At 44.8% G+C, this 144,179-nt stretch overlaps 2 protein-coding genes across 2 annotated transcripts; one reads left to right on the top strand and one right to left on the bottom strand.

The window, feature by feature from the left end:
- Positions 1 to 7,898: 7,898 nt before the first annotated feature.
- LOC144600663 (neurogenin-1-like) lies at positions 7,899 to 8,540 on the top strand. The gene has a single exon (XM_078412519.1). It carries the CDS (start codon positions 7,899 to 7,901, stop codon positions 8,538 to 8,540), a length of 642 nt encoding a protein of 213 aa, XP_078268645.1.
- Positions 8,541 to 53,605: 45,065 nt separating this feature from the next.
- On the bottom strand, positions 53,606 to 128,783 carry alpk1 (alpha-kinase 1). The gene is made up of 13 exons (XM_078412507.1): positions 128,675 to 128,783; positions 118,937 to 119,091; positions 100,114 to 100,312; positions 91,746 to 91,805; positions 90,277 to 90,363; positions 88,964 to 89,040; positions 82,636 to 82,731; positions 78,293 to 78,397; positions 71,914 to 74,113; positions 68,483 to 68,636; positions 64,660 to 64,822; positions 60,490 to 60,676; positions 53,606 to 54,279 (listed from the first exon to the last, which is right to left on the bottom strand). Exons 1-13 carry the CDS (start codon positions 128,781 to 128,783, stop codon positions 54,071 to 54,073), a joined length of 3,801 nt encoding a protein of 1,266 aa, XP_078268633.1. The 3' UTR covers positions 53,606 to 54,070.
- Between the last annotated feature and the right edge of the window lie 15,396 nt (positions 128,784 to 144,179).

The following is a 144,179-nucleotide window of genomic DNA, read 5'->3' as shown; positions in this document are numbered from 1 at the left end:
CCTATGTGTGGGCGTCACAGGTGTAGAGCTTCTGCTCGGGTTTGATCCTGACTACGAGTACTGTCTGTGCAGTTTGTCCGTTCTCCCTGTGACCGCGTGGGTTTTCTCCCGGGGCTTTGGTTTCCTCCTATATTCTAAAGATGTGCAGACAATGTAGGTTAATTGGCTTCTGTAAATTGTTCCTAGTGTGTAGGATGCAAAAATGATATAACATTTTTTCTTATCGAAACATATAAGACTATTAAGGGGTTGGACACGTTAGAGGCAGGAAACATGTTCCCAATGTTGGGGGAGTCCAGAACCAGGGGCCATAGTTTAAAAATAAGGGGTAGGCCATTTAGAACGGAGGTGAGGAAAAACCTTTTCAGTCAGAGAGTTGTAAATCTGTGGAATTCACTGCCTCAGAAGGCAGTGGAGGCTAATTCTCTGAATGCATTCAAGAGAGAGCTAGATAGAGCTCTTAAGGAAAGCGGGGTCAGGGGGTATGGGGAGAAGGCAGGAACGGGGCACTGATTGAGAATGATCAGCCATGATCACATTGAATGGTGGTGCTGGCTCGAAGGGCCGAATGGCCTCCTCCTGCACCTATTGTCTATTGTCTATTGTCTAAATGTATGGGTAATTGATGGTCAGCATAGACTCTTCAATTTTAGATAGCCTCAAACAACCCCCTTCTCCCTCCCGTTTCTTCCCCACACTTCCTTTCTCCCCCCCCCACCTCCCCTCTGTCCCAAATAGATTTGAACCTATTTCTTCCCTCCCTCTCCATCAGCCTAAAGAAGGGTCTCGACCGGAAACGTCACTTATTCCTTCTCTCCAGGGATGACGCCTGTCCCACTGAGTTACTCCAGCATTTTGTGGCTATTTTCGGTTTCAACCGGCATCTTCGGTTCCTTCCTAAACATTTCGAGTGGATACAACTTTCTTATTTTTTTATGTTTCTTGCATTAGTCAGTCTGAATAGATACTTAAGACAACCATTCATTTCTTTTGTGTTATCGATAATCCATCTCTTGAGTTTGTCATTATTACCTCGTTCCTCCTGCTGTTCTTTTCCCCTACACTTCCTTTCCCCCTACTCTTATTGTCAATGTTGTGCCGAGGCGCGAGTGGTAGGTAGCCTTTGGCGATGGGGTTATTTGGACGTGACTTGAGCGCGCACGGCCAACAGCCTCCATCCAGTCAGTCGGTGGTTTCACTGTTTCGTTTGCCGCAGGTGAGCTGTGGCGTGATTCCAGCTTTCTTGACTGTGAAATAGTCAAGGTGATGTTATTGCATGTCCGAAGTATTTCTGCCTGGACGCCGCGGCCTCGAACTCTCCCAGCTCTGCAACAAACTGTGTGTAAATCCTTGCCTCCAGTCGTTGTTCTATAGGAGGACACTTTAAAATTCAGGCAGACCTTTCTCATTGAAGAACTGGTCTCGACCCGAAACGTCACCCATTCCTTCTCCCCATAGATGCTGAGTTACTCCAGCATTTCGTGTCTTCCTTTGCGACGTCAGTTTCACCATTCGGATGATCCTGTCCTGCGATTGTCCCACTCCTCCATTCCTCCATCCGAGTACAAGACCTTCACCATAAAAGAGCAGTGGCATGACTTCTGCAAGGCAACCTGGTCAATATTTAACCCTGAAACAACACCTACAGTTGACAGTTTAGTCATTTGTATCGCTGCTTGTAAGGGATTGTGTTGTGTGAAAACCCTCGGCGTCCGTCCGCCCGCCCCCTCCCTGCTCCCCAAGCCGCCCTCCCCCGACTTAATCAAGCTCACTTGCAAAGTAATGGCCTTTTCCTATCACGGTTTAACCATCTCCCCCCCCCCCCCCCCCCCCCCCACCCGACTTTCTAGTATTAGCATTCCTGACAAGCTATATGCCCACGTCCATAGCATCTGGGGGGGGGGGGTTATCATAGGTCATGCGTTTAGCCAGATCACCACTTAAATAGCCCACCTCCTAATTCCCCCAAACCAGCGAGTCAGAACAGCGAGAAAAATCCTTGCTGGTTGGTGCGTGCAATTCCACCAAAACTCCCAACAGACACCTGAACAAAGCAACCCGATTCGACTGATGGCCCACTCGCTATTGCTAAACATTCACTCCTTCTATGTGGCTGCAGTGTGTACCATCCATGAAGATTCACTCCAGACATCTAAGCCAGCATTCTTCAACAGTACGTCCTCCAAATCCATGGCCTCCGTTACCTAGCTTCTATAGTCTGAAGTCCCCATCTCCCCTCTCCCATCGGACAAAGGGTGCAGAAGTGTGAAAACGCACGCCACCAGATTCAGGGACAGTTTCTTCCTCGCTGTTATCAGGCAACCGAATCATCCTACCACAACCAGAGAGCAGTGCTGAAGCTCTTTGGTGACCCTCGGACTATCCTTGATTGGACTTTACTGGTTTTACCTAGCGTTGATCGTCGTCCATGTCTCTATACATTGTGAATGGCTCGATTGTAATCATGTATTGTCGTTCTGCTGATTGGTTAGCATGCAACAAAAGCTTTTCACTGTACCTCAGTACACGTGACAATAAACTGAAACTAAAACTGAAGCTGATCTGCTTCAAACGGGCATCCATCATACATGTGCCCAAAGAGACCAAGGTGACCTGCATCAATAACTACTGCTCCCTTACCGCCCCCCCCCCCCCCCACACCCCCACACACACACACACCACCACCTTCCACCGTAATGAAATGCTTTGCCAGGTTGGTTATGGTTCACATCAACTCCTGCCTCAAAAATGACCTGGATCCACTTCGAATTGCCTTTTACCACAACAGGGCAACAGCGAATGCTGTCTTCCGGACTCTCCACTCTGCTCTGCATCATCTGGATAACAGGTACACATACAATAGACCACTGTTCATCAACTACAGCTCGGCGTTCAACACTATCATTCCCTCCAAACTCATCATAAGGCTCCAAGACCAGGGCCCTTTGCCTCTCTTTGCACCTGGATCCTTGATTACCACATTAGCAAACCTCAATCAGTGTGAATCAGTAACATCTTCTTGTCACTGATCATCAACACGGGTGCAAGTGAAGGTTGTGGCTAAAGGGATCAGGGGGTATGGAGAGAAGGCAGGTACAGGTTACTGAGCTGAATGATCAGCCATGATCATATTGAATGGCGGTGCAGGTTCGAAGGGCCGAATGGCCTACTCCTGCACCTATTTTCTATGTTTCTATGTTTCTATGTTTCTATGCATAGCCGCCTGCTTTGCGCTCTTTACATTCGTGGGTGTGTGGCTTAACACAGCTCCAAAGCAATCTATAAATTCGCCAACAACACCACAGTTTTAAAGGAGAAGCCAAGAAACCACATGCCAGTTATCATTGGCAAGTTAGTGGTGGAGAGAGTTAGCAGTTTCAAATTCCTGGGCGTTTACAGCTTGGATGACATCTTTTGGGCCCAGCACTTAGATGTAGTCATGAAGAAGGTGTGCCTCAAGATTCTTAGAAGTTTAAAGAGATTCAGCATTTCACCGAATACTTCTGCAGATTCATTACAGAACGAATCCTGACTGGTTGTACCATGGCCCGGTACAGCAATTCCAATGCACAGGAATGGGCCAGGCTGCCGAGAGTGGTGGATTTAGCCTAGCCCATCACTGGCCAGCTCTCCCCACCATCCACAGCATCTGCATGAAGTGCTGCTTCAAGAAGACATTATCAACCATCTCCATCGTCCGGGCTATACCCTCTTTTCGTTGCTATCATTGGACAGAGGGTACAGAAGCCCGAAATCCCACCACACCAGATTAAGGAACAGCTACAACCACCAGGTTCGAGAAACTATCTGCACAATCCCAATTCTACCTCAACAACAGAACACCACGGACTACTTGGACGGTCTGAAGAAAGGTCCCGACCCAAAACGTCACCTATCCATGTTCTCCAGGAATTCTGCCCGAACCGCTGATTTACTACAGCACTCTGTGTTCTTTTTTGTTTTGTAAATCAGCATCTCTAGTTCTTTGTTTCTACTTGTGCAGTAATTTCCTTTCCTTGTTTCCTACAATTTATGTTTTACGTGTGGTCTGAATATATGTACCTGTGAACGTGCTACTAGCAAATTTTCATTGTACCTGTATCTCCCCGTACTTGTGCACATGACAATAAACTCGGCCTGACTCGACTTAAGAAGAATCTTGACCCGAAACGTCAGCCATTCCTTCTTAACAGAGATGCTGCCTGTCCCGCTGAGTTACTCCAGAGTTTTGCGTCTATCTTTGACTTAACTTGACTCGAATGAGAACAGCGATGGACACGTGGAAATACAGCTACCTGTAGATTTTGCAGCAGGTCACACAGCATCGAAACCTCGTCCATTCCTTTATTTTTACAGTGTCGACTTTCTGGTACACTCTACCTAGCAACATTATGGGGACACCTTCGCCACGCAGAATGCAGCATTTCAAAATGTACACTCGCTACCGTCTTCTCAAGACCATTAGAAAGAAACAATAAATATCGGCCTCGTCAGGGACAATAGACCATAGACAATAGACAGGAGGAGGCCATTTGGCCCTTCGAGGCAGCACCACCATTCAATGTGACCATGGCTGATCATTCTCAATCAGTACCCCGTTCCTGCCTTCTCCCCATACCCCCTGACTCCGCTATCCTTAAGAGCTCTATCTAGCTCTCTCTTGAATGCATTCCGAGAATTGGCTTCCACTGCCTTCTGAGGCAGAGAATTCCACAGATTCACAACTCTTTGACTGAAAAAGTTTTTCCTCGTCTCAGTTCTAAATGGCCTACCCCTTATTATGACAGAATCAACTTCAAGCTCCTATTCACGTATAAAGCCCTAAATGGACATCCCCCCCCCCCCCCTACATCAAAAATCTTCTAACCCCCCTCTCTAACTCCAGGTCCCTCAGGTCGGCCGACTTGGGGCTACTCACTATCCCGCGGTCTAGGCTTAAGCTCAGGGGTGACCGCGCTTTTGCGGTTGTAGCTCCTAGACTGTGAAACAGCATCCCTCTCCCCATCAAATCTGCCCCCTCCATCGACTCCTTTAAGTCCAGGCTCAAAACCTATTTCTACTCCCTAGCGTTTGAGGCTCATTGAGGAGGCGCTGTGAACTGTTTGCGTGCTACTGTATGTTTCATTTTATTCCCTTAGTACCTAATCAGATGTACAGCACTTTGGTCAACGTGGGTTGTTTTTAAATGTGCTATACAAATAAAATTGACTTGACTTGACTTATTCTTAAACTGTGGCCCCTTGTTCTGGACTCCCCCAACATTTGGGAACATGTTTCCTGCCTCTAACGTGTCCAACCCCTTAATAATCTTATACGTTTCGATAAGATCTCCTCTCATCCTTCTAAAAAAAAGGCATATCCCATGACTGAATAAATGCGCTTAATTGTTTGTAAATCGCCTTGGGACATCTTGAGATTGTGAAAGGTGCTGCCTAAATGCAAACCTCTCTCGTTTCCGTCTGGCAGTGCTTCATTCCGTCTGAAGGAGGGTACTGACCGAAACATCATCTGTCCATTCTCCCCACTGATTCTGTCAGACCCGCTGGGTTACTCGAGCACTTTGGGGTTTTTTTGCTCAAGATTCCAGCCTCAGCAGTTTCTCGTATTTCTGTCTATTTAGGCGTTTGTCTTGTCTTTGTGCCAGTCTTCCCTTTTGGCACCCATCTGTCTATATTGCGTCTGAAGAAAGGTTTCGATCCGAAACGTCCCCATTCCCTTTTCTCCAGAAATGCTGCCTGTCCCGCTGAGTTACTCCAGCTTTTTGTGTCTATCTTTGGTTTAAACCAGCATCTGCAGTTCCTTCCTACACATATATTCTCCGATTTCCCATTGCCCTGTTTTCATTTTTACTTTAAATGCTTTTCCTTTTTACATCGTTTTAATAACTATTTTCCATTTTCCTGTTATGTTGTCTATGTCCGAATATCCCCTTATATTTTCTATGTGAATTTTGTACTTTTTTACTCGATACTTTTCATCCAAGACTTTATTCTCTTGACTCGCTTGTCGTCGCTGGGCATCCAAAGAACTAGATTTAAATATTCATACTTTGCTGATTCAGATTTTAAATGCAATCATTTGTAGAATTATTTCACGCTCTCTAAGCGCGTTTCTATCACACCTGCTTTCCGATTTTACTGTTCCTTACTCTGCATCAGTCTTTATTTTCTATGACACGTAACTTATTTTGCCTTTTATAAGTTCATATCTACTTTCCTACGAGATGTACGCCGTTCTCACACTGCACGTGAATGTAAGGTTGGGAACATTTTCCATTTTTTAGTTGTCCATCTACTTTGTATTAAAAGTTTAAGTTCTCTTCAACCGCCGGTGCGTGTCTATTTACCTCCTATCTAGTGAAATTCTCTATTATTTCCAACCCGTTTGCTATCTGTATTAATGTATTACTTGCATTATTTTCTCACGTGTTTGCAATTCAGGTACTTCGGTGGTTCCCGGAGTCTTGCAATCAATCCCCTTGCAGGTCGGTGCCAAGCAAGACTCTCGCTTTCTGTGCAACATGCCTCGCTCTGTATCACTATCTCTCCCCCATCCATTCCGTACGTGCGCCAGCCTCTATCGTCTCGTCCCCTCCCCTCCCCTCCCCTCCCCAACCATGTCCCTGCTCTAATGACCCCCTCCCCCCCCCCCCCCCGTGAAAGGGCGAGCGGCTCCCGAGCGCGTGGCTGGGCGCGCCGCGATTGGCCCGGGACCTCGCGCATTAATGAGCGGCACGCTCCGGCCGCCGCCGCCGGGTTCCGAGCGCGAGCCCCGGGACAATGGGCTTCCCCTCCTCCCTCCGCCCCATCACAATCCCAGACAATGGGAGCGACAGCGAGCGCGAGCCCCGGGACAATGTGATCCCCCCCCCCCCCCCTACACACACACACCCATCCATGACAATGGGCGCGAGCTCCGGGACAATGGGACCCCCCCCCCCCACACCCACCCCTGACAATGGGCGCGAGTCCCGGGACAATGGGACCCCCCCCCCCCGACACCCATCCCTGACAATGGGCTCGAGCCCCGGGACAATGGGATTTCCTCCCCTCCCCACCCCATCGCTGACAATGGGCGCGAGTCCCGGGACAATGGGATTCCCCCCACCCCATCCATCCCTGACAATAGGCGCGAGCCCCGGGACAATGGGATTCCCCCCACCCCATCCATCCCTGACAATGGGCGCGAGCCCCGGGACAATGGAACCCCCCCCCCCTTCCCCCGCCCCCGCTCCCATCTCATCCCATCCCAGACAATGGGGGCGTGCGCGAGCCCCGGGACAATGAGCTCCCCCCCCCCCCCATCCCCATCACAATCCCTGATCATGGGGGCGCGCGACGAGTGTCAGCGAGCGCGAGCCGCCCGGCCTCAGCCCCCGGGGCGGCCGCGGTGGCGATTGTCTGGCCGCCCCCCCCCCCCTTGTATATATAATATATAAAGCAGTGAAAGGCCGGCGTGTGCCAAACACACACACACGCCGCCGCTTAAACCGCAAGCTCGCCGCAGCGCTGCTGATACCCGGCACCACCCCCACCCCCCAGCCTCCCAGGTCGCGTGCCACTCAGCTTGGCGCACAACACTCCTGCTTATTGCGACTTAATTGATGCTTTATAGTATATATATTTGCAAAAAAAGGCGAGTTAGACGCGAGGAAAAAAAGGGAGAGAGAAACAATTATACCAGGTACGCGAAATTATCTTGGACAGCTTTTTGTAACAAGTGCTTTAACAGTTTTGAGACTTTAATTCCATATCCATCATTATTGGGAAAGTAAGTTTTGCTTGCTATGTTTGTCAATGCGATGTGTTTATATTGAATACAATGTGCCATAGTTTCACTAGTGTGCGTGCTTGTTTTAACCATCTGTGAACTAATTTTCTTGTTTGGTTTTCAGCAGCATGTCTCCACAGTCTGATCCCTGTCCTTACAAAGAGCAAGCCAGTGGCAAGTACTTCGCCTGCCCGGCTCCGGCTTGTTCTCTCAGCTCAGCCGAGGAAGAGATCGAGGACACGTCCGCGGCCAAAGCCGATTGCAAAAGGCGAGCCCGGGGTCGGGGCAAAGCGCGGAGCCAGAAGTTGGTGCAGAGAATCAAGAAGACCCGGCGCATCAAAGCGAACAACCGGGAGAGGAATAGGATGCACAACCTGAACGGGGCGCTGGACGAGCTGAGGGAGGTGCTGCCCGCGTTTCCCGAGGATGCCAAGCTAACCAAAATCGAGACCCTGCGCTTCGCTCACAATTACATCTGGGCACTAACCGAGGCTCTGCGGCTCGCCGATCCCAGCGGGGACACCAGCGCCGAGGGGGCGGACAGGCAGTACCTGGACACGGGGCTGAGCAGCCCCAGCCCCGGGGCTTCGGCCAGCTCTTGGAACAGCTTCAGCTCGCCTTCCTCTTCCTCCTACACATGCACTTTATCGCCGGGCAGCCCTGGGCAGGCCGAAGACATCTACTTCGGACAACCCGAGAGCCTGTACGCTGCTGCGAAACGGCAGTCTGACTTTTTACAGACCTCTTCTCCATTCCATGAATTTATTTAAAGCTCGGGTATCTTGTATCCGAGACGGGGGGGGGGGGGGGGGGGGGGAAACCCTATCTGTCTATTGCATTGAAAACAATATGCCTATTGGAGAAAAAAGTTGGAGACACACTGTTTACATTTCTTATTAGCGTTTATAGGATTGAGATTTTGTCATGTATTTTTAAAAAAAGAAAATGTATTTTTCACTGCTGATACACGTTAACCGCCGAGATCCAATGGTGCATACTTAGGCATCTGCCTTTCTTCCCAGAGAGAACTCTGTTGAAGGCTGTGGGAATTTGAACTGTCAAACCAAACTTTTCCTCGCTGCACTTTGTCCATTTTCCCAGGTTCTCCACAATGCCTTTTGTTCTCTGGCTCACTCTCTCTCTTCCCCCCCCCCCCCTCCCCAACCACCCCCCTCTCCCTTCTCTTTCTGCTCCCCCCCCCCCCTTTATCATCTCGAGAATAAGAGCGGCTTCACCAGCTGTCTAATGTGATTTACGGAAAAAGATGTTGTGCAACGGGACAAGGTTAGAAGTCATTGCATAATTTGTAGACTTTTTTTTGAATGAAAACGAGCGTGTAAATTTAGGTTGAGCGCTTTATCAAAGGCAGGGAGGGAGAGAAGGGAAACACAAGGAAGGACGGTTCATGCATTATTTATCTCGACCTCCGGGGATGAAGAATTGCCTTTTTTTCACCCCAAGGGAAAAAAAATCAGGCGAATAAAACAAACCGACACGGAGGATTAAGGCGATCATCTACACATGTGTTCACTTTTATTTATTATAAAAGAAAGATTTCATGCACAAAATGTATATTTTGTATATTTCAAAAGTTTATTGTCGCTATGTATTCGCCTGCAAATCAAATGGAAAGCGTTTTCGATTTTTGCCTTTTAAAATAAAATAAAAAGTTTAACTTTCATATAAGTAAGTTGGCAAGTCCGTGGCTCATTGAAACTGTGTGAAAAAGAACAGCTGTACCACGCCGCCTCTACGAGCTTCTCGTTATTAGATTATAAGCAGACAGAAGACGCATTTCACTTATCGAATCTATTCAGGGAAATGTGGGACGCGGAAAACGGCAAAGCGACCGAGATAAAAGTAAATAGCCCAAAATAAAATAAATTCTCATCAGATGTTTTTCGATTACCGTTAGTTGGCAGTGCTGCTGTTAAAAGGGAAACCCCCCAATATTTTATTGCTTTAAATCTAATAAAACCTATTACGGATTCAACTAAAAGCCACGGGGATGACGGGTCTCGACCCAAAACGTCACCCATTCCTGCTCTCCAGAGATGCTGCCTGTCCCGCTGAGTTGCTCCAGCATTTTGTGTCTATCGTCCTGATAAAGTCGTGAAAGATTGGTGTGATCCGTGAACAACACATACAAACTCCCCCACCCAAATTCTGGGGAAGCATATAAACTATCTACGATAAATATTTTCGTTCAAAATTATGTCTTTTTGCACCGAATCTCACACATTCGCAATTTTAAACATCGATTAAGATTAGATGCAGATTTTGTGCCTGAATAGACATACTGGTGGTAAAAATAAAGCAATGGAAAACTGAATTAACGAATCTTAACAGGTTCTACTATTGAAGTAAAACCAGGATACAATATTTTATCTCTGCAATTTATCCGGCCATGCACGTTCCAATTATCAGCATTCTGTTGAATATGGATCATAAGCTCAGTGCATTTCTTCATTCCCCTTGTAAATTGGCACGTTCTCTGTAGATGTAAACCCCCTTCTCTTTTGCGTCCGATCTATGGGACGTTCAAAAGATTATTGATGATCGCCTTGCATTTGCACGTGTCTGCGGATACCCAAGAGGGAAACGTTTCATTATTATCTGGTATCAATCTTCTCTCTGCGGCTGGGGTGAGCTCGACAGCAACAGATCACGAGAGTTCAGCGTATTTAAATACGCCAAAAGCTCGGGAGTTCAAAGGGAGTCGCATCTGCTTCTGTGAAAAAGCCGTTTAAACTGTTTTGAGAATTAGAGTGGGGTTGGACAATTGAACTCGAATTAAGGAGAAGGGTGAATAAATAGTGAAACTCAGTTGAAATTTAAAATTAACTAGAAAATCCAACAGATGGTATCTCTATATCCGAGGTGGGATTTTATTTTCAAGTTACCTAAATGGCCCTTAAACCGAATGATGGATTAAGCAAAACATGGGACTCGAGAAGAATTAATTATAAACACCCCACGCTTTCTAATATCCAGCGATAATTTGATTAACGTAAAGAAATCCATAATATATTTGTGTAGGGTTGGGGGTTGGGGGTATTTCAATATCACAAAACAAAGATTATGAAGCTGACGTAAAACTAATAATTCCAGACGTCTTAAAGAGTGCGATTCCGATATAAACTATTGAAGTGTACGGTCTGAAACGCGTTGTCCTGCAGAATATTAACTGTGCCCTGTTTACCTGAAGCACTACGGCAAGACAAGGATTGAAAACTCTCCAGGAAAGGTTCAACTACGCCTCACTTTTAAAACATCAAGCCTTCCACCTTACATCATTAGATCGAACAAGCATAATTTTTCGTAATGGGCCAATTAGTCGAATGTTGAAACAATGTAAACGTATCAGTAAATAAACACTTTCAGCGGTTTTAACCTCACATTCAATAGGTTAAATGTGCATAATTGTGATCTGCACCACCCTCACATGTAGTTGTTATAAACAGCCACCTACCTCATCAGTTTGACATTGCAAATGTACACATCTATTTAATCGTATCCTACACGAATTAGGGTAAACAGTTGTGGTTTACCGCTGGATAGATTTCCAATATATGGGATATTTATTCATCTTCCAGGAACTACTTAAATAACTAGTTCCCAAAGCTATTCATTTTAGAAATATCTCTCACCAGCTAACGTTGCCAGAGAGCTGATGGGTTTTGAAGTCATACACACCTCAACGCCAGTTTTCTGATTTTTAAATGAATTTATGCCACTTAAACTAAAAATGTACGTAGGTTAAATAACAGGTTAGAGACTCCTTTATTTAATAGTCCGATCAAAGGTCTCCTTTAAAAAAAAAGATCTCGGCCACAAAGCGAACAGGCAAGTTGGGTGTAAGGGGCAGGGTGGTAGGGAATCTGGGCAATAAAGTAAAATGTGTGAAAAAAGAATTAGTGAAATTTGGTTACGGGAATAAAACGTAAGGCTTCCAGCCTTGGGCTAGTACTGCGAGAGAGTCTGATCTATTGTTTTCCAGCTTGGCAGGAGGTTTATTATCTGCTAAATCATTCCCCAAAAGGTATTAGCATAATCACTTCTTTGATGTGACTTGTGTGTCAAAAATCAGCCATTGCCCGGGAGTGTAAAAACCACCAAAGCTTTTACGAAATTGACAGTGTAAGGCAGACGTCATAAATAGATTGAAGCCAGGGCTTGCCCGAGTCCCTTTAATGATTAAGCACAAAGAACGACAAAAGACGAGCCTTTCGGTCTGGGCGTGATTGATCCGATTGTGTCTATTCTGATACTTGGGAGAGCACGTGCGTTTCTCGGAGTAAAAGGATTTCCACAGGCTCAATTAGGAACTGTCAACCCTCCGATCAATGCGCATTTGCTACCATTTCCTTACGTGGTTGCGCGCTCGACAGAGTTGTGTTATCTTTTTATTTATCAAAATCAACCTTTAGTTCAAGAGAATTTTGAAACTCTTCACACTTTGATGCATGATTGCGTTTTCTCAGTCAGGATATATTTTCCCGAATTTGAAACCAAATTGTAGCATGCAGCCAAAGGGGAGATATTTACACCTTACTCTTTATTTTGTTCCAGCGCACCGGTCATATCTGGTCATATCTTCCCTGATCTGCAACTAACAATTGGCTTGAAGAGTGACCAGTAATTGAATCAACAAACGCGTTTTCAACTTAGATGCTAAAAATGTGTATGTACAGACAAGGGTGCTCAAAAGATGCTTGGGTTCGACTGTCATCAGGTACCATCGAATACTGCAAAACTCATACCGACAAAAACCTGAAAAGTAAATAAAAAGTTATTTCTCACATGCTAACAATTCACTCGCGATTTATGTAGAAGACACCCAAAAGCATGTTGGATGGTGGGAAACTTCAAAGAAAAGCAAATGAGAAAAGGAAGAGAGTGGATAATGTTGAGTTGTAGCCATGGTCAAAGAAGGCTTTGTGGAGCTCTTTGAAGGGGAGGAGTTGTCAAGAGGTTTTGAGGGAAGGATTTATAGGGAGTAGAGGGCATATCATTTGTAGCATGAATTATTTCAGGTTTGCTGTCAGGGTTCGGGTTTGAGTTATAAAGGAAAGCATCAGAAGTTGCTAACTTTAAAGACCTTTTATTAATGGATTATTGCTACGTTAATTATTGGGAGTGGAGAGGTCACAGAAATAAATAAGTAGCCCAGATAGTGAAAGTTATATGCTGGAATATTTGCCTCGAGGACATTAGTGAGGTTGATGTTGGGAAAGTCACTGAGGGATTTGGAAATGTAGGTGAAGTTTTTGAAGTTTTAAAATACTGTGCATCCTCACAACTGATCTTGTTGCAGTAAGAAAAGTAAAATATCAAATAACATTAATGTTAAGGAAGGAATAATTCTACTTTGCGTGGCCTTTTACAAATATTTGGCATGTAAAACTATTTTATAAATACTTCTCCAAAGTGCACCCACACAAGAATAATTAGGACCAATGTACAGGAACACTTCAAATCACATTACAGCACAATCCTCCCAACAATGGTCCAAAATATGAAAGAATCGGTACAAATAAATAAAATCCCCCAACATCTTCCAACCTCACTCTCAGCTCTGGGACTGCGGGAGCGGCTGGGACAGTGAGTCTCCTCCAGTCCTCTCCTCACTGTGATGGAAGGCCACAATGTCTTTCCCTTCTCCTGCCGTCTTCTCCCGCAGTCAGGTTGTTGTGGTTGCAGGCCGCGCCGGACGGTCCGCAGCGGGCCGGCCCAAGGCGAGTCCCAGCCGCTCCCGCAGCCTCCGAAGACGGCCGGCTCCGCCGATGATAAGTCCGATCCGGGGGGAGAAACATGTACGATTCTGATGATTGTGCTGATAAATACTGAGAAATTGTTTTTTGTTAGGTGGAGAATGTAGAACATGATGGATAATAATAAGCCATAGGATGAGAAATAAGCCATTGTGGATATAGGTGAAGAAAAAATATTTACTCAAAAGTTTATGAATAATGAGAATTCATAGGCTTGGTGTGTTGTGGATACTCAGTCATTATGTCAATTCAAAACTGCAATTAATACATTTTCAAATTGTTTAAGATAGGCCAATTCCATTGTATCACTGAAACAAAATAAAGTGTAGAGTACAAATATATCCTGTATAAGAAAATAACTGCAGATGCTGGTACAAATCGATTTATTCACAAAATGCTGGAGTAACTCAGCAGGTCAGGCAGCATCTCGGGAGAGAAGGAATGGGTAACGTTTCGGGTCGAGACCCTTCTTCGGACTGATGTCAGGGGGGCGGGACAAAGGAAGGATATAGGTGGAGACAGGAAGATAGAGGGAGATCTGGGAAGGAGGAGGGGAAGGGAGGGACAAAGGAACTATCTAAAGTTGGAGAAGTCGACGTTCATACCACTGGGCTGCAAACTGCCCAGGCGAAATATGAGGTGCTGTTCCTCCAACTTCCGGTGGGCCTCACTATGGCACTGGAGGAGGCCCATGACAGAAAGGTCAGACTGGGAATGGGAGGGGTAGTTAAAGTGCTCGGCCACTGGGAGATCAGTTTTGTTAATGTGGACCGAGCGCAGGTGTTCAGCGAAGCGATCGCCGAGCCTGCGCTTGGTTTCGCCGATGTAAATAAGTTGACATCTAGAGCAGCGGATGCAATAGATGAGGTTGGAGGAGGTGCAGGTGAACCTTTGTCTCACCTGGAAAGACTGTTTGGGTCCTTGGATGGAGTTGTCTTAGCTTGCACTTTTAAAAACATGCAAAATATATCCTTACTAAGTAAACACCATAATTCAATTTTTTTATAACCAAATATAAGAAAGGGTTTTGTCCAAAACATAAGAGAATCTATACAAATAAACAAAATCTCCCAAAATCCTCCAACCCCATTCTCACCTACCCCATCATTCTCTGCACCACCCCATTTAAGAATTTTTGACATTTGTTATTGGATTAACAGGAAAAATCACATTTTAAACACAGGGATTCAAACCTGAATGAAATAATATTTTTTAGTGTTTATTTTGAAACAGTTCTTTATCTGTTCACTCTACAGCTTTTAATTTTGTCATAAATTACAGAAATCGTGGAAATTATAATTGTATTCTTTCATATCATGAAAATGCAGGTGGAACTCTAATTGAAGAATCAGACTTAATTCTACACCTCAAGCTGTTAGTAATACTTAAAATATAGACACAAGGAACTGCAGATGCTGATTTACAGAAAAGCACAAAGTGCTGGAGTAACTCAGCATGTCAGGCTTAAAATGTTCATTCATTACTGTGAGATGAGCTATATTAATTACGTCATTGTCAAATATATGCCTGTTCACTGTTAACTATCTACCAAACCAACCACCTTCTATAAGTAGAGATTACCTCTAATATTCTTGTAATCTATAAAGTATCAGCAGTATTATGTCAAATTGGGAAAAAAACCTGTTTAAAAATGACAAATAAAATTGTTGAAAAGAATTATTTTTTTTAGTATTATACTCTGGGCTCATATAATTATTTTGTTTTTCTGGGAAATAAATTATTCAAAGCTTTGACTATAATAACATTTAAAAGACACTTGGACAGGTATATCGATAAGAAATGTTTAGAGCAGGGGTGTCAAACTCACTTTCGGTCATGGGCCGGAATGGGCAAAATGTGACTTGATGCGGGCCGGATCAGCTTTGCACGCACAAACGCACACTCACGTGCTCCCACAGCTTTCCTTGCCTTCGTTTTTTCAACCTGCTCTCATGTGTCTCAGTCTCTGCTATAACTACAAAGTGATTCACTTTACAAATTTCATTTCTTATGAAGTAGATTGCCCCAGCAAGCATTACTTGTATGATTGCTATCTAGGCCCTAGATAGAGTGGATGTGGAAATAATGTTTCCAGTAATAGGAGAATCTAGGACCAGAGGTCACAGCATCAGAATCAAAGGTCATACATTCAAAATGGAGATGAGGAGGAATGGGTGATGAATCTGTGGAATTCATTGCTACAGACAGCGGTGGAGGCCAAGACATTGGGTGTTTTTGAGGCCGAGATTGATAGGTCTTGATTAGGTTACAGGGAGAAAGAAGAAAGAATAGAATGTGGTTGAGAGAGAAAATTGATCAGCCATGGTTGAATGGCAAAGTAAACTTGATGGGCTAAATGGCTTAATTATGTTCCCCAGTCTTATAGTCTTCCAACAGTGCTTATGTTTTGCCCACAATGGGCTGGTTGGGTGGTGAACAGCCAAACAGCAGCTACCTGGCATGGTGAAAGATGGTCTGTCCATCATCTCACCTGAAGGCCCCACTCCCCATCCTTCTCCTTATGTCTTTCTTCCTTCCCCTCACATCCTCTGGGATGGCAGGACTTTCATATGAAGAAAGACTGGATAGACTGGGCTTATACTCGCTGGAATTTAGAAGACTGAGGGGGGATCTTATTGAAACATATAAAATTCTTAAGGGGTTGGAGAGGCTAGATGCGGGAAGATTGTTCCCAATGTTGCGGAAGTCCAGAACCAGGGGTCACAGCTTAAGGATAAGGGGGAAGTCTTTTAGGACCGAGATGAGAAAACATTTCTTCATACAGAGAGTGGTGAGTCTGTGGAATTCTCTGCCACAGAAGGTAGTTGAGGCCAGTTCATTGGCTATATTTAAGAGGGAGTTAGATGTGGCCTTTGTGGCTAAAGGGATCAGGGGGTATGGAGAGAAGGCAGGTACAGGTTACTGAGCTGGATGATCAGCCATGATCATATGGAATGGCGGTGCAGGCTCGAAGGGCCGAATGGCCTACTCCTGCACCTATTTTCTATGTTTCTATGTTTCTATGTTTCTCTCCCCTCACCTCTCATGTCCTTCTCTACCCTCACTTGCCCTCTCCCTTTCCTCAGCCTATCCCTTCTCTCATCCCCACTTTCTTCCTTCCAACTACTCCCCCACTCCCCTCCCTTACTTCATCCTCCCTTTTTCCATACCTTGTCCCTAAATCCCCTCCCTTCCCACATCCCTGAACACTATTCCTTCTCTCATCTGCTCCCTTCATCACCCCCTCTCTCCCTTTCTTTACCACCTACTCCCCCACTCTCCTCCCTCGACACCCTCTCTTCCCTTCCTCATCCCTAAAAACACTCCCTTCCCTCATCTGCTCTCCCTCCCCTTCCTTTACCACCACCTTCTCCCTTCTCTTCTCTATTCCCCCATAAATGCTCACCAAATCCACCCAAAACTTCATCCTCAACATTGATGGTCTCCCAGTATCCACCTCACCTCACATCCGGAATCTTGGAATCATCCTTGATCAAACCCTCTCCTTCGACAAACACATCAAACACATCACAAAGACAGCCTTCTTCCACCTCAAAAACATTGCCCGTCTCCGTCCATCCCTCTCCTCCACAGCTGCAGAAACCCTCATCCACGCCTTCATCACCTCCCGTCTGGACTACTGCAACAGCCTCCTCTATGGCGCACCCTCAAAAATCATCAATAAACTTCAATACATTCAAAACTCCGCTGCCCGTCTACTCACACACACCTCGATCCGTGACCATATCACCCCCGTCCTTTATAAACTCCACTGGCTCCCCATCCCCCAGAGAATCCAGTACAAAATCCTCCTCATAACCTACAAAGCCCTCCATAACCTGGCCCCATCCTACCTGACCGACCTCCTCCACAGGCACACTCCCACCTGCACCCTCCGCTCTGCCGCTGCCAATCTCCTATCCCCCCACATCCGGACTAAACTCAGATCCTGGGGGGACAGGGCTTTCTCCATCGCTGCTCCCACCCTATGGAACTCACTACCCCAAACCGTTAGAGACTCCCCCACACTCACCACATTCAAAACATCGCTGAAGTCTCACCTGTTCAGTACTGCCTTCAACCACTGAAGGTCACCTCACCTACTGTCTCCTTTCTCTGTTCATTTATTTATTTACTTATTTATCTATTTATTAATTTCCCGATGTTCTCAAAATCTCTGTAAAGCGTCTTTGAGTATATGAAAAGCGCTATATAAATAAAATGTATTATTATTATTATTATTATAACATTGCCCAGAGCATCACGCTGCTTCCACCGGCTTGTCGTCTTCCCATAGTGCATCCTGGTGCCACCACAGCCCTCGCGCTTCGATGAGCCTTGGGTGCCCAACACCCTGTTGCTGGTTTGTGGGTTGTCCCTCCTCGGACCACCGTCGGTAGGTACTCACCCCTGCTGACTGGGAGCACCCCACATGTTATGCTATGTTTAGTAACTTATTAACTTTATTTATATGCTGTAACTGTAATTTTTTTTGTGCACAACCCGCAGGCATTGCCACTTTCATTTCACTGCACATCGAGTATGTGTATGTGACAAATAAATTTGACTTGACTTGACTTGAAGCCTTGCCATTTCAGAGATGCTCTGACCCAGTCGTCAGGCCATAACAATTTGGCCCTTGTCAAAGTCGCTCAGTTCTTTACTCCTGCCCATTTCTCCTGCATCTAACACATCAACTTCAAGAACTAACTGTTCACTTGCTGCCTAATATATCCCACCCCTTGACAGGTGCCATTGTAACAAGATAATCAATGTTATTCACTTCACCTTTCAGTGGTCATAATGTTTTGGCTCATCAGTGTAAATGTCCCGTGCATCCCTAAAAAAAATTTTTTTTAAACCTGGCAAAAATGTGTGAATGGTTACCACTCAGATTCAAAAAATTCATGAGTTTGGTAAGTCTTTTGAGCCTGAAAGTTGGGTTCTCAACCATTGATTAGCACATCTGTTATTTTTATTTTTATTCAGATTAAACAAATTTAGTTGCTAAATATGGATGTAAATTCTGAAAAACAAGAAGCAAAACCACATCTACATAGTAAAAATAGTTTACAATATTGGAATATGTAATATATGCCATATGAGGGCAGCACAGCGGCACAGCGTCAGAGACCCAGGTTCAATCCTGATGACAGGTGCTGTCTGTACAGATTTGTACATTCTCTCTGTAACCACGTAGGTTTTCCCCGGATGATCCGGTTTCTTTCCACACTCCAAAGACGTGCAGGTTTGTAGGTTAATTGGCTTATGCAAATTTTCCCCAGCGAGCAGAACAGAACTAACATACGGGTGATCATTAGTTGATGTGGACTTGGTAGGCCGAAGGGCCTGTCTCCACACAGTATCTCTAAAACTAAAGGAAAACATAATCTCGAGCATCATTACAATTGATGGTCGAGCGTAGATAGTGTTGATGATTTGACCATCAATGTCAATGATAAGGTTTCGTAATTCATCTCGGTTAATATAGCAATTCATACGAATGTAAAATGAATTATTTGTGACAATTGTTTACCCACACACTGCACATAGAATGTTGGGTTGACCTAAAAATCAATAGCTTCTTGATTTCCTTTGCACTATCTTTTCTTTTCCTGGTTTCTAATGTTGCACCATTATTTAAGAAGGGCAGCTTGGAGAAAGAAGCCAGGGATCTACAGAATGGTGAGTATGAGTGTTGGGAACATTATTGGAATGGATTCATCAGGACAGGATCTACCGGCTAGTGAATGTGCACAAACTGATTTATGGTCAGCATGGCTTTGTGGGTAAAAATTCATGTTGCACAGATCTAATAGGGTTTTTTTCAAGAGGTCACCAAGAGGATTGATGAGGGAAGAGTAATAAATGTTGTCTGTGAGGTTTTTAGCAAGACCTTTGACAAAAACTTGCATGATAGACTAGTCTGGATGATTAGATCACATGGAATCCAAGTTGAGCTAACCCATTGGATTCAAATGTGTAGGAAGGAACTGCAGACGCTGGTTTACACTGAAGATAGACACAAAATGCTGGAGTAACTCAGCGAGACAGGCAGCGTCTCTCGATAGAAGGAATGGGTGACATTTCCTTCTTCAGGCTGAGAGTTAGGGGAGAGGGAGACACAGAGTTAAGGAAGGGCAAGGAGTGAAAACGACACATAAAAGAGATGGGGATTGCATTTTATCTCTGTTTGCTTTGTTGACACCTTCTCCTAACTAACAATTTTCCATTTTCTACATTTTCCTTAAACTTTATTTCTTTTGATGTCTCGAGTTTGCATGATCTCTGTATGACCATGTGGGTTTTCTCCGGGTCCTCCGGTTTCCTCCGACATCACAATGATGTGCAGGTTTGTGGGTTAATTGGCTTCTGTAAATTGTCCCCAGTGTATAAGATAGAACTATATGAGCAATCTTTGGCCGGCATGGGCTTGGTGGGTTGAAGGGCATGTGTCCATGCTATATCCTGAAATTAATCTAAACTAATGGCTTTCCTGTACTCCATCCCATTACTGCTGTTGATAGGGCCAACAATAGTGGTGTCACTTAAATATTGAGTTGGCGCTATGCTTAGCCACACAGTCATGGGTATCTAGGGAGTGTAGAGCATGGAAATGAACACACCTGTGTTGAGGGTCAGTATGGAGGCAATGTTGTGACCAATTCTAACTAACTAAGGTCTGCTAGTGTGGAAGTCCAAAAGACGGAAACCCCAAGGTCAAAGTCCACCTGTTTAGAGATGATCTTGTTTGGTATTAAGTTGTTGAACACTGAGCTGTAGTCAATGAATAGCATCCTGACATACTGTAGATGCGTTTATTGTCAAGGTGATCCAGAGCTGAATGTAGAGCAAGGGAGATGGCATTCTCCATGGACCTATATTTATTGTACTCAATTTGCAAGCATTTTAGATTGTCCAGAAGAATGGTAGAGATGTGGACAATTACCATTCTCTGAAAGTACTTCATCAAGGTCTACTGGGCCATGAGTTATTGAGACAGGCCAATGCTTTCTTCAGGACTGGAATGATGTAGGTTTCGTTCAAGCAAAAGGGCACAGCAGACAGTTGACGTGAGAGTTTGAAGATGTTGGTGAAGACGGTGGCCAGTTAATTGGTGCATGATTTTAGAACCCATCCAGGGACTCCATCCAGACTGGCTGCTTTCTGAGAGTTTACCCTCGTGAAAGCAGATCTGACTTCTGCCACCGAAATGGATAAGACAGAACCAGTGGAGGATGGGGTAAGTCCTTGGGTGAAATTTCTGTTGACCTGGAATTGTGAGGGATATCCAATAAAACCTGAAAGTAACATTTGTTTTGGCAAGCAGAAGGGTCTCAACCCGAAATGTCTCCTATTCCTTCTCTCCAGAGATGTTGCCTGTCCCGCCGAGTTACTCCAGCATTTTGTGTTTACCTTCCATTTGTTTTGGCAAGCCGGATGAAATATGCCACAAAGAAAGCAGCTAGCAATGCCAGGGGATTCTATTCCATGGCAGCCATATATAGTTTATAGATTATATAAGTGCATGCTGCAAGCAAGTTCACCAGACTTTACCTCGAGTCCTGATTCCAGAACGTTGTCTGCATCTAAAGACTTCAAGATACTTCGAAAAGTCTTTAGGGCAAGCTGTCGTAAGGAGTTACCGACAAGCTTTTCAAAGAGCTGCTCCAGTTGAAGGGCATGTGAGACTTGGTGTTTATTAGCTGTTGACCTCTGTTTAATTGTAGTTTTGCTGTAGTTTTATTGTTGTTATAAAAATATGTTTTCTTCTCTTAATTTAATATTGTTTGACTGTTCTTCCTCCATCATTGACCCAAATCCTTGAAACTTGCTCATATTTTATTGCCGTGCAATGGAAGGTTTTCTACTCGGTGGCCACTGACTTCAATTGTACCAGAGCTCATTGAGGCCCCACTCTATCAAACGCAGCCTTGAAGCAAAGGAAAATCAGCTCTTCTGTCCTGTTTGGACCAAGGCTGTGATGAGGTCTGGCGCTGAATGGTCCATGCATCAGTGCACAGATTATCTTGCGTGATTATACTTGTATTCACATTTTTGATGAATGAGAGTAAACTAATTGAGTGGTAATTAACTAGGTTGGGATTTACCTTGCTATTTATGAACAGGATGTACTGAGACAATTTTCCACATGGTCAGGTAAATGTCAATGTAGCCGCTACACTACACTGACAGCAGCAAGGCTAAATCTGGAGCACAAATCTTGGACCTAAAGCTACGTTGCACAATAGTTTCATGACTTACACCTTACAGGTGATGGAAAGGCTTTGGGAAATCAGGAGTTGATACACCATGCTAATACACAGCCTTTAATCAGTAATCTGAGGATTTATATGGGTTGGTTTTACCTTGCATTTTGTGCACACATTTTCCTCTTTGTTGGCTTGATGCAAGTTTAATACTTGTTGGTTCAACCTTGCCTTTTTCACTTTTGTGCTCAACCTTTCATCCTTGGGTTTGGGACATTGAATAAATCTCCATTCATTAATAATCAAGTGGGCTACAACCATTCCTAAGAGAATGTGGCAGGGTGGCAGTGGTTTGATCTAATCCATTAGTTGTAGGAATCATTTACTTTCCCTCTCTTTTTTTAATGTGCTACCATTGCCACTTAACAGTCCTGTGCAGCGTCCTCATATGATTTTATCGGTTTACTATTGTCATGCTATCTGAGACATGCTATCCAGGTAAACCATATCATACATGAGTACAATCAAACTATCCTAACCATTTTAATTGCCCTTCAGAGATAGATTTTTGATCAGTACAGGTGTCAGAGGTTATGGGGAGAAGGCAGGAGAATGGGGTTAGGAGAGAGAGAGAGATCAGCCACGATTGAATGGCAGAGTAGACAATGGGCTGAATGGCCTAATTCTACCCCTATCCCTTATGACCTTCCCATTACCATGCTGACCTTTCTGTCCTGGACTTCCTCCATTGCCAGAGTGAGGTCACACATAGATTTGGAGAAACAGCACCTATTTTGCTTGCCGTACGAATGCTGAATTCTCTAATTTTAAGTGACTTCCACTAACACTCCCCATCCTGCCAGCCCCCTTCCCCCACCCTCGTCATTTAAACAGTTCCACAGTTCGCACCAATGTATCCCTCTTGTGATCACACCTTCCCCAGACAACAATTGGCCTACCAGGGAACCTCCATGTCGAAGGTCATCTGTTGCCAGCCCTGATTTGTCCTAGTCTTTTCTTCCCTCTAGTTCTTCACCCCCAACCCCAATTTACTTTCAGTCTGAAGAAGTGTCCCAAACCAGAAACGTCACCCATTCATTTTTTCGAGACATGCTGCCTGACTCACTGGGTTACTCCAGCACTTTGTGTCTATCTTTGGTAGAAACCAGCATACTTGAGTGGAACAGGTAATGCAAATGGAGAAAGGAAGGCATTGCAGGTATATTTGGTGCTGCCCAGGCAAACGTTTCTAATTCCGCATTAAACAAAGAGGATGAATTGATTTTAACAATTTTGAACAGGAGTCACAAGATCTTAAAATAATGTCGTTTTGTGATTATGCAAACTGATCATCACGAGAAATGAAGAATGGTCCAGACCTAAAGAGTAACCCATCCATTCCCTCCACTATGCTGCCTGACCCGCTGAGATATCCCAGCACTTTCTTTAATCGGAAATAAATAGTTCATGCAATTAAAAGGTATAGGAATGTGGTTGAATAAAATAGCAGAATATTTTTAGTCCTATCCAGCCGAGCATATAGTTCACAATGTTGATTGGGAGGACAAGATTTTCTTCATATATCTTATACAAAGGGACAATGACATAATACAGGCTGCATCTATTGACACGAGTTGATTTTTTAAAATTTATTATCCAATATACTTATTAATAGATTGTCCAATGTCTTCTTTTTCTTCTTTTCTGTTTTTACTCCAAAGCCTTCTACATACAGTCGGACTTTTTACATTTGTTCTGGTGGCAATCTAACCTATGCCCGTGCTCACGCCCCGTTAACACGATCGCACCCTCTGTTCTATCTAACCCTCTGGTTAAATGATTAAATTTAAGAAACGAGGGGATGATTGTCTTCGGCAAGTTACCACGGCTATATTAGTTTTTTTTTTAATCTGCCCGATTGACTTCTGCGTGCACCTTCATTAACATTACTCGCTGAATTGCTGCTAATAGCTGCTTTTTGCTTGTTTGAAAGGCGGCATCTGTGCTGTTGAAGAGAGAAAGACTAAAACGTGGGGGAAGCTGTTTACAAATCAAAACCAATTAAAGTGATGGGAACATATTCTGTTCCTTGCTCCATTGAAAGGTCTCTTGACCGGATCCTTTCCACTTTAAAAAAAAAACCTAAATTAATTCTCAACATATTTGGATGAATGAACTGTTATGCGGGCAATGATTTGGGTTAAAAGTTTTGAACTTGTAATGTGAATAGTTTTGTTTTCCACTTGGTGATTTCAACGTCCAGAGACGATAAGTACGTGATGCAAAGCCTCTGGCTTGTGGATGTCAGCTGCCCTGTATTAAGTGGGGTTGGCCAATTGCTTGTGACAGCTGAGTGTAGTGTTGGTGGCCAAGTCTGAACAGGGGCCTCGCTTTGCAGATGGGCAGGAATCGCCAATGGAAGATTTCACCCACCGCAATCTCGCTCTGGAGCCGGCGTCTCTCCACTCATCTGCCCGGCTTCAGATCGCTTGCCCCAAACAGCAGGTCACGTCCTGTAGCATGCCTGGTGTCTTCATTAGGAGGCCGAGGGACGGTGCAGTTATATGAAATATAAATCAATTGATTGCGCGCCGCGCCAGATGATTTGTGAACAATGTGTAGCTGTAAACATGTCTTTGTCCTCCGTGTTCCGCATGTATTCACCATGACCCGACTAGTTGTAGAACGATCGCAGAGATCCGATACATCATATAAACATCATACAAAAACAAAACTCCTTCGCTGTTTAATGTATGCATTTTATTTTTACATGTTTATTATATGACTTCTAGTCCCCCGCAAAAATATTAAAAGGTATGTCGATAATGTATCTGAAACCATTAACATGCCGGATTTAATGCAGTTTTAGTATATAATAGTTCTTTACTACACGTTCTTATATAATGAATCATATAAATACAAAACAAATAATTTGGAAAATACATCTGCCAAACATTTTAGCTTAGGGAAATGGTGTGCTGGATTTAATTAGCAAGTCAAACACTAATAAACACATGTTACAGAAAGTAATACAAATAAATAAAGCAAGTTCAAAACTATATTCCAATATTCTCCATATGTTTGTGTGGTAATAGTTGATTGGTTACTTTAATTCTTTCTCTCAATATAGTTTTTGAAAAACTGGCATAGCTGTGTCTCTTGCCCAGAGTAGGTGAATCGAGGACCAGAGGGCATAAGTTTATGGTGAAGGGGAAACGATTTAATAGGAATCTAAGGGGTAACCTTTTCACACAGAAGGGTGGTGGATGCATGGAACATCCTGCCAGAGGAGGTAGGGAATATCCCAACATTTAAGAAACAGTTGGACAGGTAAATGGATAGGACAGGTTTGGAGGGATAAGGACCAAACACAGGCAGGTGGGACTAGTGTAGCTGGGACATGTTGGCCAGTGTGGGCAAGTTGGGCCGCAGGGCCTGTTTCCACATTATATCACTCTATGACTCTATTTAGAAAATGCATTTTTAAACTTGAGGAGCCTAAAACAAACCTGCTGGCAGTAATTTTGGTCAGTGTTTAAATAAATGGTGCCCCATTAAGAATATTTTATTGCTTATGGGTATCTATATATTAAAACTCTTGTTTGTTTGTTTGTTCCTGAACTACAGCAAAACAGTACACGATAGCGTGACAATTTTAGACCCACCTTACTCACCGTCGTCCCTTTGGTACTAATGGAAGAAGTTTCATTGAAATCGGTGTTATATTTTTAAAGTTATTCACATTTTAAGGTTTAAATCTATCTCCTAGGGAGGGAAGGGGGAGGGAGGGAGGTAGGAGGGTGAAGGGAGGGAGGGGAGGGGGGGAGGAGGGAGGATATGGAGGTTGAGGGGGATGGAATGGGGAGGAGGGGAAGGGGGAGGGGAGGAGGAGGGGGGTTGGAGGGAGGGAGGGGGAGGGAGGGAGGGGGGGCGAGGGTGCTGCACCAATGCAGGAGAGGTTTGGGCCCAACGGGTCCACTTGGTCTAGTATGTATTTAAATTAGAGCAAGGAATTAGCAAAGCTCACCCTTGTTTTTTTTATTAAATTCATGATTGCCGGAAAAGATGCTTGATATCAACATCACAAGCAGAGAGAGACCTGCTGCTGATTATCAGATTGCTGTTTGTGGAACCCTGCAATATGAAGATTGGGGAAAGGTTGCATTTTCTACAACAATGATCATATTTAAAATTGCTTCATGAGCTGTAAAATGCTTTGGGATGTCCTGAGGGTATAGAGAGTACAGAATGAATGCAAGTCTTTCTTTCATTTTGAACACTGAAGAACATTGCCCCGTTTAGATTCATAGAGTCATACAGCGTGGAAACAGGCCCTTTAGCCCAACTTGCCCACACTGACCATCTTGTCCAATCTACACTAGTCCCATCTACCTGCCTTTGGACCATATCCCCCTTAACCAGTCCTATCCATGTACCTGTATAACTGTTTCTTAATCATTGCAATAGTTCCTGCCTTAACTACCTCCTCTGGCAGTTCGTTCCATACACCCACCACACTTTGTGTGGAAACTTACCCCTCAGATTATTATTAAATATTCCCCACTTCACCTTCAACCCATGTTGTCTGGTTCTTGATTCCCCTACTCTGGGCAAACTCTATGTGTCTGCCTGATCTATACTTGTCATGATTTTACACACTTCTATAAGATCATCCTTCATCCTCCTGCACTCCAAGGAATAGAATCCAGGCCTGCTCAACCTCTCCCTATAGCTCAGACCCTCGAGTCCTGGCAACATCCTCATAAATCTTCTCTGTACCCTTTCGAACTTGACAATATCTTTCCCATAAGATGGTGCCCAGAACTGAACACAATACTCAAAATGCAGCCTCACTAACATTTAAAATAACTACAACATGACCTTCCAACTTCTACACTCTGGGAAGAAGAGAGCAAAAATATAGAATGAAGGACAATGTAAAACATTGTAAAACGATGCAAAATAAAATGCTAGTTTCTCATTAAAATACTTTGACTGTCTCCTAGTGTTTAGGAAGAAATTTAATTCTGCTGGTTGTTTAATTATCAATTACTACTTTGATTGAATTGTAGAATTATTTGTTCAAAATGTTTCGATAATCAAGAGTAGTTTTTTAATCTATTAATTCTTTTTTTCAGGCTAGCCTTTATTGCTCTTCAGAAGGTAATGGTGAGCCACCTTGAACCACTGCAGTCCACTTGTATTGCAGGGGAAGGGATACTGAATTTGGATCTAGTGATGAAGATAATACATTTCCAAGCCAGGCAGTGTGTAACATGGAGAATCAGCAAATGGTTGTGGTTCCATTCACCAGTTGCCTCTGTCCTTCTTGGAAGAGGAGGTTGTGGGTTTGAAGGATGCTTTTGGACTAGGGTAGGTGAGAAACTGCAGTGCATTTTGTACATAATAAATGCTTTATTTACCATGTTCCAGTGGAGAAATGAATGCATTTTTAAGGTGATAGACAGATTGCCAGCCAAGCAACTATTGTGATCATCGAGAACTGTTGGAATCACCATTCATCCAGACACATCGAGTCTATTCTCTCATACTCCTGACATGTTTCTGGTGGAGCAGCTAATGGTGGAGTGGTTAATAAGTGTCGCAAGGTGAATCACCCACTGTAGGATACCTGGCCTATTGTAACTCTTGTAACTGCTATTTATATACAACTGACCCAGTTGCATTTCTGGTCACTGATAACCCTCGGAATGTTGATGATGGAGGGCTCATTGATAGTAGCACAATGGGATCTCAAGGGCAAATGGATAGGTTCTCTGTGGTTGGAGATAGCCATTGGCCAACACAGGGTGAATGCTACCTCATTTTTCAGTCCAAACCTGAATGTTGTCTGACCTTGCTCCCTGCAGGTGTGGACTACATCATTTGGTGGGGAGTTACAAATGGAATTAAACCTTGTGGACATTTGCACGATAGATGGAATGTTATTGAGGAACCAGTTGAGGATGTTTGGGTTTAGAATAATGCCCGGAGGAATTTGTGCAATAATGACCTGTAGCTGAGATGATTGACTTCCAAACACAACTATCTTCCTTTTAGAATCACATAGCACGGAAACAGGCCCTTCAGCCCAACTTGCCCATGCATTTTGTGTGAAGTTTCATTTTCCCCTTGCCATCCATTTGCTTTGGGTTCACCAGGATCCCTTGATGTCTCATGCAGCTGAGTGCAGCTTTGATGTCAAACGCAGACTCTTTCACTTCAACTCTGGAGTTCTTCTTGCTTGCCCGTGTTGCACCAAGTCTGGATCTGAACTGATCCTAAAAAAATCTAAACTGGACATCTGTCAGTAGGTGCGTGCTGAGTATCACATGGCAGGTTTATATTTATATTAATTATTGTCACGTGCGCCGAGGTGCAGAGAAAAGCATTGCCATCCAGTCAGATCAAATAACACTAGACATCAATACAACCAAGCCATACTCGAGTACCATAAGTAGACTGAAGGAAAAGATACATAGTGCAGAATATAATTCTGAACATTATAGGGCAATAGTTCCAAAGACAATTCCAAAGTCTGCAATGAAGTACAGGGGAATTGGACAGTACCCTAGCCTGATGGAAGCACCATCAGAAGCCTGACAACAGAGGGGAAAAAGCTGTTCCTGAGCCTGGTGCATGCTTTCAGGTTTTCGATAATTTCTGCCCAATGGAAGCGGGGGAGAAGAAATGACTGAGATGGGAAAGATCTATGATTATGTTGGCTGCAACCCCGATGCAGTGTGAAGTGTGAATGGAGTCAATGGTGTGAATGTCGCGTGCGTGCGTGCTTGCAATGGACTGAACTACATTCACGGATCTGTATTTTTTTGCGGTCTTGGGAAGAACTGTTCCCAAATCAAGCTGTGGTGCAACCCGACAATATGCTTTCTATGGTCTATGTATAGAAGTTTGTAAGAGTCATTGGAGAGATGCCAAATGTCCTCAGTCTCCTGAGGCAGTAGAGGTGATGGTATGCCTGCATCTTGGCTGTCACTTCAATGTGGTCAGTCCATGATGGATCGTTGGTAATATTTATGCAAAGGAATTGAAGTTCTACCTTTCATAACGGCCTCATCTATTTGCTAATTGTGGATGGGTGGATATGCCTGATAAAACAATAATTAATTGCAATAGATTAGTCTTGATTCAGATAGGGCATATTTGGGTCATTGTCTATATTGTGAAGGGGATGTCAATGTTGAAACTCTATGCGCCAGCATGCATTGGCGATGCAGTTGCTTCAGGAGTATTAGGCTTCGTGTTGCAGGACATTGTCCGCTCCCTTTCTCAGCTGAATCTCTCAGTATTTCTGAGATTCTGCTGATCTCAGTAGATCAGTTCAGAAATTGGACAGGACGGTGGCTCGACGGTGGAGTTGCTGCCTTACAGCGCTTGCAGTGCCAGAGACCCGGTTTCGATCCCGACTGCGGGGTGCTGTCCGTACGGAGTTTGTACATTCTCCCCGTGACCTGCATGGGTTTTCTCCGAGATATTCAGTTTGCTTCCACACTCCAAAGACGGTACAGGTATGTAGGTAAATTGGCTTGGTAAATGTAAAAAATGTCCCTCGTGTGTGTAGGATAGTGTTAATGTGCGGGGATCGTTGGTCGGCGGGGACTCGATGGGCCGAAGGGCCTGTTTCCATGCTGTATCTCTAAACTAAACTAAACAATGGTGAATGGAGTTTAATTCAGACAAGTGGTGAAATAATGCCGTTAGGACGGTCAAATAGGGGTTGGTATATAAACAGGTGAACAGAGGGACTTTAGGTTCAAGTCCATCGTTACCCAGAAGTGGTAGTGCAGGTAGATAGGATGCTGATGAAGACAAGGGATGCATACTTTCATCAGCTGTGGCATAGAATAGACCATAGAAAAATAATGCACAGGAACAGGCCCATCAGTCCACAATGCCTGTGTCGAACATAATGCTAAGACCGGCTCATATCTTCCTGCACGTAATCTTTATCCCTCCATTCCTTGCATATCGAAAGCCTCCCAAATGCCACTATTGCATCTGCAGCTACCACCAATCTCGGCAGCACGTTCCAGTACCCACCACCCTCTGTGTGGGGAAAGAAATAGCCCCACACATCTCCTTTAAATGTTGCCCCCCTCACCTTAAAGGCATGTCCTCTAGTATTTGTTATTCCTAAATATCAGAGAAATGGAGGAAAAAATGTCATCAGCAAGACTGAGGGGGGGGGGGGGGGGGGAGGGGGGCTTGACCTTCTATGCCGTCTTCACTTGACCGTCTACCCTATCGATGGCTTCCGTGTGATTTTATCTACTTCAATCCGCTCTTCCTGCAACCTCCATTTTCTCCTTTCCTCTGGTCTACGACTCTTCAACTCTGACTTCACAGAAGTTGACAAGCGTAGGTCAATCATGCCATTCCCTGACATTTTGCAGCACACAGAGGCAATGATGTACAACACAATGGAATGGATTGTTTAATCCGACTTCCACTTTCCTTCCAGTTGTGGCCCGAAACATGCACTGCCCGGGGAACGTCTGTGAGGCTGTGAACTCTCAAGTGAGTTTATCAGGCTGATCTGGGGGTAAACTTGCCCCTGTGGTGTGCAGAGAGGGTCAAGAGACCCCCCCCCCCCCCTCCTCCGTCTTGCTGATAACATTATTTCCTCCATTTCACAGATGATTGATGAAGAAACTTTCTTTGTTTCATGGTTGTGCCAGGGAGTGGGAAATAGCCTCATATTCACAGAAATAGAATAAGGCGAAAAGACAATCTTTGGAAGCAGGAATTTGAGCATTTAAAATTTTTTTTAAAGAGAAATTACGTTCAACTTCTGTGTTTATTTAATTGAATGCACCAAATGTCTAAACCTTTGTTGGGTGGTACTTTGTGCAAACGACTAAATAGATGCTTTAGCAAAAAAACAAAGTGGTGGAGGAACTCGGCAGCATCTGTGGAGGGAATGGCGGACAATGTTTTAGGATGGGACCCTTCTTTAGATGGGTCCCGACCCGAAACATCGTCTGCCCATTCCCTCCACAGATGTTGCTTGAACCACTGAGTCACTCCAGCACTTGGTGTGTTGCTCAAGGTTCCAGCATCTGCAATTCCTTGTGCTCCAAATACAGTAGATGCATTATATGGGCACATTACATCTCAAGAGAAATTCAGTCACACCCACCAACCTCGCTTTGAGTTCCAGACTGAGGCCGAGCTGGGAGTGGCCAGACTCTCACACAGTTCTAGTTTCTAGTGTGTAAGATAGTGTTAGTGTTGGTGTACGGGGTGATATGGGGAAGGTGGTCGGCACGGACTCAGCGGCAGAAGGGCCAGTTTCTGCACTGTACCTCCAAAGACTAAAATCTGAAAAGTGTAAAGTAAGTTTGAATATATAATGATTTAACTCTCTATTACAATGTCCATGTATCTGCTACAAATAACAGGAAAGTTATGATTTGATCACTGTACCTTTTCATTTGTCTGTGTTATATTACTACAGGTGCAAGTTCACACTTAAGCTACAGAAGGCCACAGTGTTTAAAAATTATTATTTGTGCAATAATAAGTATTTGACTTCTTGGGTGCATAAAATGGAAATACCATGTTTAGGTATAGGTGTGCACACTTTTTCCATTTAGTTATACTGTTAATGTCAGCATAGAATGTATCTAGATAGAAAACAGAATGTAGTTCATTGTGGACACATGAATTAAATTTTGATGAAATTATGCCTTCCTCCGCTCACTGATATTTACAGTATAGTGGGATGAAATTGAATTACCTCCGGCTGTGCAGAAACTCCAACCAGGTATTTTAGAAAATCATGAGGAAAATACTTTACTTGTGGTGGAAAGATTACCATAACATTTACTATAACACCATCTTTAGGACTTTAGGACAGATACATGGATATCAAAGGTTTAGAGTGATATGATCCAAACGTGGGTGGGTGGATAGGGCATCTTGATTGGCAAGGGCAAGTTAAGCTGAAGGGCTTGTTTCAATGTTGACAGAACACACTCTCTCTGCCGCTCCACGCTCTCGGGCAAACTTTGCACTTATGCAGGATGTTACAGGGATCAATCTGCTAACAAATGAACGAGTCGCAACAATTGGTGACCTGTCCTGATTATGGTTAAAAGTATCCCATTACTTTCAAGGTAAAACTCTGCTTGCCACAAAGAAGGCTAAATCCAGCTTCCCTTTTGATCTGACACCTAACTTTCACACTGTCCTCCGTGGCTAGTGTACTTTTCCCCCTTCGGCCTTGTGTATGTGTGAGCTGTTGAATGCCATATTTAAGATGTTACCAAGTCATTTCTGAATTGCTTTCTAGCTGATTAAATAGCTTCAGTAGTTACAATTGATTATTTCACATTAATATGAATTAAAATGGGGAATCTGTTTCAGTGGAGTTGCCAATCTATGGAGGATTTGCCAATCCAGGTGCGGAGGTACGTCTAGTTTAGTTTAGTTTAGTTTAGAGATACAGCATGGAAACAGGCCCTTTGGCCCACTGAGTCTGTGCCGACCAGCGATCCCCACACATTAAAACTACCCCACATACATTAGGGACAATTTACATTTATACCGAGCCAATTAATGTGTAAGCTGTTTAATACCACATTTAAGATGTTACCAAGTCATTTCTGAATTGCTTTCTAGCTGATTAAACAGCTTCAGTAGTTACAATTGATTATTTCACATTAATATGAATTAAAATGGGGAATAAGTTTCAGTGGAGTTGCCAATCTACGGTGGATTTGCCAATCCAGGTGCGGAGGTGCAAGTCTAGTTTAGTTTAGTTTAGAGATACAGTGTGGAAATAGGCCCTTTGGCCCACCGAGTCTGCGCCGACCAGCGATCCCCGCACATTAACATTACCCCACATACATTAGGAACAATTTACATTTATACCAAGCCAATTAATGTACAAACCTGTACGTCTTTGGAAAGTGAGGAAACCAAAGATCTTGGAGAAAACCCACGGGGAGAACATACAAACTCCGTAGAGAGAGCACCCGTAGTCGGGATCGAACCCGGGTCTCTGGCGCTGTAAGTGCTGTAAAGGCAGCAACTCTACCGCTGCGTCACCGTGCCGCCCCCGGTGGGACAGTCTCGAAACTTGCCAGCACCTGTTCTTTGTTCAAAGTAAAAAAACTAGAAATGCCAGGTGCAAGTGAACAGGTCCTCCTTGTTCGCATTCTGAAAAGTTTCCGAAAGAAGGAAAAAAGGAAAAAAGGAAAAAGGAAAAGGAACTTTATTTTAAGTCAGAATTGTGAAAATCATTGCATTATGGAAACCATACTTCAGACGAACTTCCTTGTATATTCAATTCAATGCGCATTGAGCAATAATATTCTGTTCGCTTTCCTGAATATTAGCTTTTGCAAATGATGCATGAAAACACCAGATTTCCCAGTATCTGTCTCTCTCTGATCCTCCCATCTAGATTATTTCAGGGCATGGTAGAATACTTTGCATTTGTTTAATGTTTCGTTTTGTTGGTCACCAACTGACTCTGTCATGCAGCGGCCAAACCCTGTTAATATGGGTACAACTAATTACTATTCCAATAAGTATTACTACAAAACTACATTGCATCTTGTGCAATTCCACTTTGAGGTGAACTCTCATGATTTGGGTAGCATTTGATCTGACAACTTCACTCCTGAGTTGTGCTGTGAAACTGTTTGACACTAGAGTAACTGGTCAGTTGTAGAGCTTTCTGTGGAGTGTGGCATTGAGCCAGTCTTAATTAGTGCATTGTTTTTAAAGAACATTAAAATATGATGCAAAACATAACCCCAGAAATTCTATTGCCAATAATAGCAACTGTCTTATTTTAATACTTTACAGCTCTTTTATTGAAAATAGTAGGTAAATGAATGTCATTTGACCATTAGATGTACATCTGCAATTGTGTTGACAACAGTAATTTCTAGTCACTTGTTGCAGTAATGTAATTACGCAATCTTTCTGTCAAAAATCGAACACAAAAGAATTTGTGTTTTCCAGGAGATACTAAACACACAAAGTTTCTAATTTTGCCTTGCATCTGAGGAGCCCGTGAGATACAATTAAAGCCATTTGGCCAGCAGCTGATTTCTGGACATGATCCCCTCAGGATGACCTCTTCAAAAGATTATTAAGCGCTTTCTTTTAATCTTATGGAATCTGGATGTTAATTAGTTGGGCATCTGGACTGGGAGCTGAAGCACATCTACCACTGAATTTAATCAATAGAGACTTTACTTCAAGCAGCTGATCCTTCTTTGGTCAAACTGAATATTTAATCATGAAATGTGCTGCCTTGCCATACATTGAGTGTCCAACTCAATCTGGAGCAGGGTCTCGACTCGAAACGTCACCCATTCCTTCTCTCCAGAAATGCTGCCTGGCCTGCTGAGTTACTCCAGCTTTTTGTGTCTATCTTCGGCTTTAACCAGCATCTGCAGTTCCTTCCTACACACTTAATCTGGGTTGAAGTTTGGTTTTGGTAACCATGTCACAAACAGGAGAGGATCTCAGAGATTCGTGATGATGTCTAAAGATACCTTGATAAATGTGCCCAATGAGGGTGTAGCAGGATTAATTGGAAACCAGGAATACCATGATGGTGGAAATGAATGCATCAACTTTCTGCCAAGGCAGTTGGCATGGTAATTACTTAATCCATCATGACGTCAATTGATGAATGTTGAGTAGGGGTGTATACAAGGGTTTAATTTGACTACTTTTAGAAGGAAATGTTAAACACATCATTTAAGTGCCCAGAATTTATAGTGATTATTATGGGTGGAATGAGTTTGATATTCCCGTTTTCTCCCCTTCACTCTCCCAAATGAATGCTCCTCATGTTTTGAATGTTAGTTTAGTTAATCTCTATCTCTCTTGTTCTCAATCATTTTTGGTTTCATTATTTTCCTCTCTTGGCCAGTATGACTTGATATAGATTGTGATAGTCTCTTTTCTTACCTCCATCGATTGTGGGTCTGTTCATGAATCACACTCGTCTTTAAAAAGAAACTTAGACTGGTACTCTAATGCAGCAGTGAGGAATGCTACAACTTGTACAACTGGGTCCACAATTCTAAAGTATTGCAAAAACACTGAAGTGCATGGCCACTGGGCAAATGATGCTTTATAAATGAGTCTTTCGGTTTCTTAATCTCTGTTAACACTGTGCCAAATATTCTTTCTCGGCATTGGTGGGATGGGAAATTGATTTTTTGCTCTGAGCTTGCCTGATTGTTTTTGGTGGTAATTAAACTATCTATGAAAATGCTGATTACAACAGAGGAGCAAAAATGGATGCCGATCAAAGGCTTATGTGCAGAGGAGGATATAACGACCTGGTTTTCATTTTGGATGGCTGATGCACTGGCCAGATCTCATCTCCATAATAATGGCGAGCTGTGACCTATGAGCACAACCAATGCTGACAGGCAGAAACAAAATGAATGTTCTGGCTTGACAAGGAGGGATTGATTAGGACAGGAGAGGTAATGGGAATCACTATAGGATTAGAGTGCAGGGAAACCAGTAGACAATGGGAATATTTTTGTGTAGGAAGGAACTGCAGATTCTGATTTAAACCAAAGATAGGCACAAAATGCTGGAGTAACTCAGCGGGACAGGCAGCGTCTCTGGGGAGAAGGAATGGGTGACGTTTCAGGTCGAGACTGAAGTCGGAAGAAGGGTTTTGACCCGAAACGTCACCATTCCTTCTCTCCAGAGATGCTGTCTGTGCTGTTGAGTTACTCCAGCATTTTGTGTCTATCTTCAGGAATATTTTTGTGGTCCATCATAGGACAAAAATGAGTACATAGGACCCTTGTTGCGTTCTCAACTATGCTGCAGTGGGCCTTTTAAAGTTACGTGATTAAGTCCTTCATTACAAATACCAAATTGTAACTCATCCACAGGTTCCTTTCTTTTGTCTTCAGAAAAGCAGAATTAAGTTCTATAAATAACGATAGTTATCTAACGGCTGTTACAGAGACCATAAATATCTGCCACAATAATTTGTGTCCCCAAGTTTGGCTTCAGCCAAAACCATCTACTACAGTTATTTAGTCATCGCTTGAAGCTCGCCTTGTGCATGCAAACCACATCTTCCCACATTGAAGATAGACACAAAAAGCTGGAGTAACTCAGCGGGACATGCAGCATCTCTGGAGAGAAGGAATGGATGACATTTCGGGTCGAGACCCTTCTTCAGACTCAACACATTCCCACATTGAGTCCACTCGCCACTAAAGCTGACTTTTTAGATTAGTTTGATGGTTGATGTGTAAATAATTTCCTGCCTTTGGGCATTTGCCAAATCTCTAGCAAAACCACACTTCCATCCTTTAAAATACAGTCAATTCCACAGCTTTGCAATTGCTATGCTCCTTCAACCTTGCGTTCCTTTTCAATATGTTGTGTCTTCTGAACTTGATCCTTTTTTCCCCCCTTTACCTTTTCCATGTTTTAATTTCATCATTAGTGGTTCTGACCCTGCCACGGCACTGAAAATGTTTGGCATAGATTCGTTGGGCTGAAGGGCCTGGTTCTGTGCTGCATCTCTCTGTGGCTAAAAATGAAGCTGACTTAAGTTAGAAGTGGTGCTGTGATCCATTATTCCAACCCTATATTTCATTACACAGCCGTTAAAGTGATCCACAAAACCAGACTTTGCCAAAGCCTCTATCCCTACCTGGACCCAAATGCCACTGAAATACCCAATCAGCAGCAAACCAACTACTCTACTCCACGAACGTTTTTATTCACAAAATGCTGGAGGAACTCAGCAGGTCAGGCAGCATCTCGGGAGAGAAGGAATGGGTGACGTTTCGGGTCGAGAATGGGTGACGTCCTTCAGAAGGAATGGGTGACCATGAATCTCCTCCAGCTCTACAATGCTGCTTCCATTCCACTCTGATGTTTTGTGCAGTCATACCTCCCTTTGATTTATTATCGATGGCCATGGCTTCTGTCTGAAGAAGGGTCTCGATCCGAAACGTCACCCATTCCTTCTCTCCCGAGATGCTGCCTGACCTGCTGAGTTACTCCAGCATTTTGTGAATAAAAACCTTCGATTTGTACCAGCATCTGCAGTTATCTTCTTATACTCTACTCTACGATCCACTTCTGCTCCTATTCTTTTTGCTACACTGCTGCAGAGATGTGTGGAGGGTTAGGGAGGCACTGCCTCCAAGGAGAAAAGCTCTCCTCACTAATCTTTAGCACGTTAAGGACACATGAATACATTTTTGCCTGTTTAATGTGATCCCCAAAACAGATGGAACTGCTGCATTTCGGGGTCTTTGCATCTTTGCAAATAATATCCATTATTTGCCAATTCTTCCATATCCAGTATAAAAATCCTCATTGTTTTGTTTAATTTTTTTCTGACCATGAGAGAAGGGGAGATGCAACGTGACCTGGGTGTCATGGTGCACCAGTCATTGAAAGCAAGCATGCAGGTGCAGCAGGCAGTGAAGAAAGCGAATGGTATGTTGGCATTCATAGCAAGAGGATTTGAGTTTAGGAGCAGGGAGGTTCTGCTGCAGTTGTACAGGGCCTTGGTGAGACCGCACCTGGAGTACTGTGTGCAGTTTTGGTCTCCTAACCTGAGGAAAGACGTTCTTGCCTTAGAGGGAGTACAGAGAAGGTTCACCAGATTGATCCCTGGGATGGCGGGACTTACATATGAGGAAAGACTAGATAGACTGGGCTTGTACTCGCTGGAATTTAGAAGACTGAGGGGGGATCTTATAGAAACATATAAAATTCTTAAGGGGTTGGAGAGGCTAGATGCGGGAATATTGTTCCCGATGTTGGGGGAGTCCAGAACCAGGGGTCACAGCTTAAGGATAAGGGGGAAGTCTTTTAGGACCGAGATGAGAAAACATTTCTTCACACAGAGAGTGGTGAGTCTGTGGAATTCTCTGCCACAGAAGGTAGTTGAGGCCAGTTCATTGGCTATATTTAAGAGGGAGTTAGATGTGGCCCTTTTCGCTAAAGGGATCAGGGGGTATGGAGAGAAGGCAGGTACAGGCTACTGAGCTGGATGATCAGCCATGATCATATTGAATGGCGGTGCAGGCTCGAAGGGCCGAATGGCCTACTCCTGCACCTATTTTCTATATTTCTATGTTTCTATCTCCTCCAGCTCTACAATGCTGCTTCCATTCCACTCTGACGTTTTGTGCAGTCATGCCTCCGTTTGATTTATTATCGATGGCCATGGCTTCAGTTGCCAAGTTCAATGCTCCAGAATTTCCCCTTCTCCTTGGCTCTCCAACTCCCTTTAAAGGCTTCCTTAGAACTTGCCCTCTTTGCCAATCTTTTAGTTATTGTTTCAAACATCATTGATAATTTTTTTTCCAACTAACTTTGTCTGACTAAGTCTCTGGAGTATCCTGATGCTTTTTTTTCCTTTCAAAGTTGCTACCTAAAGTCAAGTCATTGCATTTGGCTTTATCTCCCTTGTGACAATATCAGCATCTTATTCTTGATTTCTCTCTCTCTCTCTCTCTCTCTCTCTCTCTCTCTCTCTCTCTCTCTCTCTCTCTCTCTCTCTCTCTCTCTCTCTCTCTCTCTCTCTCTCTCTCTCTCTCTCTCTCTCTCTCTCTCTCTCTCTCTCTCTCTCTCTCTCTCTCTCTCTCTCTCTCTCTCTCTCTCTCTCTCTCTCTCTCTCTCTCTCTCTCTCTCTCTCTCTCTCTCTCTCTCTCTCTCTCTCTCTCTCCTCTCTCCCTCTCTCTCTCTCTAATTTTGTGAGGATTTGCCTCATGTAGTAAAGTGGTCACAATAACCGCATAGAGCTTTCTTTTCTCTTGCTTTGGATGGAAGCGGATAATTCCAATTGGTGGTCCAGATCAATGCACTCACACTGACCTCCTCAACCATGAAACATGCATACACAGGCTACTTTTAGATTGAACAAAACCCCCTTAAAGTGAATGTTACCTCCACCACTACCATTCTAATATTGGTTTTAGTCCCCTGCGGGTTCTGAAACCTCTAGCCTTTCAACCAAAGTATTTATGACACTCCAATAAATTTAGAAGAACCAGCAAGATCTTTGATAGTTTGAAGAAAGAAGCACATGGCGAAAAAGAGATTATTGTCCTTTTCAATGCAGCTTAAATGATCAGCTTGAATCAGGTAGGCTACTCCTATTGATTGAAGTTTGAAAGCTCATAATGAAATTAAGGGTTTGGGGTTCTGAGGTTAATGATAGGGAAATAAATACAAATGCTTCAGGTTAAAATGCTCCTTGTATTCTGGCTTAGTTAATCATTAATAGTGAAAGAAGGCTCCTTTCTGACAGAATAATGGAAAGTCCCTGCTACAAAGTCCAATCAAGAGCCTACTGAAATCCACATGGCACCTTATTGCAAATGGTGCTTGGTTTAGATTAAGTTGTGCACAAGCATATTTCCTTTGTATCTTTTCAAATTTTTTTTGTCTGGCTTAAATGGAACATGGATGTGTTAATCTAATAAAAAGAATTCCATACTTTATGCCATAGAAATAATATGGTAATGTAAAAGATATGAAAGTGCTGTAAGACTGTTGTCGCTAACTACATTTAGAATCTGTAAAATTTAAATTACTGGAAATAAAACAAAATAAAATTTTGCCATTGTGAACAACAGGAATATTTTAATTTGTTTTTAGTTAACAAATCAGTCTTATCAGTCTGCCATTGCTCAGAACATAAACTACAATCAGTTATTTTGATATGAAAGACTATTTTTAAATGATTTCCAGGTATCACATGGAAACGGAACTTATTTCTACTGTGGATGCGCAGGTTAATAGGTTTAAAGATTAATTTTTTTTTGATCAGCAGTTTTGACCAACTCTGGATAAAATGCTCTTCATCTTACAAACTTGCATAGATAGATAACAATTAGCAAACTCAACAGCTACATTAAAGGTTATACATGTACTGCCAATGAACACACTGAAGTGCCTCTTTTAAAGCCCGGCCAAGTTTAAGTCTATATTGTTCACCATAGAAATCATTTTATCACGATGCATCATAACTTGGTTTGGGAACAGTTCCATCCAAGACTGCAAGAAATTGCTGCGAATTGTGGACGCAGCCCAGACCATCACACAAACCAACCTCTCTTCTATTGACTCTATTTATACCTCACACTGCCTCGGCAAGGCCAGCAGCATAATCAAGGACGAGTTGCACCCTGGCCACTCCCTCTTCTCCCCTCTCCCATCGGGCAAAAGGTATCGAAGTGTGATAACGCACACCACCAGATTCGGGGACAGTTTCTTCCTAGCTGTTATCAGGCAACTGAATAATCTTACCACAACCAGAGAGCAGTGCTGAACTACTATCTACCTCTTTGGTGTCCGGACTTTGCTGGCTTTACCTTACACTAAACATTATTTCCTTATCATGTATGTATACACTGTAAATGGATCGTTTTTAATCATGTATTGTCTTTCTGTTGACTGGTTAGCACGCAACAAAAGCTTTTCACTGCACCTCGGTGCACATGACATTAAACTAAACTAAACTAAACTAAATAGACAAATGCATATCGCTAGGAAATAGTAGCTTTTCCAAGGCACTGAAATCACTCCCAATGCCAGGGGCTATAATTGAGCAGGCTATTCAAAATATAGTCTGTCTGAGTGTTTAGATATAAAATTTAAGTTGATGAAACATACCAACACTGCTCCAAACATTGACCTCTTGATCTCTTTTAATATTGATACCTATCAATAGTGTGTGGTCCTTGGCTCTGTCTGCCTCACGGATCAGCTCATCTCTGATTTTTTGTTTGTGGCTTGAAGTGCAGAAGTCTGGATGAGCTGCAAGTCAGATGTAGCAGGTGTAGCAGAAACAAGCTGGGCCAAATGGTCATCTATTTCCCAACAGCAATGGCTGAAATAAGTAACTGAAACCTATGCATTTAAGTAAGTTACCAAAATATGATATATGTTCTAATCTGTAACATATGATGAACATTTGACAGTACTGGGCCTGTACTCACTGGAGTTTAAAGGGATCGGGGGGGGACGACCTCATTGCAACTTACCGAATGGTGAAAAGCCTTGGCCGCAGGGGGAAAATTCAACCCACCAACTGGATGTGGAGTCGGGGAGGGGATTTCAAGTGTGTTCTCGTAATTTTGGCTGGATTAAAGGAGGTGCCAGTTGCCATAAAAACGGGGTGAACCTGTATTATCCATGTTGTAGCGACCATAGAGAATGGTCCGGGTCGTCGAACCCTCAGATTGGCCAGCAAGGTCACGTGTGAGCGCGACCGTAGGGATTGGTCCAGAGAGCGACATCGCTGATTGGACAGCGTGGTCATGTGCGCTTTTGGCGCCCGAAAAGGTTCAGTTCAGAGGAGTCTTCGAAGAAGACAGTGAGTTTTTGATGGTTGTCCTTTACCTTGTTGTTTAACCTTTGTATTCGAATATTGCTGTCGCAATAAACTTCTTCTACAACCAACAAGTTTCCGGACTCGCCATATTGGTGACCCCGACGTGATCTGGACGATCACCGACTATGCAGGAACACGACGCCCCGTTGTTGGATGCCGCGCCCGGCACACCGGAGTTAAGCGCAGTAAGCGTTCACCTTCCGTCGTTTTGGACACATCAACCGCAATCTTGGTTTGTCCACGCCGAAGCCCAATTTCATTTAAGGAACATATCGGCCGACGCGACGAAGTATTACTATCTCGTCAGCGCTCTATCACCGGAGACGACCACACGCGTGATGCGGTTCATCGTTAATCCGCCTGCGGAAAGCAAGTACGAGGCAATGAAGAAATTGTTACTGCGAACCTTCGGGTTTAATAGGCACGATCGCGCTGAAAAACTTCTGCACCTACCGGACCTCGGAGATCGACGGCCGTCCGTTCTCATGGCCGAGATGATGATGCTAGCCGGTGAGCATACGGATTGCCTCATGTTCGAACAGGCATTCCGAGAGAAGCTTCCCGAGGATGTCCAACTGCTGCTCACGGATTGTTCTTTTAAGGACCCCGAAGCATATGCAGAGAAAGCGGACGCGCTCATAGCGGCTAAATCGAAGGCAAGCGGTTCGATCAACAAGGTCTCGACATCAGTGACCACGCCACAGCGACATCAAGATGGCGCCGTGTCTCCCGCCAGTTCTCCAAAAACCCGCCAAAAAGATCTGCACAAGCGCGGCTAGTGCTATTATCACCTACGATGGGGTAGAGAATCCTGCAACTGCCGCTCACCTTGTACCTTCACGGGAAATGCCTTGGCCGATCGCACATAGGGGCAGTTGCGATTGGCCAGAACCGACGCCTCTACGTCCACGATCGATTCACGGACACAGAATTTTTGGTGGACACGGGAGCCATCGTCAGTATAGTGCCGCCAACCGACCTCGAAACCAGAACGGGTAAGACAGGTCCCACCCTCATCGCGGTTAATGGCAGCCCCATTCGCACTTTCGGTATACGGAAGATGTCCCTTGTGTTAGGCCTCCGCACGTACGAATGGCCATTCATCATAGCAGACGTCAGACAAGCGATCCTAGGCGCAGATTTTCTCTGGGCTTTTTCACTGGTCCCTGATGTCCACGGTAACGACCTCCGACCCTCCGCCAGCGAGGAGCCCGTCGCTCCGACAATCGCCTCCCCGCCCAGCCCTACTGTCCAGGCCGTCGTCGCGGCCCCTGACTCGTATGCTGAGATCCTGGCGGAGTTTCCAGAGCTGCTCATCCAACGTTTTGACACGCCTTCGGCCAAGCACGGCGTGGTCCACCACATCCGCACCGAGGGCCCTCCCATTTTCGCTCGGGCCAGGAGACTACCGCCAGACAAACTGGTGGTGGCACGGGCGGAATTTAGGAAGATGGAGGAAATGGGCATTGTCCGTCAGTCCGACAGCCCATGGGCCTCGCCGTTGCATATGGTCTCCAAGGCATCTGGGGGGTGGAGACCATGTGGCGATTATCGGCGTCTCAATGCTGTCACCACGGCTGATCGCTACCCCATACCGCACCTACAGGACTTTTCGTCTGGGCTGGAAGGGGCGGTGGTGTTCTCCAAAATCGATTTGGTGCGAGGATACCACCAGATTCCGGTGCGGCCGGAGGACATACAGAAAACTGCCACGATTACTCCGTTCGGGTTGTTCGAATGGTTGCGTATGCCTTTCGGTTTAAAGAACGCGGCACAGGCTTTCCAACGACTGATGGACCGTGTGGGTCGGGGTTTACCCTTTTTGTTTATTTATTTAGACGACATCCTGGTCGCCAGCCCCTCAGTGCAGGAACACCAGGTCCACTTGCGGACTGTGTTCCAGCGGCTCCAAGACCACGGGCTCATTATCCAACCCTCCAAGTGTCAATTCGGCCTCCCTTCTCTTGATTTTCTAGGGCACAGAATTACCCCTGCCGGCGCCTCCCCTTTGTCCGAGAAGGTGGAGGGTATCCGGGCATTTCCCAGGCCCACCACAGTAAAAGGACTACAGGAGTTCGTAGGTATGGTTAACTTCTACCATAGGTTCGTTCCGGCAGCTGCGCGAGTCATGCGCCCGCTCTTCCAGTGCCTTGCGGGAAAACCAGTAGAGTTGATATGGTCCCCGGCCGCAGAGTCGGCTTTTACAGCAGCTAAGGCAGCCTTGGCAGACGCCACCATGTTGGTCCACCCGAGCCCCTCCGTCCCCACGGCCCTGATGGTTGACGCCTCTGACGTGGCGGTGGGCGGGGTCTTGGAGCAGCAGGTCGGTGGCCGTTGGCAGCCCTTGGCGTTTTTCAGCCGGCAACTAAATTCGGCTGAGCTGAAGTATAGCGCATTTGACCGAGAGCTTCTGGCCCTCTATTTAGCTGTTCGTCATTTCAGGTACTTCCTTGAGGGCCGCCCATTTGTGGCCTTTACGGACCACAAACCATTAACATTTGCATTTTTCAAATTGTCTGACCCATGGTCGGCTCGCCAGCAGCGGCACCTGACTGCCATCTCCGAATTTACCACCGATGTCCGTCATGTCGCGGGTAAGCTTAATGCCGTTGCTGACGCCCTGTCTAGACCTGCTTTTTCCCCTATTTCGGCGGTGGACTGCGAGGTGGATCCCCAGGAGCTTGCGGAGGCACAGCTTCTAGCGGATACCGCCTCGGCATACCAGTCCACCACTTCGGGATTGAAGTTGGCTCAGGTAGCCTGCGGGTCGGAAGGCACAAAAGTTTGGTGTGATGTTTCCCTTCCCCGTCCCAGGCCGGTAGTACCGCCCTCCCTTCAGCGCCGGGTTTTTGATGCCATTCACGGGCTGGCGCACCCGTCCATCCGCTCCACCTCTGCTTTAGTAGCAGCTCGGTTTGTCTGGCATGGCCTACGGAAACAGGTAGCGGGTTGGGCACGTTCCTGCGTTCCCTGTCAGACCGCTAAAGTCCAGCGCCATGTCCAGCCCCCCGTACAGGAGTTCGAGGTCCCAGCAGTTCGTTTTTTCCACATCCACGTGGATTTAGTCGGGCCTTTGCCTTCCTCCCGGGGCTACACCCACCTCCTCACGGTGGTGGATCGGTTCACCCGGTGGCCAGAGGCTTTCCCATTGTCTGATATCTCGGCAGCCTCTTGTGCCAGGACTTTGGCCCTCCATTGGGTAGCACGTTTCGGGGTCCCGGCAGTTATTACCACTGACAGGGGGCCGCAGTTCACTTCGTCCCTCTGGGCCGCGCTCGCAGAACTGTACGGTTCCAAGTTACAAACCACTACTGCATACCACCCCCAGGCAAATAGACTTGTAGAAAGGTTCCACCGTCAACTTAAGGCGTCCCTCAGTGCAAGGCTTGAAGGCCCGGACTGGGTAGACCAACTCCCCTGGGTTCTTCTGGGCATCCGGACTGCTCCTAACCAAGATCTCGGTGCGTCGTCCGCGGAGCTAGTGTATGGCTCGACACTTCGAGTACCCGGGGATTTGTTTCCGGACCCCTCAGACCAGCTGCCTACAGTCCCATCAGTCTTAGCATCGCTCCGGGCGCGGGTGGGTTCCCTGGCTCCAGTTCCGACTTCACGTCATGGGTGTCCCATGGTACATGAACCGCCTTCCCTGAAGGACTGTGAGTTTGTGTTTCTGCGAAAAGATTCCCATCGTGCCCCGTTGCAGAGGGTCTATCAAGGGCCGTTCCGGGTTTTGCGTAAGGGAACGGCTACCTTCACCTTAGACATGTGCGGCAGGAGTGAGCTCGTCTAGGTGTCCCGGCTCAAACCTGCACACTTGGATCCGGATCAACCAGTCCTGGTCGGCCAAACCCCTAGGAGAGGCCGGCCTCCGTCAGTTCCGCTCAGTCCAGGACCCCCCGTTCCGGCAGTTCCTCCAAGTCCGGAATCCCCTGCTCCTGTGGTTCAGGCTGCCCCTCTCCTTACTCGTTATGGTCGCGAAATCCGGCTCCCTGCTAGGTTCCGTACCTCGGGTTCTGGGGGGGGGTCATCTAGCGACCATAGAGAATGGTCCGGGTCGTCGAACCCTCAGATTGGCCAGCAAGGTCACGTGTGAGCGCGACCGTAGGGATTGGTCCAGAGAGCGACATCGCTGATTGGACAGCGTGGTCATGTGCGCTTTTGGCGCCCGAAAAGGTTCAGTTCAGAGGAGTCTTCGAAGAAGACAGTGAGTTTTTGATGGTTGTCCTTTACCTTGTTGTTTAACCTTTGTATTCGAATATTGCTGTCGCAATAAACTTCTTCTACAACCAACAAGTTTCCGGACTCGCCATAATGTAATGTTGAGACTTTACATTTAAATTCAAATCACTAGGCCTCTAGAGCTATAACATCTCAGGGATAAAATAGGGGAGACTAGTGCTCCAAGAGCCTCTTTCAACCATCAAGAGAGTTAAGGGTTGAGGTTTGTGGTCGACGATAACACATCATTAATAATTAAGCTGTGTTTTTAACTAATTTTATTATTTTTGTACAGTTAAATGGGCTGTCAACAGATGGTCTGGGTAGTCTGGTGAGGGAGCCTCAGGGTACACCACCTGCACATGGATGCTGTCTGTGATCGGCCCCACTTTGCAAGAAAACTCCTCGTTTAGAAGGCAGAGCGCAGGTTAGCCCTGGACAGGTGGGTCAGGTTAGTGAGGCTGGGCAGGTAGTGTGAATGGTGTGTTCCGATAAAGGGACAGAGCCAGTAGGATCCAGCACATTGCCTTTGGGAAAATTCTGGCTAACTTGCCCAGCTCACCTAAATCTTCCTACATGTGAACCTTCTTCTTAATAAATAAGAATGATGTGTTATTGTCGACAACAAACCTCAACCCTTAACTCTCTTGATGGTTGAAAGAGGTTCGGAGCACTAGTCTCTCCTTTTTTTATCCCTGAGATGTTATAGCTCTAGAGGCCTAGTGATTTGAACTTAAATGTAAAGTCTCAACGTTACATGGATAATACAGGTTCACCCCGATTTTATGGCAACCGGTAATGCAGCACCTCCTTTAATCCAGCCAAAATTACGAGAACACACTTGAAATCCCCTCCCTGACTCCACATCCAGTCGGTGGGTTGAATTTTCCCCCTGCGGTCAAGGCTCTGGTACTCTGGCCCAGCTGGGGCTGGCAGATCCGTTCCCATAGCTGACGGTAGCAGCTGGACCTCCGATCGGCCAGTCGAATTTGCCCCCTGCGGCCGGGACTCTGGAACTCAGGCCCGGCCGGAGCCAGTAGATCCGTTCCCATAGATGACCCCAGGCCTAGTTTGCAGACCAGTACCTCTGCCCTTCAGCGGCCTAGGTGGACCGTCTCGGTTATCAATGTGTTTATTGATAGTACATATAGAAGTTACAGCCACTTTCCAATTATGCTGGTTGACAAAACTACACAAACATGGTTTTACTGGTCAAAAGCCGGAAGTGCAGGGCTAAAACCAAATACAGATAAGCCATCATTTGGCTGAGGGGATTTAAGCACCATTTATTCAGTTATTGCTTCTATTTCATAGTTTAGTTTAGTTTATTATTGTCACGTTTACCAAGGTACAGTGAAAAACTATTTTGCGTGCTATCCAGTCACCAAAAGACTATACACGATTACAATCAAACTATCCACGGTGTACAGATGCAGGATAAAGGGTATAACATTTAGGGCAAGAGAAAGTCCACGATGTCATATTCTGTTTCATAATGAAACAAAATATAATTCAGGATAATTCACCAAAATGGTTTCAAACAAAATTTGACAGTGAACCAGCAAGGAGTTGTTATCTCAGATTGTCAAATGCTTGGCCAACAGGTTTTAAGATGCCGATTGAAAAAAAGGAAAGGGCATGAGCTGAAATGGTTAAGGAAGGAATTCCATCCACTGTATGTCTTAAAAGTCAGAATTGGAAGAAGGAAGACATTTTGGAGAGTTGTGCAGATTAAAGGTATAGATAATAGGAATGTGAGGGGTAGCCTTTTTTCACTCAAAGGGTGGTGGGTGTATGGAACAAGCTGCCAGAGGAGGGAGTTGAAGCTGGGACTGTCCCAACGATGAAGAAACAGTTAGACGGGTACATGGATAGGATAAGTTTGGAGGGATATGGACCAAGCATAGGCAGGTGGGACTATTGTAACTGGGACATGTTGGCCGGTGTGGGCATGTTGGGCCGAAAGCCCTGTTTCCACACTATATCACTCTATGACTTTAGGACTATGATAAGAACTTAATTTGCCTCTGAAATGGAGAACACAAGGAACAGTGGGATCTTGAGTAAAATACAAAGTGCTGGAGTAATTCAGTGTATCACAAAGTGCTGGAGTAACTCAGCAGGTCAGGCAGCATCTCAGGAGAGAAGGAATTGGTGACGTTTCGGGTCGAGACCCTTCTTCAGACTGATGTCAGGGGGGTGGGACAAAGGAAGGATATAGGTGGAGACAGGAAGATAGAGGGAGAACTGGGAAGGAGGAGGGGAAGAGAGGGACAGAGGAACTATCTAAAGTTGGAGAAGTAAGTCAGTGGGTCAGTCAACATCCGTAAAGCCCTCCATAGATGCTGCCTGCCCCGCTGACACTTTGTATTTGCCTTTGATTGTTTTTACACTTTTGATTGTTTTTACACTTTTTTCCCCCGTTTTGCGCCAGCGAAACAGCTTTGACCGCATCTTCACATCGTTCCGCTTAAGCACTCTCTAGTGAAACTCGACTTGGCGTTAGCCACTGTTCCTTTGCACTTATCTATTAAAATAACTTCACGGATTAGGCAAACCCTTAAAATGAAAGAGCTGCACGCCAAGAAAGAACAAATATAGCAGAATACACTTAACTAATACATGGAAAGAGTTCGTAAATGATTAGAATTAATGCGGAACCAGTTGATACCGGTGATGAAACCCAGCGATTAATACCCGGTTGGAGACTCCAACTATCAATGACAAAAAAAGACACAGAATGCTGGAGTAACTCAGCGGGTCGGGCAGCATCCCTGGAGAACATGGATAGGTGATGTTTTGGTTCGGGACCCTTCTTCAGAACACTGAGTTCTATGGAAACATAGAAAAATAGGTGTAGGAGTAGGCCATTCGGCCCTTTGAGCCAGCACTGCCATTCAATATGATCATGGCTGATCATCTTAAATCAGTACCCTGTTCCTGCGTTTTCCCCATATCACATGATTCCTTTAGCACTAAGAGCTAAGTCTAAATCTCTCTTGAAAACAACCAGTGAATTGGCCTCCACTGCCCTCTGTGGCAGAGAATTCCACAGATCCACAACTCTCTGGGTGAAAAAGCTTTTCCTCATCTCAGTCCAAAATAGCCTACCTCTAATTCTTAAACTGTGATTCCTGGTTCTGGACTCCCCCAACATTGGGAACATTTTTCCTGCATCTAGCTTGTCCAATCCTTTAAAAATGTTATCGGTTTCTATAAGATCCCTGTTCATCCTTCTAAATTCCAGTGAATACAAGCCCAGTCAACCCATTCTTTCATCATATGTCAGTCCCGCCATCCTGGAAATTAACCTGGTGAATCTACGCTGCACTCCCTCAATAGCAATAACGTCCTTCCTCAATTTAGGAGACCAAAATTGCACACAATACTCCAGGTGCGGTCTCACCAGGGCCCTGTATAAGTGCAGTAGGACCTTCTTACTCCTAAACTCAAATTCTCTCGCAATGAAGGCCAACATGCCATACGTTTCTTCACTGCCTGCTGAACCTGCATGCCTACTTTTGGTGACTGATGTACAAGCACACCCAGGTCTCGTTGCACCTCCCCTTTTCCTTATCTGACACCATTCAGATAATAATCTGCCTTCCTGTTCATGCCACCAAAGTGGATAACCACACATTTATCCACATTATACTGCATCTGCCATGCCTCTGCCCACTCACCCAACCTATCTGAGTCACCCTGCAGCCTCATAGCATCCTCCTCGTAGCTCACACTTGCCACCCAGCTTTGTGTCATCCGCAAACTTGGAGATGATCGCTCCAGCGTTCTGCTTGATACTTCATGTTGGTAGTTGAACCAAATATTAAGTATGCATATAAATAGGCGCATAGCACACAAGAGGGAAAAGAGCCTCTGAGCTGTCAGGTGTAACAAATCTGACTGTGTTCCTGATTAAATTTTTATATTTGTCTGTTTCATTGTCATCTTCCCCAAGCTAACAATGATCTATTCTACATTTTCCTTGAGCCCCGTCCCCTTTGATGACTCGATTTCACACCTTGCCCTTCCATATCTCTGTGTCTCCCTCTCCCCTGACTCTCAGTCTGAAGAAGGGTCTCGATCCGAAACGCCACCCATTCCATCTCTCCAGAGATGCTGCCTGTCCCCCCCTGAGTTACCCCAGCTTTCTGTGTCTATCCTCGGTTCAAACCAGCATCTGCAGTTCCTTCCTACACACAAAAAAAAAGTACCCGCGGCTGCTTTGATTGTAAGACACAGCTGATTTATTTGCAGCTGAGCTGTAGTAAACCATTTCATGCCCTTCTGCAGACTCCAGAGAAACGAGCTGTGCCTAAAGTTGCCCTTTTTTGTTTGCAAAAATCATGTAATAATAAGCTGGCCGCCGTCTAAACGACTTTCCCTGCAGTCCCAGTTAGTGTCGGCGTGAGTGTGACTGACCTGTGTCACTGTGAAATGCTTTGGTGATCTTTAGTGAACAGCAGCGTGCAATATAGGATTTCCCCCCAAGAGCGGTAGCAGCTAACACTGAGCCCAGCTTCACCGGCAGGAGCAAGTAGGGAAACCACACGGTATGAATGTGCATGCCACTAAAAACCCAATTTGTCGGGAAAACGATGGGAATTGTTTGAGGTGGGGCCGCTGTGTGACTTTCTTTAGGCTGGAGGGGGAAAAGAGGGCTGCACAGAATGGCCATTATAGTCTGGATTTGGCCGCTGGCTTTCTTGTCGCCCTCATTCATATGTTATCCGATGAATTACACTTTTTGTTCTTTCTCCCCAAGCCTTTCTTAATGCCCCGTGTGCGTGACAGGTATCATTAGCTCATGCGGCTAAAACGGCTGCAGTGTGGCGGGGAGGGGAGGGGAGGGGAGGGGGGTTCTGAACAGCCCAACAACCGTTAAAAAGACAAATGGGAAATCTTATTACACACTCTGGCTTCTCGATGGAACCATTAATACCATTCAGTTTTCTTATACTAAATCAGCCATAATAAAGGACCTCCCCCACCCATCCCCACCCACATTATATTCGAGTTGTTTTGTACAAAGATATTTCTGCAAATCTCAAGTAAAACCAAGACTGTCCACAGTTGCTGCCACTGCTTGACGAGAGGGCAGACAAACAATTGTAGCAGTGACCAGTGTAAAGTATGCAGTAAAGAATGACCCCCTCAGTTTGGTAGCAGCTGAAATGGCTTTTCCCTTCACAATGGTCAATATGCCAAATGCCTATGGATGATGGACAGTGTGTGCAATGAGATTGAGAGTGTAATCCGAGCCCGCTCCCAGCTCACCTGGCAGCGCCCGACTTTTCATGGAGCTTCCAACAGTCTCTGAAAAGGAGGATTACTCCTCTGGGTAATCCTGCTCGATTGCAGAACACTTTCTCATTATACAGCTGTGTGCCACCCCCAAATCGCACTGTTGAAAATCCATTAAGGATTGATGTGGTGTTGTAGGGTGTGTCTTACAATAACTTGGGAATTTGGTATGGGGTTTAGATATGTCTGATGAGTATTTACACTTGCAATAGTTTGCAGGGTGCTGCATTTGCCCTGTAATCCAAAACATGTTGCAAATGTTGGCCAAATAGGAGAGAAAAGGATTCACGTGACTGACAAATTATTCACTCATATACACAGGCAGATATACTAAACTGGACTAATGCCAAAGCACAATAGGTTTGATTTTGAAAGGCAAATGTTTTGGCTTGCCAGCTGCTGTGGTCTGCTTTTTCCCAGCGAATATGCGACATGTTAATATTTTTGGCCCACCGTGCTCTGATTTCAAAGAAGGGTATATATTACTGGAATACCTCCCAGGCCTCACTTAAACCATGTCATCAAAAACGTAACTAACCTGCACAAACCTAATGTGTAGGAAGGAACTGCAGATGCTCGTTTAAAGCGAAGATAGACACAAAATGATGGAGCAACTCAGCGGGACAGGCAACATCTCTGGAGAGAAAGAATGGGCGATGCTTCGGGTCGAGACTGAAGAAGGGTCTCGACCCAAAACATCACCCATTCCTTCTCTCCAGAGATGCTGCCTGTCCCACTGAGTTACTGCAGGTTTTTGCGTCTATCCTCTGCACAATCCTAATCCTACCTCATCACCGGAACACTACAAGCCACCGACTGCATTACCATGGATTTTTAAAACAATTATGTTTCTTACTAAGTATAAGAAAATAACTGCAGATGCTGGTACAAATCGAAGGTATTTATTCACAAAATGCTGGAGTAACTCAGCAGGTCAGGCAGCATCTCAGGAGAGAAGGAATGGGTGACGTTTCGGGTCGAGATCCTTCTTCAGTCTGAAGAAGGGTCTCGACCCGAAACGTCACCCATTCCTTCTCTCCTGAGATGCTGCCTGACCTGCTGAGTTACTCCAGCATTTTGTGAATAAATGTTTCTTACTAATGTTTAGTTTGGACATTTTATGTGTAATTTCTGTTTATTTCTAATTGTGCGGTGTCTCAGTCCATGTGCCTGTGATGCTGCAAGCGTGATTTATTTTATTTTCATTTTACCTGTTCCCTCACCGTACTTGAACATAAACTCAACTTGAAGGTGAACTTGAAAGCTGCTTGACCCAGGTTCTGCAGTGATACAAAATAGGCTGCAAGATCAGCTTCTGGGGCCACCTTGTGAAGGTGTCACATTCAGGATGGAAGGCTGAGGTGGGAGGTTCCTTGGAGGGCAAACCTAATTTTCCTTTCATATTCTTGAAGGCACACCTTTCCAATCGAATTCTAAAATGAATTGAAACAAGACATGAACTTGTTTGGGCCTTTTATGGTCTGGCTTAGCTTCTCTGAAGCCTCATTCAGCTCCCATTGACGTTGTGCCTTCCTCTTTAAAACAGGTTAAAATAGACTGTTGATGGGTTTTGTGACCAGTAGTAAGCTTGGAGGCTTCTGCTGGGCGAAAGGGGTTTTAGATCACTCCTGCTATTCTAACTGCTGCATAGCCAGACAGTCTGAGGTGCTGCCACATCCAGTTGTGATTCGTGGAAGACACTAGCGGGCTCCAGAATCACTGAAGGTGGACCCGAGTCATCGGATTACAAATGGTTGAAGCATTCATGAGCATCCTGAATCAAAAATATTTAGTGGAAATATCTCAGCCTCTGCATAAGGTCCTCACAGGAGCCAGGAGTCAACCAACAGTGTGTCAGGAAACAGCTGACAACAGTGGACACAACAAAAGCCCCAGGCTGTGCAAATATCCCAAGTGGTGTTCTCCACAACAGCCATACCTTGAGCTGTTCCAGTGTAAAAGCAACAGTAGCATCGAAAAAGACAATGTGGAAAATTGTCCAGATGTGTCTTGTTTACAAATTTAAAAAAACCCCAAATAATAGAAACTCTAACTCGTTTTTAGCTGACCTTTTATTTGAGTTTTCAAAACATGAAGGATTGCTGTAACCCTAAGGAAATTCAGCAGTGATTTACAAAACAAATCTTCAAATTGTAACAACAATGCAAGCTCACGGTTAAAAAAAAATAAAATACAGAACTTGATTGCAAGAAATATGCACCAAAACTTTAATCAATTAATAACTGTTCATTTACTTTTTTACGTATTATACTTAGGTCTGCTGAGTGGAAGGAAATAATTGCAATTAATCTTTGATATGTGAGTGTTTTACTTACATTGTTAAACACTAATACAGCACTAATGTTCAATAGATCGAGCAAATTAAAACATTTGAAGAGTTTAGAACCAGATTAAAAATATGAGGTGGGTCACATAGGATTGAAGGGGTGAAATTTCAACACTTGGTGGGAATTTTCTACGTTGAGTCTCTGTGACTGATTTCATTTGATACAGAGAATGATCAACCTCGGGATATTGGAAAAAAAGGAAGGGATTTTGCAGGAAAAGTGTGATGAAAATCAGCCATGATTTTGTTGAAATCTTGAGAAGACTTGAGGACCAGAATGACTTCCTCCTGCTCCTCTAGTTATGTTTTACAACAGACAGACAGAGAGAGAGAGAGAGAGAGAGAGAGAGAGGAAGGAAGGAAAGGGTCAGAGAGATCGTGACAAGAGAAAAGAAGGGGATGAGTGAAAGAAGCAAGAGATGGAAGCAAAAAATGGAGTGAGAGATAGAAAGAGGACACAAAGAGAAAAAAAAAGTGCAAGATAGCTAGAGAGAGAGAAGAGCGATGAGAAAGAAAAGAGGAGGAAGTGCGAGATAGAGGAAGGGGAAAGAACTGGGAGAAGGAATGAGAAAAAGGAACAAGAAAAGGCCCTTTATGTGGTGACTATTTGCATACCTTCGGTATGCAAGCAAAGAATTTTACTGTGACTGGTCACATGTGACAATAAAGTAAATTATTCGTATTCAGTATTCAAAAAGAGAGAAGTGAAACTCCTCAAATAAAAATATCGCCCTTGCCAAAATCCAGCTAGGTCTGAAAAATATTCAGTGATCTATATTGCTTGTCTTGCTTGTGTTTGGTGCAAACAATGGAAGTTGATCTTCTCGCTGCTGTTATTCTGTGTCTTGCGGCATTGCCTTCACAGATATTTACCAGGTGCACCCTGCATCCGGAGTCGGGGATGGCACCGGCAACTGCAATTAAGAGTAATCCTGATGCATTTGCAGGAAGAGTGGCCTGTGGGTTGTTGGGGCAATGCAAAGATCATCTTCTGCACCATTAAGGAGGATGAGACAAGATTCTGACAAATTCCAACATACCTCTCAAGAAGACAAACCTAGGCTGAAGGTGTTTCTTCCACATTCTCCCTGACAGGGTTCTTCAGAGTGAGGATGTGGCAAATCTCATTGCATTCCTTGTGCTGGCAGTTAAAAAAGTATCCGATGCCTTTGTCTGCAAAGTTTAATCCCCACTGGTGTTTTTTCACTGAGTGAATCTGAGGATCTGTGAGGTAAATGAGGCCTTTGCCATCTCCAGTGATCCAGCCTGTGGAATAATTTGGTGAAAATCTCAGTTAAATTGTTGACTTTCTCTTAAAAGTTCTCTTGAGACAGTTTCAAATACAGAAATTGGCAATTCAATCTGGATCTCATTAATTCAGGTGAAGCGTCAAACTGTTTTTATTCCTGTAGTTTCCTGGGAAATGCCGTTCTCAGAATTTTAACTTATTTAGAATATCATGTGCTACCTTTAACTGCGCAATAGGACGGTACGGTGGCGCAGCGGTCGAGTTGCTGCCTTACAACGCTTGCAGCGCCAGAGACCTGGATTCAATCCCGACTACGGGTGTTGTCTGTACGGAGTTTGTATGTTCTCCGCATGACTGCGTAGGTTTTCTCTGAGATCTTTGGTTTCCTCCCACACTCCAAAGATGTACAGGTTTGTAGGTTAATTGGCTTTGGTTTGTATCCTTGGTATAAGTGTAAATTGTCCCTAGTGTATGCAGGATAGTGTTAATGTGCGGGGATCGCTGGTTGGCGCGCTCGATGGGCCGAAGGGCCTGTTTCCGTCCTGTATCTGTAAACTAAATGACCTTCTGTGGGGCCTGAAGGTTCCCGGGATGCGCTGCGCAGCTGCCGAACCGGCGGAGAGCGTGGACGAACGCGCATCGCCGAGAGCGAGGAGGGCCGCTGAGAGTGAGGAGGGGCCCACACAGCCGAGAGCGAGGAGGGCCGCTGAGAATGAGGAGGGGCCCACACAGCCGAGAGGGAGGAGGGCCGCTGAGAGTGAGGAGGGGCCCACACAGCCGAGAGGGAGGAGGGCCGCTGAGAGTGAGGAAGGAACCACACAGCCGAAAGGGAGGAGGGCCACTGAGAGTGAGGAGGGACCCACACAGCCGAGAGGGAGGAGGGCCACTGAGAGTGAGGAGGGGCGAACACAGCCGAGAGGGAGGAGGGCCGCTGAGAGTGAGGAAGGGGCCCACACAGCCGAGAGGGAGGAGGGCCGCTGAGAATGAGGAGGGGCCCACACAGCCGAGAGCGAGGAGGACCGCTGAGAGTGAGGAAGGAACCACACAGCCGAGAGGGAGGAGGGCCGCTGAGAGTGAGGAGGGGCCCACACAGCCGAGAGGGAGGAGGGCCGCTGAGAGTGAGGAGGGGCCCACACAGCCGAGAGGGAGGAGGGCCACTGAGAGGGATGGAGGGCCGCTGAGAGTGAGGAGGGCCCACATAGCCGAGAGGGAGGAGGGCCGTTGAGAATGAGGAGGGACCCACACAGCCGAGAGGGAGGGAGGGCTGCTTAGAGGGAGGGAGACCGCCGAGCGCTGGTATGGATTTTACTAAGGGTTTTGATAAAGTCCCGCATGGTTAGGCAGATCCAGAATGTTAAGATGTACGGGATGCACAATGACTTGGACAGATGGATTCCGAACGGGCTTAGTCATAGAAGTCAGAGGGTTGCGGGTGGAAGGTAAATATTCTGTCTGGAGGTCTGTGACAGTGGAGTTCCACAGCAATCTGTGCTGGGAACTCTGCTGTTTGTAATATATAAAAAACATAGCACAAAAAGTAAGGAAATTTGTGTTTGGTAGATTATTTCTTTGTTGTAACAATGCTTCTTGGCAATAAATCTTATACCGTTGGAAAGCCTGTTTATTTCCCTTTTAAATGGTGCCACATTTGTAAGGAACATGCATTTGTGGGATGAGCAGCAGAGCTGAGTATATGGGTTGTGCCCATGAAAAATTTGCCAAATCTTCTCTGCCACTGCCAAACAGCTCATTCTGCTGTTGCTATTGACTCTTGTTTTGAGCTTCTGGTACCCCCAGAATCGGCATGCCACGTTTGACTGATCTGGCAGCCCTATGAGACCGGAGATCGGCTGCGTGCAGTCTGTTCCGAATTGTCTGGGCAGAGAGCCGTCGGCCATATCATCCTGCAAACCTTGACTGCAAATCTGTAGAAGACAGCCTACGGTTCCTAAGTGCTGACAGGGTGAGGAAACAGTCTTCTTCGGGTGTCGTCTTCTTGGGACGCCCACTTCGCGGCCTGTCTCTGACATCCCCCGTTATATGGAACTTGGTCTTCACTTTGGAGATGGTACTAGGGCTCACTCCAAATAATGCCGCAACTTGGTTTTGCGGAACACCAGCTTGAAGTTGCCCTATCGCACGGGCCCTATCCAGATCAGTCAAACGTGGCATGCTGATTCTTGGAGCAGACACCTACTGACCACTGTAGCAGGGCCCATGCTCACAGATGCTGCCAATCAGGTGCCAATCAGGCACCTGATTGTCAGCACCTGGGGGTACCAGAAGCTCAAAACAAGAGTCAATAGCAACAGCAGAATAAGCTGTTTGGCATTGGCAGAGAAGATTTGGCAAATTTTTCATGGGCGCAACCCATATACTCAGCTCTGCTGCTCATCCCACAAATGCATGTTCCTTACAAATGTGGCACCATTTAAAAGGGAAATAAACAGGCTTTCCAACGGTATAAGATTTATTGCCAAGAAGCATTGTTACAACAAAGAAATAATCTACCAAACACAAATTTCCTTACTTTTTGTGCTATGTTTATATATATATAAACGACCTAGATATAAATGTCGATGGGCTGCTGAGTATGTTTGCTGATGACACCAACATTGGGGGAGTTGCAGACAGTGAGGATTGGTGTCAGAAGATACAGTGAGATGTAGATCATCTGTAGAAATGGACAGAGAAATGGCAGATGGCGTTCAACACGAGCAAGTGGTGAGATATTGCACTTTAGGAGGTTGAATATCAGGGGAGTATACAGTTAATGACAAGACCCTTAACAGCATTGATGAGCAGTCCAAATTCATAGCTCACTGAAGGTGGCAGCATAAAAAGATAGGGTGATAAAGAAGGCATATGGTATAGACAATAGACCATAAACAATAGGTGCAGGAGTAGGCCATTCGGCCCTTCGAGCCAGCACCGCCATTCAATGTGATCATGGCTGATCATTCTCAATCAGTAACCCGTTCCTGCCTTCTCCCCATACCCCCTGACTCCGCTATCCTTAAAAGCTCCATCTAGCTCTCTCTTGAATGCATTCAGAGAATTGGCCTCCACTGTCTTCTGAGGCAGAGAATTCCACAGATTTACAACTCTCTGACTGAAAAAGTTTGTCCTCATCTCAGTTCTAAATGGCCTACCCCTTATTCTTAAACTGTGGCCCCTTGTTCTGGACTCTCCCAACATTGGGAACATGTTTCCTGCCTCTAACATGTCCAACCCCTTAATAATCTTAAACGTTTCGATAAGATCCCCTCTCATCCTTCTAAATTCCAGTGTATACCAGCCTAGTCGCTCCAGTCTTTCAACATATGACTGTCCCGCCATTCCGGGAATTAACCTAGTAAACCTACGCTGCTCGCCTTCATTGCTCGGGGCATTGAAGATACGACTCAGGAAGTCATGATGCTGCCCCAGGTGACTATGGTTAGGCTGTATTTGGAATATTGCATGCAGTTCCGGTCACCCCATTACAGGAAAGATGTCAAGGCTTTGGAGAGGGTGCAAAGGAGGGTGTCCAGAATGTTGCCTAAATGAGAGTTTCAGCTTCAGGTGGGATAGACTTGGATTGTTTTCTCTGGATCGTCAGAGGTTGATGGGGGAGACTTGATAGAAGTAAATAAAATGATGAGTGGAAAAGATAGTGTAGACAGTCAGAACCTTTTTTTTGCAGAGTGAAAATGTCAATACTCGAGGGCATGGCTATAAGGCGAGAGGGGGATGTCTAATGGGATGGAAGGGCAGGTTCTTCTTCGACAGAGGGTGGTGGGGGCCTGGAGCGCATTGCCAGGGGTGGTGGTGGAAGCAGATACGATAGTAGCATTGAAGAGGCTTTTAGAAAGGCACATTGAAGTGCAGGAAATAGAGGGATATGGATCATGTGCAGGCAGATGAGATCAGTTTAACGGCGTCATGTTCAGCACAAGCATCATGGGCCGAAGGACCCATTCCTGTGCTGTACTGTTCTATGTTCTGTGAAAATTAAAACGAGGAAAATTACTGATTAACAAAGATTGAAATTTTATTCTGGGTCCATCTAAGTTGTTGCTGTGTAATGCATGAATGGTCCCCAGACGTGCTGTGGAATCTAACGAGGTCTCCCTTGGCAACCATTTCTTCTATGGGCCCAACCTCTGACCGCCAACTTCCTTCAACCTCTTGATGCTCTCCCAATCATTCCATCCCATCCCATCACCAGTGATTGCTGAGAAACAAAGCCCACACCTCTACTGCTGATCAGCAACAACAGAGACTCATTTATACCATTGGGCCTCTCTCACTCACAGTTACACCTGCCCCCAGGCCTGGCCTTAAGCAATTTCCTTTGCATACATTGTGCTGATGCAGCCCTGAAGGGTAAGGCCTTACGTCATGCAAGGTCGAGTCAGTTACACCTGATTCCATGGACCTCAGGTGATGATGAATTTCCTAGCAATGGCCCTACAACAAAAGTAATTGGCTACCAGACCACAACCATTCTAGGTGGGGCTGGTGCCACAGGAGAAATTCTAGATTCTAAGGATTTTGACCTAGATTCTAAGGAGATTTTAAAACTTTTCCAAATCCTTCAGTTCAAGCAATGTGGCCTTTTTTTTCACATTCTAAAATCATTCCATGAGAATTTTGATGTGCGAACTGGTAAGAAGTAAATGTTCCAATGGACATTTCAATTCCTGCCTCTGCCTCCTTCATTTCACGATGTTTGTAATTCTCTCACTAGATTTAGATTTAGAGATACAGCACAGAAATAGGCCCTTCGGCCCACCGGGTCCACGCCGCCCAGCGATCCACGCACACTAACACTATCCTACACCCACTAGGGACAATCTTTATTTTTTTTTACATTTGCCCAGCCAATTAACCTACATACCTGTACGCCTTTGGAGTGTGGGAGGAAACCGAAGATCTCGGAGAAAACCAACGCAGCTCACAGGGAGAACGTACAAACTCCGTACAGACAGCGCCCTTAGTCAGGATCGAACCTGAGTCTCCGGCGCTGCATTCGCTGTAAGGCAGCAACTCTACCGCTGCGCCATAGTGTTCATCACTAGTGAGAACATTTATGCTGTAAAGCTCCCTTAGGATCTTTTCTATCAGAATAAGATCACCCTCATACTTTTAAACTACAAGTAACACCGACCTAAATTGCCTACTCTCTCTCAATAGGTCAACCCTCTCATCCCAGGCATTAACCTTGTGAATCTCCTTTGGACTGAAGTCTGAAGAAGGGTATTGACCCGAAAAGTCACCCATTCCTTTTCTGTAGAGATGACGACTGACCCGCTGAGTTACTCCAGCATTTTGTGTCTATCTTTGGTGTAAAACAGCATCTGCAGTTCTTTCCTACACACAACTACATATTTTTTTGGTCAGGGGACCAAATTGTACACAATATTCTAGGAGTGGCTTCTTCAATACCCTGTACAACTATAAGAAATTCTCCTTATTCTTAAACTCCCCTTTGCTATAAAGGGGAATGTCCCATTTGCCTCCGTAACTACTTCTTAGACCGGCTGCCTGTTAACCTGTTGTGATTTGTGCGGTAAATTATCAAGGTCCCTCAGAAGTTCAGAAGTTTGCAGTCTTTTCATTTCTTTTACTGAAGTGCATCACCACTGCTTCCTCAGATTAAACCATTGTTGCCAGGTTTTCACTCAATCTATCTGTATTCCGCTGCAGAAACACAGTGTCCCCATCACAACATGCCTTCCTGCCTTTATCATCAGCAGATTTAGAATCCGTCCATTTCATTCCGCCTCATGGGAATGACACACTGGAGACACACTTGAACTGAGTGACGAAGTGAGGAAAAATATTTTTAAACGTGGCCCCTTCCAAAAGAAAATAAAGAGAAAACTGAATTTCTTCTCGTGAAGTTCCGATAGGACAAACTCTAAAACTGGAAACAACTGGCCACTTTTGTCAACACAGTGACTTTCCCTGATGATTGGGAGTTTCTGCCATCATCGAGCAACCAAGACACCTCTCCTTGACCCTGTCAATTGTGGTTTGGATAATGGTACACACATGAAGTTCAATGTGATCAGCCATGATCACATTGAATGGCAGTGCTGGCTGGAAGGGCCGAATGGCCTCCTCCTGCACCTATTGTCTATTGTCTATTGAAGTTGGTGCGATTCTATAACCATTAGAATTACTTGCATGTGGATTTTGAAGGCTACTATTATCCATTGGGCGGCATTTAAATTACTTACCCTGTAAATCGACCACTATTTCTTCTTGGTTTGAAAACTCATAGGTAAAATGTCCAAATGCAAGTCCGTATATTGTTGCTTCATATTCTTTGCGAACGTCCCTTTTGTTGTTGGTTAGTTTTATGAACTTCCCAAGCATGTACGGCTCTACGCTTACACAGCCCACAATTTGGTTGTCTTCCAAAAGCTGAGGAAAAAGAAAGCCTGAAGTGAATGCTGGGCTATTTTGATATGAACGCCTCACAAAGGACACTTTCTTTCACAGATTTTAACCTGATGAATGTAAAAGAAAATGAACATAAATTTAATTTACCTTTGCAGTTTAACTCTTCATTAATGCACCTGTGAACTTCCATCATGAACAAGGCAGAACTGATTCAATCTTACAAGTACTTACAATCACTCCAAGCGGACAGTGCAACCACATTCTACAAATGAATGAAAAAAGCACCTAGATTGCAGGAAGAAGGCTGTGCACCCACAAAGATGGACAACTTTCCTTTGAGCGGCATTTTCTGGGCGGCACGGTGGTGCAGCGGTAGAGTTGTTGCCTTACAGCGCTAGAGATCCGGGTTCGATCCTGACTAAGGGTGATTGTCTGTAAGGAGTTTGTACACTCACCCCAAGACCTGTGTGGGATTTCTCTGAGGTCTTCAGTTTCCTCCCACACTTCAAAGACGTACAGGTTTGCAGGTTAATTGGCTTGGTATAAACGAAAATAGTCTGCCATATCACTATTCTTAACACATTTCAAATGTGTGCCACTATATCTATGAGCTTCATCTTTTCACATTTTTAAAAACTTTTGGAGAACATTAAATGCCCATTTCTAAGTGTACTTGAGGAGAGCGTGAGCCATCTTTTTAAGTTGCTGCAGTCAATCGAGTGATGGCAACACAAGAAACTGTAGATGCTGGAATCCTGAGCAAAACAACAAAGTACTGGAGGAACTCATCGGGTCAGGTAGCATCCATGTAGAACATGAACGATCGCCCTTTCAGGTCAGAACCCATCTTCAGTCAGAAGAAGGACCTCAACTTGAAACGTTATCTATACATTCTCTCCACAGATACTGCCTGACCCACTGTGTTCCTCCAGCACTGTGTTTTTAAGTCAATCTAGCGTTTGTAGTCCCAGAAACCAGTGTTTGGATGTGAAGCCCCAGGATTTAGACCCATTGAAGAGATGCTCCGAACTCGAGAACGCACAGTTGGAGAAGATCCAACAAATGGTGGCACACCCACATGCTTGTCGCCCTTATCCCTCTACATGGCAGAAGTGGAGGCTGCAAAGTGGTGTTGGAGTAGGCCTGGCCGGTAAGTGCAATGGTAAACATTGCAGCCACTGTGTTGGGTTGGATGGAGGAGGGGAGTTGGGGAGGGGGGGGGGGGAATGTATGGGGGTGGGGGGGAATTGTGGATGTGGTGTCAAGCAAATGTGCTGCTTTGACCCGGGAGGTACTGAAATTCTTGAGTGTTGTTGGAGGTAAGTAGAGGGTATTCCATCATGCTCCTGACTTGAGCCATATTCCATTGGGCATCCAGCCTCGAACCTGCTTGTGTATCCATCGTATCGATGTGGCTGATCCAGTTATGTCTCTGGTTAACTGTAACTTCTAAGATACAGATGGTTGGTGACTTGGTGAAGATCTGTGGTTTGAATGTCAAGGGAAGGGAGTCAAATTCTTCTTTTGTTTGAGAAGTGACAATATTACTTGCTACTCATCAGTCCATGACCGAATGTGGTCTGCCATTTGTTGTTTGCGGGCATAAACAGGTTCGCTTTCTGAGCAGTTTCAAAAAGGACATTGAACATTGTGAAAACATCAGTGAGCATCCTGACTTCTGACTTAATGGTGGTTGGTTGTTGACGGAGCAGCTGAAGATGGCTGTTCTTACTTGACAAGGCTGTGCTGACTCCACTTTTCAAACCTGTGACACCTGTCACATTGAGGGACAAGAGCAAATAGTAATACAGTCATTTGCAAGGTATCCTGCAAATCGAGCAAAATCTTCAGTTGAAACCATCTCCTCAATTGTCTAAGAAAATAACTACAGCTGCTGGTACAAATCGAAGGTATTTATTCACAAAATGCTAGAGTAACTCAGCAGGTCAGGCAGCATCTCAGGAGAGAAGGAATGGGCGACATTTCGGGTCGAGACCCTTCCTCAGACTGATGTCAGGGGGGCGGGACAAAGGAAGGATATAGGTGGAGACAGGAAGACAGTGGGAGATCTGGGAAGGGGGAGGGGAAGAGCGGGACAGAGGAACTATCCTGGACATTGTTTCGAGGAACATCTGCAATTAGGGCTGGAAGGATTTACTTGCAACAACCATAAGAAACATTTGAGCATTTTATTCACTTGAGAACTAGCCATGCCTCTGGCCAAGCCATTCCAGTGCAGCAACAATACTGGCATCAACCTGATACTATGGAAAATTGCTCAGCTATCCCAAGTTCACAAGTTATAGTAGAGTTAGGCCATTCGGCCCATCGAGTCTACTCCGCCATTAAATCATGGCTGATCTCTGCCTCCTAATAACATTCTCCTGCCTTCTCCCCATAATCCTTGAAACCCATTCCATGGTGTCCACAAAAGCAGGACTCGTCCATTCCAACCGATACAAGTCAATTCAGATTCTTCCCTTTGATTTCATTGGATTCAATTCCATGAGGGCTTCTTGTTACCATACTTCTAGTTTAGTTTAGTTTAGTTGAGTTTAGAGATACAACGCAGAAACAGGCCTTTCGGCCCACCGGGTCTGCGCAGACCAGCGATCCCCGCACATTAACATTATCCTACGCACACTAGGGGCAATTTTTACATTCGCCCAGCCAATTTACCTACATACCTGTACGTCTTTGGAGTGTGAGAGGAAACCAAAGATCTCGGAGAAAACCCACACGGTCACGGGGAGAACGTACAAACTCCATACAGACAGCACCCGTAGTCGGGATCGAACCTGGGTCTCCGGCGCTGCAAGCACTGTAAGACAGTAATTCAACCGCTGTGCCATCTGCAGTTAAAGGCAGCCTTGCCATTTAGGATAGCTCATTTTGCTCATTCCTTTTGTACTTATTTGAACTAGGCTGGTATGAAGTGTGGAGCCAAGCAATCCTGTTGAACCTTAACCTGAGCATTAGCATGTTGGTTATTGCTTGTAAGGTGCTCATATGGCATCAGTTTCCACCATTTCGTGAGTAGATTGATGGGACAATATCAGCCAGAATGTACTGTCTTGTTGTTGTGCACTACATGTAACACAGCCATTTCTCATGGGTGCCAGTTTTGTTGTTGTACTGGAAGAGGTCAGCTAAAGACTGGAGCAAATATTGTCAGTCTGTTTTAGAGCTGGACAATCTCACAAAAATGGGTACTCTATCCCAATAGTCATGTATGTTGGTGCGATGATGTGGGTGGAGCATACAGGATGTCCCCTTACTCAATGATGGCGGGACTCATCATAAGTGCTGAATGTGCTGCAGCAAGTAAGAATTTCATTATTCTATCTGGGACATATGACAATAAAACACTCCTGACTCTTGAAGGCAAGACTGAAGTAAATTGTTTAGTTTAGTGAGACAGCATGGAAGCTGGCCCTTCGGCCCACACCGACCATAGACCATCCCATCGATTACCCGTTCACACAGTTCCATGTAACTCAACTTTCCCATCCACTTCCTACACACCAGGGGCAATTTACAGAGTCCAAATAACCTACAAACCCGCACGTCTTTGGGATGGGGGAGGAATCCGGAGCACCGGAGAAAAACCCACGCAGTCACAGGGAGAACATTGCAAAGTCCACACAGACAGCACCCGAGGTTAGGATGGAACCCGGGTGTCTGGCAGTGCGAGCCAGCATCTCCACCAGCTACGCCCACTGTGCCTTCCCATTCACAACCATATTCAGACACAGGTCGTCTGGTGCTGACCAGACGATCCGCCTTGGTTTTCTGCTGAGATTGCCATCATCACAGAAGACAAAACCCAGCCAGCTCAAATCATGTTAAAGGCACCCTTAGTACGTTCGTTATGATATATTAGTTCCTCCAGTGAAGCAATCAGTAAGATTAAGCCATCCCATTTGTCGACAGCTTCCACACTTCACTCTTCCAACATCTCATTTTTGAGGAGCTTCCACTTTATGCCTTTGACTTGCACTTACCAAGAGAACTGAGGATGGAATATAATATATCTGTGTTGGAACTTGCTGCTCGTACAGCCTTTTGTTGAACTCCGTCACGTAGTGTTGCGCTGTCATTTGCCGTTCAACGTCATGGAAATGGTAGGAGAGCTCTTTCATATTTTTGTATTGTTTTCCAACATATCTGGAACAGCAAGGAAGAGTGAGTTAAGGCACTGGTTTTTGCTCTTCTCTTTTTGAACTTGTTTGGGGATCCGTCTATGGATTTTTGAGCTTTGCTTGTGGAAGCAAGTACCTGCAGATGCTGGTTTACCTGGAAAGGCACAAAATGCTGGAGTAACTCAGCGGGTCAGGCCATATCCCTGGAGAATGTGGAGGGGTGACGTTTCAAGTCAGGACAAAGGGCCTGACCCACAGCGTTTCTCCAGCGTTTTGAGATTTCCTTTGTCATGAAAGAATCATTACATATATCAGAAACGTATCTACATTGGGAAACAAAACCCTTCTTCAGTAGAATGGTCCATTCTCTCCCCAGACTATATCCACTGTACCCCAATCCAGAGCCTGCTCTGACGTCTGTTATTCTTAAGTCTTTTGTTTTCCACTTGCTTTTAGCTAATCGGTTAAGGATGGCACAGTGACGTGGCTGGCAGACCTGCTGCCTCAGCGCCAGAGACCCATGTTTCATCCTGTCCTCGGGTGCTGTCTGTGTGGAATATGCACGTTGGACATGTAACCACATGGGTTTCCACTGGGTGTTCCAATTTCCTCCTACATCCCAAAGACATGCAGATTTGTTGGTTAATTGGCCTCTGTAAATTGCTCCTAGTGTGTAGGGAATGGATGCAAAAATGGGATAACATAGAATTAGTGTGAATGGGAGATCAATGGGCTCTGTGCGTCAAAGGGCCCATTTCCATGCTTTGTCTTTAAATTAAACTTAACTAAGATAATGACCAAATTTGGACAGACTAGAATGGCACTCTTGTCAATTGAGCCATGAGTCAATTGAATGTATAAAATCATGAGAGGAATAGATCGGGTAGATGTACAGAGTCTCTTGCCAGTGCAGGTGAATCGAGGACCGGAAAACATAGGTTTAAGGTGAAGGGGAAAAGTTTTAATAGGAATCTGGGGGGATACCTTTTTCACACAAAGGGTGGTGAGGGTATGGAACAAGCTGACAGAGGAGGTAGTTGAGGCAGGGACTATCCCAACATTTAAGAAACAGTTAGACAGGTACATGGATAGGACAGGTTTGGAGGGATATGAGCCAAACACAGGAAGGTAGGACTAGTGGACCCACATGTTGGCAGGTGTGGGTAAGTTGGACCGAAGGGCCTGTTTCCATGCTGTATCACTCTATGACTCTATAAGAAGGGGCTCACCATCACCTTAAGGGAAATTAGGGATGACAGTAAAGGCTGGTTTTGACAGTGCAACCACATTCTAAAAATGAATGAAAAACCCACCCAGATTGCAGGGAGAAGGCTGAACAACTACAAGGACGGATAGACATCTTTTCTTTCGGCGACATTTTTTGGGTGGATTTTTGGATGGTGGTGCAGCAGTAGAGTTGCTGCCTTACAGCGCCAGACTCCCAGGTTCAATCCTAATAATGGGTGCTTGTCTGTAACACCATCTCTGATCTCATCACTTCCGGCTCTCTGCCCTCTAAAGCCTCCAACCTTATCATTCTCTAGCCCCGCACGGCCCGATTTTACCTTCTCCCCAAAATCCACAAACAGAACTGTCCAGGCAGACCCATTGTTTCTGCCTGATCATGTCCCACCAAATTAATTTCCACATACCTCGACTCCATCCTATCCCCCCTGGTCCAATCCCTCCCTACCTATGTCCAAGACACCTCACATGCTCTCCGTCTCCTCAATAACTTCCGTTTTCCAGGCCCCCACTCCCTCGTCTTTACTATGGATGTCCAGTCACTCTCCACCTCCATCCCCCACCAGGAGGGTCTTAAAGCCCTCCGATTCTTCCCCAACCGCAGAACCAGCCAATTTCCATCTACCAATACTCTCCTCCGCCTAGCAGAGCTGGTTCTTACCCTCAACAACTTCTCCTTTGACTCCTCCCACTTACTCCAAATCCAAGGCGTAGCTATGGGCACTCGCATGGGCACGAGCTATGCCTGCCTCTTTGTATGGTATGTCAAACAATCCCTGTTCCAGACGTACACTGGCCCTATCCCCGAATGCTACCTCCGCTACATTGGTGACTGCATTGGTGCTACCTCTTGTACCCATACAGAACTCACTGACTTCATCAATTTCACCACTAATTTCCATCCTGCTCTCAAATATACTTGGACCATCTCCGACATCTCCCTGCCATTTCTGGATCTCACCATCTCCATCACAGGAGACAGACTAGTGACCGACATCTACTACAATCCTACTGACTCTCATAGTTATCTTGACTATACTTCTTCCCACCCTGTTTCCTGTAAAAACTATCCCCTATTCCCAATTCCTCCGTCTATGCCGCATCTGCGCCCAGGATGAGGTGTTCCATACTCGGGCATCAGAGATGTCTTAATTCTTTAGGAAACAGGAGTTCCCTTCTTCCATTGTAGATGAGGCTCTCACTAGGGTTTCCTCATTATCCCGCAGCTCTGCTCTTGCTCCCCCTATTCGTACAAGGATAGAGTCCCGCTTGTCCTCATCTTCCACCCCATCAGCCGTCGTATACAACAAATTATCCTCCAACATTTCCGCCACCTCCGACGGGATCCTACTACTGGCCACATCTTCCCATCTCCACCCCTTTCTGCTATCCGCAGAGACAGTTCCCTCCGTAACTCCCTGGTCCACTCGTCCCTTCCCACCCAAACCACCCCCTCCCCAGGTACTTCCCCTGCAACTGCAGGAGATGCAACACTTGTCCCTTTACCTCCCCCTTCGACTCCATCCAAGGACCCAAACAGTCTTTCCAGGTGAGACAGAGGTTCACCTGCACCTTCTCCAACCTCATCTATTGTATCCGCTGCTCCAGATGTTAACCTCTACATCGGCGAGACCAAGCGCAGGCTCGGCAATCGTTTCGCTCAACACCTCCGCTCTGTCTTAACCAACCTGATCTCCCGGTGGCTCAGCACTTCAACTCCCCCTCCCATTCCCAATGTGACCTTTCTATCCTTGGCCTCCTCCATTGTCAGAGTGAGGCCCAGCGCAAATTAGAGGAACAGCACCTCATATTTCGCTTGGGTAGTTTACGCTCCAGCAGTATGAACATTGACTTCTCTAACTTCAGATCGTCTCTGCTTTTCCTCTCTATCCCCTCCCCCTTCCCAGTTCTCCCACCAGTCTTCCTGTCTCCGACTACATCCTATCTTTGTCCCGCCCCCTCCCCTGACATCTGTCTGAAGAAGGGTCTCGACCCGAAACGTCACCCATTCCTTCTCTCCATAGATGCTGCCTGGCCCACTAAGTTACTCCAGCATTTTGTGTCTACCTGTCTGTATTGTACGTGACCTGTGTGGGTTTTCCCCGATATCTTCATTTTGCTCCCACACTCCAAAGGCATACATGTTTGTAGGTTAATTGACTTGGTATAAATGTAAATTATCCCTAGTGTGTAGGATAGTGTTAATGTGCGGGGATCGCTGGTCGGTGCGGACTCAGTGGGCTAAAGGGCCTGTTTCCGCGCTATATCTCTAAACTAAACTAATTCTTCCTTTACATATATCGGCGGCTTTGATAATTGATCCAAATGATGAGAGTCTTTGCACCAACACCCATAACCTCAGCAGGAATTATTTAAGACAATACTGCCAGAGGATAAAATAAGATGACAATATGATTTCAGAAGAGTTGGAAATCAGTACCGGCCCAGTATTTCTTCCTGATGCAGAAAGCGTATCTCCAAAGCAGTCCTCTGGGCACCAGGTTTATCCACAACTAAAGGCTTCCCAACATACACCAACGTTTCTTGGGCTGTCCAAGTGTCAGTTGTTTTGGTATACTTAAATAATAGACCACCTGTAAAAATATGCGTTTTCATTTCAACAGATCTTGCAAGCAAAGAAATACAACATGGACTTGATCACCAAACACCCTACGGTCTTACTTACTCAATGGTGCAATTGGACTTTTAAAGCGCTCAGGACAAATGGAGCTGATAAAAGCCTGTGACATGGTTCCTGGAATGAGTCTATTGACATAACATTGGGAGGTTTTGTGCCATTATCGATGTCGACACCATGATGATCAGTTTGGGAACAGTTGTGTACAGGTCAGCTTCATGGTGTCAGAGGCCACGGGCTTAAATTGAATAACATATCAGTTTTAAGAATCAGAATCAGACCAGAGTGTACTTGATATTTTGTTTGTAAGACATCTCCATTTCTTTTAAGTCAGGAATGGTTCTGTAAGATATTGTCTGCTTCCTGCAAGTATAAATGAAGTGTACAGTGTGTTGGGGCAAAGCGGGTGTCTCCTAAATTCACATGTACAAAATTGTACACAAGTGCTCTCTGTGTGGAATATGCATGTTCTTCATGTAACTACATGGGATTCCTCTAGGTGTTCTGGTTTCCTCCTACATCCCAAAGATGTGGGGATTTGCAGATTAATTGGCCTTTGTAAATTATTCCTAGTGTGTAGGGAAAGGATGCAAAAGTCGGATAACATAGAATTAGCCTGAATGGGAGATCAATGGACTCTGTGGGCCAAAGGGCCTGTTTCCTTGCTTTATCTCTAAAAGCCCTGCAAAATGTAAAATTGTCCCTAGTGTGCGCTGGATAGTGTTAATGTGCGTGGATCACTGGTCGGCGCGGACCTGGTGGGCCGAAGTGCTTGTTTCCAAGCTGCATCTCTAAACTAAACTAATTCCAAAATTAGTAAGGTGTTGGGTTTTCGGGTTGCACAATCCCTGCACAAGAGTAACTTGCTGCAAATTGTTGCTGCCCCCATTCCACTTCCAAATTACTCCCGATGTTTTTAATGCACCCCAAACTGTAATGAACTCTATGAATTCTTATGACACCCTGTTTTGCAGCTGAATATAATTCTGGTCTCCCACTTAGTCTTCATTGGCCTTGACCCTTGACCTCATGAGAAACATTTACGATGTTTTGTGAAAAATGGCATGTGCTGAAATAAGGCAAATAAAATTGCCTCAATTTGCTCTCGGGGGGGGGGGGGTACATGGCAGGAGGAGTATGGGTACATGGCAGGAAGGGTGTATGACAGGAGGAATAGGGGTATGTGGCAGGAACATGGCATGAAAATCTAGATTATCTGATATCATGCTGAAACAATCATTGTGCATAAAAAGAATATGAGTTACCTGAATGCAAGAAATGGCACAATAAATGCATGAAATGGCACAATAAATGCTTGAAATGGCACAATAAATGATTAAATGCCACTATGATTCTCCTTCATTCCAGAAAGCATGATGTCTTTGTTGGCGTGATCATTTTCAAGATAATTTTCACCAATGTCCTGGCTGAACCTTCCTGACCCGGCCCGTTCCCAGACAAGCCCTCACTGCAGATTCCTATACCGACTACTGAATGCACCCCTAGAATGCCAAAGGCCAGTCTTTCCAATTTGCATCCACTGCCAATTGGCAATTACATGTTCCCTGCAAAGTGAGGCCACACGCAAATTGGAGGAACAGCATCTCATGGCTGGCTTCCAACCCAGCGGAATAAATATTGGTTTGTTAAACTTTAAGTAACTCTTGCATCCCCTCTCACTCTCTGTCCCTACCCCAACCTAGTCGTCGTACAAGTTTCACTGTCGTCCTGTTGAGTTTCACTGTCTATATAACTTAGTATCACCTACCCAACAGCCAACAATGGACCATTGTGGGCTCCACCTTTCCTTGAATATCGTAGCTTTTTTGCATATCTTTCATTCATTTGTTCTATATCTCTCTATATCACCGTCTATATCTCTCGTTTCCCTTTCCCCTGAGTCTCAGTAACCCAGGCCAGTCATCACCCCGTAACCTGCTAACAACCCTCGTCCCTCACTTCTTTCCAATCCCGGATCCTCTCCCAATTCCCCCAGGTCATTTGCGTTGCCTTATCTATCCCCTGCTTCCACACCTGGATCTTAGGCCTCCCTCGGTCATGGCTGACCATGGGTGATGCATCCTAGTTGGCTGCTTGCTCCACACCTCGGATAGAGCAGCGTCGCTTGTGGCTGAAGAGACCAATGTGGGAGTGACAGTCTCTGTCGCAAAGGTCACATTTGTGTGTGGTCTCTGGTCTGTTGAAGTTGCTGCGCTCCTTTCTGCGTGCCCGCTTGTCTGCCGCTGCGTTCATCAGTTTCCCTTCCCCCGTTTTGAGATGTTGGTTCAGGGTACCTCTCCTGGATACAAATTTACTCTCTGCACAGATGCAGTGCGCCAGGGAAAAGAGCTATTCCACTTAAACTGCATTGGGCTATTTAATTTCTAAATGTAGAAAGGAACTGCAGATGCTGGTTTAAACTGAAGATAGACACAAAATGCTGGAGCAACTATGTGGGACAGGCGGCATCTCTGGAGAGAAGGAATGGGTGCCGTTTCGGGTCGAGACCCTTCTTCAGACTGAGACTCGGTGGAAAGGGAAACGAGAGATATAGACGGTGATATAGAGAGATATAGAACAAATGAATGAAAGATATGCAAAAAAGCAACAATATTCAAGGAAAGGTGGAGCCCACAATGGTCCATTGTTGGCTGTGGGGTAGGTGATACTAAGTTATACAGACAGCGAAACTCAACAGGACGACAGTGAAACTTGTACGACTACTAGGTTAGCGTAGGGACAGAGATTGAGAGGGGATGCAAGAGTTACTTGAAATTAGAGAAACCAATATTTATTCCGCTGGGTTGGAAGCCAGTCATGAGATGCTGTTCCTTCAATTTGCGTGTGGCCTCACTCTGACAATAGAGGAGGCCCAGGACAGAAAGGTCAATATCACTCAGTCTCCCGGTTGCCAAACAATTTAACTCCCCTCCTCTTTCCCATACTCAGCAAAGTATGAAATGAGAGGGTCAATATTCATCAACACAAGAGTGACCATACTTCATTTGATAGGTCACAAATCGATCGCTCTCTGAGGTGCTGTGGGTGTAAAAGACAGAATGTAATTGCAGATCTTTCCTCTTTAAAGGGGCCCAATCGATGAAAATGTACTTTCTGAAATAAAAAGGGAGGCTGGGATTTGCTGCAGTTGAATGGGCTGATAATTAAATGATAATTGTCTTAATTTATCAAAGAAAGCTAATAATAACATCAAAGAAAAAGAAAAGACTTACTGTAAATGCTTTTGAGTCTGTGAGGGTCAAACACTCCAGTGTCCTTAATTCTCTCTGTAAGCCACTCATGGGTTACCCCTGTAAACAACATTTTATAATCTTCATCAGTTATAACTCGTCTGTGAAAGGTCTGCCGCCTTTTGGAAAGGAACACAAAGGAACTGCTGCTGGAACTCATCGACGAACTTATGTCATCAAGGTTGGAATCACTGCCTGAAGAAGGCAACTTGCACCATGAGTTGAAGGACGAGCTGGAGTTGAGGCTACTGTTCAGAAGCTGTTTGCTCAGGATGTCATCAGTAGTTTCACCTGCAGTTGGTGCCGCCCTGATGCATCCTTTGGCGGGTTCTTTCATGGCTAGCGAGGATTGAGCAGAGGAATTCTGCATTTGGGTTGCACCATGACTCTGCGCCTCCTGCTTCTTGCTTCCATCGGCATGTAGAATTTCAGAAACTCCGTGTGGAGTTGGGAAATAATCGTTTTCTTCTGTTTCATCAGCAGTCTCTGCTGCAGGGTCAACGGACAACATTTCCATGGATTCATTTTGCTCTGATAAAGGCTGGCTTCTCTTTGCGAAGCCTCCTGAATTCTCACCATCAATTACGACGGGCTTTGCGGTATTTAAATGTGCCTGGGAAGAAGAGGATTTTGCAAGGCTATTTTTATTTGTGCCCAGATGAAACTCATTCACAGTATCCTGAATATCATCAGCCGTTTCTGCATCAGAGTCAATCATCTCAAAGGAGTTACTCTCCTCAGTGTTTGCTGACTCTGAGTGAGTTGAGGTTTTGCAAGTGGCCCTCCAAGTCTGACCATGGTCATTGTCAAGCCTGTCACGCTTGTGGTCCTCTACATTGTCGTCGACAGTTTCTCTATCAGAGCCAGCCGTCTCGAAAGACCTGTGTTCTCCTGAAGATAAAGATGGAGGAATTTTCTTCTCCGTATTGCCTGAAGTGCAATTAATGTTTGTATCCCCAAGCTGTCTGCACGTCTGAGATATCTGATGTTCTGACGGAATGACGGACTGTGCAGTTCTGTTACTTAAATTACAATCTTCATTCTTGGTGCTGCCATCGTTCTGCTGACTCTCTTCGACTTCATCGGTTAAAAAGGTGGAGCATTCTGTGTCCACAGAGAGCAGAAGGGGTCTACCTCCACTCCTGGGAGAGCCACTGCCTTTGCAGTCACTCACTACCTCCCAGCTGCTGGAAAGTCCCGACCCAGATGTTTTCAGCCAGGATTGGAAGGAGGAGCTGGAGCCGTGGCTGTCATTCAGGTGGTCTCCGCATCCATTATTGCTGTCGCCCTTCCCCTCTGAGGTTACATCACGCAGGTTGTCACCAGTGCCTGTTACAACATGTGGTTGGGCGTTCTTTGAGCAGGTATGGGGCACCTTGCCGTCTTTCCAAAGGTCTGGATATTGGTTCTCTGATTTGCCTGCGCTTGTTAATTCACGGTTCCTATTCTGCAACTCTTGGTTGCTTTGTGTTAATTCATGGGTCCTATTCTGCAACTCTTGGTTGCTTTGTGTCACTTTTGCCTCTTTGGGTCGAGAATGCCGAGGGATATCACGATCACGATGATGAGGGATGCGTGCCCTGGCATCAGCAGTATCGAGTTCTGTTGTTTCCGTCTTGAAAGCAGTTATACAGCTATGTTTTGGGAGCCCGCTGCTATTCTGATGTCTTCTACAACTGCCTTCAAATACCGTGCAGATAGTTTTGTGACACTGCTTGTGCCTTTCTAGAATGGTATCAAAGGACATCCTACCCCTCACTATTAGCTTATCCCAGTAATGTTTATAGTGGTCTGGGACATAGGACTTGCTATCGGAATTGCAGAGATCGTTTATTTGCAAAGAGACTTTCACTTGGCAGATCAGTTCCATGATTTCCTGCGCCAAACTTTCCTGGTTCCGCGTACTGTACAGGAACAATTTCCCCATTGCTTCTTTGCACAGCTGTCGCGCCCCGGTAAGGATTTCGCTGTTACCTGTGAGCCACCTGTGCACAGTTGTCAGAGAGAATGCTGCTTTGACAAACCCATGCAGTTCGAGCTTGCTTGTTATAATGTCACCATCTCTCTTTGTAAGGAGCCCTATTTCAAAAGCCTCTTTTGCTTGTTTAAGGTAGAGCTGGCCTTCCTCCTTTACACCTCTCCCCTTGAAATGATAAGAAAGGAGGCATGTTCCATAAATGTTCTGGAGGGGACGAAACAAAGAGATTCAGTTCATGCTGTTAACGTCAAGCTATTCTGGTGCTACGAACACATACCCTTATCGGTAGGTTGTTAATAGACTTTTTTTTGAAAAACATTGTAAATGTTGGAAATTCGAAATAAAACCAAATATACCAGAGATAGCAAAATTAAGTCTTATGTTAATGTTCCAAATAGCAATAGTACTTCTATTGCTGGATGAGGTGGAAGCAAAACAGAGCAATCAGAGGCATCAAAACCAACCACTTTGGAGGGGAGTGCCAAGGAATTCATGGCCATAGCTAAACATCTTGGTTTGGTTTAGGGTTACAGGGAATGAAACAGACCTTCATCCCACCGAGTCCATGCCGACCAGCAATCACCCGTCCACTAGTTCTATCCTGCACACTAGAGACAATTACCAGAAGCCAATTGACGCACCAACCCACACGTCTTTGGGATGTGGGAGGAAACCGGGACACCTGGAAAAAACCAGTGCGACCACAGAGAGAACGTACAAGCCTCTTGCAGACAGCACCAGTAGTCAGGATCGAACCCGGGACCCTGACACTGTAAGGCAGCAGCTCTACTGCTGCGCCACTGTGCTGTCTCTGAGGAGCAGTGCCTGTTCAGGTAATGCTGCTCAATATGCCCTCACTGACAGCTGTGACTTGCTGTGACCTCAGGTGCACGCATACACAAGATGATAAAGGCATCCACACGACCAACACTGAATGCATCTACATGAGGCACTGTCTCAAGAAGCTGGCATTTTAGTTTAGTTTAGTTTAGTTTATACAGCGCGGAAACAAGCCCTTCAGCCCACCTTATCCACACCGACCAGTGATCCCCACACATTAACATTACCCTACACACACTCTAGACAATTTACACTTATACCAAGCCAATTAACCTACAAACCTGTACGTCTTTGGAGTGTGGGAGGAAACCAAAGATCTTGGAGAAAATCCACGCGGTCACGGGGAGAGCGTAGAAACTCCGTACAGACAGCTCCCGGAGTCAGGAGCAAACCCGGGTCTCTGGCGCTGCAAGCGCTGTAAGGCAACAACTCTATTGCTATCCCTATCAAAGATGGCATCTATCAAAGATGGCCTCTTCTTGTTGCTACCGCAGGCCAGGAGATACAGAAGCATGAAGTCCCACACCTCCACACCACTAGGTTCAGGAACAGCTACTTTCCTGCAGCCATCAGGATCTTGAAACAATCTGCACAAGCCTAGTCCTACTAAGGCAACGGAACACCAGGGACCACCTGATGTACCACCAAGGACTTATTTTCTAATTGTGTATTTTTGCACAAATGTCCTTTTGTTTTGTACCTTCTTTTCCTATTTTTCAATGTCTTGCAGAATTGATGTATCGTTTATGTTTTGTGTGTAGTCTTAGTCCATGTGCCCATCATGCTGCTGCAAGCAAGATTTGCATTGTACCGGTACCTCACTGTATTTGTGCCGGAAGATTGGCGCATTGCGCATGTTGTGCCCTTGTTTAAAAAAGGTTCTAAAAGTAAACCTAGCAATTATAGACCTATTAGTTTGACGTCTGTGGTGGGAAAATTAATGGAAAAGATACTTAGGGACAATATATATAATCACATGGATAAACAAGGCCTGATTAGAAACAGTCAACATGGATTTGTGCCTGGAAGGTCATGTTTGACTAATCTTCTTGAATTTTTTGAAGAGGTTACCAGGGAAATTGATAAGGGCAAGGCTGTGGATGTTGTCTATATGGACTTCAGTAAGGCATTTGACAAGGTTCCACATGGAAGGTTGATTAAGAAGGTTAAATCGTTGGGTATTAATAGTGAGGTTGCAAGATGGATTCAACAATGGCTGAATGGGAGATACCAGAGGGTAACGGTTGACAATTGTATGTCAGGTTGGAGGCCAGTGTCTAGTGGAGTACCCCAAGGATCTGTGTTGGGTCCACTGTTGTTTGTCATTTACATTAATGATCTGGATGATGGTGTGGCAAATTGGATTAGCAAATATGCAGATGATACTAAGATAGGTGGAGTAGTTGATAGTGAGGTAGATTTTCAAAGTCTACAGAGAGACTTGTGCCTTTTGGAAGGGTGGGCTGAAAGATGGCAGATGGAGTTTAATGCTGATAAGTGTGAGGTGCTGCATTTTGGTAGGACAAATCAAAATAGGACGTACAGGGTAAATGGTAGGGAATTGAGGAATGCAGTGGAACAGAGGGATCTGGGAATAACTGTGCATTGTTCCCTGAAGGTGGAATCTCATGTGGATAGGGTGGTGAAGAAGGCGTTTGGTATGCTTGCCTTTATAAATCAGAGCATCGAGTATAGAAGTTGGGATGTAATGTTAAAATTGTACAGGGCATTGGTGAGGCCGAATCTGGAGTATGGTGTGCAGTTCTGGTCGCCAAATTATAGGAAGGATGTCGACAAAATGGAGAGGGTACAGAGGAGATTTACTAGAATGTTGCCTGGGTTTCAGCACTTAGGCTACAGAGAGAGGTTGAACAGGTTGGGTCTTTATTCTTTGGAGCGTAGAAGGTTGAGGGGGGACTTGATAGAGGTTTTTAAAATTTTGAGAGGGACGGACAGAGTTGACGTGGGTAGGCTTTTCCCTTTGAGAGTGGGGAAGATTCCAACAAGGGGACATAGCTTCAGAATTGAGGGACAAAGGTTTAGTTGTTATATGTTATATAAGTTCATAAGTTCTTGGAGCAGAATTAGGCCATTCAGCCCACCAAGTCTACTCCGCCATTCAATCATGGCTGATCTAGCTTTCCCTCTCAACACCATTCTCCTGCCTTCTCCCCATAGCCCCTGGCACCCTTGACATATGAAAATAAACACGTGTTGATTTGACATGCTGGCACAATGGAAGTCAAGTTCATATTGCAGTCATCATCCCAGCCTCAGAATTGTTCCAGGCTGCCACTGACTCACGCCACATTTCAGTTTGTTGCTCTTATCAGTAACAGTTTCAAGGTATTGGACTGACTGGATATTGAATAAATCCTGGCCTATATCTGAGCTGTGTTCTCCCAAAGGAATCATTTTGCAAACTTGTCACATTAATGCAATATGGGTAGATTTTAAAGTAACTTAACATCTTTCATGTGTAGGAAAGAACTGCAGATGCCGGTTTAAATCGAAGATGGACACAAAATGCTGGAGTAACTCAGCGGGACAGGCAGCATCCCTGGAGTGAAGGAATGGGTGGTGCTTCGGGTCGAGACCCTTCTTCAGACTGCATGGAGATCATGCAAATCAGAAACTCTGATGACAGCTCACTGAGTTTGCCCATTAGCTCCTATATATCAGCAAGCCTGCTGTTCTAGGTGTGGACTCCTAAACATCGGTGAGACCATGTGCAGACTCCAAAACATCGGTGAGACCAAGTGCAGACACGGGAGATCGCTTTGCTGAACACCTTCGCTCAGTCCACCGTGGCTTTTGCAATCTCCCAGTTGCTAAACACTTTAACTGCCCTTCCCATTCCCACACTGACCTTTCTGTCCAGGGCCTCCTCAGAAGGCAGTGGAGGCCAATTCTCTGAATGCATTCAAGAGAGAGCTGGATAGAGCTCTTAAGGACAGCGGAGTCAGGGAGTATGGGGAGAAGGCAGGAATGGGGTACTGATTGAGAATGATCAGCCATGATCACATTGAATGGCGGTGCTGGCTCGAAGGGCCGAATGGCCTTCTCCTGCACCTATTGTCTATTGTCTATTGTCAGAGTGAGGCCAAAAGCAAATTGGAGGATCAACACCTCATATTTTGCTTGTGCAGCTTACAAACCAGTGGTATGATTATTGATTTCTCTAATTTCAAGTAACCCTTGCATTCCTTTTCTCTCTGTCCATCCCCCACCCTGGCCGTCCTGCTAGTTTCACTGTTTGTATCCACTCATTCTCACCTTCTCCACAGCCAACAGTGGGCCATTGTGGGCTCTACCTTTCCTTGATCATCGGTGCTGGCTTCGATTTGTCCTTTTCCATACCTTTCAATCATTTGTTCTTTGTCCCTTTTCACACCTCTAGTTTCCCTCTCCCTGACTCCCAGTCTGATGAAGGGCCTCGACCCGAAACATCACCCATTCCTTCCCTCGGAGACGCTGCCTTTCCCGCTGAGTGACTCCAGCATTTTGTGGCTGTCTTTAAGATATTTCATGTTGCATACTCACCAGGTTTGTCAGCACATAGAGTGGATTGTACTGACTGAGCACGGCAGCCAGTTTGCTTGCTTCAGCAGATGACAGGAGTCGGTCAGCACACTCCTCAACCAGAATCTGGGAAACAATCAGAACATCAGGCTGCATTAATGTGCTCACTGAATACAACATGAAATGCATGTTTTCACATCCCGCCATAGTTAATGAACATAAAGTGATGGGGTGGATATAGACAATAGACAATAGGTGCAGGAGTAGGCCATTCGGCCCTTCGAGCCAGCACCGCCATTCAATGTGATCATGGCTGATCATTCTCAATCAGTACCCCGTTCCTGCCTTCTCCCCATACCCCCTGACTCCACTATCCTTAAGAGCTCTATCTAGCTCTCTCTTGAATGCATTCAGAGAATTGGCCTCCACTGCCTTCTGAGGCAGAGAATTCCACAGATTTACAACTCTCTGACTGAAAAAGGTTTTTCTCATCTCCGTTCTAAATGGCCGACCCCTTATTCTTAAACTGTGGCCCCTGGTTCTGGATTCCCCCAACATTGGGAACATGTTTCCTGCCTCTAACGTGTCCAACCCCTTAATGATCTTATATGTTTCGATAAGATCCCCTCTCATCCTTCTAAATTCCAGTGTATACAAGCCTAGTCGCTCCAGTCTTTCAACATATGACAGTCCCGCCATTCCGGGAATTAACCTAGTGAACCTACGCTGCACGCCCTCAATAGCAAGAATATCCTTCCTCAAATTTGGAGACCAAAACTGCACACAGTACTCCAGGTGCGGTCTCACTAGGGCCCTGTACAACTGCAGAAGGACCTCTTTGCTCCTATACTCAACTCCTCTTGTTATGAAGGCCAACATTCCATTGGCTTTCTTCACTGCCTGCTGTACCTGCATGCTTCCTTTCAGTGACTGGTGCACTATGACACCCAGATCTCGTTGTACGTCCCCTTTTTCTAACTTGACACCATTCAGATAATAATGTAGGAAGAAACTGCAGATGCTGGTTTACACGGAAAATGGACACGAAATGCTGGAGTAACTCAGCAAAATGAATCTTGGGCGGAATCTTGAGCAAAACAGAAAGAACACAAAACACATCGGTCTGAAGAAGGATCTCGACCCGAAAACTTCACCCAATCCTTGCTGCCTGTCCCGTTGAGTTACTCCAGTATTTTGTGTCTACCTTCGATTTAAACCAGCATCTGCAGTTCTTTCCTACACAAAGAGTAATTCCACAGGTCGGTAACATCTGTGGAGGGAATGGATAGGTGCAGGAGGAGGCCATTTGGCCCCTCGAGCCTGTACGCACCGCCATTCAATATGATCATGGCTGATCATCCAGAATCAGTACCCCATTCCTGCTTTCTCCCCATATCCCTTGTCTCCATTAGCATTAAGAGCCACATCCAACTCTCTCTTGAATACATGTATTTAATTGGCCCCCACTGCCTTTGTGGCAGAGAATTCTACAGATTCACAACTCTCTGGGTGAAAAAGTTTTTCCTCATCTCAGTCCTCAATGGCCTACCCCTTATTCTTAAACTGTGATCCCTGATTCTTGACTCCCCAAACATGGGGAATATTTTTCCTGCATCTAGCCTGTCCAATCCATTAAGAATTTTATATGTTTCTAATAAGATCCCCACTCATCCTTCTAAATTCCAGTGAATATAAGCTCAGTTGATCCATTATTTCATCATATGTCAGTCCCGCCATTTTGGGAATTAACCTGGTGAACCTACGCTGCACTCCCTCAATAGCAAGAATCAAACTAGGAGACCAAACTGCACACAATACTCCAGGTGCGGTCTCACTAGGGCTCTGTACAATTTCAGTAGGACCTCCTTGCTCCTACACTCAAATCCTCTCACTATGAAGGCCAACATGCCATTTGCTTTCTTCACTGCCTACTGTACCTGCATGCTTACTTTCAGTGACTGATGTACATCTCGGGTCGGGGTCCTTCTTCAGACTCATGAAGGACAGACTGTTCAGGTGGACTGGTCCTGAGATGGCTGGTTTCTCATATGAGGGAAGATTGAGCAGGTTAGAGCTCTGTTTTGTAGAGTTAGAGGAATGAAGAGTGATCTCACTGAAGGGTAGAGAATTCTTTGAGGACTTAATCGGATAAATGCAGGAGGGATGGACTTGGAGGACATCAAGATCAATGTAGATAATGCAAATCGCTGGGGCATTTTGAGATTGATAAAGAGGTCGTGCTGATGATACAAAAGTTAGTGGTTTTGCAGATAGTGAAGATGGCTGTGAATGATTGCAGCAGGATCTGGATCGATTGGCCAGGTGGGCGGAGGAATGGTTGATGGAATTTAATACAGAGAAGTGTGAGGTGTTGCATTTTGGGATGTCGAACTAGGGCATGACCTACACAGTAAATGGTAGGCCTCTAGGTAGTATTGTAGAGCAGAGGGATCTAGGAGTACAGGTGCATGGTTCCTTGAAGGTCGAGTCGCAGGTAGATAAGGTGGTCAAAAAGGCTTTTGGCACTTTGGCCTTCATCAGTCAGAGTATTGAGTATAGAAGTTGGGAAGTCATGTTGCAGTTGTATAAGATGTTGGTGAGACTGCATTTAGAATATTGTGTTCAGTTCTGGGCACCATGTTATAGGAAAGATATTGTCAAGCTTGAAAGGGTTCGGAAAAGATTTACGAGGATGTTGCCAGGACTAGAGGGTGTGAGCTATAGGGAGAGGTTGAGTAGGCTGGCTGAATGATTGCAGCAGGATCTGGATCAATTGGATCAGCCATCTTCACTATCTGCAAAACCACTTGAGCGCAGAAGGATGAGGGGAGATCTTTTCGAGGTACACAAAATCATGAGAGGAATAGATCGGGTTGATGCACAGAGTCTTTTGCCCAGAGTAAGGGAATCGAGGACCAGAGGACATAGGTACAAGGTGAAGGGGAAAAGATTTAATAGGAATCCAAGGGGTAACCTTTTCACACATAGGGTGGTGGGTGTATGGAACAAGCTGCCAGAAAAGGTAGTTGAGGCTGGGACTATCCCATTGTTTAAGGAACAGTTAGACAGGTACATGGATAGGACAGGTTTGGAGGGATATCGACCAAGCGCAAGCAAGTGGAACTAGTGTAGCTGGGACATTGTTGGCCGGTGTGGGCGAGTGGGGCCGAAGGGCCTGTTTCCACACTGTATCACTCTATGCCTCTATGATGCTCTTGAAAAGCATTAAGGTGGATGAATGTCCCCAGGGCCTATCCCGGGTTATTGAGGAAAGCAACAGAGGTGATTGTGGGGACCTGAATGAGGATCTTTTGTTTCTTCTCTAGCCACAGCACAGGCAAGGTCCGGTGGACTGGAGAGTGGTCAATGTTGTTCCTTTGTTTAAGAAGGGAAGTAGAAAGTATCTAAGGAACTACAGGCCAGACTGTACAAACTCCGTACGGACAGCACCTGTAGTCGGGATCGAACCCGGGTCTCTGGCTGGCGCTGCAAGCGCTGGAACGGAGATGAGGAAAATCCTTTTCAGTCAGAGAGTGGTGGGTCTGTGGAATTTTTTGCCTCAGAAGGCAGTGGAGGCCAATTCTCTGAATGCATTCAAGAGAGAGCTAGATAGAGCTCTTAAGGATAGCGGAGTCAGGGGGTATGGGGAGGAGGCAGGAACGGGGTACTGATTGAGAATGATCAGCCATGATCACATTGAATGGCGGTGCTGGCTCGAAGTGGCCGAATGGCCTCCTCCTGCACCTATTGCCTATTGTCTATTGTAAGGCCACATCTCTACCGCTGTGCCACCGTGCCGCCACACCACCCCAATACTGAGAGGAAACCCCCACAGTTGGAGGGAGGACGTGCAAACTTCACACAGAGATCCGGATTGAGCCTGGGAATCTGCCGCTGTGAGGCAGCGGCTTTAGTATCTGCACTGTGTGTAACAATATTTAATATGGAGGTTTTATCTCTGTGCAGTTTGTGGATCCTCTTCCTAATTTTTCAGAAGGGTTATCTGGTCCTCACTAGTAAAGTGTTTTGATTAACAGTCTCTCTGGCCTCACAGGTCTCATTTTGCTGGGTCAAATTTTTTAGTTTCAAATGCATGCAAATTTACTGATTCTGCTGCATCTAAAACACCACTCGAAGAAACAATAAAATGAGAGATTAATCAGCACCCTTCACTATTCAGAGAAGAAATAATACTTAATCCAGTATTAATTATTAATAATGATCAATATTTATAATAACAAATTATTATTATTATTAGACTAGACCCTAGACTAGACTAATACGTGTAGCATTGGCCTCCTTACATAACTCGTGAACATGTTACACATACACTGGCAGAAGTAATAACAGTTAAGTATATTTACCAAGTCCATCTGAGGGTCCTTCTTAAAGCGTTTGAAATCCCCATCACTCATTGAAACTAGCAGGTCAGCCAAAATGCCCAATGACGTAGAAATTCCCTATAAATCACAAATATTTTGCATAATTAGTATTATCTCCAAATGTGGTCAAATTTGCTGTTGAAGTTTGATTTTCCACAAATCTGTGGAAGGAACCAGAAAGAGGAGAAGTTGACATATTTGTAAGGACATAAGGTCAAAAGGAATAGTAGTAGAATTTGGCCATTCGGTCCATCAAGTCTACTTCGCCATTCAATCATGACTGATGATTCTCTCCCTCCTAACCCCATTCTCCTGCCTTCTCCCCATAACCTCTGACACCCGTAGTAACCAAGATATCATGAATCACCTGTGCTAATCAAGATATTTACTGGTACAACTTGTACACTGTGTATAATGACAAAGTTTTCCTCATGTGTGGGTTAAGTTTAGTTTATTGTTTTGTGTACCAAGTACAGTGAAAAACGTTCGTTGCATGCTAACCAGTCAGCGGAAAGACCATACATGATATCAATCCACAGCATACAGATACATGATAAAGGCAATAATGTTTAATCCCAACTTCCGACAACCCCTTGGTTTGAAGATAGGCACAAAATGCTGGAGTAAATTAGCGGGACAGGCAGCATGTCTGGTGAGAAGGAATGGGTGATGTTTCGGTTCGTGAACCTTCTTCAGTCAGAGAGTAAGGGGAAAGGGAACATAGAAACATTGAAAGTAGGTGCAGGAGTAGGCCATTCAGCCCTTCGAGCCTGCACCGCCATTCAATATGATCATGGCTGATCATCCAACTCAGTATCCCGTACCTGCCTTCTCTCCAGACCCCCTGATCCCTTTAGCCACAAGGGCCACATCTAACTCCCTCTTAAATATAGCCAATGAACTGGCCATATTTCGAGAGATATAGACGAAGTAGAGAGATAGAGAACAAATGAATGAAAGATATATAAAACGTCACCCATTCCTTTTCTCCAGAGATGCTGCCTGTCCCGCTGAGTTACTCCAGCATTTCGTGTCTCTTCGATTTTAACCAGCATCTGCAGTTCGTTCCTACACAACCTCTTGGTTTGATGGGCCTCCCACCTCATTGCTCCCTATCTGACTGGCTTCTCTCTCTGTGGGCTGGTTTGTCCACCACTACTCCTCACTGCATCTCCACTCCTGCTGCCTCCATGGCACTTGCATTTTGCGCAGCCATCTTTGCAGTTTGGTAAGTTAAACCTGTCAAAGGCAACACCGTGGAAAGTGTTGTCGAACAGAGAGACATGAGGGTAGAGTCATATAGTTCCCCGAAAGCAGCACATAGGATGCTGAAGGTGGCATGCTGGTCTTCATCGTTCAGGGCACAGAGTGCAGGAGACGGAGGTCATGTTATAACTGTATAAATCATTGGTAAGACCAAACTCTTGGTACTGTGTGCAGTTCCTCTTGCCCGGCCAGCATTCCCTTCTCTCCTTATATCCCTCTTGTTATCACACCTTCCCAGGCCAACAATGGACCATTGTGGGCCCCACCCTTCCTGAGATCATCTGTGCCGACAGTTCATTTCAACCCCCTGAGTGAAAAGGAAAGGCTGGATAGGCTGGGTCTTCTTTCCTTGGAGCATTGAAGGCTGATGGATAACTTAATACAGGTTTATGAAATCACGAGGCATGTAGACAGGGTGGATGGTTACAGTCATTTTCCCCAGGGTAAGGGAGTCTAAAACTAGAGGACGTAGATTTAAGGTGAGAGGGGAAAAGATTTAAAAGGTGATCTGAGGGGCAGCTTTTTCATGCAAAAGGGTGGTGAATATACAGAATGAGTTGCTAGAGGAAAGTGTAGAGGCAGATATAATTACAATGTTTAAACACACCTGGACAGATGTATAGAAAGAAAAGATTTGGAGGGATATGGGCCAAATGCAGGCAAAGGGAATTAGCTTGGGCATCGCGGTCAGCATAAACGACTTGGACTGAAAGGCCAGGTATCACAAAATGCTGGAGTAACTCAGCAGGTCATGCAGCATCTAGGAGAGAGGGAATGGGTGACGTTTCGGGTCGAGACCCTTCTGTACTGAATGGCCTGCTTCCATGCTGTGTGACTCTGACTATGCACGTGGGTTTCAAGTTATTACCAATGGTCTGAATATTGAAAACATTAAATTGTTGAAGTCTCTGATTTCAAGTCACATTCCTCAATTCCCCCTTCTCCCTCCCTTCCCCCAACCTCCCACACGCTGGTGTGCACACACTTCTCCCACCATTCCCATTATCCTGCTGCTTAACCCTCCTACATACACTCATCTCCCACCTCCCCCATCTCGGAGTCCCCCATTTCCCCTTTCACCTATGTCCCCCCCTCTGGCTTTACATTTCACTCTTCCTTTTATATCCTTAGCTGCCACCCTTACATCTGCTTTTCATCGCCAGCCTTTGTCACTTTCTCCTCTCCCCTCCGCACCCAACCCTTCAACTGTGTCCACCTATCACTTGCCAGGCTTTGTCCCACCCCGCCTACCTTTAGTTTATTTAGAGATACAGAGCGGAAACAGGCCCTTCGGCCCACTGAGTCTGCGCCGACCAGTGTTCCCCGCACATTAACATTATCCGTATGGATAGAAATGAGGAATTGTAAGGGTAAAAAGACCCTAATGGGAGTTATCTATAGGCCCCCAAACAGTAGCCTCGACATAGGGTGCAAGTTGAATCAGGAGATAAAATTGGCGTGTCACAAATGTAATGCTACGGTGGTTATGGGAGATTTCAACATGCAGGTAGACTGGGAAAATCAGGTTGGAAATGGAACCCAGGAAAGAGAGTTTGTAGAGTGCCTTCGAGATGGATTCTTAGAACAGCTTGTACTGGAGCCTACCAGGGAGAAGGCAATTCTGGATTTAGTGTTGTGTAATGATCCTGATCTGATAAGGGGACTAGAGGTAAAAGAGCCATTAGGAGGCAGTGATCACAACATGATAAGTTTTACTCTGCAAATGGAAAGGCAGAAGGGAAAATCGGAAGTGTCAGTATTACAGTATAGCAAAGGGGATTACAGGGGCATGAGGCAGGAGCTGGCCAAAATTGACTGGAAGGAGGCCCGAGCAGGGAAGACGGTAGAACAGCAATGGCAGGTATTCCTGGGAATAATGCAGAGGTTGCAGGATCAATTTATTCCAAAGAGGTGGAAAGACTCTAAGGGGAGTAAGAGACACCTGTGGCTGACAAGCGAAGTCAGGGACAGCATAAAAATTAAGGAGAGGAAGTATAACATAGCAAAGAAGAGTGGGAAGACAGAGGACTGGGACTCTTTTAAAGAGCAACAAAAGTTAACTAAAAAGGCAATACGGGGAGAAAAGATGAGGTACGAGGGTAAACTAGCCAATAATATAAAGGAGGATAGCAAAAGTTTTTTTAGGTACGTGAAGAGGAAAAAAATAGTCAAGGCAAATGTGGGTCCCTTGAAGACAGAAGCAGGGGAATTTATTATGGGGAACAAAGAAATGGCAGACGAGTTAAACCGTTACTTTGGATCTGTCTTCACTGAGGAAGACACACACAATCTCCCAAATGTTCTAGGGGCCGGAGAACCTAGGGTGATGGAGGAACTGAAGGAAATCCACATTAGGCAGGAAATGGTTTTGGGTAGACTGATGGGACTGAAGGCTGATAAATCCCTAGGGCCTGATGGTCTGCATCCCAGGGTACTTAAGGAGGTGGCTCTAGAAATAGTGGAAGCATTGGATATCATTTTTCAATGTTCTATAGATTCAGGATCAGTTCCTGTGGATTGGAGGATAGCAAATGTTATCCCACTTTTTAAGAAAGGAGGGAGAGAGAAAACGGGTAATTATAGACCAGTTAGTCTGACATCAGTGGTGGGGAAGATGCTGGAGTCAATTATAAAAGACGAAATTGCTGAGCATTTGGATAGCAGTAACAGGATCATTCCGAGTCAGCATGGATTTACGAAGGGGAAATCATGCTTGACAAATCTACTGGAATTTTTTGAGGATGTAACTAGGAAAATTGACAGGGGAGAGTCAGTGGATGTGGTGTACCTCGACTTTCAGAAAGCCTTCGACAAGGTCCCACATAGGAGATTAGTGGGCAAAATTAGGGCACATGGTATTGAGGGTAGGGTACTGACATGGATAGAAAATTGGTTGACAGACAGAAAGCAAAGAGTGGGGATAAATGGGTCCCTTTCGGAATGGCAGGCAGTGACCAGTGGGGTACCGCAAGGTTCGGTGCTGGGACCCCAGCTATTTACGATATACATTAATGACTTAGACGAAGGGATTAAAAGTACCATTAGCACATTTGCAGATGATACTAAGCTGGGGGGTAGTGTGAATTGTGAGGAAGATGCAATAAGGCTGCAGGGTGACTTGGACAGGTTGTGTGGGTGGGCGGATACATGGCAGATGCAGTTTAATGTAGATAAGTGTGAGGTTATTCACTTTGGAAGTAAGAATAGAAAGGCAGATTATTATCTGAATGGTGTCAAGTTAGGAGGAGGGGGAGTTCAACGAGATCTGGGTGTCCTAGTGCATCAGTCAATGAAAGGAAGCATGCAGGTTCAGCAGGCAGTGAAGAAAGCCAATGGAATGTTGGCCTTCATAACAAGAGGAGTTGAGTATTGGAGCAAAGAGGTCCTTCTACAGTTGTACCAGGCCCTGGTGAGACCGCACCTGGAGTACTGTGTGCAGTTTTGGTCTCCAAATTTGAGGAAGGATATTCTTGCTATGGAGGGCGTGCAGCGTAGGTTCACTAGGTTAATTCCCGGAATGGCGGGACTGTCGTATGTTGAAAGGCTGGAGCGATTGGGCTTGTATACACTGGAATTTAGAAGGATGAGGGGGGATCTTATTGAAACATATAAGATAATTAGGGGATTGGACACATTAGAGGCAGGAAACATGTTCCCAATGTTGGGGGAGTCCAGAACAAGGGGCCACAGTTTAAGAATAAGGGTTAGGCCATTTAGAACGGAGATGAGGAAGAACTTTTTCAGTCAGAGAGTGGTGAAGGTGTGGAATTCTCTGCCTCAGAAGGCAGTGGAGGCCAGTTCGTTGGATGCTTTCAAGAGAGAGCTGGATAAAGCTCTTAAGGATAGCGGAGTGAGGGGGTATGGGGAGAAGGCAGGAACGGGGTACTGATTGAGAGTGATCAGCCATGATCGCATTGAATGGCGGTGCTGGCTCGAAGGGCTGAATGGCCTACTCCTGCACCTATTGTCTATTGTCTATTGTCTATTGTCTATCCCACACACACTAGGGACAACCTACACATACACCAAGCCAATTAACCTACATGACTGTATGTCTTTTGAATGTGGGAGGAAACCGAAGATCTCGGCGAAAACCCATGCGGTTATGGGGAGAACGTACAAACTCCGTACAGACAGCGCCCGTAGTCAGGATCAAACCCGGGCCTCCGGCACTGCAACAACTCTACCGCTGTGCTACCGTGCCGCCCTTAACCTTTCTCCCTTTCCCAGTTTCCTCCACCATCCTACAGTCAGTCTGAATTGGAGTCCCAACCAGAAACATCGCCTATCCATTCTCTCCACAGATGCTGATTGACCTGCTCCAGTATTTTGTCTTTTGCTCAAGATTCCAGCATCTGCAGTCTCTTGCATCTATTTAGTACAAGTTACAAGCTATGTTTGCCAGGCTTTGCAGAGTTTCCAATCTGGGCAACAAATTTTCTGCACAATGTACTGTTTAGAAAGTGAGCTGCTCCCATTTCCGGGACTGCGAACTTTTCTTGTGAAATGATTGTGGAGGTTTCACAGGAAAGCTTTCTTCCTAAAATTGATTTCTCTAATAAGGGAATGTAACTTTCCGCTCTACCGCTGCGCCACCATGGATGTTCATGGTACCTGTACCTCACTATTGGAGTATGAAGTATAAAGAAGCCCATTATTCAACTGGTTTATTGTGTCGGTATGTGTACAATATGTGTACAGTCTAACAATGAAACTCAACGTGACTTGCCTTGACTTGAAGTTGCCTCAACATCTAAAGTGCCCTTCATGCCTGACTGCCTCCAGGCACAATCACTGCCAAGGCCGACAAGGCATGTGTGAGTTGCCAAGGCTATGCTATCATTCACAGAGCCAAGGGGTAAGCTGCTCTTTCCCAGTGGAAATCGCAGCACGTTTGAAGGGAATGGTTGTTTTGTTCTGTGCCAGGGCCAGTGAGTGTAGCTGCCGTTCAGACCTGATGGGATGTTCAAGTAAAGGGCCGCACTGTCAGGGGAGGACAGAAGGGTTAGAATACATGAGACAAGAAAAAAAAATCAAAACAGACCTTTTTATCTGGGCGAGGAAGCTCATAAAACCCCACTATGGAGGCCCAGATCAACTCCGCAGCCTCATACCACAACCCTGAAATGACAGAAACAAATCCAGCAAGATTCAGCATTCCTTTCACTGAAGACTGTAGACTTTAGGAGAGCTCCCCCTCCCCTCCCCCCCACTCACCATCAACAACACCACAGTCACATCTGTGGAGTCGTTTAAGTTCCTTGGAACCATCATCTGCAAGGACCTTAAATGGGGGGCCACCATTGACTCCACAGTCAAAAAGGCCCAACAGAGGATGTACTTCCTGCGGCAACTGAGGAAACACAATCTGCCACAGGCAATGATGGTCCAAATCTACACTGCCATCGTAGAGTCTATCCTCACCTTCTCCATCATGGTCTGGTTTGGCTCAGCCACCAAGCACGACATCCGGAGGCTGCAACGGATCGTTCGCACAGCTGAGAAGGTTGTTGGCTGCAACCTTCCACCCATTGACGAACTGTACACTGCAAGGGCCAGGAAGCAAGCAGGCAAGATCAACTCTGACCCCTCCCACCCCGGCCACAAACTCTTTGAAGCACTTCCCTCTGGAAGGCGACTCCGGACTGTCAAAGCAGCCACAGCCAGACATAAAAACAGCTTTTTTCCACGAGTGATAGTTCTACTCAATAACCAAATGTCTGTAGGCTCTTTTGGCTCTGGTTTATTTTACTCACATGTATAAACTGTAATGTTATATTCTTAATGTTTTAATGTTTAATGCTTTGTTCTTAATTGTTTACTGTATGTTCATGTCGTTACTTGCGAGCGGAGCGCCAAGGCACATTCATTGTATGTGTACATACTTGGCCAATAAACATTCATTCATTCATGTGGAATTCTTTTTACCATTCAATGTAAACTGGTACATCTATTGGCTTTTCGTGTTTCCTCATATTTGGAAAGAAAACACTATTTCGTCTGACCAGAATGGGTGAAGGCAGTCAGGCATTTTACAAGGAAGATGTATAAAGAAGAACATCTTCAGGAATGGATGGACACAAAAAGCTGGAGATGCTGTCTGACCCGCTGACTTACTCCAGCTTTTTGTGTGTATCTTTGGTTTAAACCAGCATCTGCAATTCCTTCCTACACACATCTTCAGGTATGGGTCAGGCCAGTATGAGCACAAGAGACTGGACCATTTAACATTCATTAAAAGTGCCAGATGGATGCACCGACTCACCCTTTACTCACAAACCCCGACCAAGATACGTTGATCCAATTCAGCAGCACGACAAACATATTAAACCTTGAGTCAAGTGCTGGAAATCTTACCGAGCTTTTGTAGAATTTGTCCCCTTATCTGAATGCTGACAGCCTGCACCAGTGTGCAATCAGTCTTGTTCTCGTAGACCCAAGTGCCTGAATGTCAGTCAACAGTGGAGAAATGAATAGCAAAACCAAGCACAATATCCATTGATCAGTCTTGTCATGCAGTTGATTAACTTTGCATTGGCAACTCAGCTGTTGCCTTACAGCGCCAGAGACCCAGATTTAATCCTGGTTACTGGTGCTGACTGTACGTGGTTTGGACGTTCTCCCCGAGACATGAGGTTTCTCCGGGTGCTTCGGTTTCCTCCCACATTCTGAAGGCATACGGGTTTGTAGGTTAATTGGCTTTGGTAAAGATTGTAAATTGTCCCTCGTGTGTGTAGGATAATGTTAGTGTGCGGGGATCGTTGGTGGGTGCGGACTCGGCGGGCCGAAGGACCTGTTTCTGCGCTGTATCTCTAAAGCAAACTAAACAAAATAAGCCTGCCTTGATGGGAGAGGTTAACTTTGCAGTTGATTATGAGTGGATGGAGTTTGATTGGTGGTGGGACACGCACATGAACACCGTGTGCCAGAAACATACAGTGGAGCAAGAAGTGCCAGAGGGCTTGCCTGTGGTTACATGGTCACAAGTGAAGCCCTGCTTGATAATGCAAGGGAAGAGGGCTGGGGTGGTGGTGGACATTGGTGAGATGTGGAGAATGACAGAGCTTGGAAAGTCACCTCCACATGTAAATTGTAATTACATGTAATTAATTGTGTGCGTGAAAATAAAAATCCTCAGTACCATGCATAATAAAAAAAAGCCTCAAGATAATGAACAAAATCCATTGGTACCTGTTAAGGTGAGATTTCTGATCTAGGAAATCAAACAAAATCAAGGAATTAAGGCTTGCTTTGGGAAGTTTTAGTTTATAGAGATACAGCACGGGAACAGGCCCTTCGGCCCACCGAGTCCACACCGACCAGCGATCCCCGCACAATAACACCATCCTACACACAGTAGGGACAATTTACACTTACGCCAAGCCAATTAACCTACAAACCTGCACGTCTTTGGAGTGTGGGAGGAAACCGAAGGTCTCGGAGAAAACCCACGCAGGTCACGGGGAGAACGTACAAACTCCGTAGTCGGGATTGAACCCGGGTATCCGCTGCTGCAAGTGCTGTAAGGCAGCAGCTCTACCGCTGCACCATCGTGCAGTTGGAGGTAAGAATCTAATAACGTATGCTCTCTGAAAACTGAGATGATCATTTGGTCCAACATCAGACTAATTGCTGTATTGGTAAATAAAGGCAGTAAGGAGCTTTATTGTTTTCCTGTTCTATTTACAGTATGCCTGTTTGCAATTATTTTTTGGAATTATTTATAATTTATCTATACATTCCTAAAACTAAAACGTCAAAACAATTAATTATGTATGTCTGTCGAAAGCAGACGTAAGATATTTCATATAAAGGGTATCACTAACCTGTTGCCCCATAATTATTGATCAGGCTGCTCAGGATATATTCGGCTTTCAGAAGTTTACCTGTCAATAATTTTGGGGAAAAAAATGACATTTATTTATGAAGAAATAACATTGCAAGTATTTTTTTTTGCAAAAAATCACCCCTGCAGACAATAGTATTGAGAAAATGAACAGAGCTGGTGTGTAAGATGGTGGCAGAGTCATGCAGCAATGTAGTGCAATGTTGTGGGAGGTCATGTCACTGCCTCAGAGTTTCAGTCACGCGAGCTTGCTCCCGACCTCCGATGCTGTCTGTATGGAGTCAAGTCAAGTCAAGTCAAGTTTATTTGTCACATACACATACACGATGTGCAGTGAAATGAAAGTGGCAATGCCTGCGGATTGTGCACAAAAAAGAATTACAGTTACAGCATATAAATAAAGTTAATAAGTTACTATAGTGTAGACAAAAATTTAGTCTCTGGAGTTATAAAAGTTGACAGTCCTGATGGCCTGTGGGAAGAAACTCCGTCTCATCCTCTCCGTTTTCACAGCGTGACAGCGGAGGCGTTTGCCTGACCGTAGCATCTGGAACAGTCCCTCATAATTTTGCTGGCTCTGGATCTGCACCTCCTGATGTATAGGTCCTGCAGGGGGACGAGTGTAGTTCCCATGGTGCGTTCTGCCGAACGCACTACTCTCTGCAGGGCCATCCTGTCCTGGGCAGAGATGTTCCCAAACCAGACTGTAATGTTGTCGGACAGGATGCTTTCTACAGCCCCAGAGTAGAAGCAATGAAGAATCCTCAGAGACACTCTGAATTTCCTCAGCTGTCTAAGGTGGTAAAGACGCTGCTTTGCCTTACCCACCAGTGCAGCAATGTGCGTTTGCATGATCATGTATGTGGGTGCTTCCAGTTTACTCTCACATCCCAAAGACATGTTAATTGGCCGGTGAATCGGCTACTCAGAATTGCCTCCAATGTAATTAAGTCGCAGGAGATTCAGGATTGATTTGATAGGCATGTGATAGAAAACACGTCACAGAGAAATAAGTGAGGCAATGGAACTGCCTTGACCTGGCTTAGCCTTGCTGGGCCAAATGGTCTTCTAAATCAGAAGAAATAATAATATGATTACAATATGAGGCACCAAATATGATGAATATGATATGTAGGTGCCTTAAATCTAGATTACAGAACCCTGCAAGCCCTTTCAAGATCAGCTATCTCAACATAAATCAATAGACCTGGAAATATTACTGTTCATTGCAATGGATTATGTAATATATTTAAGGTCCACGTTATTTGATTATCTCTTTTTACTTTGGGCATTATATTATTCTACTATCAAAGGTTTTCTGCTTTATTGTAGCTCAAAGGTGGTCTTGGATAGGTCACAGTTTAAGAATAAGGGGTAGGCCATTTAGGACTGAGACGAGGAAAAACTTTTTCACATAGAGAGTTGTGAATCCGTGGAATTCTCTGCCACAGAAGGCAGTGGAGGCCAATTCACTGGATGTTTTCAAGAGAGAGTTGGATACAGCTCTTAGGACTAACGGAATCAAGGGATATGGGGAGAAAGCAGGAACGGGTTACTGATTCTGGATGATCAGCCATGATCATATTGAATGGCGGTGCTGGTTCAAAGGGTGGAATGGCCGACTCCTGTACCTATTTTCTATGTTTCTATGATTCTGTGTCAGGAGTAGATCCACAACCCAACACCTATAATCCAGGTGGACTTTCCAATCAGTGCTGAGGGAGTGCTGCGGAGGTGCAGCCTTTTGGAAGAAATGTTGAACCAAAACTTGTCCGTCTCTCTTGGCACTCTTCTGAAGAACAGCAGGGAAGTTTTTCCTGCCCAGTAACTATTTTTCATTTAACCTCGGATCTTAACCAGTTGACCTGCTCATTTGCCTCCTTGTTATTTAAGGGTTCTTGCAGAATTGAAATAGACTGCTGTGTTTATAACATCACAGGAGTCAAGAGTCAAGAGTGTTTTATTGTCATATGTCCCAGATAGAAAAATGAAATTCTTACTTGCAGCAGCACAACAGAATATGTAAACATAGTATGTGTAAGAAGGAAATGCAGACGCTGGTTTCTCTGGAAAGAAGGAATGGGTGACGTTTCGGGTCAAGACCCTTCTTCAGACCTTCTCTCCAGAGATGCTGCCTGTCCCGCTGAGTTACTCCAGATTTTTATGTAAACATAGTGCACGGTAAACAATATAATAAACGAGAAAAAAAAGTTCAGTGGGTGTATATATATACATACTAACATATACACATATTATATAGAAGGTAGACACAAAAAGATGGAGTAATCAGCGGGACAGGCAGCATCTCTGGAGAGAAGGAATGGGCGACATTTTGGGTCGAGAGTCTGAAGTAGGGTCTCGACTCGAATCACCCATTCCTTCTCTCCAGAGATGCTGCCTGTCCCGCTGAGTTACTCCAGCTTTTTGTGTCTATCTTCAGTTTAATCCGGTATCTGCAGTTCCTTTCTAAATATATTATCTATATATATATATATAGTCAGTCTGAGGGACAAAAAGATGGAGTAACTCAGTGGGACAGGCAGCATCTCTGGAGAGAAGAAATGGGCGACATTTTGGGTCGAGAGTCTGAAGAAGGGTCTCGACCCGAAACGTCACCCATTCCTTCTCTCCCGAGATGCTGCCTGACCTGCTGAGTTACTCCAGCATTTAGTGAATAAATCGATTTGTACCAGCATCTGCAGTTATTTTCTTATACTATATATATATATATATATATATATATACACACACATATATATATATATATATATATACATATACACACACGCACACATGCAAACATACGTACACATAAAAACCAAACAATAATCGTGCAATAATAACAAGAATAGTCTATGTAGTTCAGAGCTTATTTGAAGGTTGTAGTGTTTAACAGCCTAAAGGCCGTTTCTGAACCTGAATGTTAGTTTTCAGGCCCGTGCACCTTCTTTCTAATGGCAGAAGTGAAATGAGTGTGTGGCCTGGGTGTTGTAGCTCCCTAATGATGCTGGCTGCCTGCTTGAGGCAGCGATTCCACGACAACAGTGCTTCATTGCTTTAAAAGCATGCTGAAAGGTTTTATATTGCTTTAAAATTATAATCTTATGTGTTTAATAATACACAACACCTTGGCATATAGAAATGTTCCAGAGTCCTTCACACATTAAGTTACTTTTGAAGTGTGGATTTTTGTTATAAAGATAAACTGCCTCTAGTTTTCTCCACATTACCTGTCTAAGAAAGGAACTGACACTAGTCCACAAAATTACACCAGATTGTTCTGTACCCAGCCACTTAGAAATGTAAACGTGCCCCAGTCTCTCCTTCCCTGCAGCTTCCTATTTTTACAGTGCTGTGGCTCTCAAAGGATTAGGATCTGATCAATTGAATGAAGTAGGTGAGGCTTGTTAGCTCAGTGTCAGTGTGCTTTGTTCAAGACCCATTCCAGTGAATTGAGAATAAAATCTAGACTGGTACTCTAAACTGAATCTCGGGTGCAAAGGAGGCAGGGTGCATTTCAATGGTTGAATGGTTCTGTGTTATCATATGTACCGAGGTACAGTGAAATTCCTTTTCTGCATACAGTTCCGTAAACTATTACTCATTTCGATTCTCCAGTATGCGTAGGATTCGCAGGAATGGTTGCAAGTCAGGAGGAAATGGTCCAGAGGAAGCCTGTAGTCTGTGTCGGCTTGAGATGGCATTTGACCCATCCATTGACTCGACCACTTGGGAGGAGTGAGGTAATGTGGGAAGACATTCCAATCTTAGATACATTCTCCCCAAGACTGCTTTCACTTCTCCAGGCTGTTGAGAGTTAAATCCACAGAAATGAATTGCGGTCTTGTAGCTCTGTGTGTGCTCAGAGGTTTAAGACACCCGCATAAGTGTGCAAGTTCAGAAGTACGGAATTCCAGAGCAGCTGATTGCCAGGAATTTTCTGGCCGGCTTGGACACTTATTGGGTTCAAACATGGAGGACAAACTTCGACCAACTTCCCAGCACGAACAATAAACCTGTGCAAAATTAGACCTGGTGCACGTTCAATGGATAGGAATTGCTGTGAAGGAGACATGTGATTTCTAGGTAAATTTGAATGTTTAAACCTACATGAGTTAATTTAATTATTTAAAGTAGGATTTTTATCAGCTGAGCTGGCAAGTTGGCAAATAGCTAATGGAGTTTAATGCTGATATATGTGAGGTGTTGCATTTTGGAAAGTCAAACAAGGGCAGGGCATTCACAGTGAATGGTCGGGCCCTGGGGAGTGTTGTGGTGCAGAGGGAGCTAGGACTGCAGGCACAGAGTTTCCTGAAAGTGGCGTCACACGTAGACAAGGAGGTAAAGAATGTTCTTGCTACATCAGTCAGAGTGTTGTGTATAGAAATTGGGACATTATGTTACAGTTGCACAAGATGTTGGTGAGGCTGCATTTGGAGCGTTGTGTTCAGGTTTGGTCTCTGCTATAGGAAGGATGTCATTAAGCTGGAAAGATTTATGAGGAACTTGTGAAAACTCAAGGCCTGAGCCTTGGGGCAAGGCATATAAAATTATGAGGAGAATCAATAGGGTTAATGCATGGTCTTTTACTCAAGATAGCGGAATCAAGGCACAAAGAACATAGGTTGAAGATGAGAGGGGCAAGATTTAATAGGAACCGAGGGCCAACTTTTTCACTTAGAGGCTATCAGAAACAAGCTGTCAGAGGACATAGTTGAAGCAAGTATTATAACAGCATTTAAAAGACACTTGGAAAGATACATGGACACGTTAGAGGCAGGAAACACGTTCCCAGTGTTGGGGGAGTCCAGAACCAGGGGCCACAGATTAAGAATAAGGGGTTGGCCATTTTGAACAGAGATGAGGAAAAACTTTTTCAGTCAGAGAGTTGTAAATCTGTGGAATTCACTGCCTCAGAAGGCAGTGGAGGCCAATTCTCTGAATGCATTCAAGAGAGAGCTAGATAGAGCTCTTAAGGATAGCGGAGTCAGGGGGTATGGGGAGAAGGCAAGAACGGGGTACTGATTGAGAATGATCAGCCATGATCACATTGAATGGTGGTGCTGGCTCGAAGGGCCGAATGGCCTACTCCTGCACCTATTGTCTATTGATAGGAAAGGTTTAGATGAATATAGGCCGAGCGCAGGAAAATGGGACTAAGATGTGTCACCTTGGTTGGAATGGACGAGTTGGGCCAAAGGGCCTGTTACCATGCTATATGAATCTATGACAGAGACATACACAAAATTGCAGGGCACTAGGCGTTATCTGCATGGACTTTAGTAAGGCATTTGACAATGTCCAGCATGGTAGACTGGACGAGAAAATTAAGGCACATGGAATCCAAGGCAAGCTGTCTAATTGAATCCATATTTAGCTTGGCGATAGGACGCAGATGGTAAGGTGATAAAGAATGTTTGTCTGATCGGAGCTCTGTGACTCGTGGTGTACCGCGGGTATCAATGCCAGGACCTTTGCTGCTGGTGATATTCACTATATTACTGATTTGGGTGTGAATGTATGGTATATGATGGGAAAATCTGACATGGGCTACATGAAAATTAGTGATGAAGAAGATGTCTCCAATGGCTCTTACCAACTTCAACAGCTGCAGCATAGAAAGTTTCCAACGTGATGAATCCCAGCCTTATTTGGCAGCATCTCTTCCCAATACCAGAAGAAATTACAGAAACCTGTGGAAGTATCCCCTTCCACCACACAAACCAACCTCTCCTGACTGCATCTACGCTCCACGCTGTGCAAGAAATCAACTGACATAATCAAGGACCATTGAAACTGCAGTCTTTACCTCTTCTTCCACCTCCCACCCCCCACCCATCACGGAAAAAGTTTAAAACACAGCCACCAGATTCAAAAACAGCTTCTTCCCTGCTGTCATCAGCTAAGGATTTACTTCTGATCTCCCAATGTACCTCATTGTGGCCCTTGCACATTTTTAAAGATCAGTACTTTCTCTGAACTTTATTGTTATATTGCTGTAAACACTACATTCTACACTCTGGTATTTTTCTCGTTGCATTGCCTGTTGTACTTTAGTATGACGGGATTGGACTCATGTCTAGTATGATTTGACTGGATAGCATGCAAACAAAGTTTTTTTCATTATCTTAGTATGTGACAGAAATAAACTAATACCGATACTAATATTAAGATTACCTAAGGGTGCAGCAGGATATAGATCCTGCCATTGCCTTATACAAGACGTGGATACAATTGGAAAGTTGGGTGGTGTGTTGGCAGATGGAATTTAACCCGGATAAGTGTGAAGTGAAGCACATTTAGGAAGTCAAATAGGCGTAGAATATAGTAAAAGGTAGGGCACAAATAAGTGTCGATCAACAAAGAGCCTGAGAGATCCAAGTGCACAATTCCATGCGTAAGGCCTCATGGGATAGGGTAGTGAAGATGGCATCTGCCTATCCAATACTCCCTCGCCTGTGTTCACCTATCACCTGCCACACTTTGTCTCTTCCAGTTTTCCTCTTACATCCCCCCCCCCTCACCCACCCCCACCCCAACCCCTACCTCCCTCCTCCCCCAAATCAGCCTGAATAAAGTGTCCAGACTTGAAATGTCACCGATCCATGCACTCCATGGATGCTGCCTGACCCACTGAGTTACTCGAGCACTTTGGGTCTTAGTTTTAGTAAACCGGAATCTGTAGTTCCTGAGATTCACCAGAATGTTGTCTGGTTGGAATTCCTTAGTTATGGTGAGAGATTGGAAAGGCTGTGCTTGTCTTCCCTTGAGTGATGGAAACTGCAGGGTGATCTGACAGTAATATATTAGATTACAAGAGGCATACATAGGTAGGGAATCAAAATCTTCTCACGATCGTTACGGTTTCAAAAGCAAGAGGCGGTAATTTTAAGATGGAGGTAAGAGTATCAAAGGGTTTTGAGGGAAAAGTAATTTTCTTCCACACACAGAGTGTGGTTAATTTTAAGAGGAGGTGGTGTATTTGAATCAATTACTATATTGACGTGGCATTTGGACAGGGAGGATGAATAGGGCATAGAAGGCAAAAACCATAATAAAGGAAAATGGGATTCATGTAGATGTGCAAAATGATCGTGGTTGTGGTGACCAAAGGTCCCGTTCCTGTGCTGTACAACTCTGTGACCCTTTGACAGCCAGTCCAGAGATTGGACAGAGAGTCCAGAGACTCTCCAGACATGCTGCCTGTCCCGCTGAGTTACTCCAGCTTTTTGTGCCTAGTCCAGTCTTAACAAGCTCTCAAAGCATTTCACACGGATTGACAATGGGAAGGCCTCTGTTGCTCCAATCACCTTGGAGACGGGTTATTTCCAGATATTCCTGTCAAGGCATCCAGTCAAGATAAGAGCAGGCTTAGTGGGTAATCAACCAGTTCATTAGTGATAGGAGCAGAATTAGGCCATTTGGCCCATCGTCTACTCAGCCATTCAATCATGGCTGATCTATCCCTCCCTCCGAACCCCATTCTGCCTTATCCCCATAACACCTGACACCCGTACGAATCAAGAATCTATCTATCTCTGCCTTAAAAATATCCATTGACTTGGCCTCCACAGATAGTGAGCAACTCTGTGGAATTCTCGGCCATTATCTTGATAAATGAGAGTTTGGTATAATCCATTTTTATTCCCCTTGTTTGTCTATCTTTAACTCAAACTGGATGCAGCTTGAATAGGTTCTTTGCGGCGACCTTTCATCGTGTGCTTTAAGTAGGCTTTTACCTAGCTGTAGATCGAACAAAAGCAATCACCAAATTGGGATCAATGTATTTAATAGTGACGTCAGACACTTCTCAGTTTGGTAACGACAACAAAGCAGTGGGGACGTTCTCCAATTCAGGTAACTACAGGAGTGTGCTAAAACATATTGAGTTACTTCAATAGGCCAGCAGTTGCATTGTGTGTTAGTCAAGTGGCCATGCTGAAAAAATAAGTGAATGTGATGAAAGAGATAGGGAAAAAATCTGACAGAAAACTAATCTGTTGTATTAAACTCTTGATCAGAAGTATAGCAATTCAGACATCCCTCGTTTGAAATCGCCAGGGTACATTTATGAGACATCAAAGACACCAATTAGTATTTTCCACACCCATTCACAATCACTCTACCCTTTTAGCTCCAAGCCCTTTTCTTTCGGCGCCTTTGTGCCTCTTCAAAGGGTCAGCAGTGGGTTTGAAAAGATGGCACTATGCTCAGAGGAATGTCATTCTCCCTCTCCCTCTCCCCTCCACATCACAAACAGAACAAAATGTCCTCTTGATTAGTCAAGTACTTGTTAATTGGAGTTTAGCCACGAAAACACTGAGAAAGATCAACAGGAGTGACGTCACCTGAATTTGCAGAGACTCGGGCTTGGCGAATAACCACCTGTGGCGCGATTGGTATTGCCACGCAGCGACTGTGCAAGGCCTTGGCGACCTGCAGCAGTTTGCTGGATGCATCGACCCAGTATAGAAACCTGTCAACCACGAAGACTGTGGCAGCTGCTGAAGCATAGTCACCGACCGAGACAGCGGCTTTCAAAAAGACCTGCGGAGAGAAATTAGTTTAGTTCAGTTTAGTGCGGAAACAGGCCCTTCGGCCCACCGACCTGCGATCCCCGCACACTAACACAAGCCTTCACACACTAGGGACAATTTACACTTATACCAAGTATACAAACCCAAGCCAATTAACCTACAAACCTGTACGTCTTTGGAGTGTGGGAGGAAAACCGAAGATCCCGGAGAAACCCCACGCAGGTCTCGGGGAGAACGTACAAACTCCGTACAGACAAGCACCTGTAGTCGGGATCGAACTCGGGTCTCCGGCGCTGCAAGCGTTGTAAGGCAGCAACTCCTTAAATAACAATTCTCTGCAGTATACATAGTTAGGGTATCTCTGCAGTACAGATACTTAAGGAGAAAAAAAAGACCGGCTGTCATCTCCATTCACACATGAAGCCAAAACAGTCCCCTCTGTCTTTCTAATATATTGCAGTTTAATCTAAATGGCTGGATGAACTGCCTAGATTATATAATAACAAGCCACTCCTCGAAGATGCTTCTAAAGTACAGACATTTCTGGCACAGTTGGAGAAGATTAATGAAGCATGTATTTTATGGAAGACAACAACCTGGGGATGTTCCATCACCAACAACCCCTCCCTCAGCCCTCTGTGAAAATCATAAAATGCATTGCCAATAATTGGAACTGACCAGTTGGAGATGAAAGTTGAATGAAAGTTAAATGCATGGTCGGACGGAACTGCAGATGCTAGTTTAAACTGAAGATAAACACAAAAAACTGGAGTAACTCAGCCGGTCAGACAGCATCTCTGGAGAAAAGGAATAGGTGACGTTTCGAATCTGAAGATTGGTCTCGATCCGAAATGTCACCTATTCCTTTTCTCCAGCTGTCTGACCCGCTGAGTTACTCCAGCTTTTTGTGTCTATCTTTGGTTATATGTATGGTAGCTGATAGTGTAACCCAGGCAATATTGGATGTGTTGCCCCTCACATATCTATTCTTGCTTCTGTTGGGAGATATACTGTGGGTGGCTGATTGAATATTGCTCATGTCACATAGTCATCTAATTGTAATTAATTTATTTGCCAAGTATGTAAACATACAAGGAATTTGATTGTATGCTCCATATGTGAATGTACAGATACACAAGTCCAACCATGCATGCGGGCATAACAGATGATCTAGGCATTAACACTCTACGCCGGTTGCTCAGATTCAAGTAACTCCAAGGACCGGGCCAGTAAGTCTGATGCAATGGCAGAGGACAAATCCAGATAAGGCATGGGTCTGTGCAATCCATTTCAAGAGTGATGAAACTAAGTGAGAAATATATTTAGTATGATATGGCGAAAGATTCAATCATAGTTCAACCTTTCCAGTCATCGTCCGATAAAGGTTTGTTTTTTGAATTAAAAGAAATATATCTTCAAGACTAAAGCTAAAAGTTCACCCTCCAAAATGTGGCTGGTGCAGCACAAACCCATATGTTATCAAGATTAGCAGGCACGGGTTACTGATTGTGGATGATCAGCCATGATCACAATGAATGGCGGTGTGGGCTCGAAGGACCGAATGGCCTCCTCCTGCACCTATTTTCGATGTTTCTATGTCAGGTCAAAAATGTAGTACTTATTGGCCTGGTTTTAGTGACTGCTTTATCCTATGAAGAAAGATGACTTCTACACAGATCTATGTCTTGCCGCCCAGAATCGGGCCTCAGCCAGGGTAGAAGTAAAATTAAACAAAACAATAATCCCAGCGCTCCAGTGTTCCAGCACCATCCAATGCAGAGATATATGGGTGAGACACAACTCCCTGTATGGTCCCATGTGAAACGGTGGCAACAAACACCCAGACAACACATCTCCTGAATCAGGTTCATTGTCTGGACATGGACTGGGTTGGTATCTTTCAACAGGAGGCTCTGAACTGTGGCCTTTCTGGCAATATCTCAATCAGTCATGCTATAGTTATAGTGAATCAACATTTGGAACGGATGAGTGGGGGAACAATGACAATAAGTCAACGCAGCATGACCATGACGATGAGACGGAATGAATGGACCAACGGCTCCAATGACAGATCTTAACCAACCACTAAAAAATAATGTCATAACATGGCAGTCAGTGGGGAAGAATGTGAAGGTGCAACATCATGAAGAGGAAACAAAATAGTTCTCGTCATGTCAGTAATATGACCATCCGATTGACTCCGTATCTGGTTAAGATGTAAGTGTGCCTCAGTGAATACCACTTATTTAACATTTTACACAATGACGTTTTATTTATAGTGGTCTGCACATAGAAAAAGGAGCTAAATTAGCAATTTGTCAGTGTTTATGTTTGGTGGTGTTTCATAAGAAACGGAGTTATCATTGAACAGGAAGGATAATGACTGTAGATTCTGTCATATAATGACAGTAGATACTGTCATATAGAGAATGTTGCTTTGGGGTTATATTTAGGTTACAGAAACATCAGCATTAACCTCTACATGGTAAATGAGGCCACGTAACAGGAATTCCATGCAAAAATGATTTGTTTGAAAGCTATTGTCCAGCTTTGTTTAACAGTGTATAATGTTTCTCACTTGCCACCTCTTTTCCTTTTAAACATTCTCTAATAAAATGTTTAACTGCCCAATCAATGAAATAAAGTCAAAGGCAATTCTAATGCTACACGGGTTAAGAGTTGAAGCAACCATTAAGAAGAATAGTGCAGAATTAGGTGTGAAATTGGCAGTGAAAGATTAACATCCTTATTTGAACGAGGGTTGAAATATACATGCTTTTCTAAATTAGTTAAAAAGCAGACAAACAATACAAGACATAAATAATAATATAATAGCCTTCCAGAATCAGCTGCCTGTGACAAAATTAAACTCCACACAGTAAATACGATACTTGCTTTATATCTGCATTGAATCATTTGGAAATGCGTTGTTCCGACTTTGTTCACTGCGCCCCATGCATGTCCCTTTTAAGCTATTGTGTCAGTGGCAACTCATTCCTCCTTCTTTTGGTCCATGTGAATAACCCCTCTCTTCAAACTACTTTCCACCGCTGGCAGATACCCTTTAGCTCAGTTACGAATTTTAGCTGAGAATTCACGATTGCTGAAAACCTTTCAACATGAATTTTACTCTGTACATGGCCACTGCAAACATCTTATCTACCATCTACATATTGATGAAAGAGATTCTATCGAGGTTAATTGAAAAGGGATTTTATCTAAAGTAATATACCATTCTCTAAAAAACCATAACATTGTTTGATTTGATTTGTTCAAAGAAATTATGTCTGGTTTTGTTTAATTTATCAAATGAACAATGTTTTAAAAATGTTTTACCTTTCTCTGCTGGAGTTGTCGGTATCAGTAAATAGTTGATATTGGCAATTGTTTCTGACTACAATGAAGTTGCTCTCAGTTACAAGAATTGTTTCTCATTCATTTACTTGAATATTAAAATTTAAAATATTCCATATGCGAAATTTTCACATACACTTTTTCCCCAGTGTTATTGCTACTATGTCTGCTGATAAATCATTTTGTTCATTGGTTGAAAATGGTCTATAGTTCATAGAGTACAAAGTAATCGCTCTGAATGCCAACAAAGCAACGAGTAATTTAACTCTTGAAGTGCTGGCAGAGACAATAAACTCCAGATAGACACAAAAAGCTGGAGTAACTCAGTCGAGACCCTTCTTCAGACCCGACCCAAAACGTCACCCATTCCTTCTCTCTAGAGATGCTGCCTGTCCTGCTGAGTTACTCCAGCTTTGTGTGTCTATCTTCAGTTTAAACCAGCATCTGCAGTTCTTTCCTACACAATAGACTCCAGATTGCCTCGGGCTAGAATAGTTGTTTAGAATCATAGAGTCATAGAGTGATATAGTGTGGAAACAGGCCCTTCGGCCCAACTCTGCCCACACCGGCCAACATGACCCAGCTGCACTAGTCCCACCTGCCTACCCTTGCACCATATCCCTCCAAACCTGTCCTATCCTGTTAAGTTTTAGTTAATGTTGTGATATAAGAAACTTGGCATCCACTGACAATAAAATAGAAACTATTAAAAATTAAAAATTAAAACAGTATTACCCCAGCCACCCAAAATTTCAAAATAAAAAATAAAAATTGGAAACATTTTATTCTGCTCTCTTAATATCTCAGTTTATCTTCAATGCCGGCTTTCTCTCAATTGGCAGAACTCTGATCCGAGTCAGAATATTATGAGTTCAAGCCCCACCTCAGATCTGAAGATCTGGAGTAAAATAATTCACGTTGATGTACCTGCTCAATACTAACAGAGTCATTTATTGTTGGAAGACGCTCTAAATTGGAGTCAAATTGCATAAATTTCACATGAAGTTATTTTGAAAGTAATGCACTGTGTACTGCTCTTTATCAGTGTTTATGATAATCAATATCTATCCCTCAGTTAACAAGATCAAGTAAAACAAGATTATCAGGCCATTATCGCATTCCTGTTTGTGGGACCAAAGTGACCAAGTATCACAAAATTAACTACATTTTAAAAAGTTTTGAAAATATTTAATAGCTACAGATTGCTCTGGGTTTAGTTAATTCCATTGGATCTGGAGTAACATACAGGCCAGACTATTGATTGAAAGATATAGAAAATAAACAGAACTTTCGCCCCACCGAGTCCACACCAACCAGTCTGAAGAAGGGTCTCGACCCGAAACGTCACCCATTCCTTCTCTCCCGAGATGCTGCCTGACCTGCTGAGTTACTCCAGCATTTTGTGAATAAATCGATTTGTACCAGCATCTGCAGTTATTTTCTTATACCAACCATTGATCACACTAGTTCCATGTCATCCCATTTCCGCATCCACTCCCTACACACCACGAGCAATTTATAGAGGCCAATTAATCTGAAACCCGCACGTCTTTGGGGTGTAGGAGAAAACCGGAGCATCTGGAGGAAACCATGCAGTCACAGGGAGAGCATACAAACTCCATACAGACAGCACCCTGAGGTTCGGATTGTTCCCAGGACTTTGGTGCTGCGAAACAGCAGCACTACCAGCTAAGTCACCTTGTCACCCAAATTATCCTGGCGGATTTCCCAGTCGGGCACCAGTGAACCAAATGGGACTTTACAATAAGGTCCAGGAGTGGCCAAACAATTCATCCTATCTTTGTCACTGGATGGGGCCCATAAACATTATCAGTTAGAATTTTCTTGAAGGCACATGGAAAGACCCATTTTAAATGTCAATAAATGGCAGATTCACTGAAATAGTTCCTCTTGGGCCTTCACTTTAGATATTCCACTTGACATTAATGGGATCAAATCAAAGGAATTTGAATGAGGAGGGCGCACTTCTAAGTGTTGACAAATATGGGGGAATACCCAGCAAATGCTCCAATTACAGGAAGCCGATTACAAAATGATTAATGTTATATAACTCTGTCTGGAGTGAGTACATATTGCAGGGGTATTATCAGTGAAGTAGCATCTTCTTTAACTGTGCCTCATGCACGGTGAAACACAGTGGTGAAATAGTAAAGTTGCTGCCTTACAGCGTCAGAGACCTGGGTTCGATCCTGACTAAGGGTGATGTTTGTACAGAGTTTGCATGTTCTCCTTGTACATAGGTTTTCCTAGGTTTTCTCCAGGTGCTCCGGCTTCCTCCCACACTCCAAAGATGTACAGGTTTGTAGGTTAATTGGTTTCTGTAAATTTTAAATCGTCCCTCGCGTGTAAGATAGTGCTAGTCTACAGGGTGATCGGGTGTAGAGGGCATGGATTTGGTGGACCGAAGGGCCTGTTTCCATGCTATATCTCTAAAGTCCAAAGTCAGAACATTTATCCCAAAGTGGAAATAACAAAGGTATGAGGCATAGATTTAAGAAGGGAGGGGAACATTTAAAGGAGATGTGAAGGGCGTTTTATTTACACAGAGTTGTGGGTATTCGGAAGGTGCTGTCAGGAGTGGTGGTGGAGGCAGATACAGTAGTGTCAGGAAAGAGGCTTTTAGATAGGCACATGGATATGTAGAAACTGGAGCAATATGGATTGTGAGGGCAGTGAAGATTAGTTTAACCTGGCATCAGGTTTGGCATGGACATTGTGGGACGAAGGGCATATTGCTGTGCTGTACTGTTTAATGTAAAGAAGGCTTCCAGAAGGAATTTTGATGTCATGAGGGAGGCGTCACTGCTCCAGACTAAGAACAGTGGCACGGCTAGTAGAGCTGCTACCTCACAGCTCCAATGACTTGGGTTCAATCCTGATCTCAAGTGCTATCTATAGGGGCCTGGAACAATAACATTTTAACTTTCAGTAGTTTAGCAGGCACATGCACACAATACTGTTACGCTGCTGCAATGGTGAATGTCATTGTTTCGTTGTTGGTACGTAAGGCAATTGAACGTACTTGACTCTTGATTTTCAAATATAAAGAAATGTACCAACACCCATAGACATCAATCAGCAAACCAGCAAAAGTAATTGATGATCTCTTTAAGGAGTGTGGGCAGGCAGTCCTTCATGCAGCTGAATGCCTGGTCAACCTTGCAAGATTAGCGCAGAGTGTAAGCTGGAGCACTGAGATCTGAAGAGGGAGCATCAATTTCAGGTCAGTTTCATATCCTAAACCAGACTGCATTCAGTTCTGTGTACAAAGGAACTGCAGATGCTGGTTTAAACCGAAGATAGACACAAAATGCTGGAGTAACCCAGCTCAGACGTCTGAAGAAGGGTCTCGACACGAAGCGTCACCCATTCCTCCTCTCCAGAGATGCTGCCTGTCTTGCTGAGTTACTACGGCATTTTATGTCTATCTGCATTCAGTTCTGCTAATGATTAAAAGGAAAGATAGCCAGGAATAATAGGACTGAACTGGAGAGGGTGCAGAGGAGATTTGTGAAGTTCTTGCGAGAGCTAAAAAAATGTAGCTGTGAGGACCTTTTGGATAAACCAGGGATGTTTTAGAACGTAGACCATTTCAGCACAGAAACAGGCCCTTCACCCCACAACATCAATGCTGAGCATGATGCCAATCTAAACTAATCTCCTCTGCCTGTATTCCGCCATTCCCTGCACATCCATGTGAAGCAGAGGAGGTTTGAGGGGAGACTTAATTAAACTGTATAAAATTATGAAGGGAAAGTAAATAGTTCCTTTTTCCCCCTGAGCAGAGCAGCCCAAAGTCTATGAGACACAGAATTTTATTTAGGATAATTGGGAATGTGGATAACTGGAATTCACTCCCTGACCATATGATAGAGGCAGAAGCACTCTTGGGATGTAAATAGTGCCTGCATTTTCAATTAACAAACATGGTAACAACTAGGAAAACAAATTGGTCAGCATGAACAAGTTGGGTCGAAAGGCCTGTTTCTGTCGCTAAATAAAACTGCAGGTGTCGGAAGCTGAAATGAAAACAGAATGCCGGAAGAGCTCAGCCAGTCAAACGGCATGTGTGGAAAGAGAAACCAGTGGATGTTCTGGGTCAGCTCAAAGCTCAGGAAGATTCTGAGGAACAATGTTTGCTTTCTCTTCTCACCATCACTGACTGCCTGAGTTCTCTTTCCTTCCCTTACTTGACTTCTCTCCATTAAAATTCCATGAATTCCCACGACTATCTTGGCTATACCTCTTCCCTCGCAACTTCCTTGAAGGATTTAATTCTATTTCCCCCGATTTCTTTGTTTCTAATGACAGGAATTTCTAGTTAGTTGATTTAGTTTATTGTCATGTATACCGAGGTGCAGTGAAAAGGTTTTGTTGCGTGCTAACCAGTCAGTGGAAAGATTATACATGATTACAATCCCGGACATCCACACTGCACAGATACACGATGAGGGGAATAACGTTGACTGCAAGGTGACGTCCAGTAAAGTCCGAGTAAAGATGGTTCGAAGGTCTTCAATGAGGTAGGTAGCAACTCAGGATGGCTCTCTAGTTATTGATAGGATGGTTCAGTTGCCTGATAAAAGCTGCGAAGAAACTGTCCCTGAATCTGATGGTGTGCATTTTCACACTTCTATACTTCTTGACTCATGGGAGCGGGGAGGAGCGGAGAAGATCAATATAACATTGCTTCTGAGATATCTTCCTTTCCCTTTAACCATGACTTCCCTTCCAAGGTTCTTAACCACATCCCACTTCTACTCTCATTGCCTCTCCTCCCATCTTCCACTCCATCAGCCTATCATTTTCCACCCTCTCTGTAATTTCCACCACCAGGTGCCATCACCCCACACATCTTCCTCTCCTCTCTCAACATTTAGAAGAAAGTCGACCCAAAATGCTGGAGTAACTCAGCGGGAGAAAAGGAATAGATGACGTTTTGGATCGAGACACTCCTTCAGATCTGAAGAAAGGGTGTCAACCCGAAACTTCACCTATTCATTTTCTCCAGAGATGCTGCCTGGCCCGCCGAGTTACTTCAGATTTTTGTGTGTATCTTTGGTGTAAACCTGCATCTGCAGTTCCTTCCTACACATTTAGAAGAAAGTGTTCCCTTTGAAAATTATTGGTTTGCTTTTCCATTTCTATCAATCCCTTTCCGTTGCACTTTCCCTTTGCAATATCAATTCCTTCACCTCTTTCTGTCCCAGCACCAAAGATATTGTTGACTCCACCAACAAAAGAGCTTTGAATCTGCAGGGAAAGTAGCTCTCGAAGAGGGCGAAAATATCCAAGTGGCTCTATTAATCATAATCATAATAGTACTTCATTAGCCAAGTATGTTTTGCAACTTGTGAGGAATTTGATTTGCCATACAGTCATACCAATAAAGAGCAACAAGACACCCAAATAAATTTTTACCATGAACATCCACCACAGCGACTCCCCCACATTCCTCACTGTGATGGAAGGCATAAAAAAGTTAAATCCTCTTCCCTTCTTTGTCCTCCCGCGGTCGGGCACTCGAACCGTCCGTTGTCGGGGTGATCTTGGCTCCCGCAGCCGGGGGTCGAGACCTCCGCGTCGGGGCGATCAAGCTCCGGCATCGGGGGGTTCTCAGCTCCCGAGTCGATCGGACTCCCGAGTCGGGGCTGGTTGATCGTCCTGCGGCTTCAAGCTTCCCGACATCGGTCTCTACCCGAGACTGTGAGCTCCTCAATGTTAAAATCCGCAGGACGCGGTTGGAGGGTCGATCCCAGGCAAGGGATCTCAGGCTGCGATGGTAAGTCCATGGCTCCGCGGTGGGGCTCAAAGTGAGCCTGGAGCAAGGCCGCCAGCTCCATGATGTTAGGCCGCAGAGCGACCGGAGATACGATCCAGAAAAAAAATCACATCTCTGACAAGGTAAGAGATTGAAAAAAGGTTTTCCCCCAACCCCCTCCCCCACGCCAACCCCCTACATAAAACAAACCAGAGAACATTAACACATACTTTTTGAAACACACTAAAAATAACAAAAAAGACGAAAAGACAGGCAGACCGGAGGCTGCTATCGCTGACGGCGCCACCCGGTGGAATTTGCACTTACACTAATTAGACATTTTTCCCTGTCAACTATTCATTGCTGCAGCAAGGACAAACTTGCTGAATTACTTTCTGAAGTGTTTGCAAAAGTTTCCATCTGTTTGCGTCGCCGCAAAGTAAAACAAGTCGTCCAGCGGCGGATGAAGGTTAGCATTGTTTGCAACCTCGTGATGTCAACCTCGTGATGACACCTCCTGGTGTCAAGTTAGGAAAAGGAGACATACAACAAGATCTGGGTGTCCTAGTGCATCAGTCACTGAAAGGAAGCATGCAGGTACAGCAGGCAGTGAAGAAAGCCAATGGAATGTTGGCCTTCATAACAAGAGGAGTTGAGTATAGGAGCAAAGAGGTCCTTCTGCAGTTGTATAGGGCCCGAGTGAGACCGCACCTGGAGTACTGTGTGCAGTTTTGGTCTCCAAATTTGAGGAAGGATATTCTTGCTATTGAGGGCGTGCAGCGTAAGTTTACTAGGTTAATTCCCTGTCATATGTTGAAAGACTGGAGCGGCTAGACTTGTATACACTGGAATTTAGAAGGATGAGAGGGGATCTTATCGAAACATATAAGATTATTAAGGGGTTGGACACGTTAGAGGCAGGAAACTGTTCCCAATGTTGGGGGAGTCCAGAACCAGGGGCCACAGTTTAAGAATAAGGGGTAGGCCATTTAGAACGGAGATGAGGAAAAACTTTTTCAGTCAGAGAGTTGTAAATCTGTGGAATTCTCTGCCTCAGAAGGCAGTGGAGGCCAATTCTCTGAATGCATTCAAGAGAGAGCTAGATAGAACTCTTAAGGATAGCGGAGTCAGGGGGTATGGGGGGAAGGCAGGAACGGGGTACTGATTGAGAATGATCAGCCATGATCACATTGAATGGCGGTGCTGGCTCAAAGGGCTGAATGGCCTACTCCTGCACCTATTGTCTATTGAGATCATGAGGAGAGGCAGAGATTAATGAACACTTCCTCAGCAAACATTTCCATTTCAAACACAGCAGCTCGCCAAATTAGGAAAGGGAAAATGAATCCTTTAAATGCAACTTGTAGCTACCAAAATCCCGAACAGTTCCTAAATAGAAGGGAAGCGAGCAGCTGGATCACCTGCTACTGAGGGATGTGTAATTTAATTTCTTGTCCTAATGGCTGGAATTTTAGAGAGGGCACATTTTTTTAAAACTTTCTACTGCCTTCCTGAGTTCTCTTCTTTCTTGGGAACATGAATTCCTCAATTACTACATAAGATTTATATCCGGTTTTGCATCCCTGAAAACTCCCTCCCAAATCTCTGCAATTAAGCTTTTCAGATTTTATTGTCAGAGAGTACATGGGGCAATCAAACAGTGAGGCTAGAAATCAGAACCGATTTGTAATTGTTTGTTTATTTCTGGGATATTACCGTTGATTTTTCTGATGTTTACCCCAAGGGAACTATTGACCAGATCTCTACCCGTTTATCTCATGTTATCACAGAGCCATTCATCAAACAACAAGGGAAAAAGCTGGTCCATGCCAACCATGAAGCATCCATTTACACTGACACTATACTAACACTCTACATCCGCATCGACTTGTGTAGGGTGGAACTGCAGATGCTGGTTTAAACCAAAGATAGAGTAACTCAGCGGGACAGGCAGCATCTCTGGAGAGAAGGAATGGGTGATGTTTTGGGTCGAGACTCTTCTTCAGACCTGAAAAACTCTGAAGAAGGGTCTCAACCCAAAATGTCACCCATTCCTTCTCTGCAGAGATGCTGCCTGTCCTGCTGAGTTTCTCCAGCATTTTGTGTCTATCCCCATCAACTCCTCAGACTCTAAAACTCGCGTACACATATTTAACCTACCAACCTGTGCATCCTTGGGTGAAAACTGAAATGTGAGTGATAGATGTGAAGTAAAGGATTGGGATTAGAGCTGGAATCATGAACTAGAACATCATATCCTCTCAAGCATTGGATGATCTGTGCAATACCACAGCATTGGCCATTAGTTTCAGTAGCTCCGAGTTCTATTGAAAGAGCATTGAATATTTCACAATCAAAGGCAGATCTGGGGGCGTTGCTACTCGAAACGAAAGGGTAGGTGTGGTAGACCACGTGGCAGAAGGGTTGTAGCGGTGTGCCGCGGCCTGTAGAGGGAGCCACCGAGCCGGCACCTGCACATCCCCCGAGGATCGGGGAACCGGAGAGGAGGATGAAGGGAGTCAGCAATGGCGGATGCCAGAACAAGGGGCTGGAAAGAGAGTGAACCGGGATCTTAGCTTCCACACCCTCGGGATCGGCTATTGGGGGCGTCCCAGGGGCGCAAAGGCTGAAGGTGGCCGGGCGAGGAGAGGGATGATGGATCGCTGGACGATCTGGATGGAGGCAACGGCTAGAGGCCATGCAGCAGCCTGGGGCTCCACTGGATCGGGTTCTGCTCCAGAACACCAAGCACATGGACCCGACTAGACTTTTAATACGGCATCAAAACCTGGCCACTCTTGCATAATTTAGTTTAGTTTAGTTTTAGTTTATTGTCACGTGTACCGAGGTACAGTGAAAAGCCTTTGTTGCGTGCTAACCAGTCAGCAGAAGGGCAATACATGATTACAATCGAGCCATTCACAGTGTACAGATATATGATAAGGGAATAACGTTTAGCACAAGGTAAAGCCAGCAAAGTCCGATCAAAGATAGTCCGAGAGTCTCAATAGACAATAGGTGCAGGAGGAGGCCATTCGGCCCTTCGAGCCAGCACCGCCATTCAATGTGATCATGGCTGATCATTCTCAATCAGTACCCCGTTCCTGCCTTCTCCCCATACCCCCTGACTCCGCTATCCTTAAGAGCTCTATCCAGCTCTCTCTTGAATACATTCAGAGAATTGGCCTCCACTGCCTTCTGAAGCAGAGAATTCCACAGATTCACAACTCTCTGACTGAAAAAGTTTTTCCTCATCTCAGTTCTAAATGGCCTACCCCTTCTTCTTAAAATGTGGCCCCTTGCTCTGGACTCCCCCAACATTGAGAACATATTTCCTGCCTCTAACATGTCCAACCCCTTAATAATCTTATTAAGATTATTAGGACTATATCTGTGCACTTTGTACTAATCGGGGATTGTGCTTAGCTATAGCAATACTTTACTGAACTGCACACAAAAAAATAATTTCACTGTACATCTGTACATGCGATAATAAAGAACCATAGAACCATTGGTGGCCAGGTGTGGAGCATACAGACCTGGAATCCAGGAGACTAACAAGCTAAGTGACTGGGAGAAGGGCAATTGTGGGGTTGGGAAGTGGGGTATAATTTTTGAGGTCTCATTAATGAGCTTTCACCAATCAAGAAGTTTGGGAGTAGAGAATAAGGGGTCAGAGCCAGAGCTTTAGGGAATTGGGAGCAAAACTGGAGGGCAAGTTAGGTTTGTTTTGATACAAGCAGACAATGAGGTCAGAAATCAGAACCAATCTGTGTTTCCTGGGTAGACACAAAATGCTGGAGTAACTCAGCGGGTCAGGCAGCATTTTGGGAGAGAATAGGTGACGTTTCGGGTCGAGACCCTCCTTCAGACTGAAGAAGGGTCTCGACCCGAAATGTCACCCATTCCTTCTCTCCCGAGATGCTGCCTGACCCGCTGCCTGACCCGCTGAGTTACTCCAGCATTTTGTGTCTACCTTCGATTTTAACCAGCATCTGCAGTTTTTTTCCTACGCAATCTGTATTTCCTTATGTATTTCAGGGATAGATTCGGGCTGTTTTTGTCTTAGACAACAGTGACCAGATCTCCACCAATGTGCCTCATGTTGTCACAGGGCCACTTTTTAAACAGCAAAGGAAACAGTAATTTCTGGAAGTCCACAGGATGGATAGTAAGCATGGGGCTAACCGTGCAGGGTTCCCAACCGAGTATTGCTTTGTGAAGTTGTGGTGGCCTCAGAGTAGCCTGCACTGCTCCATGCCTACACAACGTTGTTAACATGCCCTGCGTGAACTTAAAGACACATTTTACAAGGAATGGTGTCACCTTGTGCATGATTGGTGCAAAAGTCATGCCCAGTGTGATTCACTCTGGATTTGCCCAACTAAATTTCTAGAATGACTCAAAATTACATAGAAATAGTTTTAATTAGTAGTGAGAGAGAAAGAATGAGAGTCACAGAGAGGAGAGTGAGAGAGAATGAATGTTTTATAAAATGGAAACAATTCCTTTAGTTCATTGAATATTTGCCCAACATCAACTACCCATTTAGTGTAAGAAAATAACTGCAGATGCTGGTACAAATCGAAGGTATTTATTCACAAAATTCTGGAGTAACTCAGCAGGTCAGGCAGCATCTCAGGAGAGAAGGAATGGGTGACGTTTCGGGTCGAGACCCTTCTTCAGTCTGAAGAAGGGACTCGACTCGAAACGTCACCCATTCCTTCTCTCCTGAGATGCTGCCTGACCTGCTGAGTTACTCCAGCATTTTGTGAATCAACTACCCATTTACACTATTCACAGATGTTCTACCAATCGGTGGTGGCCAGTGCTATCTTCCTCGCTGTCGTGTGCTGGGGCAGCAGGGCGAAGGTCGCGGATGCCAACAGGATCAACAAACTCATCGGGAAGGCTGGCTCTGTCCTGGGGGCGGAGTTGGATTCATGGGAGGTGGTCTTGGAGGGGAGGATGCTCCTCAAACTGCGGAGCATCTTGGACAATACAGCTCATCCCCTCCATGACACACTGGTCACCCTGAGGAGCTCCTTCAGCAACAGACTGGTTCCACCAAGATGCAGAACAGAATGCCACAGGAGATCATTTTACCTTGTGGTTATCAAACTGGACAACTCCTCCCCCTTCTATCGTGGGGTAGACTGACTTCATTACCCCCCCAAAAAAGAACTTTGGACATCCCCAATCCTTTCCACTCGTCGATTTAATTTCATGGTTCATGGATCTTGTGTGTTTTGACTGTTGGCAGATCTATTTCCCTCCTGGGATTAAAAAAAGTTCAAGTATCATAACCCATTTTATTCTGCTCAATTTTTGGCCAATTCCTCTCAGATTCTACCACTGACAAAGCAAACGGTTTCCACAGTGTAACACACACATCTCAGGCACGACGCACTGATACAACCCACCCATTTTTATTGCATCTTCAACAACGTCCATGCAGTTAACTGGCTATTTCTGTTTGTGAGAGCTGACTGTTTTAAAAAGTAGCTACTGCTGGGACTAGGAAGATGTCTAAACTTCATCAAGTATTTCAATGATGGTAAGATTCTTTGTGACATCCACTCTGATGATATTTGTTATGTAAATACTGGGTTACCACTGCAGCATCCTGGGCGATATCACTGCCTGCTAGTCCAATGGAACAGGGCTGCCTTCCAAATTATTCCCCAGATCCAAAAGGTGTCACTGATGTGATAAGGGTGTAGAGCAATAGAAGGTGGTTACATTTAAGAACGTTACTTCGGAGAGTTTGCCGAATGAGGCTGCACGCAAATTGGGGGGAACCGCACCTCATATTTCGCTTGGGCAACTTACAACCCAGCGCTATGAGCATTCATTTCAAGTAACTCTTGCATTCCCTCCCCTCCACTCTCCTCTCCCCCTCCCCCACCCTAGTCCTCCTCCCAGTTGTACTGTTTGCATCCTTGTATCCCTCTCATTACCACATCTTCCCCGGCCAACAATGGGCCATTATGGACTCCACCCTTCTTTCTTTCAGTCTGAAGAAAGGTTCCGACCCAAAACATCACCTATTCATTTTCTCCAGAGATGCTGCCTGACCCGCTGAGTTACTCCAGGATTTTGTGTCTATTTTTGCTGAATAATACTTATTTTTAGGCCAGTTCCATGATTGCACAGGCCCTCTGTAACAGTCTGGGAATTATATTATTGTTAGCATGCGAATAGGGAACTCTTTCATTATAAAAGCTATCAGAGCAGAACCAGTCTCAATACTCCCCCTTCACCGGGCCTTAGCTCTCATCTTGTAATAATTGTTTTATTTTGGATCATCTTAATATTTTCTTTGAATATCAGAAAAGTTGCAAACTTCCAAGATTTGTAATAAACGATTTAGAACAGTGCACTCCCATTATCCGGTCTCTGTACACTGTGGACGGCTTGCTTGTCACCGTGTATAGTCTTTCTGCTGACCGGATAGCATGCAACATAAAGGTTTTCACTGTACCTGTGACAACTGTATATGTACACGTTTTCACTGTACAAGTGACAATAAACTAACTAAACTACACTGAACACATGAACAGATTCTTCGGCCCACTGTGCCTGTGCGAAGTGTCTGTGCCGACTGTGATGCCAAAATAAACCATTGTGCTTAAACATGCTCCAATATCCTTCCAATACCTCCACCGGGTGGCGCCAGCAAAGTCTGCCTCGCCAACAGTCTGTCTGTCCCTTCCTTCTTTGTTATTTGTTTGTATGAGTTTCATATATGTTTTTAGTGTTCTTCAGCTTGTTTTAAGTGGGGGGTTGGGGCGGGTGGGAGTTGCGGGAATTTTCTTTCCAATCTCTTACCTCGACGGAGATGCGTTTTTTTACCGTGTCGTATCTCCGCCCGCACTGCGGCCTCACATCGAGGAGTTGGCAGCCTTTGCTGGAGACCGACTTCGAGAGCTCCACCGCGGGAGCCTGTGGACTTTACATCAGGGAGCGGGCGATCCCTGTCGGGGATCTACATTGGGGCTCCAACCGCGGGAGCCTGCGGACTTTAACATCCCGGAGCTCGCGGTCTCTGGTTGGAGACTGGAGCTCCCAGCCACAGGAGCTTCGACCGCCGGCTGCGGGAGCTTCGATCGCCCCGACTGTGGATGGTTCCACTGCCCCGACCGTGGGAGAATAAAAGAGGATGAAGATTAGACTTTATTGCCTTCCATCACAGTGAGGAACGTGGGGAATCCGCTGTGGTGGATGTTTATGTTAACTTTTATGTAGTTGTGCGTCTTGTTGCTTTTTCTTTAGTATGGCTGCATGGTCATTCGAATTTCACTGTACCTTAATTGGTACATGTGACAATAAACTGACCTTGAAACATACATGTGCTGATCTAAAAGTCTCTTAAACACCACTGTTGCATCTGCTTTTTCCACCCTCCCAGAAGCACGTTCCTGGGACCGACTATCCTATGATAAAAACGTGCCCTGTGCAACTGCTTAAAACCTTCCCCCTCTGACCTTAAAGCGCTGTCTTCTAGTATTTGTTAATTCCACCCTGAGAAAAAGGTTCTGACTATCTACCCTGTCTATTCCTCTCATCGTTTGCTGAAGTCTGCTGAAGAGTGAGAGAATCCCCAGAGAAATGTAAATGACACAGACGGGGTTTGTGCTAGCAGAGATATCTTGGTGAAGTTTTGTTAAATGGACATGATCTGCCTGAAGAAGGTGTGAATAGAGAGAGAAGAAAGAGAATGGAGGGGAGAGAGAGAGAAAAGAAACACTGGTCTCACCAATTTTCAAATGGACCGTATCTTTGATGTTTGGATGATCACATTCAATGGAGGCAGATTTGCTGGAAACATTATCACTAATTTTACACCACCCTTACCTTTCGGTTACAACAAAGCCAATAGTAGTGATATTGAGCAAACTGTAAAACCAGTGTCCTATCTTATTCTGTGTGTCATCTTCCCAATGAGCTAGATAAAAATTCCACATGATTTTTTTCTTGTCTGAATAAAAGTGGTACAGTCTTAAAAGGTAAAAGAAACATTCCCCACAATTCTGTATCTGTGAACAATCAACATACATTTGATTATTGAAAATTATGCAGTTTAACAACAATTTAAAAGGATTATTTAAAAGAGAGATAATTCTTTGAACTCTGTAGAAGGTTTCCTAACTTTACGACGTTGATTCTCCCAAAATATGTCCACAAAATGCAAATCGTGCCCAGTGCTTTCTTAATGAAACAATTGGTATCTCTGAATCTATATAATATCACAGGGCAAAGTGCCACACTTTCTACTGCTTTTTGCAGGTTGGACATTCTTTCTTTCCACCACTTTCTCATTCAGAAGTGCACAATAGCACAGGAATATAAATTACCAGTGGTGATTAAATAATAGTTCAAAGCCGATCGCAAGGTCTGTGCTGTTTACAAAGTATTTTTTAAGCAGCATGATGAAACATTTCAAGAAGAGACATTAACCTATGGGCTCAAGTATCAGTGAATGGTGCGAACTGGCATGTGGTTGGATTTTAGGCCTGAATAGTGTGTGACCCCATGATTTGCTTTGTTCAGCAATGGCAGCTGCGGTTATCAACAGATGTTTCAGCAATAAATAATTGGTATCATCTCAGAAAAGAGCCGTCTACCTGGGGAGAAGGCATAATACAAAAAACACGGGGTCGCTATTACTGCTGCATTAATCTCTCATATACACAGGTTTCTTGGGGAGTTTACTGCAGGTGTTTCTTCTGTGAGAAAGCCTTCTGATGCAGGCAAACTCTCGAAAGTTATAAAGCTTTTGTGTGGGATAACGAAGGTCAGAGAGAGCTATAAATTCCTGTCTTGGAGGAACAAAAACAGCTTTACTACTTTTACAGACAACCTCCTCCCCTAGTCCTTCAAAAAACAAAATGCACAAAACATGATAGGACTTAAAACACTCCAACATGTTTACTGGAAATTTGTTTTTCTGATTAAACTCAATGTGAACATAAAGAGAGAATATCTGTCTTCAGCTTTACAATAAAGTGTGAAATGAAATGAGCATGGATCTTTTTTTTTGGAGAGAAGCTATTTTAACTTGACAGTCATCAGTACAGAACTAACATAAAAACTTTGAATTGAATTCCTCAGACAGAATGGATTGTTTTTGTTTTGTTTGTTTAAAAAACTGGGGGTGGTGGGTGGGGGGGGTGGGGGGGGGGGAAGAGAAGGTCCATCTTTTATGATGATCCACACACTACAGCTTTCGAAATGTTTGGAATATTGGCTCATCTCCGTTTATGTGAGAGAGGTCACGTTTACTTGGCTAGCAGAATGCGTTTGGTTTTCATTCAGTGCTGCAAGAAAATGACAAAATAATAACTACAAACATCACCCCCTCGTAGAAGATCTTGGTAGCAGTTGTATGCACATCACGATGGTACGCAGTTTAAGTGAGAAACTATTTTGGCTTTCACTTATGTTTTTTTTTTAAAAGGAAATGCTTTTTTTGAGAAACAGGTGCATTATTCATACCAACAGATCGGGCAGCTTCTCGCCGATGATATCTTTCAGGTTTGTTTTGTCTTCTGCGCATACTTCTTGTTTGTATTGCCATCGCTCTGGTACAAAGGGCCACTTCATTTCCTTTGCCTGTTTCAGCAGAGTCCTCAGATCAGCAGAGAGTGAAGCTAGGAAGGTCAGAGTTCGTGTAAGGAAATCTCAGAGAAATAAAAGCCACCTCAATTGCGAATGCTAAGATATGGCATCTGAAGTTGTGAAAGCACGTCCACTTGAGAGTAACTACAAGCTGCTCAATTCTTACAAAAGACTCGTAATGACGGTATGTCTGTCACTGGGTGCTTTTCTCTACCATGCCCTGCAGGTAAACAAACTCAATCAGCTCTTAAAAATGTTTTTAAAGGAAGTAAATCCTTTCAATGACACTCTATGCATGAAGAACCATAGCAGGAATGGAATGAGATGCTCATCAAAACACTTAGTAATGCACACTGTAGCAAAGTGCCTGCAATTTGTTTTAAGCACAATTTTCTGGGGCCATTTTGTGAGCTCTTCTTAGCCGGTGACTCTACTGAAAAAAAGGGGCATTTGTCCCTGAAGTTCCATGGTCTTTTCCCTGATCTCCTATTGAAGTTATGAAGGAGAATGGATTTTTACAGCCATGCTCTTAAGCAATTGATTTGCTTTTGGATATCAGTCAAACTTCAGAAACTATACCTTGCAAGTTAAAGTATATAAATTAGTGCTTGGAATTAAATTTTATCTCATGCCTAAGTTAATCCACCCACAATAACACCCACCTACCTATTCATTTGCTTTTTTTTTTCTTGAATCCTTGTGCTAATGAATAAAGATGGCAAGCTAAATTCTAAATGATGGCAAGATAAGCTTCTTTCATTTTTTTTTAAGGGGAAAAAAAAACTTTGGAGTCACTGAATGACTTCTATAGCTTTGGATGTAAACTTAAGGAGATGGGGGAAGAAAGCCACAAGGCTGATCCCTCCTGTCAGAGAACTGTTCTGAAGAGTGCTTACAGAAATTGGGCTTTTTTCAATCTTTGAAAGAAATTGACAGAGGGGAGACTGCAGAGATATAGAAAGCCAATAAATGACGCCTATTAAATCTGACATAATACATGGAGCTATGTTTTAGCAGCAGAACAGGAAGACAAGCATTCAAACTGGTTAAAGACAAATGAATACCAAGCATTAAAAACTTTTCCTATGCACAAAAGCATATTGATATAATTATGAAGAGGACACATCAGTGTCTCTATTTTCTAAGAACTTAAAAAAGAATTCAGCATGACATTGAATACTCTCACAAACTTCTACAGATGCACTGCAGAAAGTATCCTAACTGGTTGCATCATGACCTGGTGCTGCAACTCTGAGGCAAGGAGCACAAAGATCAAGAATGTTTACATGTCACATGTATCAGGAACAGAACAATGAAATAAGTACTTGCTGCATAGCCAGTAACATGAGGTAACCAAACCGTAATAGGAAAACCCAAAGTACTGTATGTAGTGCAACCAAAACGAAAGGCCATCGTCGATCGTTGCTGATGTGGGGTTAGGGTGGTTCAAGAGCCTGATGGTTGCTGGCAAGAAGCTGTTCTTGAGCCTGGAGGATGCAGAGAGTGGTAGACTTAGCCCATTCCATCATGGGCATAGCTCTCCTCACCATCCAAAGCATCTACTGCCTCAAAAAGGCGGCATCTATCATCAAATATTCCCACCATCTTCTCCCTGGTCTCATTGACCATGAGGTACAGAAGTCTGATGTCCCACACTACCAAGTTCAGGAACAGCTACATTCCTATAATCAACAGGTTCCTGAACTGACCAGTACAAGCCTAATTCTGCCTTGATAGCAGAACACCATCTTTTGCACTTTCATGGACTTGTTTTCTAATTGTTTTTTTTACTCTCTTGTTCCTTTAACTCTCTAGTGGTCTTTGTATAATTTATGTGTAATTTATATATAATTTGTGTTTTTTATGTGTTGTCTGGGACGATATGCTTGGGATTTTTGCTGCAAGCAAGATTTTCTTTGTACCAGTACCTTCCTATACTTGTGCATATGACAATGTACTCAACTTGACTTGATTTTAATTTTTATACCTGGACAATAATGGGCAATTTAAAGGCAATTACTCATTTGCAGTATTTTATGACTCTTCTTTCCCGGTAGAATGTCAATATGCCATCTGTTATAATGTTACCTTGTTCTTCATCCAACATTCGATGTTATATGTTACCCCTGATGAGTAAGACATCTCGTTTGAATGCAGATAGGTTTCTGCAGTTTAATGGATTGGTGAAGATTAGTGGACACAAATATGTTGAAAGATTGGAGCGACTAGGCTTGTATACACTGGAATTTAGAAGGATGAGAGGAGATCTTATCGAAACGTATAAGATTATTAAGGGGTTGGACACGTTAGAGGCAGGAAACATGTTCCCAATGTTGGGGGAGTCCAGAACAAGGGGCCACAGTTTAAGAATAAGGGGTAGGCCATTTAGAACTGAGATGAGAAAAAACTTTTTCAGTCAGAGAGTTGTGAATCTGTGGAATTCTCTGCCTCAGAAGGCAGTGGAGGCCAATTCTCTGAATGCATTCAAGATAGAGCGAGATAGAGCTCTCTAGATAGAGAGGATAACGTAGTCAGGGGGTATGGGGAGAAGGCAGGAACGGGGTACTGATTGAGAATGATCAGCCATGATCACATTGAATGGCGGTGCTGGCTCGAAGGGTCGAATGGCCTCCTCCTGCACCTATTGTCTATTGTCTATTGTCTATAAACAATGCAAAGGTAAAGGTCGACAGTATATTTTGTTAGTCTTCTTTTCGCAGACAGAAATGTGCCTCTGGAATAGATATTTATTTGATACGATGGGTAATTAGTTTCTGCACACCTTTGTGGGACCAATCCCAGATTAGCACAGAGTTGGCATCATACAGAAAGAGTAATCTGTTCACAGTGAATGTATAATGTAGTATTGCCTGTGTATTGTACTCTCAGATAATTCCATTATCTTCAACATTTCACGAGAGAAAACAGCGTGCTATCAGTATATTGTGTGTTTAGAGCAAGTCAATAAAGATTCATTTCTATCCCCAAATGCCCTTCTAAAACATTAATTCAAGTAGAGTTTCTGGGTTGGCTGAGGTAAGGAAATGAGTCCTAAAGGAATTTCCTTTTGGGTTTCCTTTTGCTCGTTCTGTTTTCTACCCTGATCCAAAAGGGGTCCACTGATCTCCTGCAAAGGACCACTACAACCTACATGGAATTTCACGAGAATGCACATTTATTAATATGTGCAGAAATCGGGAGTAGGATATTCACATTTGGGACTGTAGAATGGATGAGCTAGAATAACATGAATAATCTTTTCCTTTTTATCTATCTTTTGCTATCAGATGACAACCCCAAACATAAGTCTTGGTACCACAGAACAGAACTGGAGGAACATCCAGCACCGAAGCATAAACGTATAATAATCCTCTAGCAAACTAAAAAGGAACAGCATTTGTAGTATTTTAACAGGGGGAAAAAACATGGCATGACAGTAACTACATAGCTATTACATATTTCTGAGTTTTAATTTCTCCATTTTAATTGGTGTTGATAAAAAATAAGACAAGTGTGGCAAAGATTGTTAGAACTGTTATATCTCCCTCATTAAGAATGAATATATTCAGAAATCTACCCTGTTTAAATGCTCGTCACTTCTAGAGAGAGATAGAAAATGGAACTCCAAAGGAGAGATTTTACAAATTCTGGGCGTGTACATCAGGAAATTATAGGTGTTCTGGTTATGATCTTCTATGTATTTAAACTAACAACTAAAAATTCAGGATAAAGATGCTTGTGATTTCCCGGTTTGGTCTCCTCCAATGCTTGCAAATTCTTAAAATGCACCTCTTATTTTAATTAGAAGATAGACACAAAAAGCTGGAGTAACTCAGTGGCACAGGCAGCATCTCTGGAGGGAAGGAATGGGTGACGTTTCGGGTCGAGACCCTTCTTCAGTCACCCATTCCTTCTCTCCAGAGATGCTGCCTGTCCCGCTGAGTTACTCCAGCATTTTGTGTCGATCTTCGGTTTAAACCAGCTTCTGCAGTTCTTTCCTGCACCTTATTTTAATTAGTTTGTTGGCTCACCCCACTGGCCAGAGGGCAAGGTTCCAGAGATCCTTATCCCACTTTCATTTTGGAGGACTGCACCATATCATTGGCGATTATTGGAAGCTCTTCTACTCCTCTAACTGGAACATAATTGATTACGCTCTCTAGAAGATACAATCTAGAGGGTGAAAAGAATGGCCCATCCAGATGAGAAAGTTGAAGCGGCCCCAGCTTAGAGAGTAATAGGATTTCCATGTTTCAGGGAGGCCTTCATTAAGAAACAATACTATATTTGTATGTTGTGATTAACTACCTGCACCTCAGGTCACAGTGAGATTGATAGCAATGTCATGAGTGTTCACAATGTCACGGCAGAATATCTGCAAATACATTGCCATCCATCCTCTTCAGATTGCGATAATTGGCACCCTCTCTAATTTCAGTTAAAAAATACATCAAATGTCAATTTCAAATGCTTCGTTCCTGTATGGAGCGGTGCCGTTTCTGAGCATTTAAAAAAAAAATTAAATGTGGTCTGAATGCTTTGCTAATAATAGTGTCAATGCTAATAGTGTAACATCGGCAGAACCATGTCAGTGAAATAAGATTGGAAAATATTGTTTTTAATCCATTCCTTTTGTACTATCCATCGTTCTTTCTCCCTGATTGTTGGGAGTACTACAGTGTATTTGTCATTATCTAGGCTGGTTCATAAATGATGGCCCTGAACCTGAAGTTTGGCCAAATCCGCAAAGATTGGCAATGTGCAATACTGCGATTGAACACAGACAGGGTTGTCCATGCGTTGACAAGATTTACAAGTCTGAGGGGGATTATTAATCAGAACAGCATCGCATTATAGCTTAGCCATTCTTTGTCATCATCTAGTTAGCACCTGCTTTTATACTAGAAGCCACTGCAGAGTAGGTTGGTAGATTTGTTGCCTCACGGTTCGATCCTGACCTGGGATGCTGTCTGTGCGGAGTTTGCACATTCTCTCGGTCACCTCATGAGTTTTCCCTGAGTGCTCTGTTTCTTCCCACGTCCCAAAGATATGCGTGTTTGTAGATTGATCAGCCTGGGTAAAAATTGCCCCCTATGCAAAAGCTGGAGAGTGGTGAAGGTGTGGAATTCTCTGCCTCAGAAGGCAGTGGAGACCAGTTCGTTGGATGCTTTCAAGAGAGAGCTGGATAGAGCTCTTAAGGATAGCGGAGTGAGGGGGTATGGGGAGAAGGCAGGAACGGGGTACTGATTGAGAGTGATCAGCCATGATCGCATTGAATGGCGGTGCTGGCTCGAAGGGCTGAATGGCCTACTCCTGCACCTATTGTCTATTGTCTATTGTCTAACTAGAGTGTAGGAAAGAACTGCAGATGTTGGTTTAAATCAAAGAAAGACACAAAATGCTGGAGTAACTCAGCGGGTCAGGCAGCATCTCTGGAGAGAACGAATGGGTGATGTTTCGGGTCGAGACCCTTCTTCAGTCTGAGTTACTCCAGCTTTTTGTGTCTACCTAACAGGTGATCGATGGTCAGTGTGGACTGAGTTAGGCTGAAGGGCCTGTTTCCAAGCCTTGTCCATAAAATTAAAACTAAAAAAAACTAAAATACATATTAACACTTTTTATTCTAATTCTAATGAACTGTGTTACTTCTAGATTTGACTTTTCCAGCGCACTCTCACTGGCTTCCCACATCCTATCTTCCATGATCTTGCGATCATCCAAATTCTACTGCTTGTGCCTTAACCTGCACATTAACCCATCATCCTCTTTGACCTTCATTTGACTCATTGTGATATTAATATACTCATTCTCTTTTCAAATTTCTCCATTTGAGAGGTTAAGTAGGCTGGGACTCTACTCCTTGGAGCACAGGAGGATGAGGGGTGATCTTATAGATGATCTTATAGGTGATCTATTCCTTTAATCATGAGAGGAACAGATCGGGTAGATGCACTGAGACTCTTGCCCAGAGTAGGTGAAACAAGGACCTGAGGACCCAGGTGTAAGGTGAAGGGGAAAAGATTTAATAGGAATCTGAGGGGTAACTTAATAGGAATCTGAGGGGTAACACAAAGGGTGGTTGGTGTATGGAACAAGCTGCCAGAGGAGGTAGTTGGGGCTGGGACTATCCCAACGTTTAAGAAACGGTACGGCACGGTACGGTAAGGGCGGCACGGTAGCGCAGCGGTAGAGTTGCTGCTTTACAGCGAATGCAGCGCCGGAGACTCAGGTTCGATCCTGACTACGGGTGCTGCACTGTAAGGAGTTTGTACGTTCTCCCCGTGACCTGCGTGGGTTTTCTCCGAGATCTTCGGTTTCCTCCCACACTCCAAAGACGTACAGGTATGTAGGTTAATTGGCTGGGTAAATGTAAAAATTGTCTCTAGTGGGTGTAGGATAGTGTTAATGTACAGGGATCGCTGGGCGGCACGGACTTGGAGGGCCGAAAAGGCCTGTTTCCGGCTGTATATATATGATATGATATAATGATATGATATGAAACATTTAGACAGGTGTATGGATAGGACAGGTTTGGAGGGATAGGAACCAAACCCAGGCAGGTGGGACTAGTGTGGGACATGTTGGCCGGTGTGAGCAAGTTGGGCCGAAGGGCCTGTTTCCACACTGTATCACTCCACGACTCAATGCCTTCATGATGTTCGCTATCCCTATCTCTTACCTTGAGGGGCACAGGAAGTGGAGCTGCTGCCTCACCGTCTTTACTTTAGACTTTACTTTAGAGATACAGCATGGAAACAGGACCTTTGGCCCACAGAGTCCGCGCCAACCAGCGGTCACCCCGTACACTAACACTATCCTACACACTGGGGACACTTTACAATTTACAGAAGGCAATTAGCCTACAAACGTGCTCGTCTTTGTTGTGTGGGAGGACACCGGTTCGTACGTTCAGAGGGAGAACGTACAAACTCCATACAGGCAGCATCCATTGTCAGGATCTCTATCAAGCCGTAGGCAGCAACTCTATCACTGCGCCATGGAGCTGCCCTTTGGAATCAATCTTTTGAATCAGTCTGTCTCAGGTTGAGACACAAAACGATACAACACTGTATTGGGTCACTGAGTCCATGCTGACCATCAACCACCAAGTTGCACTGTTCCTATTTTAATTTGTAGGTAGCTGAGCTTTTTTACTTGCTAAGTTCTTAACTCTAAAATCCCCCTTCTACCTTCTGCTCTTCCTTAAGATACTGTTTATAGGCTGCCTTTTTCACTCAGTCGTCTTCTCCAATACCTCCATATGTTCCTTGGGTATCACATTTTATCTAAGAGCATGGCTTGGGGTGTTTTGCTTACATTGAAAGCTAATATAAATGAGGTTGCTGCCGTTGGAACTTGCCACACAATGAACTGCTCAGTGTGGTGTCACCCACCACATACTCTGATATTGAGGACATCCTACGATTGTTCCCATTGTTTATACTTTTCTCATCGACAATTTTTCCAAGAGCTATCCACAGATTTTGTTGAGTGCTGGGGTGATGGAAAGTATGCGCAGTTTACAAAGAATACACACAACTGCTCGTTGACCTTCGATGGATTATGTTACTGAAGCACTAGGAACTATTTGCAAGGTGATAAAACAAGTGGCTTGTAACTTCTGCCTTGTTTGCATGTGGACTTCCATTTCAAAACTATGTGCGTGATTGATTTATATTTAAAAAATCAATTACTTGGATTCCAGTCCCTTCACTCGGCTTGTTTTATTACACAAGCATTATCAGGCAGGATTGTTCCTTTCTGGATGATGTGAATATTTAAATACAGCCTGCCTTGTATTGCAAGTGGAGTAAACAGGGCAGGGGGAAAAAGCTGGAAAAAAAAGTGCTGGCTGAACTTCGTACCAAATTGAGACTTTTCATCAAAATGAAGCTGCTTCTGTCAAGGCTGAACTCAGGATATCACACTGTTTACACTGTTAACCCCTTCAACCCTGACTGAAAATGCCATTACTTGCACGGCCTCTGCTCTAGGTACAACATCTTCACCAACACAGCTGGGATTTGTGGAAAGGTGTGATGGATGCACACAGCTGATAGCCCACTGCCATTTGCTGAATGATTATGTCTTTTGCAAAGCAGATGAGCAGATGAGAAATGGCTCCGTGAAAGGTTTTCTCGAACCCACATTCCGCAGTCCTGTTAATGGGCAGCATGGCCAGTGCGGTGTGTGAAAGCTTTTGTTTCCTTTAGGCTGGCAATGCTTAGACAAAATGTGTTGCAGGTTGACATCTTATTAAAGAGACACGTGTACATTGTAAATCTAATGTTTGGAGAAAGCAGTTTAGGAGTAAGCGAGCATACATGTGCTTGCAAAAACCAGAACCAATAGGGTACACGCTGTTTAACACTAGGACGTGTGATCGTGCACTCAGGGCTCATCTTGGCAAAGGTTTGGCGACTGTTCTATTGCAGTAGCCACTCACTCCTTGTGTTTACTGGAGCTTAAAATGAGAACTGACAGCAATTCACAATAACAAAAATGTGCTTCCTTCCCTTCTCTGTGCTTAATCCCATTCATACCCTATAAATACTGTGTAGGAAAGAACTGCAGATGCTGATTTAAACCGAAGATAGACACAAAAAGCTGGAGTAACTCAGCGGGACAGGAGAGAAGGAATGGGTGACATTTCAGGTCGAGACCCTTCTTCAGACTGTTATAATACTGCTACTTCTCAGCTCCTTGTCTGTCAGAAAAACTATGGGGCAGAAAGTAGAGCTTCATGTGTGTGTGGTGCGGACTGTTTGTGGTGGTGGGGGCTGTTTGTGGTGGTGGGGGCTGTTTGTGGTGGTGGGGGCTGTTTGTGGTGGTGGGGGCTGTTTGTGGTGGTGGGGGCTGTTTGTGGTGGTGGGGGCTGTTTGTGGTGGTGGGGGCTGTTTGTGGTGGTGGGGGCTGTTTGTGGTGGTGGGGGCTGTTTGTGGTGGTGGGGGATGTTTGTGGTGGTGGGGGCTGTTTGTGGTGGTGGGGGCTGTTTGTGGTGGTGGGGGCTGTTTGTGGTGGTGGGGGCTGTTTGTGGTGGTGGGGGCTGTTTGTGGTGGTGGGGGCTGTTTGTGGTGGTGGGGGCTGTTTGTGGTGGTGGGGGCTGTTTGTGGTGGTGGGGGCTGTTTGTGGTGGTGGGGGCTGTTTGTGGTGGTGGGGGCTGTTTGTGGTGGTGGGGGCTGTTTGTGGTGGTGGGGGCTGTTTGTGGTGGTGGGGGCTGTTTGTGGTGGTGGGGGGCTGTTTGTGGTGGTGGGGGCTGTTTGTGGTGGTGGGGGCTGTTTGTGGTGGTGGGGGCTGTTTGTGGTGGTGGGGGCTGTTTGTGGTGGGGGGCTGTTTGTGGTGGTGGGGGATGTTTGTGGTGGTGGGGGGCTGTTTGTGGTGGTGGGGGCTGTTTGTGGTGGTGGGGGGCTGTTTGTGGTGGTGGGGGGCTGTTTGTGGTGGTGGGGGGCTGTTTGTGGTGGTGGGGGGCTGTTTGTGGTGGTGGGGGGCTGTTTGTGGTGGTGGGGGCTGTTTGTGGTGGTGGGGGGCTGTTTGTGGTGGTGGGGGCTGTTTGTGGTGGTGGGGGGCTGTTTGTGGTGGTGGGGGCTGTTTGCCCAGCCTCTCCGCATCTCTCACCTTCACACTGCCGGTACTTTGTCTTGTCTTCCTCTGACGGTTCCGATGGGGGTGCACTGAGGGCTTGCTTGCACTCCTGTAGAAGTGCTACCACCTCTTGGTTATTCATGACCACTCACTCGCCCGACTATGAATCGAACTTCCCTGGGTGTGGAGTGATCAATTACCTATGGGAGGACACAAAAGCCAAATAAAAGATCCTTCAGGGGAACTACCTGGTGAACAAAAGGGGAGAAATGATTAACTAAACCGTCATCAATTATCTGTGGGTCTCAAGCCGGGCAAGATAATGCTCCAGTTACATCAAAATACACGCCAGGCTCCGTGCACATTATCTGTCAGCTTCTAAACTCCTGACCGAGCTTGGTGCTGGGACATGAACAGCTGCGGCACTCTTTTCTCACGTACATATAGACACATTGCACCCACTTCCCAGCACCTACACGACTGCTATTTTCTTAAAGATGTATTCAATGATTGACTCTCCAGGGCACAGTGGACATCCATCAAACAGGATTTGTTTCAGCCTTGTACACAGTACTTCAAATGGAAGCCGGGCTGTTTGCCTCAGCTGCTGGTGTCCTGAAATGTACAGATATCCGCATTCCGACGTCGACTTTAAAATAGGCGTGCACCTGCCACCTTGCTTAAAGGACTCAGCTTTGACTTGGTTTTACCTCTGATGCATCTCCCCCCCCCCCGAAATCCTGATAGTCTCAAAGGGAAGGCCAGAAAATCACTGACTCATACAACACTGAAGCAGACTATTTAAAAAAAAGTTTTTGGTTTTTCTTTTCAGAATTAAACTTAACTTTAAAATTAGGCTGGTAATCTGGTGGAGCTGCTGCCTCACGGCACCAGAGACTGGTTCCATCCTGACCTCGGTTGCTGTCTGCGTGGCATTTGCACGTTCTCCTTGTGGCCACGTGGGTTTTCTTTGGGTGCTCCAGTTCACAAGTTCACAAGTTATACAGGTGAGTAGAATTAGGCCATTCGGCCCATCTAGTCAACTCCGCCATTCAATCATGGCTGATCTCTGCCTCCTAATCCCATTTTCCTGCCTTCTCCCCATCACCCTTGACACCCGTTCTAATCAAGAAGATGTCTATCTCTGCCTTAAAAATATCCACCGACTTGGCTTCCACAGCCCTCTGTGGCAATGAGTTCCACAAATTAACTACCATCTGACTAAAGAAATTCCTCCTTATCTTCTTTCTAAAAGAGCGCCCTTTAATTCTGAGGCCATGACCTCTGGTCCGAGACTCTCCCACAAGTGGAAACATCCTTTCCACATCCACTCAATCTATGTCTTTCACTATTCTGTAAGTTTCAATGATGTTCCCCCTTAACCTTCTTAACTCCAGCGTGAAGACCAGTTCTTCCCCCCACATCCCAAAGGTGTGCAGGTTTGTGGGTTAATTGGCCTCTGTAAAAAGAAAACCCAATGTGCAGAGAGTGGATGATAAAGTAGGATACTGTAGAACTACTGTGAAGGGATGATCGATGGTCAGCATGGTCCCGGTGGGCTGAAGGGCCTGTTTCCACGCTGCATCTCCAAACTAAACTAAAACTTTATTCAGAATAAAAAAATATACAAAACAAAAACAAATACAAAATCTCTTAATACATTCTTGGTGTCTATACATTCAACATTGCCGGTCGTATACCCAGTGGTGTTCGCACCTTATGCAAACTCCCCCTGCCACTGGGGATGATATCCTTTCCCTTGTTTGTGGGAGGTCAGCACGCACTCAGCCCCTCAATATCCAGCAGTGGATGGACCCTAGGCTGTAGTCCTCCCTCAGAGGCAGACTATTGCAAGAATGATCCCAGGAATGAGTAGGTTAACCTACGCTGAGTGTTTGTCGGCACTGGGCCCGTATGCACTGGAGTTTAGAAGAATGAGGGGGGTCCTCATTGAGACGTACAGAATAGTGAAAGGCTTGGATAGAGTGGATGTGGAGAGGATGTTTCCACGAGTGGGAGAGTCTAGAGAACTAGAGGTCATACTCCTCAAAATTAAAGGACGTTCTTTTAGGATGGAGATAAAGAGAAATTTTGTTAGTCAGAGGGTGGTGAATCTGTGGAATTCTTTGTCACAGAAGGCTGTGGAGGCCAAGTCCGTGGATATTTTTAAGGCAGTGATAGATAGAATTTCGATTAGTACAGGTGTCAGGGGTTACGGGGAGAAGGCAGGGGGATGGGGTTAGGAGGGAGAGATAGATCAGCTATGATTGAATGGCGCAGTAGACTTGATGGGCCGAATGGCCTAATTCTACTCATCATTTATGACTATTCAGCCCTGCATTTAGCATTGAACTCCCTCTCTGGCCCGGCCCACCTCCCCAACCTTAAACAACCCATACGCTGCCCGTTTTTAATCTCATTTTTATTATTCAGCTGTTAAATGCATATTTAAAATAATTTATTTTAATATGTTATTAACAGTTTTAAAAGCTGGGCGTGCTGCCCAGTTAAATTGAATCATACTATACATAAGTAAAATCAAATATTTTTTTCAGCTGCTTTGAAAAAGCCTCTCATCATCAGAGACACATAGAAACGATGAAAATACCTTCCAACGTCATGTTGTGAGAAGACCATGTGGGAATGGGAGGAGGTTCACATGTAGGGCCTTGGTTTCTACAGCCCACGGCCTAGTTGTGACTTAGTGTCCATTGTCCCCCATGGAACCGCCACTGCAGCGTTGCAGACCAGTGCAATTTGACCCAAGATTTACTCACACAGCTCTTTACCCTCTGGAGTCATTTTTATTATCTGCATGCCATTGATATAGATGGGAAGCATAAAAATATCAAAGCTATGAGAGAAAGATCCTTTGCAAATGTCCTAACAGTTTTAGTTTTAGAGACACAGCGCGGAAACTGGCCCTTCGGCCCACCCAGTCCGCGCCGACCAGCGATCCCCGTACACTAACACAATCCTTCACACACTAGCGACAGTTTTTATCCATTTATATCAAGCCAATTAGCCTACAAACCCATACGTCTTTGGAATGTGGGAGGAAACCAAAGATCTCGGAGAAAACCCATGCAGTCACAGGGAGAACATACAAACTCCACACAGGCAGCACCCATAGTCAGGATTGAATCCGTGTCTCTGTAAGGTGCTGTAAGGCAGCAACTCTACCGCTGCACCACCGGGCTGCTCCAGAAAGTAGAAACTTATTGTATGAAAGTGAGTATGATTCAATCTTGTGTTTAATGGCACAGAGCAGAGATGGGTATCTTAGTTTCCTCAGCGGAGGCGCATCGTTGTCCAGGTAATTATGATGTTTCAATTACCTGGGATGTGGTCTTCAGGGTCTGTGATTGACTGCCTGTCAATCTCAGAGAAAGAAAAACACATCCAAATGCTTCAGCAGTTTCCTAAAACTATTATAATTGTCTTCCATGACCGCCGGGCATTCTGTCAGCAACGCTGACACCTGACGACTGGACCTCGAATGAAACAAGTGTTATTGTGAGGGGCAGGTGTGTTAACCCTTGCTGGTAGAACCTTGTGTGTATCCTAGGTCAAGGTGAAGAATCACTGCCATCTGCTCTCTTTATCGCTCAGGCATATCTGAACGAAACAATCAGCTCGCCATAGATCCACCTTCTGTTTCTCACAAACAAAGGTTGGACATGGTATTGAGCAAAGCAGGATGTGCTGGAGTAACTCAGTGGGTTAGGCAGCATCTGGGGAGGGAATGGTTAGGCAACATTTTGGGTCAGGACCCTGCATTGAATTTTTATGCCTTAAGGGCCTCAGGCCTTGTCCCTCTTAGGTGATTTTCTAGGCGACTGTCATAGTCGTAGCAGGTCGCCGAAAAAACGGCGACTGGACCCCCCCTACGACAATGTCTACAGCAAGCCACAACAACCTACCACCTAGTCAATGTCAAGTTATGGCAAGCTACCCTCAATCGGCAACCCAATCGCCGCGACTTAGGATGTCCACCTACGACCGCGCCTACGACAACCAACAACCACACAGGCGACAACCTATGACAACCGAAGTCAACCTACATCCACCCGCGACAACCACGACAAGCTACGACCCTGTCAGCAACAACTGAAGACAATTCACGTAATTTTCGCCTCCGGTTTTGATGCCGGTACCTGTCGCCGGTTGACGTAGGTTGATGCAGGTAGTCGCCAATGGAATTCACCGAAGTCAGCACGTGCGACCACCTACATCACCTGATGACAACCTGCGACAGCACCTACATCAGGATACCTCAAGCTGCGCTCATTGGCATCAAACCAACAGTCGACGAAATTTTTTAAACATTTCAAAACCCAGCGGCGACCAGAAAATGGCTACGACTCTTTGGAGACGACTCACGACCATAAAGGCGACACCCTGGCGACCACGTGGCCTGTAGTTGCCTAAAAATTCGCCTAAGTGGGACAGGGGCTTCTAAGTCTTGAAAACCAGCTGAAACCTTGGCTAACTACATTTAGTGAAAGCTTCTAAATAAAGGGCCTGTCCCACATAGGCGATTTTTTAGGCGACTGCCGGCGACTGTCAAAGTCGTAGCAGATCGCCGAAAAAATTAACCCTACGACAATGTCCACGACAATGACCACGACAATGCCCGCGACAAGCTAAGACAACCTACCACATAGGCGACGGCAAGCTGACTACAACCGGTGACTCAGTCCTCGCTACCTAGGACATCCACTACGACAGGGACCACGGCAAGCTAAGACAACTGACGAAAACCTGCACTTATGTGGAGGTGTCACAAGCACAACTCACACCTGAACAAACCGACAACAAGGTCCGTCCAGTGAAATTTCTAGGTATATTTTGCATTCGTGTGAAGTGTCCGTTTAAAAAAAAAAAGAATTTTGGCGTGCAGTTATCCATCTTTCATAGGAATATAATGTTTTTGAATAAAGTTGATTTTGGTGATTTTTTTTTAATTAGCTGTCGGAATTTATTGAATTTCTAAGTACTTTATCATGACATGTCATTCAAAGATTCTAGTCGCATTCATTTTGACCATTAAAATCAAACGCTGACACAAGCATTGCGCTATGAGAATACTTTTCATTCATTTATTTAGATCAATGAGGCAAACACATGCACAGGCATTTCACTACGTTTATTAAAGGCCAAAGCTCACACAAAGACAGACACTACTAACACAAAGATAAACAGAGTTTTACTGCAATGCTGTTTGTAGGGGGTATGCACACCTGACCATAAGGACAGTAAGGTCCGGCCAGACCATTTCACATGTCAATGGCACCTCCGAGTCTGACACCTGTGGTCTAAACCAGGTTTTTGCCTCATTGTTTCCCTCATTGATCTAAATAAATGAATGAAAAGAGTTCTCATAGCGCAGTGCGTGTGTCAGCATTTGATTTTAATGGTCAAAATGAATGCGACTAGAATCTTTGAATGAGATGTCATGATAAAGTACTTAGAAATTCAATAAATTCCAACACCTAATTTTTCTAAAATCACCAAAATCAACTTTATTGAAAAACAATATATTCCTATGAAAGATGGATAACTGCATGCTAAAATCTTTTTTTTTTAAACGGACACTTCAAACGAATGCAAAATATACCTAGAAATTTCACTGGACGGACCTTGCTGTCGGTTTGTTCAGGTGTACGCCCAGCTTTGACAGTATCGTGGACTCCGCCCACATTACACACCTGGCTGTTGCAGCTGCACGTCTGTCAGCTGTCAATACGGGTTTTGACAGTTCCTGTCGGACCTTGTCTTCTCCTGATCCCGGTACCTGTGTCCGGTTGACGTTGGTAGTCGGCAATGAAATTCATCCGTCCTCAGTACAGGCGACAACCTTGCAAACCTGAGGACAGCATGCGACAGCGCCCGAAATAAGCAACGATACCTGGCGACAAGCCAGCTGTCGCCGAGAAATTTCATACCGGTTGATTTCTCAGCAACGCGCCGAGATCCACAACGATTCTTTGAAGACTCTTTGAAGACTCCTCATGATCATGCCCGCGACACCCCGGCGAACTGTCGGCGACAGCCTGGTCGCCGGCAGTCGCCTTAAAATCGCCTAAAAACGTATAAAATTATTAAGGGGTTGGACACGTTAGAGGCAGGAAACATGTTCCCAATGTTGGGGGATTCCAGAACCAGGGGCCACAGTTTAAGAATAAGGGGTAGACCATTTAGAACAGAGATGAGGAAAAACTTTTTTAGTCAGAGAGTTGTGAATCTGTGGAATTCTCTGCCTCAGAGGGCAGTGGAGGCAAATTCTCTGAATACATTCAAGAGAGAGCTAGATAGAGCTCTTAAGGATAGCGGAGTCAGGGGGTATGGGGAGAAGGCAGGAACGGGGTACTGATTGAGAATGATCAGCCATGATCACATTGAATGGCGGTGCTGGCTCGAAGGGCCGAATGACCTTCTCCTGCACCTATTTTCTATTGTCTATTGTCTATTGCCTAAGTAGGACAGGCCCTTAAATGATCCGGAAAACCCGAAGTGAAACATTGTTGTGACTCGCAGATGCATTAGCTTTAAAATTTTGATCCTTGTGTACAAATCCCTCCACGATTTTGTTCTTCTATTCCCTTCTGATCTTTACCCAGCTACATAACCCTGCAAGATGTCAGTGCACCTCTAATTCTAGTCTCCCAATTATTTGCCATTGTTAATAGCTCTACCCTCAGCAAATGTGCCAGGAGTTGTCAATGGTCCAGGCTCCAGAATTTTCTCTCTAAAACGTTTTGCACCTTTAGACTTTAGACTTGAGATGTAGCATGGACCAGCGGTCCCATTAATACCATCCTACACACACTAGGGACAATTTTTCAACTTACCAAAGCTAATTAACCTACAAACCCGTACGTCTTTGGAGTGTGGGAGGAAACCAGAGTTCCCGGAGGAAACCCACGCGGTCACAGGGAGAACGTACAAACTCTGTACGAACAGCACCCATGGTCAGGATCGAACCTGATGCTGTGAGGTCTCTGGCTTGGAAGGCAGCAACTCTACCGCTGCGCCACCGTGCCACCTCCACCTCTCTCTGTTTTTTCAAGAAGCTCCTTAAAGCCAATGGCTTTGACTAAACTTTGAATCACCTTCCCTAATATCTATTGCATAGTCATACTATAATTTTGCACAATTTTGGAAACATTACCAAACAAAATTGTAGCATGACCATGTAGCAGATATTAGGGCAGATGATTCAAAGTTTGCACCAACTGTTGCTGAGATTTCTATTCTATCGCCAAAGCATGGGCAATGTGCAGCTACTACCAAGGCACATGTAAACTTTCCAGATCGCCAAAGATGGGATGGCACAGAGGGGTAGCGGTAGAGCTGCTGCCTTACAGTGCCAGAGACCAAAGTTTAATCCTGACTACGGTGCAATCTGTACAGAGTTTGAACGTTCTCCCTGTGACCATGTAGGTTTTCTCCGGGTGCTTCTCTTTCCAGCCACACTCCAAAGATATACAGGTTTGCAGGTTAATTGTAAATTGTCCCGAGTGTGTAGGATAGTGTTAGTGTACACGTGATCACCGGTGAAAGAACGGCCTGTTTCAGCTCTGTATCCTAAAGCCAAGTAATAGTCTTCATTTATGTGCCACACACTTCTGTTCATCCAGCTAACAACTAACATTCACCCACATTAAATGGCTCTATACCTTCCTCCTACTCTGGAAGTAAGACAATAGACAATAGACAATAGGTGCAGGAGGAGGCCATTCGGCCCTTCGAGCCAGCACCGCCATTCAATGTGATCATGGCTGATCATTCTCAATCAGTACCCCGTTCCTGCCTTCTCCCCATACCCCCTGACTCCGTTATCCTTAAGAGCTCTATCCAGCTCTCTCTTGAATGCATTCAGAGAATTGGCCTCCACTGCCTTCTGAGGCAGAGAATTCCACAGATTCACATCTCTCTGACTGAAAAAGTTTTTCCTCATCTCAGTTCTAAATGGCCTACCCCTTATTCTTAAACTGTGGCCCTTATTCTTAAACTTAAGGGTAGCATTGTGCCGTTCATCTGAGAAACTGTTTGAATTGCCTTTTTAAAAATCACTACAATTTATACATGTGGAGAAAACAGAAGGGTCTCGACCCGAAACGTCACCCATTCCTTCTCTCCTGAGATGCTGCCTGACCTGCTGAATTACTCCAGCATTTTGTGAAATAAATACCTACAATTTATACATGCATTATTTTATAACAGAAGGGTTGTTGCCCCTCTTCAAAGGACAGTCAAACATCAGCTGGTTAGTATCATGCAGGGCTGATCGAGTAAGGATGGTCTGAAGAAGGGTCTCGACCCAAAACGTCCCCCATCCCTTCTCTCCAGAGATGCTGCCTATCCCGCTGAGTTACTCCAGCACCTGGTGTCTATCCTTGGCAGATTTCCTTTCCTGAATAAGTATCAGTGAATGAGTTAAATTTTAATGGCAATTTAACACCTTCATTCTATATTTGGAAAGATGAATTCAGATTCTCCATTCGGAAGGAACTGCAGATGCCCCTCTACCTTCAAGCTCTGTGCAGAACAACTGGCACCAGTCTACACAGGCATTTTCAATCGGTCCCTGCAAACCTGCACTGTCCCTGCCTGCTTCAAAGTCTCCACTACTGTTCCCGTACACAAAAAGCCAAGGATTACTTGTCTTAATGACTACAGGCCTGTCGCACTGACCTCTGTAATCATGAAGACCTTTGAAAGATGTGCTGGTCCACCTGAAAAATATCACAAACCCCCTGCTGGACCCCCTGCAGTTTGTATACCGGGCAAATAGATCAGAGGATGACGCAGTCAACGTAGGCCTGCACTTCATACTCCAGCACCTAGACCGCCAGGGGACCTATGCCAGGATTTTGTTTGTGGATTTTAGCTCTGCATTCAACACCATTGTGCCAGAGCTACTACACTCCAAACACTCCCAGTTGACTGTGCCTGAATCCCTCTGTCAGTGGATCACCAACTTCCTGACAGACAGGAAGCAGCATGTGAGGCTGGGAAAGCACATCTCGGACCCGCAGACCCTCAGCATAGGAGCACCGCAAGGTTGCGTACTCTCCCCTCTCCTTTACTCTCTCTACACCAACGACTGCACCTCCACAGACTCCTCTGTCAAGCTCCTCAAGTTTGCGGACGACACAACCCTGATTGGACTGATCCAGGATGGGGAGGAATCACAAAAAGGTTGGAGTAACTCAGCGGGTCAGGAATCTGCCTACAGACAGGAAGTGACACAGCTGGCATTCTGGTGCCATCGCAACAACCTGGAGCTCAATGCTCTTAAGACGGTGGAATTGATTGTAGCCTTTAGGGGAGCTCCCCCTCCCCTCACCCCACTCACCATCAACAACAGTCATAGTCACATCTGTGGAGTCATTTAAGTTCCTTGGTACCATCATCTCCAGTGACCTTAAGTGGGAGGCCATCATCGACTCCACAGACAAAAAGGCCCAACAGAGGATGTAGTTCCTGCGGCAGCTGAGAAAACACAATCTGCCACAGGCAATGATGGTCCAGTTTTATACTGCCATCATAGAGTCTGTCCTCACCTTCTCCATCATGGTCTGGTTTGGCTCAGCCACCAAGCATGACATCCGGAGGCTGCAGCGCATTGTTCGATCAGCCGAGAAGGTTGTTGGCTGCAACCTTCCCCCCATTGACGAACTGTACACTGCAAAGGGCCAGGAAGCGAGCGGGTAAGATCATCTCTGACCCTTCTCACCCTGGCCACAAACTGTTTGAAGCACTGTCCTCTGGAAGGCGACTCCGGTCTGTCAAAGCTGCCACAGCCAGACATAAAAACAGCTTTTTTCCACGAGCAGTAACTCTACTCAACTGGCAAAAGTCTGTTGTCTCCTTTTGCTCTGGTATTTTATTTCAATCTTCACATGTTTAAATTATAATGTTTTATTTTTAATTGTTTACTGTATATTGTGTTGTTACTTGTGAGCAAAGCACCAAAGCAAATTCCTTGTATGTATTCATACTTGGCTAATAAAATTTATTCAATTCAATTCAATTCAAGATGGACACAAAAATCTGGAGTAACTCAGCGGGACAGGCAGCATCTCTGGAGAGAAGGAATGGGCGATGTTTCGGGTTGAGACCCTTCTTCAAACTGGTTAGGGATAAGGAAATCAAGAGATATAGACGATGATGTAGCGAGATAAAGAACAATGAATGAAAGATATGCAAAAAAGTAACGATGATAAAGGAAACAGGCCATTGTTAGTTGTTTGTTGGGTGTAAACGAGAATCTTGTGTGACTTGGGTGGGGGAGGGATAGAGAGAGAGGGAATGCTGGGAATATCTGAAGTTAGAGAAATCAATATTCACACCACTGGGCTGCAAGCTGCCCAAGTGAAATATGAGATGCTGTTCTGTGTACTGTGCTCAGTAATTTGCGTACTGTGTGCAGTTCTGGTGGCCTAGCTATAGGAGGGATGTCATTAAGCTGGAAAGGGTGCAGGAGAGATTCATCAGGATGTTACCTGGACTAGCAAGCTTGAGTGAAGAGGGAGAGAGGCTGAATAGGCTCGGACGTTTTTCTTTGGAGCGTTTGAGGCTGAGCGGTGACCTTATTGAGATGTACAAGACGAAGAGGGTTATGGATAAAGTGAATGCTCACAATCATTTTCCGAAGGTAGATGATTCTAAAACTAGAGGGCATAGGCTTCAGGTGAGAGGGGAGGGATTTAAGAGAGACCTCTAGGGCTTCTTTTTCCGCACTGAGCATTGACCATATCTGTAATGAACGGTCAGATTAACCTACCAGTCTGCACTATTCCTCCTGTCGCTTCCTTTTTAAACATTTCCTTTTCATCATTAAATATTGTTCAAAACCAATCACCCCCCCTGTGTCCAGTGACCGCATGTGTTCTGTCCCTGTGCTCCGCTTCCCGCCCACTTGCCAACGACGTGTAGGTTAATTGGTCTTTGTAAATTGCCCCGAGTGTACAGGGAATAGATACGAAGGTGGGTTAACAAAGAACTAACGTGAACAGGCGATCGGTGTGGACGTGGCGGGCAGAAGGGCCTGTTTCCATGCTGTATCTTCCAAATCATTTCAATCATAAAGCAGGAATGAGGAAAGGGGGAGGAAAACGCGATAATAGAGGAAACCTAATTCTTAAAAATTGTTTGTTGAATAAAAAGCATAGGACCCATCGACACCAGGGAGAAAGGAATAAGGAATTGTATTTAATGATTCCCCCAACCCCCCCCACCCCCACCCCCACTCCCACCCCCACCCCCACCCCCCCATCCCCCCACCCACCCCCCACCCCCCACTCCCCCCCCCCCACCCTCCCCCCCCCAACCCAATGCACAGGTTAACCCACAGTCGAATAACTGCAAATCAGGCACAACATTCAGCAATATGAAAGGAAGCTAAACCAGCGAGCTTGTGGTTTAAAGCATCTATAGTTCCCCCTGATCAATATTGCTTGTGCCAGATGGATTTTAGCATGTGATTTATCATCAGCTGTACATTAAGTCGTGCAATTGATTGATTAAAAGATACTATCATGGAACAGAGGTGTTGCAGATTGAAAGCGCAAACATATATTTTTAATTGTAAATTACTGATTTTCATCTCAAACTGCAAATGAGCTTTTCTGGATCGCTTTAATCAGGTGTTCAGGTGTTTATTTTCAATAGCCCCCACTGTCATTTGCATCACTTTTTATTTCTTGTGACAATCTCATAAGGATTCAATTAATTACATGCAGAATAAAATTAAAAGCCTATTGTAGGGGCGGATTTGGTGGTTTTAATGTGCCACTAATGCAAAGGGATTCTTCACTCTACATCGGAGCGCTTTTCGAACGCCGTACAAAACTGGGGGAGGATCTCACTGGCATAAAAACCCAGCAGTGACCCAAGAGGTAAACTGCATTTACATCAGTTTCTGACAAGAATCAAATTAGGACCTTTTGGACACAAGAACAGGCTTCTAGACGGCAACAGATGGGCTTGAATGTGCTCCCTAGGCAAACTATCAGCGACATCTGTAGCCTCCGAATTCTGGTAGCCTCAACCAATTAACAGGAAAGAAAAGGAGGCCTCTGCATCCACCCAGTCGAAGCACCAGCACGCACATTATTGAAACTGAGCCGGGCATGGGTGAAATGAGGATTAATCACAAAAACAAAAATCCACAGAGCTGCAAAGAGGCACTGAAAGAGCCATAATGGAGATATTCAACACGCTAAATCGGATTTTTCTCTTTTTTTTTTCAAACTCTTTCTATGAAGGAAATTTAATCCATAAATTGTATTTCTCCAGTCTCTCATTGCCCATCATTTGCTCTTTAATAAAAGGAGAACCTGTCTTTATCTAATTGGATTTTGTTTGAGGGGGGGGGGGGGGGGGGGGGGGAGGAGGGCGGGGGAGAGCATTGGCAAACGATAATGTTGCTGCAAGTGATAATTGTGAGGACGGGGAAGACCAGCGAGCGAGAATTAAACTCGTTGCCTCAGCTAATCTGATGATGCCTCAATACAATTCCATTTTGCCGGGCTGTGCGGTGTTGCTAACACCCACAGTTCGAGGTATTCTTTTTCAATGTTAATGAGACCAAGAAGGGCTTCTCCTCTCATACATATGGATGGTCTCTGGACGTCTGCTGTGGCAAACTCGTGGAAGTGTAAGAAATAAACCCGCTGACTGTGCCGAAATGCTATGAACTAATAGAACCTTGCTCCTAACATGATACCTGCTTTTAAAATACAAACAGAAAAAGTCCTTCTTTTATTTTGTTGTAACAAAATGGGGGCTACAATTAAACTTCTATAATTAGTGTTTTAATTTCTACGCAGTTGGAGGCATTCCTTATCAGGGTACGCACATATGTCAAAAGGAGTGCTGGTACATACTGGCAATGACGATTTGAGAGAAGGAAAGAGTCGAGTGACGACAGAAATGAAGAGAAATCAAGAATGGGGAATGGGTTTATGGACATTGGCTACAAGTGGAATCTGGCAGAATTGGTTTTGAATATTTATCCATGTTATCCATGTGAATAACTGGATACCATTCGTTACCGGCACAATCAAATCAAAGTTTGTCCTGCCTCAAGTTAACTCCCTTCAAATCGCTCTCACATCTTTAGTTCCCCTTGATCAGCTGCTCTCAGTTGGCTTCTTGGTTCGAACACAGAACAGTACAGCACAGGAACAGGCCCTTCGGCCCACAATGAATGTGATGCCAAGTTACATTAATCTCATCTGCCTGCACGTGCTTGTTGAAATATCTGTTGATGGCACAAAACCATAAGGACACGCTCTGGCAGACGAACCATAATCAGATAATTGCAATAACGCCCATTGAGGTTAAGTGAGCCATGTGGTCCAAATAGACCTCCTGGGATTCCCACCATTGCAATTAGCATTCCTACACCCAAACAGGCTTCTTTTTCAGCTGCTTTTTTAAAAAACACGACAGGATGCAAACAAGCTGTCAAAAAATCAGAGAGATGTTTATAGCTCTATATTTCTCTTAGGTCGCTTTACAATACAGGGGAGCTGCTGAGGATTGCCCCAAAATCATTCCTGATTAGCAGCATGGAACACACCATTAGGCAGGCAGGTGGCACTAGTGTGGATAGGGCATGTTGGTCAGTGTGGGCAAGTTGGACCGAAGGGCCTGTCTCCATTCTGTATGACCTTAGAAAACAAAGCTCATATCTTATGCAAAAATTAAGTAAAGGACAAGAGTGCAGACATTGCAGACAATGGATATATAACCTGATTGATTGAATTGATTGGAAGATACAGCGTGGAAATGGGTCCAAGTAGTCCACATGGAGAACGTGCAAACTCCACCAAGACAGCACCCTAGGTCGGGATTGAACCCAGGTCTCTGGAGCTGTGAGGCAGCAGCTCCACCAACTGCTCCACTGCGCCTCCTCCTGTGTTTCTGCATCCCCTCAAGGGTTCTGCATCAAAGTGAAATGCCTTAAGCTTATGTTGGCTTCACTGGGGCTCTCTGCACCTCATACTGTTGGGTATGACCCCAGTGTGAGCTATCAGGACGCAAGTCTCATTGGCATATGACCCCATTATCGCCTTTTGCAGTGAAAAAATACCCTACCTTCCTCTAAAACAAAGCTTCGGCATGGTGAGACCTGGGAAGGATAAATGTGACCTTGGAGAAATATAGATGCAATGGGAATAATACCCTGAACTAGAAGCCACAATTCAAAATGTCCAATAATAAATCCAACATGGAATTCAGAAAGAAATGTTTGACATCAATCTGGTGAGAATGATACGATACGACAGAACTTTATTTATCCCATGAGGGAAATTGATCTGCTAACTGTCAAATAACATAAAATACATGGAACATGAAATTAAAGTGCCGAGTGGAATGGATTGGGGATGTGTAAAGATTTGGGAGGGGGGAGTCAGTCTACCCCATGACAGAAGGGGGAGGAGTTGTACAGTTTGATAGCCACAGGGAAGAAGGATCTCTTGTGGCGTTCTGTCCTGCATCTTGGTGGAACCAGTCCGTTGCTGAAGGTGCTCCTCAGGTTGACCAGCGTGTCATGGAGGGGATGAGCTGTATTATCCAAGGTGCTCTGCGGTTTGAGGAGCATCCTCCCCAGCAAGACCACCTCCCATGAATCCAACTCCGCCCCCAGGACGGAGCCAGCCTTCCTGATGAGCTTGTTAATCCTGTTGGCATCTGCGGCCTTCGCCCTGCTGCCCCAGCACATGACAGCAAAGAAAATGGCTCTGGCTACCACCGATTGGTAGAACATCTGCCGCATCTCACTGCAGACGTTGAAGGGGCGGAGCCTCCTCAAAACATACAGCCGGCTCTGTCCCTTCTTGTCCAGGGCCTCAACGTTCCTGGACCAGTCCAGTTTACTGTCCAGGTAAACTCCAAGGTATTTGTACTCCCTGGTAAACTGCACATCCGCACCGTTGATGGAGACGGAGGACAGGGGTGTTCCTCTCCTCCTAAAGTCCACCACTAGCTCCTTAGTCTTGTCGTTGGTGAGCTGCAGGTGATTCAGCCCACACCACTCAACAAAGTCGTCGACCACACCTCTGTATTCAGCAGCCCTCCCCTCACTGATGCAGCCCACAATTGCAGAGTCACCTGAAAACTTCTTCAGGTGGCAGGAGTCAGGGTTATATCTGAAGTCCATGGTATAGATGGTGAACAGGAAGGGAGTGAGGACCGTCCCCTGTGTTGCTCACTACCATGTCCGAGACATCGTTCTGTAGCCAGACATAATGTGGTCTAGAAAGGAACCAGACCAAGGAGTTTAGTATAGTTTAGTTTAGGGATACAATGCAGAAAAAGGCCCTTCGGCCCACCGAGTCTGCACCGAGCAGCAATCACCGAGTACACTAGCACTATTCTACACACCAAGGACAATTTACAATCTGTTTTTTAACCAAAGTCAATTAACCTACAAACCTGTTCGTCTGTGGAGTGTGGGAGGAAATCGGAGCACCCGGGGAAAACCCACGCGGTCACGTGGAGAATGTACAAACTCCGT

Source organism: Rhinoraja longicauda, chromosome 1 (genome assembly GCF_053455715.1).
Source record: "Rhinoraja longicauda isolate Sanriku21f chromosome 1, sRhiLon1.1, whole genome shotgun sequence".
NCBI lineage: Eukaryota > Metazoa > Chordata > Chondrichthyes > Rajiformes > Arhynchobatidae > Rhinoraja > Rhinoraja longicauda.
The sequence above is the reverse complement of the archived record's forward strand: the minus strand, read 5'-3'. Positions and strand labels throughout refer to the sequence as shown.

Bases quoted from the DNA above. Each gene is read 5' to 3' on its own strand.
- LOC144600663 (XM_078412519.1), top strand. From the start codon at position 7,899: ATGTCTCCACAGTCTGATCCCTGTCCTTACAAAGAGCAAGCCAGTGGC.
- alpk1 (XM_078412507.1), bottom strand. From the start codon at position 128,783: ATGAATAACCAAGAGGTGGTAGCACTTCTACAGGAGTGCAAGCAAGCC. The intron at 90,364-91,745 runs GTTAGTGATACC...ACTGACATTCAG, and splicing joins CAATAATTATGGGGCAACAG to GCACTTGGGTCTACGAGAAC. The intron at 54,280-60,489 runs GTAAGTAATTTA...ATTATTCCACAG, and splicing joins AATAGTGGTCGATTTACAGG to GCTGGATCACTGGAGATGGC.